This window comes from Perna viridis, chromosome 14, assembly GCF_037379345.1.
Source record: "Perna viridis isolate PV_CMFRI_1.1 ecotype Kerala chromosome 14, ASM3737934v1, whole genome shotgun sequence".
In the NCBI taxonomy this organism is placed as follows: domain Eukaryota; kingdom Metazoa; phylum Mollusca; class Bivalvia; order Mytilida; family Mytilidae; genus Perna; species Perna viridis.
Window position 1 is genome coordinate 9,010,878 of NC_142458.1, and position 143,963 is coordinate 9,154,840.

Here is a 143,963-nt window from a genome sequence, read left to right on the forward strand (position 1 = left end):
CGCATATATCTCCAAAACCGTTAGGTTTAGCCAAATTCTTTCAATAGCTGAAATGTTCCTTATTATTAGGTTTACAAACGTCGTCAGGGATTAAAGTTGTCAGATGAGGTCTCACTAACCACTTCTAAAGATTCTATTACTTTATATATTAAACAAGTAATTTTCAATGTTTTACTGTGATCTCCCAGAACAAATGACACCTGAAAGTTGCATACCATTGGAAAAGGCTTCCAAAATCATTATGCTAATGGTACGCTGATTGTAGAAATTCTTCAAAAAATTTACTTGAATAAATAATACTGACTGAAAATCCACATTTTTACCTGTTCTGCTGACAGCATGGAGGTAAATTACTCACACATGTAAACAATATTCATACACTTTTGTAGTTAATTACATATATGATTTTAACGTACACATTCTTGGCTTTATTTTGACTATTTTCAATCATAATACACACAAAAAATGCACTTACAATGCATATTTCTAGGTTCAGTGTATTTTTGGTACTACACAGGGGGTGGCCATTTGAACCGGAAGTGGTTAGTGAGACCTGACTTCTTGTAAGAGTTATTGCCCTGGATAGGGGAAAATGACTTTTTCAACAGTTTTCAGTCAATATCTTGAAAACAGTGATAGATTAAAAGACACTTTCAATTGTTGAAATGATCCTTATGATAAGCCCTACCAAAGACTTCTTGAGTCAAAATTGTTGACTACTTCTTGTTAAATTTATTGCCTTTGAAAGGCAAAATTCAACCAGGTGGGCGATTCAGGCTCCAGGGAGCCTTTTGTTGATCTCATCACAATTTAGTTGATTTGTGATAAGTAATTTACTTCAAAAATATATTCGGAGTCGTCGACTTTTTATACAAAAGAACTCAGCTGGTTATCGTCAGATTCAACATGTAATGCATTTCTGTATAAATCTGAGTCGCGCAATCTAAAAGTGTTAAAATTATATTTGTGCGCTAAATGTCTTAATTGCCATTATTTCATATCTAGCTATAAAAAAAAAGTTGAAAAAAAAAACAAAAAAATGTGTTGTCGGGGATAATTGTAAAACTCATTTTGAAATTAAGAACTAATTTTCCTAGTATGATAGTATTTCCTGGTGAAGGGTATAATGCACGTAGTAATAAATCTAGTTTTCTCGGTCAATTCACCTTAGTTTCTCACTTTATCCGCCTTTTAACAGCTACATTCCAAATTCTCCAAGTTTATATACCAATCTGTGAGATCGGCCGATTTTCTTGAGGTCAACAAAGTGACGTTACATAGGCTGTTACTGACCTATTTTATTCTATGAATCAAACAGTTCCTTATTTACGGGACTGCTTTGGATAACCCTTCTACTGATTACCTATATCAAACAAGCGTTTCACTATTTGTCTCCAGGAAAAGTACTGTTTTTAAGACAGATAAAGGGCCGTATCAACTTGATCTATTTTTAGACTAGTCCTACACACATATCAGACCACATTTTGTTCTCATCTGACGACTAGCAAAACAAACAGATAACGAAATATTGACGATTCACGAATCTTTTTCATTCAATTTATTTCGTACAACGTGAAACTAACACTCTTTATGACAGTATGGATGACAAAATTTTATTTTTAATTCTGTTTGTGGCATATTCTGGAAAAACGGTAAGTACCGGCTTCTCTTCAAAGTTATTGAACTATCTTGATAGGAAAAAAAACGTATGACCTCGTATAAAATCTATTTTTTTTAAATAATCTCTTAGCAGGAACAGAAAAAATACAATCTGGAATAAATGGTTTTAATTACGCTTTGAATATTCGTTTGTTTGAAAAATAAGTCAGAGAAGGAAAAAATAAAATATTATAAAAGAATTTCATTTATTAATAAGAAAAAAATCATGCAACCCCCCCCCCAAATACTGCTATGAAAAAACTTTCTGAAAAGTAAATAAAAAATTCCGTTAGTAAAATTTTGTTTGTTAAGTAGGTTGAGGGATTTATCATCCCACGCATCTGAATCTTGTGTCATTTAAAACTGTACGAAGTTCGTGTAATTTTTATTACTCACAAGTTGACGCATTCATGTTCCACACCCCAATTTTCTTCTCAGCCATTATTTGAGTTAAAATAGTTGTAGATTAGATATTTCATACAAATAACTTTACATTTTGCCGACTTGGTTAGGCACCGACCATTTTTTTATACTGAAGGGGGTGGGATTTATTTGAAAATAAAATCTGTCCAAATTTGAGCAAAAACATTTTTTTACTCAGCTATGGAGCCCTGGACAAATTTAAACAATTTTGATTCTCTAATTCCCCATAGCTTAACAATGTAGTTTTTCAAATATATGACTTGTATTTTTTTTTTTTTTTTTCACGCTTGTGCGGAAAAAAAAATCTAACTCGAAATAAAATCACAGGAACTCCCTACCCTCAAGAAGGAAATGGTCTGTGCTATAATGCAAACGGGTAAAGAAATACATCGTGCAATTAGACATTTCAAACACATATGGTTAATCCAGAAAGACAATTTTTGCTTAAACTTAATTTTGTCCATTCCACCTCTGCCAACGATGAAATGGCTTAACTGGCTCAGTTTAAATAATTACATGACACACACACACACACACACACACACACTAAATGTCAGTGTAAATGATTTGTAAACAGATTCATGTAACAGAATATTCTATTTTGAGACGTGATATCACACAAGTTCGTGCTGTTTTTATTTAAGTAAGTCAAAAAAAACTGTTTTAAACCACATAAGTGTAAGTTATAAGGTTCTGAATATAATCATGCTAATTTCTTCATTTACAATTATGTAATGTTAGTGCAGTGCGCCAAATTACTCACAAACATTTTCAAAAATAACTACACGTATTTCAATAAACCATACTGTATGCATGCAGTCAATAAAACAACGTTATATTACAGACGTACATACAATAATGTAAAGCTGCTCGAGATCTTTGATTTGTTTGTATTCAAGATCGATTCATGTTACTGTATCGAAGATACATGTACCAATGGGCAGGGGCGAAATCAGAAGTGTATAAAAAGAAAAAAAAGAGGTGTTCCAGGCTATCATTTACCGATTTTGCCAGAAATTTGAAAAAAAAAACTTTGAAAGCCAAAGCGGTCCAACCCTTTGAACCCTTCAGATCTGTCACTGGCAATATGTCAGTATTTTCTCTTTCTCAAAGAAAGTTTTTAAAATGAATAGCATTGTTGTATAAAATAGCTATTTTCACACAAAATTGACTAACTCGTAATACAAGGGTTCGATATATACCTATGAATATATGATAAACAAAAAAAGTCGTCAACTGAAAATTTCAACCATTGAAGATATATAAAAGTTTATTTGTTGGGGTAAACGTGTATCCAAGAACGATATGTTTGGACATATTCACGTTCATTATCTGTATAGGGTGTGGTATAAATCGAATTATTAAAGTAATTGATTACCACGTTGAAGTTAATATGCTTTATATTTTCTTGGTTCTGACAATTTATATTCTCGACACGACACATTTCTTTCTAAACGTTTCTGATATGGGTTTTCGTATTCTTATATATATACTGGCACTATTTGATGATTTCAATATTCTTGTACACAGTGGCAGCATCTAGGGGAAATTCCGGGGGCCAGAATCCATCTTTTTGTTTTGTGTATTCAACAATATGAAGAAACTAGTCCCATTACAATCGAAATAAATCACGACGGCAACTCCATTTTATCATTGTTTTACTACGGCTAGCAAATGAACCTCGGGTCACCACTTGATTTTTGTTTTGAAGAGAAAAAATAGATGTTTGGTGGTGTTAACCCTATTAACCCTATACAGGGATTGTATAGTGTAAATTATAAATGAAAATCATGGTTACAATTTGAACACTTCACTCCCCAGCAATAATCATCCTCTCTGAAGGATTTCAAAGCTGTCTTCTTGAATCCCTAAATTATTCTCCTCTTAGTCAAAGTGAACCGTAGCCTATAAGCAGTCAGGCGCGTCAGTCAGTTTGGCGGACAAGGTATTAGGTGGAGGTCATTTGTTTTTGATTATAACACGGGAAAGATGAAAAAATTCACATATATGGTTGACTTAAAACTAATCCCTGTTGGAATTCGGCGCTGGAGATATTTTTTGTTTTGACCACCACCGAATCCCAAAACGGCAAAACGGATTATTAGCTTAAAACATCTTCAAGACACATGTATATGTAGTGTTTGTTGTAGATGTCAAATTCAGCATTCATGTTGAATGGTGGTGTCCTGGACCCCATTTTCCAAATTTATGAATTTCAACGCTGATCATTCTTACAGCCCATTTTAAATTAAGTTCTAGTAAAGTATAGTCTGTTTAAATAAATATTTTGAATTCTTACTTATCATACTAGTGAAATGCCTGTTTTATACAGCATGCTAAATGAGTGGGTTGGGGGGGGGGGTCAGTAGGATGAGAATAAAAATATATTCATTATTGATCTGCACTGTATAGAAAAGAATAGGCCTTCAGCAGCACTAAGCTTGTCGTAAAAGGCGACTAAATAGTGCTCAGAAACCTAGCCGGGGGCTAGGTGCTCTGCCCACAGAGCAACTGGGATATGTGCCTTAGGTGGTGGAATGGGGTACCCCTGGTGTGTTACACGCTGGGGTTGTCAGGCTATAATACAGAAAACTTGACTGCAAACCATAGTGGTGTACCGTGTTGGGAAAGTTGCCACGTTCTTTGCACATTAAAGAACCCTGCTGTAGTATTCAATAGGAGTAGGAATGTTTGCGCTCCGCCACAGGAGGCTAAAATGCCTGACCCTACCCATCCCTCCCTTTTGTCTTGTGGCAATCAAAATTTGTTAACCCTATAATCCTTGTGTCCCATCCCATTTTTTATTTCATGTTCATTTTATCATCCATTTCATGTTCATTGTCTGAATATAGCTGAAATATTGCTGCTCGGACGTTAAACCCGTACAAACAAACAAACAAACAATATTTCTTTGAATGAAAAATGATTTATCTTTTTATCTGGATAAAAAAATAATTTAAGCTGCAGGTGATAGGAATTCCGAAATGAAAACAAATATTGTAAATGTACCAATTTTCATGGTGTACTAATTTTCGCTATTTTCATGGTAGACAGAGAACTGCAAAAAATTGTACACACAAAATTTATTTTTAACACTATATAATGTTAATCATATTTTTGAAACCATGAAAATTGATACCAGCGAATATGTGCACTTTACAGGATCCACGAAAATTAGCAACCACAAAAATTAATATGTTTAGAGTTATTGGGCTGTGTCAAGGAACACAAATTTTATTGTTCGGGACTTGTAAATGAATATTTGAATATTAATCAATCTTCCAAAGCTCCCCCACAATACCAAATGGTTGTCCCTTTATTGTACAACAAATGCCATACCTGCCAAACTTGCCACTACGCCCTTGGTATAATCCTGAATTTTGATGTAACACCATGATGCATATCTTATCGCTTGTGATGGACATTAGTGTTGAAGCTGTCAAACCTCGATGAAAGTGTCAATTTGAACTTATCTCATGGTCATTAGATAATTATTGACAGGTATACATGTATAATTCTCAGTGCATTGAAATATGTTAATATTCAAGGTCAGTTTGAGGACACTTATTATGAGAGTTCATCAGTTGATCTACATGATCATCCCATATTATAATTATATTTACATAATAATATCCTGTTACAAGTCCAGAAGTAAAGATTGGATGATAGATAGTAAGACAAGATTTGTAGGTCAGAGGTCACAGGTCAGATTGGATGATAGAAAGTATGACAAGATTTGTAGGTCCGAGGTCAGTGTCACTTCTTAAAAATTTGATACAGGACAATTTTTAAACAAATCATTTTTTTTTTTATCAATTACTCCAGACTTTTTGCTGACACCCATTAAGATATTGACTTGTTCTTTAAGAGAGTCATGACCTAATCGGTTTTTTTTTGTCCAGTAAAAGACATATTGAATCCCTGTTTGTAATACTTTAAACATCTTGTTTCTGGAGTCTTCTGCAGTTAGTTTACCCTGTTGTACTGAACATATGTTGCCCTTATGCTAGTGCATTAAGGATATACCTTATGTCAACTGCAATTGACCTAATTGAGGAAATGATAGTAGTGATGTCTATCATATAAGATTGTCATAATAACCTTTTACTGTATAATGACACTTTTTGTAACCCTTTACTGTATAATGACACCTTTTGTAACCCTTTACTGTATAATGACACCTTTTGTAACCCTTTACTTTATAATGACACCTTTTGCAACCCTTTCCTTTATAATGACACCTTTTGTAACACTTTACTGTATAATGACACCTTTTGTAACCCTTTACTTTATAATGACACCTTTTGTAACCCTTTACTGTTTAATGACACCTTAAGTAACCCTTTACTTTATAATGACACCTTTTGTAACCCTTTCCTTTATAATGACACCTTTTGTAACCCTTTACTGTATAATGACACCTTAAGTAACCCTTTACTGTATAATGACACATTTTGTAACCCTTTACTGTATAATGACACCTTTTGTAACCCTTTACTTTATAATGACACCTTAAGTAACCCTTTACTTTATAATGACACCTTTTATAACCCTTTACTGTATAATGACACCTTTTGTAACCCTTTACTTTATAATGACACCTTAAGTAACCCTGTACTTTATAATGACACATTTTGAAGCTTCTTCTTTTAAACCCATCCTTTCTATGGCTTTTAGAGGATATTATCCATGGATTTCTGTGCATATTCTGGCTAAATTGACTTGAAAGGCTTACAACCAAATGATTGACAATTTTTTGGGCTGTTGGGGCCAAAAAAGAAATCCTAAGGACAGCATAATCTGGAGTCAAGAAGCCTAGAAATTTGTTCAATGGCTATATAAATTTTTATGGATTTAGCAGGTTTCTGACCTGACCATTTAAAACTGATTTTAAAAAAAAATTGGAAGCCAGTTTTCAGTGAAAAAATTGTCAAAAAATGCATATTTTTCCTTTTGAATCCCCTAGCTATCTCCTGGGTATCCATGAACCAGTCTCTACAGGCTGTTTTCTGAAGAAACCTTGCCAGTTTTGAATACTTCCAACAAGTTTGAGCTTTTTTAGACAAATTTGAATGATCTAGAACATTTTGAATTTTTGACTGGAATCACTTGTGTAAGAAATGACATATCAGTTAAGGAGGTAGACCTAGGGTAAGGGACATAACTCTTGAAATCAGTGATATGTTTGTATTATTTTTAATTTTACCGAAGCCTATCAAGCTTTCATTTGAAATAGAGTGAAATCAGTCTAAGTCATTTTAACGCTTACACAACATTGATGTAAAATGCTGAATATAAATATACCAATGATTTGTAAGAGATTTGTCCCTTCCCCTAGGTCTACCGCCTTAAATCTCTTGAAGGAAAGTGTTAATGGCTTAATACAATTCATTGAATCAGAGGGTTTATTATGAAAATAAATTGCCAAGGTGATTGAGAAAAAAAAATAATGGAAAATCATGTTATTAATGCAAAAAAAAAACAGGAGAAAACATGCATGTTTGTTTGCATATGGTAGACTTAGTGGATTGTCTGAACTTCATGCTACAGAGAATCCTTCAGTTCAGTGTTGAAATTTTCTTAGGAGTGCCAACCCCATATATTTTGAAGCTGATTTGATGGCAGTTTCCTTCAATTTATTGTTTTTTTCTTTATTCTTCCCAACTTTTGCCAAATCCCAAGCATTTGCCTTTTGAAAACTTGGCAGGTTTGTTTCCTCAGCAAAAAGAAACGTATATTGATAAGTTCTGATATTGACAGGGTCACATGGGGAGGTGTCATTTATAGTGAAACATGTACTGACTGAACCTTTTTTGAACTTTAAAATTTGGTTTCCTAGTTCAGTGAAGACCAATGGGTGGCCCTTAGCTGACATTTTTCATACTAGTGCCCGGGTTGTTGTCTGGTTGACATATTCACCATATCCAATCTCATTATTTAAGAATTGGCGAAGTGCAATAAACAAAATATGCACATGGAAAATTTTATATGTCATTTTTCAATAGAATTTTTTTTTATCATAGCCAATTCTTGCAAATTAATTTTAAAACATATTTTATCTTTAAATATGAGAAAAGTCATTCCGAGTTTAACTGAATTTAACTGAATAGGCGTATGTCAGTATTTTTTATCCATTGAGATATAACAAAGTTGTTTTAACCAATCAGATTACAGTATTTATCTCAAAATAATTTTTATCTGTATAAACATATTTTTAGCTCACCTGGCCAAAGGCCAAGTGAGCTTATGCCATCACTTGGCGTCCATCATCGTCGTCGGCGGCATAGTTGTTGTCGTCGTTGTGGACAAATTTTAAAAGTCTTCTCCTCTGAAACTACTGGACTGACAGGTTCTAAACTTGGCATGATTGTTTCTTAGAGTGTTTTGCACAAAGTGACTGTTGGGATTTTTGATCCATGAAAAAACATGGCCACTGTTACTAATAGAAAATAGAACATAGAGGTCAGATTGCAGTTTTTTTGCAAATAACTCAAAAACCGTTGCCTTTAGCAAATTTTTGACAGGGTAATATTGTTCAGCATCATGAGATGGACCTATACCAAAATTTTAAAAATGATTGGTCAACTGATGTAGGAGTTATGGCCCCTGGAACAGTTTTTTTGCATGTGCAACTTTGAAAATCTTCTTCTCAAAATCCGTTGCACAGAATTCAATGAAAGTTGGCATATATGTTCCTTAGGGTATCCCACACAAAATGAATCTTGGGATTGTTGATTCATGAAAAAACATGACCGCCATTACTAAAAATACAACATAGGGGTCAGATGGCAGTTTTTTGCAAATTACTCATAAACCATTGCCTTTAGCAAATTTCTGGCATGGGTAAAATTGTTAAGCATCATTAGAAGGACCTATGCCAAAATATTCAAAACCATTCATTGACTAATGTAGGAGTTACAACCCCTGAAATAGTTTTTTTGTTGTTTTGTTTTTCACTGGTACAACTTTGAAAATCTTCTTCTCTAAAACCATTTAAGATCATTGAGTGAAAATAAGCATGATAGTTCTTTAGTGTATTGTGCTCAAAATGACTGTTGTGATTTTTAATCCATGAATAGATATGGCTGACTATACTAAAAATGAAACTTAGGGGTCATAAGACAGGGTTTTGAAAAAAATTTAAAAATTGTAACCTTTAGCAAAATTCTGGTTCAGGTTATTATAATGCTATGAAAAGCATTTCCAGCATTTGACAATTTAGTTGATTTTAACTTAGCCTGTCTCATTCCTCAAGTTTTTCAAATAAGCAAATAGTTAACCAGGTGAGCGATTCAGGCTCTCTTGAGCCTCTACTTTTTTTTTGAGACTCTGTTTGGTTTACCATTAGGTTAAAAATACATTAAAATTAATTTAAAGGGACATTTTGATAGTGTCTGGTTTAGATAGGTTTTATGACTATACAGGGTTTGGTTTAGGCAGGTTATACTGTATTTGTTTTACTAATAAGATTTCATGCCAAAAAACCCAATTTCTTTAATTATTTCAATATTTTTGATTAATCTACAGTTGTATAGAGGATTTCAGTTTATTCAGATTTCACAGTATTATTTAAGCAATAAAAAAGGGTCCTTTTTTCTGGTTTAACTTTAAATATGCTAGCTTAGGCAAAACAATTAATAGTCTTGTTTCCTGCTACCAGCAAGAAAAAAAAATAGGGCAGGTAGGTAGGGAATTCATTTAAATTTTCAAAAACAATTTACATTGAGTTTAAATGGGGAAACAAGTGCTTGAGCCAAAATTACCATAAAATATTTAGGGTAGGCACAAAAACTAGGGTAAGTAAAGTTGGGTAGCAGGAAACGGGCATTATTTTTTGCCCTATGGATATATTGGAAAAGTATCACAAATGACCTGACTTGTTTAGTATTATTTGTGCGTAAAGGATACCTGCTGTTTGTCTGGATATGAATTCATATTTTCCTTTTTACCTTAAGGTTAAAGCCCTTGACTCCATTCATTGATTAACCATTTTGACCTATCTTACAGTGTTATTTTAAGATAATGGAGTAACTCGGTAACTTGTGAGATTTTGTGTACTTAAGATTTCCTGATTAGCCATTGTGTTTTGTCCCATGATCATAAAGCACCAGTCAAACATGTTTGATTATGGTAGTTTTAAATTGTTGAAAAAATTAAGTAAAATAGGAGAATAATTTATCCCTTTTCTTTCCAAAAACACCCAGTTTTTAAAAGAAATAATTAGACACTTCAATATTTCATTATCATTATGAAGTCCCAGTTGCTCATTTGCTTTTGATACTTTATATGTTTTATTTTAGTCACTTTATGTTCTTTGTTGTGTTTGTCTGTTTTTCATATCTGGTCTTTGTCCCTGGATTACATTCTTTTGATTTCCTCTAGAATCTTAGTTCCCTTGGTTACACTTTCAAAGGTGACAACCGAGGCTTGGACTCCCACAATCAAATATTCAGTGAAACAAAAACATTCTTATATATATATTTGATAGTGGGAGCAAGTCTCTGTGGGTGACAGGAGATAAATGCATAAACGTTTTTTTTACATTATCCAAAAGCCACCATCATGTGTGATCGTTTAATCCTTCCTGCAAGAATTCCCTTCTTGTAATATTATAGGATTGATCTCTTAATTATTTGCAGAGTTATCTTTCTTGAATTCTCTGGAAGTATCTTGTTAAAGGTGCAGTTATTTGACAAATTTTGAAAAATAAACAAAAATGTACAAAAGACTTTACAGAATTGTTCATGTTAAATATCATCAGGGGACAGCATAGGCGGATCCAAAGGGGGGTCCCTTATCAATATGCAAATTGAAAATAGTGTATTTTTGTGTGTTAATGTGTGCATTATAATGTGTTTAACAAGGGATATTTTTTTGGGAGGGGCCTGGTAAGGTTTTCCCTTAGGGTCCACCCCTTTGGGGATTCCCTGAATCTGCCACTGGAAAGGATGGCTCAGTGGTTAAGGTATTGGTCTTGAAGCATGAGATTGATACCTCTGTGGGTGCCAGTAGCGTCCCACATTTGTCTACTTTAATAAGGTGTTTCATAGATTTTCCAACTTGGAAAATCAGGCCTTTTTCACCACTAAGTGAAGCAGATGATGATTAAGCTCTACAGAGATTTGTTCATTGTTTACTTGTACATTTTTGTACATGCATGTGTATTCATCAATATTAAATAAATCTTACCTTCATCTTCCCTTAACATTTATTAATTTTACTTTAACTTTACTTTGCCTTTACCTTACAGGCCTTTACATGTTTTACCTTTACCTTACTCTTACCTTACAGGCTTACTTTTTTGTTACTTGGCATTTGCATGTTTTACTTTTACCTTACTCTAACCTTACAGACTCACCTGTGCACTACCCTGCTGTTACATGTTTTACCTTTACATTGCTCTTACCTTACAGACTACATGTTCCTTACCTTGTCTTTACATGTATTACCTATATCTTGCCTTTACCTTACAGATTTGCCTATTCATTACCTTGCCTTTACATGTATTATCTTTACCTAACTCTTACCTTACAGGCTTACCTGTTCATTACCTTTACCTTACCTCTGCCTTGCCTTTACCTTACAGACTTTCCTGTTCGTGACGTTGCCTTTACATGCATTACCTTTATCTTACCTCTGCCATGCCATTACCTTACAGACATGCCTGTTTGTTACCTTGCCTTTACATGTATCACCTTTACCTTTCGAGCTATACTGTTCATAACATTGCCTGTACATGTATTTCCTTTACTTTACCTTAACCTTGCCTTTACTTTGCATCCTACCTGTTCCTTAACCTGGCCTTTACCTTACCATTACTTTACAGACTTACCTGTCCTTTACCTTGCCTTTACATGTGCCCTGCCTTGAAATTACCTTTACCTTGTCTTTTCTTCTTTTATCTTTTAAGGTCAATGGAGCTGGGCAATGTGCAATGTATGGAGAGTGTGGTCCATCCCAGCCTGGATCACAAAAAAAAGTCAATTGTAAATATGATGGACCACCCAAACCCTTGACTGACCCAGAAGGAATGGAAATATTACAGACATATTGTCAAGACCTTATAACAAGTAATTTTTAATGAATAGTTCTATACGAGTTTCCTTTGTAAAAACACTGTGAAAGTATTATTGTTTGTGGGGTATCAATTTTCATGCCCAAAACATACTTGTTTAAAAAATTTCCATTTTTATAAGCCCATCAATTTTGACAGGATGTACTATGGTATACTGCTGTCCGTCCGTCTGTTGTCAACACTGGTAGAATAACTGTAAATTGCTTTTAGCAATCCAAGTAATACTTTGATCAGTCGTTGGTATTGATGAAAGAAGGCTTCCTTTGAATTTACATTTATTTGAAATGTTAATTTTTTGAGTTAAAAAACTTTTTGCATTTAAAAAAAGGAGGAGGATTTTTTTCTGTTTTTGCGCTTTAACTGAAAAACGTCTTCAACATATACCACAAAACTTAAGGATATTCTTTGTATCTATAGTCATGGATTTCCTTTCGTTGTCTCTTAAGCTTTTGATTTCATCTTTGAGAGTTTGGCATTTTTTCCATAAAAAATTACATATTAAACCATAGAAATTGCCCAGTGTGACATACTTGCCATCATTATGTATCAATTATCTATTTATTATAAAAGTATTGAAAAGATTTTGATGCTTCAAGCATCAATGGGTATGTAGGTGTAGCTAATATCATCAAAAAATGAACAATAAAGGGATATAGAGACTAGTATTAAACTTATTGTTTGGTATATCAGCTGACTGGCCTGGCACAGCTCTTTATTATTTCTGTAGCTCATTCGAAAAAATGTCTTATGTGTATGAAACAGGTGATCCTCCATGACATGAGAGATGTTCCTATTGGAAGAAATATTATGGAATATTTTAGGAAAGATTTAATAGACAGCAATTTCAACTTAAGTACTTCTCCATCTAAGAATCAGGCAAAATGGGTATAAGGAGTGGCACATGAATTTAAAATACACAGAGATTTTATTGCATTCTCCAAGTATTTATACTTCATAACCTCAAGAGATTACTGTCAAAGTATTTGTAAAGTTTGCCCTTTAAAGTTATAGATAGTTCAAATGCAGTTGAAATGCACTAAGGAAAAATGGTGGGAAAATTTTCCCAAACTTTTTCCTTATCTAAGCAGTCAAAAAATATCTACGTCACCAATGCACAGAATTGTACTTAAACACAACTCAAACAATATCATACATTGCAAATAAAAAAGTTATTGATAAAGCCATCAATATATATCTTGCCAAAAAAATAATCATGTTTTCCTTATTTTAAATCAACATTTCATCAGTGATTTCATTGCTTTGATTCATTGTAGGTGATGCACCCCCTCTATGCTGTGACACTTCTCAGTTGAAAACATTACAAGCTAACATGGGGGTGCCTCAGCAGATGTTGTCAAGATGTCCATCGTGTTATCGTAACTTTCTCAATCTTTACTGCTACACTACTTGCGGTCCTAACCAGTCAAATTTTGTAACAATTGACACTGAACGCCCTGATTATGATGATGAAAACAAGACAGCAGCACAATCAGTTCATTATTACATTTCTGATGATTTTGCAAATGGTAAGTTACATAGTCATAATATGTCATTTGTTAAAAGTTACTATTTCCAGTCATAACAATGACTTTAAATTGGTAGTCACTGCTTCTCCACTAACTCGTGTAACTTTGCAGCATATAGGAGATGGATATGCAACTGCCTGGTTCAGATGCAGAAAAAAATGTGTCTTAAAAGGGGTACCATTATAGACATTTTTCATATTCATCAATTTGGATTTTAAATAAAGGGAAGTAATTCTCTAACCTGACAAACTGGTTTTCTGTACTATTTGAGCATTGGACAGCAATAGACATCAAATTTAAATATTTGACTTCTTTGAGCTGCAGTAAGTTGATACTTTGAATAAAATATTTCGAACCATTTAGCTACTTACCGAAGTGAAAATAGTTTAAAAGTAGAAAAATGTTTACTTTTCCTCCTTTCCCCCAATGAGACCATCAATGTAGTTGTAGTTGTGGTTTTTTTTCTCTATGATTTTTCTGGAATATTTTGCTGCTTGACATTCAGCATCGGTCAAATTCTACTCCATATCTGTGTATGACATCATCAGTAAGTTGTTATTGGGTACAATGTAAGAAACATCACACCACTGTTTTAGCCAATCAATTTTCAAAGATGAAAATTGTTTTGACAAATCGGTTTTTAAAGACAGTATGACACAATCATGCAACAACCAATCACAAAAGCAACTGTTTAATAGCCTTTATTCATATCATATTATCTTCGGTAAGTAGTTCCTGATTTTACCCTTTGGCTGCGGCGTTACTGGCACAGAATGTAACATCGTACATGGCATTATTTGCTGACATTACAAAATTCCAATGTTGTTTTTTTTCTAAAATTTCTTTCGATGTTTGTTTCATACTGCAATAATTATTGTTATGCTAGTTGTGACGTCATGTAACACTGTTTTTTGAATCCACAGCACAAAGAGACAGAGCCCAAACCAAAGCATTCAAAAACAAACAACAAAAAAAGCCATTTAGATCTTTTATTTATGGTTTTAGAAAAAAAAATATTCCATCCATATGATATGGGCACGTATGTCCGTATTGTGGCCTGCCGACAAAGGACACGTATGTCCGTATTGTGGCCTGCCGACAAAGGACACATATGTCCGTATTGTGGCCTGCCGACAAAGGACACATATGTCCGTATTGCGGCCAAAGGGTAAAAAGAATTTTTTTAACATTGGTTCCTGATTTACAGGAATTTTTTTTTAACATTTTCAGGAATGTAGAAGATTTGTTGTTTTTGATTTTCAGGAATGTTTAACTCCTGTAAAAATGTACAGATGCCGAGTGCCAATCAGAAAGCTCTGAACATCTTGTGTGGCCACACCGCTGAAGAGTGTACCCCTCAACTATGGCTTGATTTCATGGGTGACACTTTAAATGGACAAACTCCTTTCAAAATAACATTCATCATCGGGAATATGGCTACTCCAGCACCACCTGTTAAAAACATTACGATCAAGCCTATGAATCCAGGGACATCAAAATGCAGTGAGGGTGCATTCAATAAGTCTGTTTGTAGTTGTCAGGATTGTGCAGAGAGTTGTGCCCCTTTTCCTCCACCACCCCCTGCAGAGGTTGAGCCAACAATTTTGGGTTTCGACACTTGGTATTTTTCTTTAGCTGTTGTTTACTTGGTGTTTTTCATTGCTTTTATTGTTTTATACATTGCCTACTATGCCTGTAACATAAGCGTACCAAGTGCTTTTATTAGTATGTCTAATAATCATAACTATGATTTTTCACATAGCACAATGAATGGCAACGGACATATTTCTGTGGAACAACAAAAAGAAAGTTCCATTGAATATCTGGTTGAATTTTCCGAAATAAGTTTTTTGGAAAAGCGTGGTGCTGCCATTGAAAGAGTTTTACAACAATCATTTACAAGTTGGGGAAAATGGTGTGCAACACATCCTGTTCTTGTAATTGTTCTCGGAATCATTGTAGCTGGTGCCCTGTCTGCTGGCATTGCTATGTTCAAAGTTACAACTAACCCAGTAGAGCTATGGTCATCTAAGACCAGTCGAGCACGTCTAGAGAAGGATTACTATGACTCACATTTTGGGTAAGTATTGATGTAGGTTTATTGTTTTATAGTGCAACCTGAAGCAATATTTTACATTTTAGTACATGAAGAGGCAGCCAGCCTCCACAGGCTTATGATGCACTTACCTTACAAGTACAAATATAAATGTCCTTAAAGATCGAATGCTTTGAAATCAAGAATGTTAAATGTCAACAATGATTCTAAGAATTTGAACAATTTTCATAAGTAAAACTATTGCACATGTTGAAGGACAGTTTCAATTAGCATTTGACCTAAATTTGAAGTCTTCGCTGATAAATTTGAAAACAGTTTTGACGTCTACACTGAGCAAGAGTTTTAGTTTATGTTCATCTGATGGAATAGCAAAGTCACAGTGGTTGTGAATTTCAGGGTTATGTTGCTACAAGATTGAAGTCATCACTACAGACGTTTTATGGTCGTCATCATGAACTCCTGGATCATTACAGTATATCCATTGGTACTATGAAAACTGATTTATTCAGCGGGTCATAGTTTTCCTTTCCTCGTTTGTCTAGCCCGGACTTAACTTTTTATGAGCAACTCGGCGGGTGTTTCTAGAAGCAGAGGACACTTACCCTACCGGTGCACCTAGTCCATGCTCCCAGTTTTTAGTGGAGTCCAAGTTGCTCTTTTGCTTTTGTTACTTTGTATGTATGATTTTAGTAACTTTATGTTCTTTGTTGTGTGTGTCAGTTTTTCATGTCTGGTCTTTGTCCCTGGATTACATTCTTTTGATTACCGCTATAACCTTGATTCCCATGATTATTTTTTTTAAACAACAAGATCATGGTGACTCTCCCTTCTTCATACACATCATAAGTATTGATATGTGTCTGTTAACCAGTTTTGTGGACGGCAACTAAAATTTGGTTTTAATGGCAAGGAGGGGACTGAAATTTGAAATGAAAATGAAAGATCCATATTTTCCTCGAATGAAATGGCAGGATCCTGAAATTCCTGTAATGAAAAAAAAAACAGTAGTGCCATGAGGAATAGAAAGGCAGGATCTCTCATTTACTTAATATTTTAATCCTCCGATGTGCATTTTTTAACAAAAGTCTATGTTTTTTTTGTACTTTGAATTATTAGTAGAAAACAAAATAAATTTTTTATAGATTAGGCCATTTAAAGTCCATTTCTAGTTTTTCATGCCACCTTTTTTTCTTATATCAACGAGTGAAGAGGTAGTTCATTTAACCTATTTATTGCTCCCTAAAAAGTGATGAGGGTCAATTTAAAAGTGTATGTAGCAAGAAAAATTATGAGGGATATTTCTTTGTTTATATTTTATTGATATGGCAGTAAAATAGGTAAAAGAGCACCCTCAAAAGTATCAGAAAGTTGTCTTTATAGGTAAAAATTATACCTCTTGAGTAATTGCCTTTTTTTGTGAGAAGGTAAGGGGACACCAAACAAATTTTGCATGTTTTAAACATTTCAATTGTAAAGGTACTAATAAACATGTTTTTTTGCATTTTTTTCAGGCCATTTTACAGAGCCGAACAGCTAATTATAACTAGACCAAATAACAAGACATTCTACAACCACCAACTCCCTCCTCCTGCACCCTCGTGGGCTAACATCAATTATACAAATCTACTTGATAAAGATTTTCTACATTTGGTGAGTCTAAAATGCTACTAGATCAGTATAGTTATATGACATGTGCACCCTTCCTAAACTGATGTTCCATTCTCTGTCTATTCTGATTTCATGTAAATTTGGACAAACCAGAATTTTTTATGTATCATTCCTAACCTGAAATTCATGTGTATAAACTATAACCTGAAATTGATGTGAATCTATATTGACCTGAAATTCATGTGAATTTATTCTAACCTGAATTTCAAGTATATCTGTCCTAAAGCAAATTTCATTGAAATCGATCCCAATCTGATTTTTGTCCCCCGCAACGCCTCATCTGTCCGTCCACATTTTCCACACTTTTTTTGTTATGCCTTTACCAAATTAGTTTGTTTTTGGTATGTGGTTATGGTTGAATGATTTATTATGACCCTTGGACGTAGAAAATTTCAGTAAATTTACAGTTTTCTGCACATTTTTTTGTAATGCTTTGACCAATTGATTTTATATTTTATATGTAGTCTTACTATGAAGAGTTACAAATTAAATTTGACTTTGGTTATGGTTCAATGATTTTTACGGAAATTATGGCCCTTGGACTTAGAAAATTTCAGTAAATTTACAGTTTTCTGCACTTTTTTGTAATTCTTTCACCAATTTATTTTATATTATATATGTAGTCTTACTATGAAGAGTTACAATTTAAATTTGACTTTGGTTATGGTTGAATGATTTTTACGGAAGTTATGGCCTTGGAATTAGAAAATTTCAGTGAATTTAAAGTTTTCCTCACTTTTTTTTTTTGCAGGGTACATTGGAACGCTGTTCTTTTATCATGTAAATATTTCCTGACCTGAATTTCATATGAATCTGAATTTAAGTGAATTTCTTATTAATGTTTTATTATCATCTATCTTCTGAAGCTGAATTAACATGAATTTTTCATGAATTGTTTTGTTATGGAAGAAAATTCACTGACAATTTGTGAACACAGATGTAAATTACAATTGAATTCATGCACATACACAATGTTCATGATTGCATTTATAATACAGTTATTTGTTGCATTTTTAAGTTACTAGATATGCAGCTTGAAATTGAAGCTTTAACGGCCACGTACAATAACGAGACAGTGAGACTTGAAGATATCTGTTTTAAACCTCTGGCTCCAGATAACAATAAATGTTCTACACAGAGCATCTTAGAATACTGGCAGAAGAACCATACACATATTGACAAGGTCAAAATGGACGAATGGGGATTCTATGTGATGGCAGATTTTATCGATCACTTTGATTATTGTGTCAAGTATGAAATTAAACTTTTTTATTTGTATTTCTATACACAAGTTTTTTGACAGTTCTTTCTGTCAGTCTGTCTGTCCTTACATCATATGATAGCTCAAAAATGCTGTGATGAATTTAAATATTGTTTTGTCAAACGTTATTTTTATGGAAATAAGCTTCTTGTTTTTTGGTGGTTTTCATTATTATTTTTTTTTAGTTATTGCCTAAAGCAATCAGCTTAAATACAAAAGTTACTTTCATTTAATTCTGATTCTGTTTTATTTCAGTGCTCCAGCTTCAACACAGGACACCAAAGGACTGAACCTATCATGTTTGGCTGTGGACTCTGCACCAATCTTTCCATGGGTAGTTATGGGAGGATATGAAGGTCAGCTTAATTGGCCAAATGGACTTCAAATCTTCTTTTTGACAACTCTACTCAGCAAGCAGTTTGTTTTTTTTTCATGATTGTGAATTGACAACATAACCATAATTAATTCCTCGCAATACAATTTTGCAATTGTTCATATGACTACATCCTGTTGTAAATCACAAAAAAAATATAGTGTCTGCAAACTTGTTCTTAAAAACTAATAAAAAAAAGCTCAAATACGTTAAAACAAGCTCAAATTTGTTGACGAGTCACCTGAATTACAGTTGATAATTGATAAAAGGGGGGATCCAGAGAATTTAGAAAAGAGACTGTTCTGGTAAACAAAATGGGGTGGAACCCACCTTCCCCTTGAGTTCAGCGTTAACTCTGAAAAAAAAGAACATAAAATAACCAAAAAAATACAAATTACAAAGTAATAAAAGTAAATGAGCAACTCTTGATTCCTCTAAAAACCTGGGTGCATGGATCAGGTGTACAGGTAGAATAAGTACCTCTGCTTAATGAAGAGGAGGGAGTTGTATCATCAAAAAAGGAGTGTTCCATGCATCTATTAGCACGTTCTCTCACAAACTTAATGAATTTTTCCTACCAAAAAGGGTGTGGGGATATAACAGCCTCCTCCTTAATCAAAGACCATCCAATTTCCTTGATAAACCTACTGTGTATAATTTTTTTAATTCTCCTAACTAACTTTTTAATTGATTATGACCACAACACAATTTGAGTTATCCCACTTTGTACATGTTAAAGAATTGATACTTTAATTATCATAATTTTGTCATATTTAATTATTATCAGTATTTATTTTTTGACAAGAATTTTAGGTACTGCATGATGTACCAACAAGAATTACCTAGAGAAAATTCTTATATAAAATAATACCAGAAACACCAAAAGGACAACACTGTACATCTCAAAACAAAAAAGGGGCGTGAAGAAAAATTAATAACAAAAAAAATGCATAAACTCATTTGGATGTTTAGGTGCTTCTGTACATTGAAATGCAGGGGCTCAAATTTACTTTCAATGGTAGAAGGTCTTGGACTTTGAAAAGTTTCAATCAATGATCCACCAAAAGCCTTCAGTCAAGTGTCAATGAAAAGGATTGAATAAAAGTCCAAGCGTCAATTTCACCAAAAGGCGTAAGTGTAAAATTGATCATAAGTTATGATGTAACAATGCTATTTTCTGTTGTGACGTCATTACTTATGATCAACTTTACACTTACGACTTTTTGTGAAATTGATGCCAGGACCTTTGTAAATGAAATTGCAATGTCTTACATCACAAAGTGAGGGTCCTGGACCATTGACTCACATTAATTTGCAACCTTGGTAATGGTTTTTATTTTAAGGCAAAAAAAAAAATTGTCTTGTTTCTTCCTGCCCACAAGAAAAAAATAGAGCAAGTAGGTAGGTAAATTATTTTATTTTCCAAAGGCATTTTACATTGAGTTAATGAGGAAACAATCATGACTTTAACAGTGCTTGAGCCAAAGTTTAGGGTAGGAAGGGTAGCAGAAAACAGAAATATTATTTTTGAAAATATGCCTATGAAAATAGAGTGTACTTTATGATGAATTACAGGTACTAACTATGGTAACTCTACAGCATTAGTGATTACCTTCCTTGTTAACAATCATTTAGAAGATGAGGATAACGAGAAAGCTAAAGCATGGGAGAAAGTTCTGATAGAATACCTCAAGACCAAACAGGACCACCCTAATATGACCATTTCATTCAGTACTGAAGTAAGTTCAAAACAATAAAAATACTAATAATAATAATAATAATAATATGAGGGTAACACAGTTAGTATATACCTCATCTTCCATGAGGCCTTCACATAAAACAAAAAAAAAATACAGAGGTCCGTTACAATGCCACAAAATGAGTACTGTACTAGTATGTAATACATAATTGCATGCAAACAATATTATTATATAACATTGTAGTACATGTAAATACAGTTGAATTCTTCTATAGCCACTTTTTCCATTAGGAAGATTTTTTATTTCTGCTTAAAAAGACTTACTTCTTTTGCACTTCTTTTTTTCATTTGGGAGGTTATTCCAGGGAGATTGGCCAGAGTAAACAAAAGTATGAATAATTCTATTTTAGGTTTAGGAATAAAAATAGCATTTTGTATCGGGTGGATCCAGGGTTTGAGTTTAGGAGGGCATTAATTCAATTAAATGCCGTGCAAATCAAGGCAAAAAATATTATTGGGTGAAACTAGTGGTGAATTTTTTTTCCTTACCGATTTAGAGGGGGCGTATGGCCGGTGCACCAGTCCTTGGATCTGCACCTGTGTATGGCATTTCGTGAATACATTTAGTATGGATTTTATTCAGAAACAAATCTTATTTTATCTGCTAAATAAGATGAAGCTTACCTATTTAAACATTTGAAGACAAATAAGCAATTGTGATGTAATAATTCTGTACTCAACAGTTAGCCAACATTAAGATATAAAGAGGGGATTTGTTGGGCATAGAATACTGTAAACTCACTAATTTCATGAGTGATTTATTTTCGCGACTTTTGCAGATGAGAATTATTGAAAAAGCATACTTAGACACTATCTTTATATGTTCAAGCAATGATTTTATTAAAAACGTGAAAATGAATTTTCGCGAAATTTGCGAACGACAGCAAAACACGAATGAAAGTAGTCACGAAAATAAGTTGGGTTACAGTATGCAATGATTGTATACGTATACATACACAAGAAAAATTGCAACTTATATCTTATATGAAAAAAAATGCTATTTTATATCATTTACAAGTTCAAATCCTTATTCCCTTGTTACTATTTCACTGTCCAAGTTTTGGTAATTTGGTGATATGGAGCTTTGAGAATACTCAAGAAAATAAGCAAATTACAGCCTGTACCTAATGTTTTTATGAATTTCTTCTTAACCGCCTTTTGAAAAATCTTTGGATCCATTCTGTCTACATTTGCAAATAGAGTGATAAAAACCATTGAAAATGTATACCAATTTGCTGATGATGTTTTAAGTTTTTTGTTGAGTACATGTTACTGACTTTTGTGTTTTTTGTAATTTTCTAAAAACATGAATTCTAAGGGATGTATTCATTTCTCTCCCATTATAAGCTGAAATTGAAAAATGCACATGACTTTTTCCTACTGGGAGGTGATTAAATTTCTGTGGAGGTTTCCTGCCATTTTACATTTTCTTAGTATTTTACAGATTTTTATCTGGGTAATGACACTTTCAATTTCTTATATTTTTCAGAGATCCATAGAAGATGAACTAAATCGAGAAAGTAAATCTGATATATTAACAATATTAATCAGTTATCTCATTATGTTTGGATATATAACCCTCACCCTCGGGCAATATGGAGCCTGTGACAAACCAGAGAGACTTTTGGTAAGTCTGGTTTCGTGTAAACTATACTAAGCTCTATAGAATTTTATACATTGACAATATTAGTCTGTTCTAATTGTGTTTGGATATATAACTCTCACCCTTGTTCAATATGGAGTTTGTGACAAACCAGAGAGACTTTTGGTGAGTCTGGTTTCATGTAAACTGTACTAAGATCTATTTATAGAATTTTACACATTGACAGTATTAGTCTGTTCTAATTGTGTTTGGGTATATAACTCTCACACTCTGTCAATATGGACCCTGTGACAAACCTGAGAATATTGTTGTATTTTAAGCAAATGAGAGTCTCTATCAACTGTTCTTCAAATTCTACAGTATGATAGGACTAAGAAATAGTTATATTCCAGTCATTATAATTTCAGATTGATTCAAAAATAACCCTGGGATTGGCAGGAGTCACCATTGTGCTACTGTCTGTTGCAGCCTCTCTGGGAACCTACAGTTACTTTGGTGTACCAGCAACACTCATCATAATTGAGGTTGTACCATTCTTAGTCTTGGCTGTTGGTGTGGATAATATCTTCATTCTTGTACAAGCTTATCAGGTAAGTAAAGTTATATTGGTGTACCATTAACCCTCACCATAATTGAGGTGGTACCATTCTTGGTCTTAGCTGTCGGTGTGGATAACATCTACAGTCTTGTTCAAGCTTATCAGGTAAGCACAGTTATATTGGTGTACCATCAACCCTCATCATTATTGAGGTGGTACCATTCTTGGTCTTAGCTGTCAGTGCTAGGAAGTTACTACCTTGTGATGTATATTTTATTCTGAATCTTGCATTACTAGTCTGCTCACATCATGCAACAAAGCGAAGGTCATACTGAATTTTTACATTTTGTATAGTAGACGCAATTTTTCTTTAAACATTTAGCAGATTTTTATGTCACTTTATATGAAGGTGAGTTACTGTTAGATTGTGCATGAAACAAAATAGTTTTTGCCTGATGAAGAGGAATTCTGTATAAAAATGTTCTCTTTGCTAAGTCCTATGTTCTTTTTGCAGAGAGACAATAGACAAAAAGGAGAAAGTTTGGAAGAACAGATTGGCAGACTTGTTGGCCGTGTTGGGCCTTCCATGTTACTGAGTAGCTCTGCTGAATCTATTGCTTTTTTCCTTGGTATGTATATGTACACGAAATATTCTCATTTTGTACCATGAAAGTACCTTGTGTTCTTGTGAAAGTTGCGTGTCCATCTGTCCATCGTGCTGTCTGTTTATCCCCGACAGTTTCCAGAGGATAACTTGAGAACAGATCAATGAAATTTTTTTTAAAATACTTTGCACAGTTGTTAAGTACCACAAAATACATATTAAGTCATACTTTCTGTTAAATGAAACAAGTAGTTTTTCGAGTAAGGCCATTTTGAGGATTTCGCTGTCACCCTTTTTCACCATCATGTGTCAGAGTATGTTACACTGATGCCCTATATTATTTCCCTTGTTGTGCCAATCTGCTATGCCTTCATTTTTATTGTATACCTCCTATGTAACAACTAAATTTTCCTACAATTTCTTTTTGAGGGAACAAATATACTGTATGCGTATTATATCACAATATCTGCTTTGTTCAGTGAACATGTCTAAATCCTACCCTGAGTAAATCAAAAGCCTGTCTAAACCATACCCTGAATAAACCAAAAGCCTGTCTAAACCATACCCTGACTAAACTAAAAACCTGTCTATACCATACCCTGAATAAACCAAAAGCCTGTCGAAACCATATCCTGAATAAACCAAAAGCCTGTCTAAACCATATCTTGAATAAACTTAAACCTGTCTAAACCATACCCTGAATAAACCAAAAGCCTATCTTAACCTTGATTACTCTTGCACCTTACAGTATTGCCTGGGTTGTTTTGTAATAGCCGGCTCTCCTCGAGTATGTGAAATTTGTGTGTCCATCTACTCTACCTTCTGTTGACATGTTGTACACTAGATATCATATCCTACAATTGTTATAAAGAATACTCATCTTGATAGAAGAATCTTCATTTCATTTGTGTTACATGTTCTCCATGCTTTTCCTAGCAAAGAAACAAAATGTTCAAGACCAATAAAGGGGAGCATGTGCTTATCATGCCAGTGATACATTATGACCACATGTAAAATTTATGTCACTTCAAAATGGTGTCAACAAACTGCAAGATGTAATCAATCACTGGTTATTCTCAATGAAATGTTTATTTTATAAAGAATTTTTAAGACATGTTCGTTTTTTGGTAGGATTTGATTGTTCATCAAGTCTTTATTCAACTTTGCCAATTTTTTTTATGGGAAAGTGCATGTTCTGTCTCGATCTATATCACCCCGCAGGCCAATGGCCCTTGGGTTGATATTGGAGTCTCGGGTTGATACAGCAAGTGATACGGAGTTTGACATGTAACATTCAGTATATATTGTCTTTACATCTGAGTAATATATGATTTACACGTCTTCCAATACAAAGTTTATTCTCCAATGTCTGATAAGCAGTTTTGATCTGTTGTAGTGATTTGTTCACCTTTAATGATTTTGTGGTTAAAACTTGAAACCCAAACAGCCGTATATTTTTTTTTGCTGTATTTTGTGGTTGACACTTAAAACCTGAACTTCTGTCGCACACTTCAACACTATGCCTCTTAATACTATATGTATATATGTACATTACATAACATTTGAATGAGATGATGTTTCACCCTATTAAGACATTTAGTGTTGATTTCCTATTGATTTGTAGTCAGTATTGTTTTAAGTGCCAGTCTCTGTAAGAATCAGGCAGTGGATGAAAACATGGTATAAAAAAACTCCCACCATTTTGAAAGTTTGGCTTGACTATTTGTAACATCAGAATCTGAAGGAAAAAAAGACAAGATTTTCAATATCGTTTTGGTAAATTGAGTTATAATTTCATTGAAATGTACTGAAAATGAACATTTCAAGGGCAGATATCTGTTGAAAACCTCATTTTTCTAACATTCTGTGAGAAATTTTCTGAGCAAATCCAGTGATGCACAGATCAAATAATGGACTTTTCAGATTGGGAAAGTATTCAAGAGTGAAATTATATTGTCTGTTCAGTGGGTTTTGACATGCATGTTTCTGATCGGTGGGGTTATGACATCCATGTTTCTAATTTTTCCTATTTTGCCTGATTCTTACAAGACCTTATACATAAATCCAATATTTGTTTTACTGTGCAGTAATAGATATTTGATATATGGTTGTCGACCCTTATCAAAGTTTTTTTTCATGGTGAGCTCTTCAAATTGGATCAGTGCTTTATTCTTTCACATGTACATCTATTTCAATCAAAACGTGTTTGGGTTGACACAATTTGATATCAGTAATAACATTTTAAATAATAATTTGCCATTGCTAATTGATTATGATACCGCCATTGTGAATTATTCTGCATAGGCTTTACATATATAATGTTCAACCCGTTGAAACAATAGTTGGTCCGTTGATAATCTCCTACTTAACAGAATGTTAGAGTTTGTTAGATGTTATCAAAACTTGTCGATTAACTTTTCTTTGATAGAGTCAATATCAGTATGGAGAAATATCAAAATTTGACCACAGTTTTTTTAAATGTACCTAGCATTTCAAAAGTTGCATATCAAACAAAGGTATATAATTTGAAATAAAAAAAAAATCTATACTCAAAGAGGTATTTCAATTTCATTTCCACTTGAATCGTGGTTCCGTTGATTACTCTTTAACTGTATTGAATAATATATAGTGCACATTAAACAGATAATAAGAGGTATTTAAACATTGATCTTTTGAGGCATGCTGTGAAAAGGTAATTCAAATCTCCTTGTTGGATCACATAAAAATCTTTTATTTAAAGTTCATAAATTTCCGTTTATTATATAGATAGCAGTGATTTAACTGAATGTTTCCTGTGTAAAAATTTTTGATTATTCACACCATTAAATAAATTGGTAATCTCACTTTCTGACTCTCCTGCCAAAATGTCACAAAATATTACAATATGTATATCAATCCACCGTTCACAAAATTTACATTTTATGTTGAAAATAGCAATGAATACTTGTGAAAATATATGTAATAAATAGGACAATCAATTGGTTATCATGAATAACCAAAATATTATCACGTTTGCCAAGAATGCATATTACAAGTTCTGCACACTCATTAAATTTAGGCCCTCATGATCATATTTTGGTTACTCGCCGTTTCTGTTTTTATTATCTTATTAGCATTTTGTTCAATTATGAGAGCAACTGACATTACAGAGATCCATTGTCGGTTGGAATTATTAAGGAAGTAGACCTAGGGTGAGACACAGCACTTAAAAATCATTGGAACGTTTGTATTCAACATTTTACATCAATCTTATGTAGGCATCTAATTAACTTGGATTCATTTTATTCTGCTTCAAACGAAAGCTTGAGAGGCTTTGGTGAAATTGAGTATGATGCAAACATATCACTGATTTCATGAGTTACGTCCATTACCCTAGGTCTACCTCCTTAAACTTGTAACACAGTAATTTGTGTATGTAGAAAGTAAATGTGAGATTGATAAATTTTATTTAATTTTCATTAGCAAATTTTTAAAAATATTCTTCAAATATTTAACATCAGCATTAGATATCATGTGATCATACTATAACAGAACATGATTCTTGTAACTGCTTCTTCAGAAGTTGTGAATAACAAGACGTATGACTTTAGATACCGTTTGGTCATACTCAGAACAGAATTCTTGTAACTGCTTCTTCAAAAGTCATGAATAACAAGACGTATGACTTTAGATACCGTTTGGTCATACTCAGAACAGAATTCTTGTAACTGCTTCTTCAAAAGTCGTGAATAACAAGACGTATGACTTTAGATACCGTTTGGTCATACACAGAACAGGATTCTTGTAACTGCTTCTACAAAACTCGTGAATAACAAGACGTATGACTTTAGATACCGTTTGGTCATACACAGAACAGAATTCTTGTAACTGCTTCTTCAAAAGTCATGAATAACAAGACGTATGACTTTAGATACCGTTTGGTCATACTCAGAACAGAATTCTTGTAACTGCTTCTTCAAAAGTCGTGAATAACAAGACGTATGACTTTAGATACCATTTGGTCATACTCAGAACAGGATTCTTGTAACTGCTTCTTCAAAAGTCGTGAATAACAAGACGTATGACTTTAGATACCGTTTGGTCATACACAGAACAGAATTCTTGACCGTTATTCTTTTAAAGTTGTGAATGACAAGACGTATGGCTTTAGATATTGTTTAATCATACTCAGAACAGAATTTTTGTAACTGTTATTCTTTTAAAGTCATGAATAACAAGACATATGGCTGAGCTGAGCATAGAGTTCATTGCCTTTGGACTGTTTTTCTCTTCTTATTGTTGTACATTGCTATAGTATTTGTGAATGTTAGTTGTGATAGTGTCAGTCGTACAGTCTTATTTTAATTAGATTGTTAGTCGTATGTCTAGATATTCACTGCTTTTGGAAGTATTCTACCAAACTAGCAGATCTGTACAGTGCTTTGAGGATGGATAGGGGGATGGGGATATGGGGGTTAATGGGAACGAAATCTATGGTTGAAGGGGTTGAAAACGGTGGTAGAGGGGAAGGGGAAAGGTGGTTGAAAGGGCGGAAAATGGGGAATGAAAAAATACAGGAAGGGGTGATTATGGTTGGGAACAATAACCATGGGTAAAATGAAAGGGGTCAGGTATGGCAGGTGGGAGACGGTGGTCTAGAAGGAGGGAAGTGGGGATGAAGTGCCCTATCCACTCCCCCCCCCCCATTTACCAGACAACCATCTTTTAAATTTAGTGGATTTTATCCTCTAAAAAAATATAAACTCTAAGATGGATTGATTTGTAATTTAGTTACATGCAGCTTCAACTTGGTAATTTTTGTATGAAGTAGTCAACTTGGGTCTCAACTGTATCAACCATTCTCTAAATTTGGGTTTCTATTTTAGGAAAGATAACTGGTTCCATGATAATATGATGTCAGCATGCTACCCAATGGCCCCTGTGGTCTATTGTCATAACATTATAAGAGTGTTTGGATCATATAGTATTCCCCAAACATCCATGACGGAATGTGGGTACAAGTCTGTGACCTGAGATGACATTCCTGAAAATACCACAATGCTCATGTAATGGGAAAATTTATGAGTAGCAGCCCACACCATTTTTATGATATTGGTCTGATAACACTCTATGTGCATTGGCAGTGGATCCTGACATCATCATTTTTACATGTTAAGTGTCAGTCCCTGTAAGAATCAGGAAGTTGGTGAAACAAGGTATGAAAACCCCATCATTTTTATAGTGTGTTTGACTATTTGCACCATCAGAATCATAGCCAAAGGTATTTCCTTAAATTTCAGAACTCTGGGCATGGAAAACTGTGTTAAAAAAACATAGCTGTAGTAAAAATTCAATATTTATTTTTGATTTTTAAATAATTTTCAGGTGCTCTGACTGACATGCCTGCTGTGAGAGTTTTCTCCCTTTATGCTGCCCTTGCTGTTCTGTTTGACTTCCTTCTACAGATCACAGTATTTATTGGTTTGATGACATTAGATGCTAAAAGACAAGAGGTGAGGATTAGTTCCCTTGCATATTGCTACTCTAGCAAAACAATATTGTTTGTAATTAGGGAGCAGTATTTAACCGGAATCAAGTTTGAGTAAGTTTTATTAGGCTCTTTGTATTAAAGAGTAATCAAGAGAACCAAGGTTATAGTGGTAATCAAAAGAATGTAATCCATGGACAAAGACCAGACATGGAAAACAGACATACACAACAAAGAACATAAAGTAACTAAAATCATACATACAAAATATCAAAAGCAAATGAGCAACTCCGACTCCAATAAAAACTGGGAGCATGGACCAGGTGCACCGGTAGGGTAAGTGTCCTCTGCTTTTCTGAATCAAGTTTGAGTATGTGTTATTAGGCTCTTTGTATTAAGAATTCAATCCATCCTTTTTTCAACTTACATGTCACTCTACACAATCAGAATAGTATGAGGCATAACCTCAAATAAATTTTAAGGCAAGAATAAGACAAAACGCAAAATAATTGATAATAATATTTTGCCAAAAAATTATATATATACATAAATTGTTGTAATCGTATTCAGTTTCATTTATGTAAAAAGTTCATAATTCAAACAAATTAATAGTCCTAAAGCACTTCACATCCTTGTGACACAAAACACATTCTGCAAAAGACTTAAGAAATACATTTAGCAAACTGCTTATAAAATTATAGTTGTATAACAATTAAATTAGTGCTGTATACATAAAGGGTGGGAGGCTGGGTAAATTTAGATGTGTCTAATTGTGCGATATCAACCGAAAGTGAATAAATATTCTGTAAATTAACCAGGTAAAAAATTAACCTGGTGTGACCAATCATGAACATGTTCACTATGTCTCTAATAACAAACTTCAAAGAAAGGTTGTAAAAAATATAGAATTAAAACTTTCTAATTATCAAAAATTTACCCATGTTCTAGGAATATCTTTCTTGTAGCAAGACAGTTTTGTTTGTAATTGGGGAACAGTATTTACTTGTCAAATCAAGTCTGTGTCAGTGATTAAGGTTTACCAGTAGTGAAAAATTTCCAGGAATATCTACTCTGTAGCAAGACAGTTTCACTGATGTTTCCATCCCAATGGGGTTGTTGTCTCTCCGACATATACACCATACTTATTCTTGTTATATTGTATATAAGTAGGGTGTAAAAATTACGAAATACAAGCTGGTAGCCCAGATAACATTCTTGTTTCATATTTTATATAAGTTCAACTAAATTTTACCTGAAGGATTGGTAGCCCAGATCAAAATTTAATACCATGGGCTACTGGGCAACTGCCAATTTTTATCTGTGAAGTAGGGGGCAACACCAGAGTATTTGACTCTTGTAGTAGTTTGAAGTTGGAATATCTAAATATTGCAACACAATAAGCTCTGTGATGAGAACATTTGATTTTGTTGGATAAGAACTAGTGGAATGGCATGCTCTTCTTTATTTATTTTGGCATAGAGAATACAATGTACCACCATGGGTCACATTTCACTATTTGGCTGAAAACTGCATAGGTGTTAGCCCTCCTGCTTTTTACAGGAATCTCCCATTATTTTACCTTTTGACCCGCAAAAAAAAAGTCTCCCTGGGAGACATCAATCTCCCAGTTTCAAGAATTCCTCCTATAAAAACCTCCCCTAATTGAACGTTATTTAAAAGTCTCTGTTTTATTTAATTTATAACTTAACAAAGTATGTCGGTAATGTTGTCATGCAAAATCTCCAGCAATTTTATGATGGATTGCAGGAGTAAGTTTGACTAGGTTAACAGGTATGAAACTGTCTATAGATGATCTTACTGCTTGAATTAGATTGTATTTGTTTATTTCTGAGCTGAGAAAAAAATATTAGAATTGAAAATAATATTGCCACGACTAAATTAAGACACGTGAATGAAGTGGTAATTTTTATGCATTTGATACATATGATCTGCTCATGTCAAAATTAAGACAACAAAGTGATAAATTTTTTTTAGATTTGATCTGCTGTACCAAAGCACATGTTTTGCATACTGAAATTTGCAATACAAATGTATTTACATCATCAGTATTTTGGTATTCATGATTTTTTTCTCTTCAGGATTCCCGATTTGATGTGATTTGCTGTGCCAAACTATCCAGTAGTAAACTGGAGAAACAAGAAGGATGGTTGTTTTATCTGACGAAGACCTTCTATGCACCATTCATCACCAATGTGGTGGTTAGACCCATTGTTGTAAGTTCATTTAAGTAGCAGGCTTTGCAAGAATCATGCAAAGTCTGTAAAATGTGATACACCTCAAAACAGGCTTCATATTTTTATTTTTGTGATTAAGTTGCTTTTTATATCAATATGAAGAAATGTATAATTATTCATTCCAATCTGTCTGCTGTTAGGCAATGAGACACTTGACACAAAGTATGAATTTGACCAGAACTGAAGTGGTTACTTTTTTACCCTTGTTCCTAAATGATGCCAGTCAAAACCTGCAAAATCAATCCCAAACTTCTTGTGTCTCCCTTATTCTTACTTAACAAACCCAAAAATCTATCCTAGTCTCCTTTCGTGGTATGGCACCTTGTAGTAAAATTAATTAATATGAGATCCATTCACTTTCACTCAAGTTATTATACACATATAAGGAATATGTATGTGTCAGGTTTCTTTTTGGCCCTTATTTCCTACCAAGTTCAAGTCTTAACCCCCAAGTCTTAATCAAAGTTTTTACCCCCAGAATCAATCAAAGTCTCACCATTGTGACATTCCTATGCTTTTACATAGTTGTATAGTTAAATTCTGTGAAATGCTTGTTTTAGGTCCCTATTTGACCCCTATTTTAAAATGGTTTGTTCCATATAATATCATCTTCAAAATCAATACCAACCTTCTTTTTGTGGTTTGGATTTTATAAAGATCAACCAACTATTTCTCAAATAATGTCATGAAAACCAAGTGTAGTAAAAAAGGTATGGTTCTACCTATGAGCTACATACGAAGGGAGATAATCCAACTCTGATTTTTTTTTATAAACATTATTGTCTGTGAAAATTAAAGCAATTGTCTTAATTGTTTTTATAACCACTTTTGTCATTTTGATGTTTCAACTCCATGAACTCTTGTTGTCTTAAGTTTTACAAAACTTGCGTAAAATTTTCTTGAAAATTGAAGTCTAGGAATTTTCACATTGGTTTGAAATGTGGTATCCAAAACAAAAAGAAAATTGAAGTAGAAATTTGATAGGCCTGGAAGCCTGGACTTACTTATGTTTTAGATGAATCCTTAGTTCCAGTAATTTGCCCTTGTTTTTTTAACTTATCTTAGCCCTAATGTCATTGATTTAAGAAATGACTTCTGTGTAGTGAATATTATAATTTGTAAAAGCACCTGAAAACTCAACCATGTTTGTAAATTCAAGTGATAACATTTAAAAGTAAGTTTTCAACTTTCAAACGTTCTTTTATTATGATTTTATTTTTGTAGGTTATCATCTTTGTGTACCATTTCTGTGCCAGCATCGCATTATTACATAAAATAGGGATTGGATTAGATCAGAAGCTGTCGATGCCTGATGTAAGTTTTTGGCTGTTATACCCCAATAAACAAGTGGATTGTATACTGGACTTACCTTATCTGTCCATCATTTATTCCATCATTCTGTCCATCCTAATTTGGTTACAACTACCTTGGTTCCCAATGGATGGATTGATATGTTAAAAGCTATTTTAGTTGCTGTCTGATATCAACTTCCTGTCAAATGGGGGTATGCCATTCACAACAACGCCTGCAACTTCATGTTTTTACCTGTGTCGCCTCATTGAAAGCATGTTTTAGCAGCTTTTTTCTTTTGTCAGATGAACTAGATGATTCATTCAAAAAGTTAACCTTGAAAATTCAATGTCAAATGTTAAAAAGCAATTTTCCTTTCTCTTATCTTCCCCTATACAACTGAATGGAATGTATAATGTAACTTTCACAGAATCTTAATTGCCGTGTGAACATCATATATAAGATTTTGATTCAAATCAATTATGCGGTACTTCCTGTTTGACAGCTTTGATCATATTTTGACCATATGGCTTCTAGGGAGGAGGGCAGTGGCATACTTTTAAAAGTGAGCTTTGCTCACAGTGTTTTAAAAAGGAGCCATGTTTTATGATGTTTTATATTCTAAAAAGATCATTTTATTGTCAGTTGAAACTTTGCTTTTACTTTCTAAGGAGGTAGACTTTGGGTAAAGGAAATAAATGTAGAAATCAGTATTATGTTTGTATCATATTAAATTTCATGAAAGCCTATCAAGCTTCCATTTGAGACGGAATAAAATCAGTCCAAGTTACTTTGACACTTACATGAGATTGATGTAAAATGCTGAATAAAATCGTTCTAATGATTTGTAAGAGTTGTGTCCCTTACCCTAGTTCTACCTCCTTAAGTACAAGTCATTGTAAGAAATAGGAGAAATAAGAAAATTCTTACAGTATACTTTCATTGATAGAAGTCTTCACTCTTCAAAATTGCTGCTTTCCTATTTCTGCATCATCACTATAGATATTCGGACATTTTTCATTAGAATATTCAAAAATTGATGTTTTCGATGGAGTTATCTGCCCTTGAAATGCTTATTTGAAATGCATTTCAATGAAATTATTACTCATTTAACAAAATTAATATGGGAAATCTTGCCTGTGTGGCTCGATTCTGATGTTAAAAATAGTCAAATTACGTTGTCATAGTTGTAGATTATTTCATATTATATTTCACCCACTGCCTGATTCTTACAGAGACTGGCACTTAAAGTGATTTTTTTTCTTCCAGGATTCCTATGTACTAAACTATTTTGGGAATATCTCCGAGTACCTCCATGTTGGCCCTCCTGTATATTTTGTTGTAAGAGAAGGACATGACTACAAATCATTAGCTGGTGAGAATTCCATATGTGGTGGAAATGGATGTCCGCAGGATTCTCTAGTAGGACAAATTTATACAGCTAGCAGACTAGCTAACTAGTAAGTAAAACTGTCCCTTAACTCAATGAGTTTTACTGGACAAACAGAGGACACTTACCCTACCAGTGCACTTGTTCCATACTCTGTAAGGTTTTAGTGAAGTCTGGATGCTCATTTTCTATTTTGTTCCTGTGTGTATTCTTGTAGTTACCATTTAGCAAATATTTTTTACAGGGTGCGTAAAATGCCAAAATGAATCCTGCAAAATATTTTCTCTGGTACTTAGTGCACCACATAGCATCTGCATGAATTAGAAAAGTCAGTCATTTTTTTTTGCCTCAAAATCGCTCAATTTAACAATTCATCAAATAACTCTCTTTACTATACCAAGTCATTCACTGAAATAGGACTTTTTAGTATACTTGCCCAAATCCAGGAAATATAAATTTGTATTTGAAGAACCTGCAAATTCAAAGAAAATAAGGGTTGGGTGCATTGAAGTTATAATCAGACATCTTCTTTCAAAAATTAATCGCTTCTGCGGTCTCATGGTAGCATGTTCAAATTGAGTGAGGTAGGTCTTAGCACATGGCATGTATGGTGACAGCTGGTCGAGAATTGAGAATAAGGTACCTGAGTAGGATAACATGCCTACTACCGGGCTGTTGCTTTTGTGAGCTAGCACAATAAAAGTCTGGCTCTGCATGTCAATCTAGTATAGCACTAGTTTTGTTCAATTGATCAAATGTTTTCATCCTAAAAAAAAAGAGATAAAAGCCAAAAGTGATCAATCAATATTTCCAAAATTTGTAGCACCTATATAGCCCAGCCAACCTCATCCTGGATAGATGACTATTTTGATTGGTTGAACCCTGGTGGTGACCCCCCATGTTGTAGACTGTATAACAATGGCAGTTTCTGTCCAGCTACAGATCCAGGTAAGGGGAAGTAACTCCTTAGATTATGGTCTCACTTACCAATTCCAGGTCAAGTGGCCACCTTCCTTCCATGTAGTACCAAAACACACTGAACCTAGATTTATGCATTGTAAGTGCATAATTTGTGTGCATGCTGATCAAGAGTAGTCAAAATAAAGCTTAGAATATGTAATTTAAAAAAAATATATGTGATTTACTACAGTGGTGTATGAATATTGTTTATTTGTGTGAGTAATTTGCCTTCATGCTGTCAGTTAGCAGAAAAGGTAAAAATGTGGACTTTCAGAATCATTATGCAAATCAATATTGTGAAAAATTTTTATGATCATCATACCATTAGCATTATGATTTTGAAAGCTTTATTTTCCAAGCTTCACAGTGGTATGCAACATTAAAATGTCATTTGTCCTGGGAATTCACAGTAAAACTTTGAAAATTACTTTTTTAACATGTACAGTAATGGAAACATTAGAAGTGGTTAGTGATACATGTACCTGTGTTTTTATTAGAAGATAACTCTTATGATAACTTTCTCTACAACTTTTATGATTTCATTAAATTAAGTTTTCTTGAGGTTTTTTCATAATTTAGTACTACTATATCGTAAAAAAATATAGGAATCTTTATTATACCCCCGCTCCAAAGGAGGAAAGGATATACTATTTTACCCTTGTTCAAGAAATCTATGAGTGATGGCTCACTAGTGATACCCCCCACTTTCAGTCATGAAAAAATATATATACAGTCTTCAGTAATCAAGTTGTAGTCGTATTTTTTAAAAAAATGAATCCCATCATATGTCATACCCACAGGAAGAATGTGTTAAAAGTGTTTAGCCACTGTGATGAGTAGTTGCTGTGAAAACTGTGACAGAAAAAAGTGTTACGGATACATGGACATACTGAACAGTGGAAAATCTGATAAGGGTTAAACTGTATTCCCCCTCTCCTTCAGAGCTGGGATATAATAACCAACAGACATATAAATTGTGTAAGATGTAAGATGTATGTTTCACCCAGCAAAATATATATATATATTCATTCAAGTCATCTTGTTAACTATTTCCCCTCTTGGTGAAATTGTTTGGACTATTTTCCTCTACGATAAATTTCACAATAAAATTTCCCGGACTTTTTTTTCTCATTCATTTCATTGGTTTAAATCGAATGACGTCACGGGAGAGAACGTGGGAGTTTTTATAGTAGGAGGTTAAATACCAAAGCTGCAGACGACAACAAAATGTCTGAGGGATGTAGGTTCACTTCCCTAGTTTTTCAATGTAATAAAACACATATTAACTGGATGTGAGGGTAGTGGCTGTTTTATTGTCCCCGAGGTACTAAATGCTGTCCTCAGCATTGCTATGGACAATACAATGTAGTAAGTACCTTGGGGACAATTACCCTCAAAGCCAGTCAATAAGTGTATAATACGCCACAATGTATAGATATCTGTGATTAAATTAACAGAGGGTATTCATAAAAATGTTATTTTCTTTTCAGTAAATAAATCTTTAAGTAGTGGTTGTCCTGTCAACAGAATGGCCAATGGTAGACCTTCAGTGGATGATTTTATGAAGTATTTACCAATGTTCCTTAAAGACAACCCTGGAGTCAAATGTTCCAAAGGGTAAGACAAAAATAGTTACCTATTTCTGATTTTAGTCAATGCATTTCCTTATAATCTCAATTAGCTATGCTATATTAAGCCTCCATTTCTTTCATAGTTCCAAACTTAGTAGAAACCCTGGGGTGGAATGAAATCACCTAATCTGAAAACCAAAGCAATATTTAAGTAGAACTCCAGATAAGAATCATGCAAAATATGATTCATGGTAGGAAAGCCTACATTAAGATGTTATAAAAAATTGAGATTTCCATTTCTCTTTCGTCTACTATGGACTTGACATTTTAATGAGCAGCTCGGTGGGTGTTTCTAGAAGAGCAGAGGATCTTACCCTACCGGTGCAGCTGGTCCATGCTCCCAGTTTTTAGTGGAGTCCGAGTTGCTCATTTGCTTTTGTTACTTTGTCTGTATGTTTTTAGTTACTTTATGTTCTTTGTTGTGTATGTCTGTTTTCTGTGTCTGGTCTTTGTCCCTGGCTTGCATTCTTTAGGTTGCTGCTATAGATTTGGTTTCCTTGGTTACTCTTTGACAGAACTATTTGCCCTTGAAATGTTCATTTAAGTGCATTTCATGGAATTGTAACTCAGTTTACCAAAATGATACAATCTATCTTGTATTACATAGATAGTAACAATTTACTGAATTTTCTATCTGTACTTTATAAATTTTTCAATATTTCACACTGTGAAATAAATTTCACTCGCTGACTTTCTCCCGCCAAAAGGTCATAAAACAACGCAACAGTAATATCAATCTGCTGTTCTCAAAATTCAAAATTTATTTTGAAAATAGCAACAACTATAGATGAATAGGAAATCAATTGGTTATGGTGAACAACCAAAATATTATCACTCATGCCAAGAACAAATTGAGATTTAAGATCCACACACTCGTTAAATCTAGGCATTCTTCGACATTCATGATAATATTAAGGTAGTCAATTAAAATTGTCAAAAAAGTAAGTTATTCCATACTATGTTTCACCCACTGCCAGATTCTTACAGGGACTAATATTAAGTTAAAGCATAAATTGTTCAGAAACTTTTGCACTTTTGTTACAATGTATTAATACTTTCTTATGTTTGAAAGTTGTGGAACCTTAAATGCCAAAATTCAGGGATGGACATTTCATATGATTTAGCTGATTCAGGCATTGGGTTTTTGAGTTGGGAACCCCCTTTTCAAACTTGTGTTTGTTAATATCATGCAGAATTTGGGCAAAATAAGCAAATAATGAGCCTGAATTCCATTTTTTTCTGGATCCTCCCCTGTTAAGTTGAGCTACATGTCATAGTTTTCAATTTCTTTTGTGAAGTTTCATTTTATATTGACATAAAACTGATATACAGATGAGGCTTAGAATTGTTGGAAAATGGGAGGCTGTGCAGAGCATTTTCACCAGTTTGAGCCAAATTCATTTGTCAAAGTTTTTGTCAAGTCTTATAATGCAGCAAAGAAAAATATAATGTTTTATGAAAAATGACATTTTAAGCATGAAAACCAGGTGACATCCTGGCAACTTCAAAACTAATTACGTTTTCATGACATCATGACTGAAAGTCATATTCAGTTGGTGACTGTATATCACTTGTTAATATACAATCAATGTATTTCACTGCTCAGATAGAATGGTTGTAGTATAAAATGAATTTTGCCATTTTTTACAGAGGGCATGCAGCTTATGGAAGTGGTGTCAATCTTGTAAAGAATAACAAAGATGTTGGAGGTAACAATTTTGAAGAGAAAATCAGAAATTTTTAATTACTGAAAAATCTTAATTTGTAACATTTTAACTTTTGATATTATCTGATATCAATTTCATATTTTATTTTAAAAATTGAATTACTGAACTGAATTAATTTAAAGGTTAATTGGTCTAGTCAGAAAAATGTTGATGGTACTATAAAATTCAGCAACCTTTCTGTTTAAAACTGGTTTCCACAATTTGCCCAAATAGATTCTAAGGACACTAGGCATAGATGAAACTATACTGATAAGGAATTCACTGATTGATTTTGAGGTTCCCTGTAATTTTACTTTGATATATTTTTCATGGCAACAGACATTAAGTACTTGTGAAACAGATCAGTAGTTGATCCAGGAGGGAGAGTGCATTGGGTTGGCACCCCCTTTTTTATTGGAAAATTTATCATTTTCATGTACAAAAGTGACAAAAAAATGACAAATAATGTCCTATCACCCCCCTTTTACTTGAATACCCGGCTGCCATTCCTCCTTTTCAAAGGGTCTGGTTACGCCCCCATAGATTGATGTACACAGCAGAAAGTGCCTTACATGAGAATCATATGAAGTGCAACTTATGATTTTCACATGGATTGAGTGCAATATGATTAACATATGTTTCAGTTAACATATGATTAACATATGTTTCAGTTAACATATGATTTACATATGTTTCAATTAACATATATTTTACAGATGTTTCAGTTAACACGATAACATATGTTTCTGTTAACATATGATTAACATATGTTTTAGTTAACATATGATTATTAAATGATTATTACATGATAATTGTATTTTTTTTCACAAACATATGATGATCATATACATTTGTATAAGCAACTCAATATTCACATTATATGACGATCATATTTGAATTTTCAGAAGATTATATGATTGCCACATTTGGCTGTGTATACATCAGACATAACATTCATTGGTTTTTACAGCAACATATTTCATGACATACCACAACATTCTAAAGACAAGTAAGGACTACATCACAGCTCTGAATGAAGCCAGGAAGATTGCTGACAATATTACCAACTCCATACAAAAAACACAGCCAGGGAGTAGTGTTTTCCCTTACAGGTATGTTTGGCTAAAGGGAGATAAAAGGTAGGGAAGTGGAATTCATACAAATTAAATTCTGAACACATGCTATTAAATAATGTTGATGAAGAAGAAACTCATGGAACATCAGGGGTGGATCCCGGGTTTTTTTGAAAGGGAGACGCAATTATGAGAATCAGTATAAAAGAAACCAGATTATGACATTTTTAAGGAATGAATATGATAAATTGTCATGTTAAATACAATATTTAGCAGAATAGTTTTTTTTTCCTTTGAAAAGTGGGATTGTTTGCCCATGTTCTTGACATGCCCCTGAACATACTGGTAGAAGTGCTTGTGGTACTGAGTAGGCTGTGCTTATATACTATTTGCAATAAATTTCATATACTTTAAATTACATATATGCACAAAAAAAATTTATGAATACAATTTTACAGTTTCTTGTCTGTTTTCCTATGGGTAGTTTCTTCTTTGAGCTTGCATAATCAATACTTGGCTTATTGTTTTGGACTGGTAAAAAGCAGGGTCTGTTTGATTAGTCAATGTTCTTTAAATATCTGCTCTAGGACTTTAAGTACTTTTCTGTGTAAGGGTCAGGCAAAATGTGTATAAAGTGCAGCACATGAAGAAAAAAACAGATTTTTTTTTGCATTATACAAGTATTTATACCTGATATCTTCTAGAAATGACCATCAAAGTGTTTGTAAAATTTGCCTTTTTAAGATGTTCTTACCATAGGTCAAAATTAATTGAAATGCACTATTGAAAAATGGTGGGAAAATTTTCCCACACTTTTGCCTTATTTAAGTAGCCAAAAAATATCTATGTCACAGATGCTTCAGGGTAAATTTTAATAGCTTTATGGTTGTTTTCAGATGTAGTGAATATATTTGGGGCAACAAAGACCAAATTGAGAAAAATGATGTGCCACCCATTGCCTGATTCTTTCACAGAATGGTACTTACACATGCATAATCAATTAAGCTTTCAATCTTGTTTATTTCAGTATTTTTTATGTGTATTATGAACAATACCTCACAGTGGTCAATGATACCATGCTGAATATTGGACTTTGTTTGGTGGCGATTTTCATCGTGACCTTTATATTGTTGGGATTTGACCTAGTTTCTGCAGCATTAGTGGTGATGGTTGTATTGATGATCATCATAGATATTTGTGGAATGATGGTGATGTGGGGAATAGAACTGAATGCTGTTTCTCTTGTCAATTTGGTTATGGTGAGTATGTTGTAAATCACTATTATTTATGGTGAGGATGATTAAATTAATTGATAAATTTGAAGAAAAAAAATGGACTTGTTGAACAAACTATAGTATCCTGTATATTCTGACCACTTAATCTCAATGCACATTGGATCTGACAAGTCAGGTCATAAATAAAAAAAGAGAAAGTTGGTTTTTGTGGAATCCAATTTTCGTTGATTAGGGAAAAACACAAGTTTGTGGATTCTTGAATTTGTGGTTTTAAGATATTCAGTACACACTTCAATAGAAGTCTCCTTTTCGTTGGGAACCAAATTTCGTAGTTTTGGTACCCTATGAACAATACTTTCACAGTATATAGATTAAGACATAATAATCTTGTTCTTTTTTATTGGACTTATTATTGGTAAGGCCAAAAAAAAATATTGTGTGTGTTTCCTATATCACCTTTCAAAAAAAAAGGATAGTAGACATTTTTTTTTATTATTTTATTTTACATTGAGTCTGTGGAAGGAGTATTCTGATGTCAACAGTGCTTAGTAAAAACTTAAGGATATATAATCTTTCCCTGAAAAAAATAGGGTAGGTAGGGTAATAAGAAACACATGTATTTTTTATTTGGCCTAAAATATGTGAAACAAAGAAGTTTTTGTCCCATTTATTGGAACAATTTCTTATTTGGTATGCAGATTTCACTGAATATTGTAATCACTATAATCAGATGATGATTTTCATATTCAAAGCAAGTACATACTATTTTTTTTTTTTTTATAGTATATAATCCTATACAACCTCCTAATTAAAATGATGTTTCTATTGAGGAAGAAATTCTTATTTTGGCTGTATATAATTCCATAGCCTATTTTCTGAGTGTTTGCTTTACGCAGTTTATTATTTATTCAGGGTGTGGTTTAGACAGGTTTTTGATTTATTCAGTGTGGTTTAGACAGATTTTTTATTTTTTCACGGTATTGTTTAGACAGGATTTAGTTTATACAGATTGTAGTTTAGGCATGTACTGTAATTATCTAAACTTTTACAGGCTGTCGGTATTGCTGTAGAATTCTGTGCTCACATTGTCAGAGCATTTGCTGTCAGTTTACAGCCTACCAGGGTAGAAAGAGCTCAGGAAGCCATAGCTCACATGGGCAGTTCTGTAAGTACCGGTACTAGTGTTGAGAAATTAATTTTTTTATCAATTTCTTTCATGGTTTAGTTTTAAGCTAAGAATTGAAATCCTCAACAAAATGTGAAATTATTCCCCCTTTCTAGAGAGATCTACTTGTTTTACTTGTGTCCAGCATTCTGTCTTTCTGTCAATCAGTAACACATTTTTTCTATGCTACTTGCAGTTTTGTTATGAAACTTGTGGGATATAATATAACCAGATGGAGATGTGCGTACTGTCATGAATTTATTTTTATACAAAAAATTGTAGAAATCATGGCTGTTGGACTTCTGCATTTTTCAGCAAAACTTGGTCTCATGTGTTGTCCGCAACACCTCCCCAACAACTTTTGTTGTTATGAAACTTAAAGGGGTGTCAAATTACCATACTGGGATGTGCATATTGTCTAGAATTTATGCTTGAACAAAAATTGTAGAAATGATTACTGTTGGAACTTAAAAGATTTTTCAGCAAAACTTGGTCAGATGTGTTGTCCACAACTCCTTCTTAACAACTTGCAAGATTGTTATGAAACTCAATGTAGTGTTAGCTTACCAAATGGAGATGTGCATATTGTCAGGAATTAGTCATATTCTGTTGTGTTCTCAGTAAAAAAAATAATATGTCGAAAGTGCTCAGTCTATCCACCATAAAAATTGCGTCCAGTATGAATTATATGTCCACATTCAGGGTTCAGCAGGCTATGGGGGGAGGGGGGTATTAGTTTTGTAAGGGGCAATGTCTAGTTATTGTGTATGTTGTAACATCCATCTACCAAATCAAAACAATTTATGAAGTTATAGAAAATAATACTTATATAAAAAATCCAGAAATATAAAAAAAAAATGTGGTTGTATAACATTATAATGATTGTATACCTATCATCCATTAACCTTTGCTGTCTGCACAATAACTTTGGAAAATTCAGTTCTTTATCAAGTATGAATTTTGTGTCCTTACTATTTTGAGTGTAACCTGTGTAGTTGTATCAAGGTGAGCCTGGTGGAGCATTTTATTGCGTTGTGAGGGAATATCTGTTTTGTGTTTCTTTATTGTTCTTCATGCCTGTTGAACGAAATTTAATGATTTTTTTCTGTAGGTTCTAAGTGGCATTACTCTCACCAAGTTAGGAGGTATAATCGTGTTAGCCTTCGCTAAGTCACAGTTATTCCAGGTGTTTTATTTTCGGATGTATTTAGGAATGGTGGTTTACGGTGCTACACATGGTCTTATATTCTTACCTGTATTACTCAGTTTTGTTGGTAAGTAAATAATATTAGTAGACATACAGTGAAAGATTTCTGACCTGAAGCTGGCAAGCTTAAACCAAGCACCAGTAATGGCATTGGTGGATCTAGTGAATAGAAGAATTTGGAGATCGAAACATGCCCCTTTAACCTTGTTGGAATGAAATTTTGTTGATAAAGGATGTAGATTTAGGGTAAGGGACATAACTCTTGAAATCAGTGCTATGTTTGTATCATATTCAATTTCGCCAAAGCCTAGCAAGCTTTCATATGAAACAGAATGAAATCAGTCCAAGTTACTTTGACGCTTGCATGAGATAGATGTGAAATGGTGAATATAAATGTTCCAATGATGTGTAAGAGTTATGTCCCATACCCTAGGTCTACCTCCTTGAATGCATAATTTTGGGCAAATTACTAGTATTTAGCCTTGAACCCCCTTTTTTCAAATTCTCTGGATTTGAATCCTTAACTGATGTGGGGATATACAGACACCCTAGTACATTCGCCAGTAACAGAGCAAAATGTAAATCCTAAAATTTACATTAGTACTGCCACTTTTGTATCCTGACAATTGCATGATGACACTGAAATGTAACCGAGAACAGAGAAGCCCTCAAAAATGGTTTTGCATGTGTGTAACTGAAGATTCAATTCTAACCTTAATTTGCATGATTAGAAAAGCAAAAATATTGAAGTGCCAAAACAAGGGAGGATGTCAATTAGAAGGGAAATCCATAGGTTTTTCTCACATTTGAGAACACATTTACTGAAACAGGGACAAATAACAAGAGATGCAAAAAATTTTAAGTACACACAGAGAAATGCAGCACAAACAATATAAGAAAAAAATAAAGATGAACTCAGGTACTCCAAAAGGATGAGCAGTTTCTACTTCATGCAGGACACTGTGCTACCTGTTAAGTACCTTTTTGTGTAAGAATTAGGCAGTGGGTGGCACATAATTTTTCTTACTTAGGTCTTTTTTGCCTGAAATACATTCAGCACATCTAGAAAACAAATGAAAAGCTATTTAAAATTCAGATTTTATAAAGCATCTGTGATGTAGATATTTTTTAACTGCTTATATACAGAAAAAGTAGGGGAAAATTTTAGCCTCATTTTTCCAGTGCATTTCAACCGTCCAATATCTTAAAAATACAAACTTTATAAACACTTTGATGGTTATTTATGGAGGTTATGAAGAATAAGTACTTGAATAATGCTATAAAATTTCTGTGTTTTTTTTCTTCTTGCGCTACACCTTGTACACATTCTGCCTGATTTTTAGATAGTGGAGTACCGCTACCACAATTGTTGTTCACTAGTCATTGTGAAACATGATAATCAACTAACGGTAGATCATTGTGATGAGTGTGGAACTTTTGGAGCAGGGAACCAATAAAGTCTTTCTCGGTCTAAGAATCGTGCAAAAATGCATGTAAGGTGCGGCACATGATTTACTTGAAATGCACTATGGAAAAATGGCAGGAAAATTTTCCCCACTTTTACAATAAATATGCAGTCAAAAAATATTTCTACGTCAGATGCTTTAGGAAAAATTTAGATAGCTTTTCAGTTGTCTTCTAGGTGTTTTAAATATATTTTAGGCAAAACAAAAAAAAACAATTGTGAAAAATATTGTACCACCCATTGCCTGATACTTACACAGAATGGTACTTTCTTAAACTTTTTACACAACTTATCCCTGTAATGATGTATTTTTTGTATAAGAGTGTAATGCCAAAATTAGATTACTTCCTCTTTCTCTTTTTAGGACCATCTATAAATAAAGCTAAACTTTATGAGCATCAGCAAAAGAACAAATATAAAAAAGACTCAAGTAAAGAGTATGAGGACCCCATCGATGACACAAATGTCCAGTCATCGAGGAATAATCTTGTTGAGAATGATCCACCAGATTATGAATCACTTTCGAACAATACTCATGCATATCAAAATAGCGGTTATAGAAAGACAGAAGAGCATGTATATCCTGAAATAAATTTCAACGACCCACCTTCGATGAGAATGTGATATTGATGTTGATGTTTTTGTTAACTTGATTTTTCTGAAATTTTATTGTTTTTTCCATCGTTTTAACTGTGTGATATTTTCTATCTCAGGTAACTGCTGTGATGCTAAAAGTATCAGCAATTTATTAAGACAAATTAATTGTGATGTAGCCTACAAACCAAATATTGCCAGATTTAAACGTCCTGATGAAATTTCACATCTTGCCCTATCGGGTTCACTGTCATATTTACTGCTGTTATTCTGTATGTAATTGTGAACCAGTTTATTTTTTGGTTGATGTAAACATGGTCATTCATGTGTGTATGTATTAGGGCTGCAACGATGGATGTAGAATAAAATGAAACTTGCTCAAGCTTTTAGAAAAATAAATAATAGGTAACATTTGAAGACGCTCCTATCACTATGTGGATGATTCTTAATTTTTACATTGATTTGTGGGGGATTCCCCTCTAATGTTAAACAGATACAAGTTATTTTGAATTGATTTGCTCAATATATAGGATCTCTGTCCCTGTTAACCCTTTTCTTGATAATGATGCCTTTTGAAGCCCCTATTTTTAAAATGCCCACCCCACCTTTCTAGGGCTTGTAGAGATTTCTATGCACTTTTCGGGCTTGTTTGACATGAAAGGCTTATAATTAAAAAAATGACAATTTTTTAGCTTGATTGGGGCCAAAAAGAAGTCCTGCATTGGGTCTCAGAGGAGGGGTGTGCCCCCACCCCGGTTGTTTTGGGGGTTCAAAGGGGGCACCCCCTTGCAAATAGGAAAATCTGGTGGCCTTTCAGCTTTGCCAAAAAATTAGTTCAGTAACAAAATTTTATGAAAAAAGCTGGTTTCTTACCCTACCATTCAATACTGATTTATTTAAAGCCTTTTTTCAGAAAAAAAAAATCATCAAATGATGCATTTTGGTAACCATGAACCACTATCTGCAACCTGTTTTCTGAAGACACTTTGTCAGTTAATACTTCCACTTTTCTGGACTTAAAATTTGAAAAATGTAGAATCTTTTGAATTTTTGGTTGGAATTACTTGTGTAAAAAAAGATGACACATCAGCCAAAGGGTTAAACATACCCTATCTGTATTTTCATAAAAGAAAATTAAAAAAAAACTTGAATTTTCCTCAACTCAAATTTCATGCATTCAGATTACTTGAAATTAATGATTTGAAGAAAACTGAGGGACTTGAGTTGAGGAACTCTGGTATGCCACAAAGTTTTCAATTTATTGCACTAAAACATTAGTACAAGTAATATAGTATTAATTTATGGACAGAATTGTAGTTTCTTTTGATTTTTGGTAATGAAAATATCAATATTCTATTTATGCATAATCTAAATATTAGGGGGGCCTTATTTCCTTCGACCATTGGACATGCAAGTCATGCATTTGTTAATAATATAATGTGGGTGGGTTTTTGACATGCATATTTCTGATTTTTCCCATTTTGCCTGATTCTTACAAACACTTATACTTAAAGGGACACTCATCTGATTTTGAGTGGGGGTTGCTTTGAAGAATTTTAAAATAAATATTTTGCCATGATCGATTTGAAAATACATATTTTGATCTTGAAGTTTGGAGAGAAAAAAAAAATTGATCCCTTTAAATCACTCTGTTCAAAACATTACACTATATGTTTAAATAAATAACTTAATTTGATATATGTGAAAAAGAATTATTTTGAATAGATGTACGTGAAAAATAAATAATTTGGTTTGATATGCTTTAAGTATGGGAATAATAAATAATTTTATTTTATGTATGTGAAAAATAAATATTTTAACCTTTTACATAGTGAAAGTAAATACTTTCATCCAAAGAAATCTGCCTTGTCCCCGTCTCAATATCAAATGGTTGTTCCTAAAGTAACAATCTACAAAATATAAGAGGGTGATTTTTAAATTGAAATACTCCTCCCCCTTTTTTCTCTGAGAAAAAAACTACAATGAAACTTGTCAAAACCAAATCCTAGGGTAAAGGACATAACTCTTACAAATCATTTGAATGTTTGTGTAATGCATTTTACATCAGTATCAGCAAAGCATCAAATTGACTTGGATTCATTTCATTCTATTTCAAATGAAAGCTTGATAGTCTTTGAAGACATTGAATATGATGCAAACATATCACTGATTTCAAGAGTTATGTCCCTTACCCTAAGTCTACCTCCTTAAACAGGTGTTTGGTTTACAAGCTTAAGGTTCATAATACTTTAAAACTGATGTAAATTGACTTTTAAAAGGTGTCTGGTTAAGAGAGGTTTTCAGATTGTTCAGGGTTCATTTCAGATAATTTCACTGTGTTATAACTGCTACATATGAAATACATGTACAATCTTTTGTATGTTGTATTAACTTTTGTAATGTTTGCCTTTTTTTTACCGAGATTTTAGTATCAGCGGTCAATTTCCAAAGAATGTAAATGTAGAATTCGTTGTAAGATATCATGAGCATGCCGTCATGACCTAGGACAAATTTTACACTTAGAACTTTCAGTGAAATTGAATAGAGGTTTTTTAAGCTTATTTTCTCAAAAATGATATAAATTTATATTTGTTTCTTCAAACGTCTATGTGTACATGTTCATTTTTCCTAGAACAAATTCATTGTATGACTATATCCTCTCTACAAAAGCATTGTATATATGTTACCATACAGTATTTATTTTGTCTTTTTGTGAGTTTTTGTGATTTTTTGTTGGTACAGCTCTTTATTCATTGATTATTGCCATACATTCAAATATTACTGCATTTTAAGTCATTATGTTAAACAACTATTGCATAACATATTAGTCATTTTTAGAAATTAATTGATGCATTCAGGAATTATTGTGATATACAATTTTACATTTAGATGTTATTACAATATAGAACTATTGCATTCGTTTCTATAAATTTGTACATTTTGAAGTCATTTCTCTGAATAATGGCATTCATTAGTCATTTTATTAAATTAGTGCATTCACTAGTCATTGCATTGAATTATTGCATTCAGAACTCATTTTAATTAATTATTGCACTCAGAAGTCATTTCAATAAACTACATGTATTGCATTGAGAAGTCATTTTGATAAATTATTGTAATCCGATGCCTGCCTTGTTCATACATTGACTTGTAAATCAGTGTTATTTTTTTTATTTTGATAAAACATTTTTTTCATCAGCATAAAATTAAATTTGCTTTTACAAAAGTGAAGCAGCTTCCTTTGTGTAAAGTCTTGTAATAAAAGACTTAATAGTTAGGCAATGTTTTTTATTTGGACGTTTTATATGAGTATGTTGCATATCTATAAAAAGCCTTATATTAGGCCAAAATGAAAAAAAATATCCTAGATTATCATCCCCTCCCAATGCAATTTTTTCACCCTCCCCTCTCCTAAAAAATTATTTGATTTTTTTCCTCAATTAAGGTCCATTTCTTTCAAATTGAAAGCATTATTCACAAAAATTTAGAAAAAAACTTTTGTTTAAATATTATCCCCCCTCCTGGTCTCCCACCTGCCCTACATGTATGTGTAATTTTGAAAATGTTGGATGAGAATCTATAATTATTTTTATTATGGCCTTATAGGACTGTGCTATGTATTGAGATTAATGCTATATATAAGAAGTTTTCAAATCATTTTCATTTATTATTCCATCCATTCCTCAAACTTGTATGATATTAAGTACTTCTCCATCTAAGAATCAGGCAAAATCTGTATAAGTTGTGGCACATGAAGGGAAAAAAAAACACAGATTCTATTGCATTAACCAAGTATTTATGCCCGATAACCTCCAGAAATAACCATCAAATTGTTTGTAAAATTTGCCTTTTTAAGATATTGATAGGTCAAATTTAGTTGCAATGCACTATGGAAAAATGGCTGGAAAATTTTCCTGCACTTTTTCCCTATATAATCAGTCAAAGAATATCTATGTCACAGATGTTTCAGGATAAATTCAAATAGTGTTTCAGTTATTTTCTACATTTATTGAATACATTTAAGGCAAAAAAAACAAATTGAGAAATATGATGCACCACCCAATGCCTTTCTCTTACACAGAATGGTACTTAATTGTATATACAGAAATGAGTTCACAAGAAAAACTGTTTTTTCAGTATTTTTTTACAAATGTATTATTGGACAAACTTTAATACAAATTGCATTAGTCTGAGAATAATCTTAACTTCCAATCAAATTTTATGATTTTATGACTTCTCAAATGGTTAATTGATTTCAATGGTTGAGAACATTTGTAGACTTTTCAAGTTTTGTATGGCCATAACCAGGTCTCCCCATTCAGGGACTTTATATTACATATATCTTGTAATGGGAGTCTTCTGTATGTTGATATTGAAATATCAACTATCTACAGTCACCTCTGTTACAATACACACCCCTTGTTCAAATTAAATTATCAAAAAACAGAAAAAACAAAAAAAAAAAATTGCATAAAAAAGCACAAGTGAAAAAAAGAAACTTGGACTATATTTAAACTGTTGTCTGCAATATTAATGTGGTTGTGTAAATGAAATTTTGTTTTGTTTTGTGATCATAGTTGTTTTCAATAAAATATGTGAAGAATAAAAGGATTGTCATTTTTCTCAATATTTTGCCACATGTAAATGCAACTTATGAAATATTCTGTTACATTCTGGTTTAATAAATCATTTTTGATCTGTTCCAAATGAAAAGTAACAAGCTCTGCCCCCCAAAAAGGAGGGTTGCAGGGTCAGAGGAAATTCTGTCTATCTTGCATACATCTATGATTTTTTTTTCTCAAGCAGTTTTGAATGTAATTGCAAATTAATTTTGGGACATGTTTAAAATATTGTGTAAAAGGTAAAATGAAACAAACAAAAAATTGTAAATGTGTGTGAAGTTGGATACTATCTAACTGTTGATCTACAAAGCGTATTTATACCTCTTTACCCTCCACATAACAGGAAGACTTCCACAAAATTAATGAAAAATTTAGAATTTCCCACATAAAAATATAAGATTTTTGGGATGTTTTCGGATAAAATTACTATATTTTCTGTGAAAGATTGAAGTAATTGAATTTTTTTCATAACAAAAATAGCTCTTATGTAAAAATTTCCCACGAGACAGTGTCAGTAGGGGATAAATTCCCACATGAACTGTTCCGAAGGTAAACAGGTATGTATATCTCTGAAACCAAAATTAAAGATTAACATTAACTTTCAACTTTTAAGGAAAAGAAAAGCAGTTTTAAATTATATAGGAAATGAGAATTTATGATTACAGTTCTATTTAAGGTCATAAAATCTTTAAAATTGACCTTTACATTGTATGCTATTATTTTCACAACGATCAAAAACCTTCAGTGATAACAGCACTTTGATTATTATTTTTGTTTATATCCAATTCAGAAAAGAATATTGGAAAATAAAACACATAAAAATTAAATTCATCCTTTATTCAAACAGTAACAAAATGTAAGGAAACATACGTGTACCTCCATTTGTTCACTTTTCTATTGTATGGTGTGTCCCGTAACTCCAACGAATTTAGCACAAACATATGGTCTCACTAACCACTTCCGGGTCAAATGGCCACCCCCCCCCCCCACTATGTAGTACCAAAAACACACTGAACCTAGACATATGCATTGTAAGTGCATTATTTGTGTGTATTATGATTAAAAGTAGTCAAAATATACCTGAGAATGTGTACTTTAAAATCATATATGTAATTAACTACAAAAGTGTATGAATATTGTTTACATGTGTGAGTAATTTGCCTCCATGCTGTCAATTAGCAGAACAGGTAAAAATGTGGATTTTCAGTATTATTTATTCAGGTAAATTTTGTGAAGAATTTCTACATTCATCGTACCATTAGCATAATGATTTTGGAAGCCTTATTTTCCAAGCTTTGCAACGGTATGCAACTTTAAGATGTCATTTGTCTTGGGAATTAACAGTGGAACTTTGAAAATTACTTTTTAAACATGTAAAGCAATGGAAACATTAGAAGTGGTTGGTGAGACCTATTGTATGGCCTAAGTCCCATAACTCCAACAAAATTAACAGAAACAAAAAGGCGGTGCAGTATACACATCTATTTTTATAGCAATAGATTATATGCAAAAAGAATCGTGGAGTTGTTTGAAAGAAACACACACACAAAGCAAAAAAAAAAAAAAAAAAAACTCGCCGCCGTATCAGAATGACGATGAGTAAGTATGCCAAACTACTCTTCATAAAAATGCACCATATTCTAAATATCAAAAATAATCCATCTAACCGGTCCTACTAAACAAAGAGTGGTAAAGAGCACAAAAGTTTGGTAAAGACTGGTACCGAAATATTGATTTATTTTATTGAATAAAAGTTTCTTTGTATCTATAGGTTACAGACCACCAATTCAACCAATGAGCATTTGGAACGTACATAATGGTTTTTAAATATACCCCTATCTTGTGAAAACACTGGGATTTCCCATGCTATTTATAGACCCTTCACTTCCGGTGATCAGTACTGCACTGCAAGTCTGCTAACCCCACATGCCATTCTGAGGATTGTGAGCTGACATATGTAGAATCATGCTGATATATAGTCCTCTGCAGGTTAAAGTTAAGGTAAGGTCCAGAGAAACCATTGAATATTGTCAAATTAGCATGGAAGCCTATGGGAAGTGGAATTAGTGGTTTCTAGCCTATATAGTGTTTATTTTTCTATGTGACCATTGAAAATGATATATTAACTACTATTCTGGATATTTATTCATAGATCGGCATCTAGACATCGTCGCGCGATCAGTTCGCAAAGTCTAACGGTTATAGACGAATTTCCTCCACGAGGTCTTGCATTGCTGAAATCTTAAGGCTCGTATGCAGTTTCCTAGCTAGGGAAAAACGGAGGGGCGCCTTACCGCTTTGTCCCTATTGAATATCCCCTTATAGTCCGAATTTCCTCTGACCCTGCAACCCTCCTCTTTTTTATTTGGATATTGATATGTCGGGTTGGGGTCAGAACGATGTGCCATACAAAAAGTTGGAGATTCAGCGGTACCGCGGAGTATCGCCCTTCACGCGCTTCTTACGACTTTCATGTTGAAGTCGTGTTGGTGGTGCATACCTAGTTCGATTCGGGATTCATTTTTCTTTATGCTGATATAAGTTTTATCGGCTTTTTGTCATCAAATCTAGGTAAAAAGAAGTTTAAAAGCCTTAACCTAGGGTCAGCAGCCATTTACTTTCGATTTCCAACTTTGCGTGACGCAAGCGAGATTTGGTCGTATGCAAATGAGATTCCGTCAAACACAGATGGTCACGTGAGATCAACAAACACCGCCTTCTTTGTGTGTCTAAACAAGAGTAATTAAGGGAACCAAGGTTATAGCGGTAATCAAAAGAATGTAACCCAGGGACAAAGACCAGACATGGAAAACAGACACATACAACAAAGAACATAAAGTAACTAAAATCATACATACAAAATAACAAAAGTAAATGAGCAACTCGGACTCCACTAAAAACTGGGAGCATGGACCATGTGCACCGGTAGGGTAAGCTTGTGTACTGGAACAACACGGAGTCGATAAGTCTGAATTGGGACACTGGTAAATTTGGAATCGAGGTGGTAAATGAAAGAGATCGTCGTAAATTTGATGGACGCAAGTTTCAATGTGACTTTTAACAGAAGTTTTAGTAAGTTTCACTTAATTTTTCATTATTTTTATCCCTTGTCCCCTGCTCTTTTTAATTCAGTTCCCGCAATTTTATTCTAAAAAAAATGAAAAATTGAACCAAATTATGCGACATGCAAAATTTTGGCACAGGTCATTATATTGTTCATTCCATTAGCGCACTACACCAGCTTATTTAAACCCCCATTGGATATATATATCTTATCAAGCAGGCCCGGATACAAGGACTGGCGTACCGGGCGTACGCCCCCCATTAAATCGGTAGGAAAACAAATTTTACCACAAGTTTCGCCCCATAATATTTTTGCCTTGCTTTGCACTGCATTTAATTCAATTAACGCCCCCCCCCTAACTCAATCCTGGATCCGCCCCTGTCTAGGAACACAGGCGCGTAGCTGCCGTTAGGCAAAAAAGCTTTTGCCTGCACTTAATTTTGCCAATTTTTTTGGGAGATAAAATACATCCAGGAGAGGCATAAATGATGCTCTAAAACGCTATTTCCGCGGAGCTTCGTCCCTCTTGACCCCATAGCAGGGCTAAAAGAGGCCCCATCCCAAAAAAAAATTGACTCTTATTTTTGGTCTGATTTTTAAATATTTTGATTTAAAATTTTGTGCATATAGTGTCCAAACCTGTTGTTGTGTCTATAATGAATTGTAAGTCCCTATGCTTAAGTGTGCCAAAACTAATATTGTGTTTGCACTCTCAAGTGTTCAGGATTTGACCACTGCAGTTGTATCATGCTGCACTCTGTGGAGCTTTTTATTCTTTTTTGATAAGACGTGATCAGCTATAGCTATAAGTGTTTTGAAGGACTTGAATTATCTAAGCATGTTGAGTAAATCATTTATTGCAATTGAGCAATTAGGTTTCCTAAAATACTCTAGTTGATAGATACATTTGTATCACATATTTTTGTCATAACTTATTTTGTTATTTTTATTTATGCTTGATAAATAATGTTGGTATTATAAATGCATGTAACTAGCCTTCTGCGTTGATAGGGTTCTTGTTTTTTGTTGAGACCCTTTTCTTTCTTTAATCTTCTAAGTATTTTTCATAAAAAAACATATTTTTATTGAAGATTATTCATTGTCAAGAACCATCTCTTGATTCATACCAAATAGAATAAATATGTATTGCAAGACATTACATGACTGTAAACATTTGCAACTCGTGCTTTTATGTGATGAAAAGAATTATGTGAATTTAGAATTCAGAGTATAGATTACTTCTAAATAAATTATTTTATGTTTGTGCAGTTTTTGGTTATTATATGTATGCAGTTAGGATCCCGAGATAAGTGTTGAGGAACCCTTGTTAGATTTGCTGCCAAGATGCCAAATGTTTATTTGGCTTTGGTATTGTCTCATTTATGAAAAAGAGTCTTTTAAACTTCTCTACAAACTAATGACCTCAAGAAATCATTTTGAATCGTCATTCCTAATAATTAGGTTTTAAATTCCAACTTCACTTTGTGTAATAGTGTAATACTCTCGTGCACCATAGTCGCACATTTCTATATCTATAGTTTGGAATTGTGATACATGTAAATGCATACTTGCAAGAATATGAATTCCAAAATACCTTGTGTTGGAGGTTGGACTTGACCATATACATCTAATGATATTTCTCAGGTGTAAAACTGTCAATAGCAAGGATCAGTTGATCAAATTATTTAAAAAAATACACTTTTGAGGATTGAGCATTAAAAGGAAATTGTTATCATTTTTTAGCCTTTAAGGTGACCTTAACCTTTAAACTTTTGGTTGTTAAATGTCTCTATTATGACACACTATCAAAGTTGTATGCAAACTTAAAGTATTGTGAAAAACAAAAGAGATAATCTGAAACGAGACACCAAAAAATATATAATTGATTACCAGTCTACATCTCACGACATTGACCATGACATTACGAATCTTAATTCATAGAAATTGGCACGGTAAAAGTCTCTGAATTTTTTTACAACATAAACAATAACTAAAGTTATTTTTAGTGCCTCAAAAAATGTTGTATTTCTTGATTCCTTAATTTCTGAATTTGTGCCTTTTCTTCTATTTCTATTTTTAGTAACAACCATACATGTCTAAAAATAGAACAAGCTATAGCTATGAGAATTTTATTAGTTTCAATTGATAAGAACGTCTTTGTGGTTCCTCTTGAGGTATATAGTAGTATATTATAATAAAGTGGTTACTGTCATTTGAATAGTTCTTGCACCCCCTAACCCCCAAAATATGGCAAAAAGGGGGGTAATATAACCAAGCCCTGTGCTAATCGCATCTACCCGAAAGAACTTGAGATAAAGGATACAACAGACACTGTGAAGTCAGCCTCATATCTTAACTATACTCAGAAATCGATGGTAAAGGAAACTATTGACCAAACTTTACGACAAATGTGACGACTTTTCATTCAGAATTGTCTACTTTCCTTTCATTTGTGGCAACATCCCCTCGGATCCTGCGTATGGAGTGTTCATATCACAACTCATACGTTATGCCAGAGCTTGCCGAAACTATCCGGACTTTTTGTATCGCGCTAGAACTCTAACAAATAGGCTTCTGGAACAGGGTTATGTTGCTACAAGATTGAAGTCATCACTACAGAAATTTTATGGTCGTCATCATGAACTCGTGGATCGTTATGGTGTATCCATCAGCACCATGAAAACTGATTTATTCAACGGGTCATAGTTTTCCTTTCCTCGTTTGTCTACCCCGGACTTGACTTTTTATGAGCAATTCGGCGGGTGTTTCTAGAAAAGCAGAGGACGCTTACCCTACCGGTGCACCTGGTCCATGCTCCCAGTTTTTAGTGGAGTCCGAGTTGCTCATTTACTTTTGTTACTTTGTATGTATGATTTTAGTTACTTTATGTTCTTTGTTGTGTATGTCTGTTTTCCATGTCTGGTCGTTGAACATTTTACGGAATTTTATTTTATAGTAAGAACCACTTGACACCTCTGCTTATAACTAGTGATAAAAAACCAAATTATTTTGCTGGTTGGTTTTGGGCCATTTATGGGTCGGATACCTTACGCGGCCCCCAGACCCCCTGCCGTAATTTTGCCTATACTTCAATTTGGTGTCAGTTACGCGCCTGGAACAGGTGCAGAAACTAAGAGCCACAAGATTTCTTCATATGAAATTTAAGAAGGCATAACACAAAATGAATTGGATGGCGTATGTATTTGACATAGAGTTAAAAATAATCTTGATTATTTTTTCAGTGTAACTGAACAAATGAATTATGAATGGGGAAAAAAGTGAGGGGGTGTCTTGTCAAAAATGCAATATATCCATGGATTGGACATGTTATGTGAAATCAATGAATGATTCAAGCCCATAAACAGTTTTGTTTAATTGTGTACATTTAGCATGATCACTAAAAATGACAACTTTTCAATTACATGTAACTGATTTTTGCTTCAGGTATCAAAGAAGGTTGTGCTACCATTCTCCTGGCATCACCAGAATATGTGATTAAAAAGCATTAGAGAGGCATCCTGTCAGAAACATTCTGAAAAAAAATATGTTTAGTTGCATATGATGAGGCACATTGCAAATCAAAATGGTATGTTGTATATAGTGACAAAAAGAAATGTATGCAGTACAGTTAGAAATCTACATGAATGTATATTTTAATAAAAGCAAACCCACAGTGTACTGATATCTGCCTCCCATTGTGTATTATGTTTTACATGAAAAAAGGTATTTTGTAAGGGTTACTATTTGAGTTGGCACACATTGTATATTAAGTTTTTTTTTACATTACACAATAAAAACCATGTTTAATTTTACAGGTGATTAGATTTTAGAGAGGACCATAGAAAAGTTGGAATTATTCAAAGTATAATAGATTCCACAATCCACACTCTAACTACAACTTCAACCAAAGACATAAAAAGGATATACCTGTTGTATTGGAGCTAAGTGAGGCATCTGATGTGTCAGTTTTATCAAACAATTAAAAGTTATATATACATGTACATGTACATTTGCAAATTGAAACAGCTAATATTTGTGTTGGATCTCAAATCCTAACATCACAATGTTTTTGTACAGAATGATGTTTTTGGCATTGATGCACAAAAATGATTTGTAAAATGGACCATGTCTTATGTTTTATTATTCTGTCTTTGTTCAATTTCTGAAGCATCAACCATCTTGTTAGTAAGGGGATAGTGATCTTTTAAAAATGTTCCAAATTCCTGAAAGGAATATTTTACTCCTCCATTGAAAAGTAGAATAATAACGATTCTATGTTTCCTCAATTACTAAACAAGGCATTTATTTTCGAAATGAAATATTGATTTCAGTTGCTTCTGAATTAAAACTAAATAGTTGTGCTTGTGCAATATAAATTTCTTATCTGACATCAAATATCTCCCCCTAAATCCTACAAGAATATTGTCACTGGAAGATGTAACTAAGTTTACTAGTGTATAAACATGTTTTATTTATGATGCATGTAATAAAGACAAGTGCAACATTTTTTCTAAATATGTAGGTACTCAAGGAAAGTCCAAACAAAATTTTAATTAACTAATGTGAATGTTATAACTTTCGCCATAACATACATAGGTGAAGAAAACTCCTCAGCAATTTAACAAATTGAAAGAAAATGTGAAACCCTACAATACAAGAATGTGTCCAAGTTAAAATAAAAAGCTTTGCCAAATGCAGCATGATACAACCACAGACAATTAAACTCTGCAAATGTGGACACAATATTAGTTATGGACACTTAACATATAGACTTACAGTTCATTACGGACACAACAAATCATTTGGACACAATATTGCACATTTTGAAATTCAATATAAGTATAAAGGTCTGCTTTAGAGTGCATTCATGGATCACTTTGTACTTCATTATCTAAAAAAATAGGGTTAATTTGGTAGGCACACTTAAAGTTCTTGTATTTATGCTTGGATTTCAAATGGCATTCATTGGAAAAAAGTTTCGAAATTGCACCTATTAACTCAAAAACCATATGAAATATCTGAAATCTGATTGAAACATGTAGGCACGGACTTTCATAAGGAATGTTATAAAAAAAAACCCAAAAAACAAAAAAAACTTGAAAATGATTTGTCAGAGCATGGCTTCCTTTATAATTTGTAAACTGTAAAAGATGCATGAAATCTAATTGAAAAATGCAGGCAAGGATTTTGATGTGACATCTACAAAATTTTTATACCCCGGACTTGACTTTTTATGAGCAACTCGATGGGTGTTTTTAGAAAAGCAGGACGCTTACCCTACTGGTGCACCTGGTCCATGCTCCCAGTTTTTAGTGGAGTCCGAGTTGCTCATTTACTTTTATTACTTTGTATGTATGATTTTAGTTACTTTATGTTCTTTGTTGTGTATGTCTGTTTTCCATGTCTGGTCTTTGTCCCTGAATTACATTTTTTTGATCACCACTATAACCTTGGTTCCCTTGATTACTCTTTCAAAACCAAACCAGAAATAAACAAGTATTTTTCCCCTTTATTTCTTGAAAAATACTTGTTTAGGGCCCCTTATTCTTACTTGGCTTAAGTCACAACCCAAACAATCAATGCAAGTCTGTTTATCGTGGTATAGAATGTATTAAACAATATCATAGGCATTGCTATACTTTTATTAGAGTTGTATTGTTAAATTCAATGAACTTCTTGTTTTAGGACCCATTTATGCCCCTAATTCTAACCCCCAAAATCTATACCAACCTTTCTGTTGTAGTTTGCAACCTTGTTTTAAAGTTTATAAAGATCAACCAACTAATACTCAAATTTTCACAAAAACCGAGTGTCTCCAGATGACCACAACAAATCCAAACCAATATGCAAGTGAACAATTTTTGGGGTTGTATAAATTTTGGTGATAATTTGGACTCAGTCCTGTGAATACATGTAGATATCTTTTATTGTGACCAAAGAGTATAATTTGGAATTTATGTCATCTATGGTAACTTATTAGGACTTACATGTAGTCAACAGAACCACACTGGTATTCAGTTGTAAGAATCAACCATACATTCATATGATGCAGTACATATATGTATTATTGATAGTTTTTTATAAAATGCAAAGAGATATGACTGGATTTTTTTCTGAAAATAATATTAATCTTTAACTTGGATCCAATTTCCTCTGAAACTGCAACCTTCTTTTTATTTGGATATCCCAACTCAACATATTCATAACTAATTTAAAAAAAATTAGAGTTGCAGGATCAGAGGAAATTTGAATGGTCTTCAGCTAGTTGCAAGTACTACATTTTTGGGTAGAAAGTCAGACATGAACATAATGAAACAAAAAAAGTTTAAATATGCTATATATAAATCCATGCAGAGATGTTTGGCAGTGAAAGAAAAAAATATTTCACAAGCTTGATATAATTGGGTTCCCTAAGCCCTCTCTTCTCCGTAGAATCTAAACAAAAAAAAAACAAGAAACAGGTAGACAGACATCCAGTTCCTCACAAGTTACACTGCCAGTTAAAATCTCACATTATGTTAAACTTCAATATATTAAGAATCTAAGCGATTGAAGATTAAAAATATGTGCAAAACATATTTAAAAACTGCTATTTAAAAATATGGAGCAATTTAAAATCCAGCAGAAAATGTATATGATTGCACCCTGCCCACCCCCCCCCCACCCCCACCACCCACTGCATTTCCAATAAATATTTCAATAACCTGCTTGAAAATTGCATTTAAACAATTAAATTAGGGTATTCTAAGGATGGGGTGCCACATGTAATATTTTACACGTCTAAAAAATTCATAGTTCGAGCAAAAGTATTGCAGCAGGATCACCAAACAACTGTAAATTGGATCCAACCTGGTGTTTTCATAATATGTAGTTCCAGTACACACGCTTGTTTAGACACACAAAGAAGGTGGTGTTTGTTGATCTCACGTGACCATCTGTGTATGACGGATGACTGCAAGAATTCCCTTCTTGTAATATTACAGGATTGATCTCTTAATTATTTGCAGAGTTATCTTTCTTGAATTCTCAGGAAGTACATATATGTACCTCCTGCTTTACAAGCAGGGGATTGAAAAAATTGGGGTTCAAGTGTAGACTACCATTTTCTCCTTTAAACCCAACAAAACATTTAAATAAAAGGGAATTTCTAATGTCCCCTTTTCCCTAAATGATTGATTGATTGTTGAGATTTAACGTCCGAGCAGCAATATTTCAGCTATATTCAGGCGATCCATTGCTGTTCAAAGAGTAATCAAGGGAACCAAGGTTACAGCAGTAATCAAAAGAATGTATTCCAGGGACAAAGACCAGACATGGAAAACAGACATACACAACAAAGAACATAAAGTAACTAAAATCATACATACAAAGTAACAAAAGTAAATGAGCAACTCGGAAAAACTAGGAGCATGGACCAGGTGCACTGGTAGGGTAAGCATCCTCTGCTTTTCTAGAAACACCCGCTGAGTTGCTCATAAAAAGTCAAGTCTGGGGTAGACAAACGAGGAAAGGAAAACTATGACCCGTTAAATAAATCAGTTTTCATGGTGCTAATGGATACACCATAACGATCCACGAGTTCATGATGACGACCATAAAACTTCTGTAGTGATGACTTCAATCTTGTAGCAACATAACCCTGTTCCAGAAGCCTATTTGTTAGAGTTCTAGCGCGATACAAAAAGTCTACATAGTTTCGGCAAGCTCTGGCATAACGTATGAGTTGTGATATGAACACTCCATACGCAGGAGCTGAAGGGATGTTGCCACAGATGAAAGCAGTTGACAATTCTGAATGAAAAGTCATCACATTTGTCGTAAAGTTTGGTCAATAGATTTCCTTTACCATCGATTTCTAACTGTAGGTCAAGATATGAGGCTGACTTCACAGTGTCTGTAGTATCCTTCATCTCAAGTTCTTTTGGGTAGATGCGATGTATCAAATCCCCAAAATTACATTATAAAATATCACTGGTTTCCATTTGTTGTACAATGGATGTTGGTTCATTATTTAAATCTTCAACTCTATGAACTAGTGGTTCATGTTCAGGAGTTACCATACCAGACTGATTTTCACCTTTTAAAATAACAGTAGCTGCATTTCCAGGGTCATTAATTGGGACAAAGTTAAGAACACCGTTATCATCGATTTCTGCAAAAACCACCCCACTGCTTTCATTGTCAACTATCGGTAGTATAATTCCGGACTCGGAAATACATGTAGCTGTATTAGAGGTATCCATAGAAATTTCCGGAATAACAATTATACTATGCATCGGACTAGAATTGTTATTTAGCCCTTCGTATAAATCTTCATTTGTCTTCTCATTAATGTTTTCTTCTGGACCCGTTCCTTCTGGTACTTCTGCTTCATAAAATAATGTTGGTCCCTCAGTAGCTTTGGAGTCTGTTTCAACACGAGGTATGTTTCCATTTGATTTATGAACAGAAACCATGTGAGGCATATTTTGATCACTATTCTGATTCTGATTTGTTGCAAAGGTACATGTACATGTATGTATTTTTGGCCCTTTAGACTCTAGACTCACATTTTGATACGCAGTTTCTTCTCCTTTTATCGTAACTGGTGTTTTCAATGTGTTGCTCTCGGAAGAATTGGAACCATCAGTATCAGAATTTAGTTCTTCCCCATTTTTGTTGCCAGTAACAGGTACTTCAAATAATGATTTTAATTGGCTGTATCCATCGGCTATAGCACTAGCATCAACGAAAATAATTTTTGTAGGTTTTTTATACACTTTTTCTTTCAAATCTACATCCTCAACTTCATCTGTTTTGTCCCTCAAAGGTTCAACGACAATTTCTGATTGAGTACCTTTTTCACAAACATTTAGTAAAGAAACCATTGTCCTTTTTTTATCTTCTGATTTATTTTTACTCTTATTTTTATGGAACAATTTATCAAATTCTTGTTTTTGAGCTCTACTCAAATCCTGAGCTTTTATTGCCTCTTCCAAATCACAGCTGTTCCCCTTTGTCTGTGATATCTGTGACTTATCATCATCATAGATTTCTTCCCGTTTAACAACCCCCTTCGAATCAAGCTTATTTTTATAGTCATTATACAATTTATATGTAAACTGGCATTTTCTCATGTGGCATCTGACATTGGCGGTCTGAGTAAATCCTTTTCCACAATAAGTACATGTGAAAGGTTTTTCTCCGGTATGAAGAACATTGTGTTGTTTCAAGTGATTAGCACATTTGAATCCTTTTCCACATACTTTACATTTGTAAGGCCTGACTCCTGAATGTATACGAAAGTGAATTTTCAAGTCATTTTTGCGTGCAAACAGTTTACCGCATTCTTTGCAAGGAAACGGCTTTAAGGGAGGAGGTTTATTCATGGCATATTTTTTTACAAAGCAGTGTTCCATACTTTTTTTCTTACTGATAAAGCCTTTACCACAAATCTCACATGTCCATGTTTTATCCCCATGAACAGCTTTTTCATGATTCATCAAGTTTCCATTTGTTTTGAAACCGAGGCTGCAGAATTGACATAGATATGGACGTTCATTAGTGTGAACTCGCTTATGTTTTTTCATTTCACTGTTGTTCCAAAATTCCTTCTCACAAATATCACATTTGAACTCTTTCTTTTGTGAATTATCATGCTTTGTTTTGACATGGTATCTTAAAGTGGTTTCCGTCTTCAACATCTTTCCGCAGAAATCACATTTATACAATAACTCAGTATTGTGAGATTTTTTGTGGCATTCTAGCTTTGACTTATCTTTACACAGCTTGTTACAAATGTCACATCTATACATCTTATTACCGTTCTCCTGCCAAAATATATCATGCTTCTCAAGTTCATGTTGGCAAAATTCGGCCTTGGATTCAAACTGAATTCGACATAACCTACAAAATAAACTGTGTGTGAGAGTAACATGCTGATTAAGACCATATTTATTTTTAAACTGTTTACCACACAATTTGCATTTTGAGCTTTCAGAGTTACTGCCATTATTTTCGGTGCAATTTTCTGTTACCTTGTTTTCAATATTCTCCTTTAATATTTCTTCTGATGGCTCAATCTTGATTTTATTCTCTTCCAATTGGTTTTCTTCCTTAGTTTCCTCTCCTTTTCTAGACTTTCTGTATTTATTTTCGTTGTTACCTGTTTCTTTCGTTGTTTTTGTTTTCAGCTCACTATTTCCAAATAATTTTCTTCTGTTGCTTACTCCATCTTTAACCACTTTTTCATTTTCCTGGACCACCCTAATCCCGTGTTTCACCTTTAGTTTGTTGTCTCTGTTTCTACTATGATGTACAATGACTCTTCTACCTTTAAGTCTTTTACTTTTTCTTGTTCCTATCAAGTTCTCCATGACCTCTTTTTTCTTGCTCATGCCTTCTTTAATTTCATGTTAACCTAAAATAATATAATACAATTTTTACGATCTATAATCAATACAATACGGTACTTACATGCAGAAGTGAATCATGTACGAGGAAAGGTGTCCAATCATGTCATTTAATAATCATATGACAATTTACATGCACCGTTATTCCCAAGAATTTTTTAATTAGGCAGGTGTTTTTGGTAAAACAGAGGACACTTACCATACCCTACCAATGCACCTGGTCCATGCTCCCAGTTTTTAGTGGAGTCTGGGTTGCTCCTTTACTTTAGTTTCTTTGTGCTATTTTGATTACTTCATGTTCTTTGTTGTGTGTGTATTTTTTCCCTGTCCTTGAAATTTACATGTATTCTTTTGATTTCTGCTTAAATCTTGGTTCACTTGATCACTCTTTCTTTTACCAAACATTAGGTCAGGTAAATCATTACTGTTCACCAGACTAAAGTTTTAGGAAATTATTTTGTGTAAAATCAGTGATTCACATAGATTTTTTCAGTATTACATGTACATGAGTAAATGAACATTTGGACGGGTAACTGACTGTTTTTACCAGAGCAAAACAAGCACTACAGGCCAAATTAAACAGTCAGAATAATATAAATTCCTGCATGCATGATAATGTAAATTGCTACAAGCAAAATTTACCAGATTACTGATAATGATTAGATAAAAAATTAATTCCTTTTCTTTGATTACAGATTTATGTGTGTGCATTTCTCATTGTTTCTATCCCAGTGTATTCAGTTCAATGTACAGTACAGCTTGCAGCATAGTCAGGTATTCATCAGACTATGCTGCAAGCTGTACTGTATATACTGACTTGCTGTATTGTATTTGTAGCATTTCAATGTCATTGTTTGTACAGTATTTTTATCATATGTCTGGTCTTTGTTTCCAATCCGAGTTCCATTTTCTGTTCTGAATCCATGTTTTCATCTTGCAAAACAATAAATATGATGATTGGGGTTTTTTAACAACCTTGAATACCATCACCAAAGAACTCGGAGTATATCCTACTAGCGGCTGGGCTGCTATGTTGATGCTTTGGTCTACTCCCAGACCACTCGTGGGTCTGAGAGCATTTCCCCAGTCTAACTGTTTGGGAGTATGTCAATGTGTAGAGTGAACAATAAACAGGCAATATTTGTTCATTTGAGAGATACCTGTGACTTGGTATTGGTTGGCAAAAAATCCATTAAGTGACAATGTCAGACATGGGGCATCAACTTTACATCATCATAACTTTTTTTGTTTTTTGAGATACATGTAATTGAAAAACTCTATTGGTTCTCTAAACTGCAAATAATACTGTGGAATCTTCAGATAAATATTCAGCTATTATGCTGTATATAATACTTTAAAATATGACAATATACATGTAGGAAAAATTGTGTTTTGTAATGAAACATAAGTACAGTGAAACTTCTTCAAACCGGACCCTCAGAAAACCGTCTTCCCTTCAAACCTGTGTGTTTTGTCTTCAATAGACCGGCCACCCTCTAAAACTGTACATCTGCCGGTTTTTCATAATTTTAGTTACATATTTCAAATAAAAACAACCTCTCAATTCCAGCCGTCCAGTTATTGTTCACCTGTAATAAATGTGTCAACAAAACTGTAAATGATTACGTAATATTACACAAGTAATAATTCATTCACAGACCGGTTTGCATTTCATCAGTGGACAGATGAAGGGGACAGTAGTTTAAACAACAAATTTAATCCAAACATTACATTTTGTCACTGGTTGGCTGTTAATTGGTGTGTACACACGTCAGGCAACCGGGGTCATTTAATAGTACGATCTTAACAATCTTTTAACTGTCATTTACTGCGACCTGTACCCAAGCCAAAACAACATAGGGGTGAAATTATTAGACTTTGTTGATAGGTAATTTACGAAAACAATACAAATAATTACATGTAATTACCATTATTTGATCTTGAAAACACATTCTTTCAAAACCGTGAACATTACTTTGTCCACAATACCGTTTGTAAAATCAAATCATTTACAATTTGATGCAAGCATTGAAATGTAATAAAAGGCCAAAAGTTTTGAATAGGCATTAACCATGTTTCGACCAACAAACTGACAAGGTGTAGGATTAAAGAACACATTAATGGAATCCGCTCTTAGAATGCATTGCTATTTTTCACAAAACTGGCCATTTTTTCTTGTCCCATTGGTGGCCGGTTTGGAGAAGTTTCACTGTACAAACTAATTTTTCAAGTAAGATAATCATAAATTTATAAACAAAATATGAATTTTTCCATCTAAATAAAACAGAACCAAAATTAGACATAAAATAACAAACTTATTAAGGTTTGAAAATTGGGGTAACTATCCTTAAACATTTACATCTTTATTATATTGTTTACAATGTATGTGCCAACTAATTTACACTTAATGAGATGCAAATAAGTGAATATGACATCACGTATGAGATTGGCAAACTGTACATGCCTGTACATTTTTTTGTAGTTGTACTAAAATTATCTAAAGTGAACACTAGATCTGTAAAAACATGGATTTCAATTTCTCTACAAGTTGGAGAAAATAGTATTCTACTATGAATCTTCAGGGTGAATCTAGACACTTTAAAAAGGTATGGTCTAAAATGTGTAACCCTTACCCTTGCCCATACCCAAATACTATTTTGCCCATTTCTTCATTATTCCCTGATATTTCCAGCTTGTAGTTGGTACACTTTTACAAAATGACATGATGGTTAGACTAGATTTAAATATTCTTAAATTTTTTTGTAGAAAAAATTAATTTTATTTAATTTTCTATTTTCAAAATGTCTAAAATGTGTAACCCAAATTCCCGTACCCAAAAATCAAAGTCCGGTATATTTGACATTAGAACATCATAATATTATCAAAATTTTCATTGACAATCAATTAAAATCGTATCACTCTTTTTATGAGACTTCAATGTTTTTCATTCTGGATAAGATTGTATCCATTTTTTGCTGGTACGGGGATTTCCACTAGGTACATTGCGGAATTCAAACTCAAACACTTAAGGTGAAGTTTTAACCTCTTAACGGCATGGTTTAGAAAAACATAAAATTCGGAAGAGAAATAGTCAATAAATTGTTGGGTACAGTGACTTGCAGTTACGCATTTTAGACCTTTTGACTTCAGAAAACCGATCAAACAAGAAATATCAGAAACATACATGTACATCATATTCTTGATGAGAAATGAATCGCAACGGACTTTTGCACATCTAATGCAATTTTCAGTTCTTAACATACCATAAGAATGAATATTTTAGCAAAATATTATTTGGGTACAAGGAAAAGTTGGTACGGGTTACACATTTTAGACCCTACCCTTTAAAAAGAAGGATGTTAGGCTAGGCTGGGGTTCCTCAGAAAAAAGTGTGCTATGACATTGTCTTAAATTTTGCGCATGATCTTGTTTCACAGTAGAGGACGAAAACTTGGTTAGTGAGAATTACTAGCAGACTAGAACTACAAGTACAATGTAAATGTATCCCTTGTCCTTGACCAGTAGGCATGATAGGGGAATTTAAGGTACTATTTTTTTCGTGTTTTGTTAAAGTTACCTAGTCCAAGTTGAAATGACCATGAGGCATTTTTTTTTTTGTTGAAATTCTGACATTTCAGTCAATTTGGAACAGCCAGGAGACCAAGGAAAACTAAAATTAAACCCCCAAGACACAGACGCTTGTTTCTGTCTATGACTATGTGGGGGGGGGGGATACTATCAAACAAGGGTCGACTACCTTCTACTTGGGCATTGATAGTCGACCCCTGTTTGATAGTTTTTCCCCTACATATACAGAAACAAGCGCATGTGCCCCAAGATGCAATACATGTAAACCCGTGGTAAAGAAAAGATTGTCGGATATTTTTGTTATTTGTATTCTTATTTAAAAAATATCCGATATAAAAGCGAAGAAAATGTTTTCATTGGTTACCGTTCTTTAAGTTCTGTAAACCCTGATATACAGTACACACAAAAACCCTAAAAATTCGTCAACACAAACAGGGGATGACACAAAAAGCTACAAAACTTCAAACGGAAATCATAATAGTAATTGCAAAAATAACTTGGACACAGACATGACTAATTTCCGGAATAAGGAAAGTCATGTGAAGATTCAAATACTATTCACACATTATATATTCTTTCTACAATGGAAAGTGTTAGTGTCATTAAAAATCTTATATTTCAAAATTGATTTTAAATACGGGCTCTAGTTAATATGGCAGTTGGTCAAAATGGCACCTATGTAAATCGTTAAAATGGCACCTGGTTAAAATGGCACTTGCTTAATAATATAGTCAAAATGCCACTTATTTTCTATAAAATTGCACTTGGTTTATTATTGTATTTTTGTAAAATATTTTTTAATTAATTGATGTCCCTGCTGTAATATGATTATATGATGATTATGCCTAATCACTCTAGTCAAAATTTAATTTGTGAAAGGTACCCTCAGAATGCAGGATTTGAGGTTTAAAATTTTCTTGGGGGTGGGGATGGGGGAGGCATGATCCTCACCGGTGATCCTGTCAAAAAATTTTTACCCCCTACCTAAAATTCTGGATCCGCCACTGATTACTATATTAATTTCAGCTATCTTTCAGGCTCATAGCAAATTTTACTTACGACGAGAATGGATATGGTGAATATGTAAAATAGATGAAAAATGTCAGCTGGTCTTCAATGAATGTCTAGGAAACCCTTACACCACTTGACAGGCTGCAGCTGCATGATCGCAAAACAACATTATACACTGTTACATCGAAATAGTTGCCTCTATATTATATACTCCGGTAACAAAAATGTAAACTGAAAGTGAAAAAGAAACAAGACATACAGAGGCCAGAAATTCCTGACTTGGGACAGAGTCCCTTGTATGAATAAGGAAACTGTTTATACGTTACACAAATGAAATTCACAAAAGAGTAATCAAGGGGACCAAGATTCTAGTTGAAATCAAAAGAATGTAATCCAGGGGCAAAGATCAAACATGGAAAACAGACACGCACAAAAAAGAACATAAAATAACCAAATCAATGCATACAGAGTAACAAAAGCATATAAGCAACTCTGACTCTTTTAAATCTGGGAGCATAGACCCCTTGCGCCGGTAGGGTAAGCGTCCTCTGCTTTTCTAGAAACAATCGCCGAGTAGAAATTAATTATCAATCAATGATTAGCTGTCCATAAAATGGTGATAGATCCAATTGGGATCCATTTTCTACTTGTCAATCATCATCCGATAGCCCTGATGAGCTGATTGATCACCGATTATTACTTGAGGTTTCCTGAGGGTTAATTACGACAGGATGTAGTTAATGAAGGTGACACTTCTTAATTGGCTTGGATTAACTTATCAACAAGAATGTAATCTTAGAATGATATTCACATAATTGTAAATAGCACTAAGGGGATATTCAATAGGGACAGAGCGGCAAGGCGCCCCCCATTTTGCCCTAGCTAGGAAACTGCATACGAGCCTTAAGATTTCAGCAATGCAAGACCTCGTGGAAGAAATTCCTCTATAACTGTTAGACGGGTTATTTTTGATATTTAGAATATGGTGTATTTTTATGAAGAGTAGTTTGGCATACTTACTCATCGTCATTCTGATACGGCGGCGAGTTTTTTTTTATGTTTAGTGTGTGAGTGACATTGTGAACGAAACTCCTTTCAAACTCGACGATTCTTTTGGCATATAATCTATTGCTATAAAAATAGATGTGTATACTGCACCACCTTTTTGTTTCTGCTAATTTTGTTGGAGTTATGGGACTTACACCATACAATAGAAAAGTGAACAAATGGAGGTACACGTATGTTTCCTTTACATTTTGTTACTGTTTGAATGAAGAATGAATTTAATTTTTATGTGTTTTAGTTTCCAATATTCTTTTTTGAATTGGATATAAACAAAAATAATAGTCAAAGTGCTGTTATCACTGAAGGTTTTTGATCGTTGTGAAAATAATAGCATACAATGTAAAAGGTCAATTTCAAAGATTATATGACCTTAAATAGAACTGTAATCATAAATTCTCATTTCCTATATAATTTAAAACTGGTTTTCTTTTCCTTAAAAGTTGAAAGTTAATGTTAATCTTTAATTTTGATTTCAGAGATATACATACCTGTTTACCTTTGGTACAGTTCATGTTGGAGTTTATTCCCTACTGACACTGTCTCATGTGGGAAATTTTTACATAAGAGCTATTTTTTTTTTTATGAAAAAAATTCAATTATTTCAATCTTTCACAGAAAATATAGTAATTTTAACCGAAAACATCCCACAAATCTTATATTTTTATGTGGGAAATTCTAAATTTTTCATTAATTTTGTGGGGAAGTCTCCCTGCTATATGTAGGGTAAAGAGGTATGAATAGGCTTTGTAGATCAATACTTTCATTTTACCTTTTACACAATATTTTAAACATCCCAAAATTAATTTGCAATTACATTCAAAACTGCTCGAGAAAAAAAATCATAGATGTATGCAAGACAGTCAGAATTTCCTCTGACCCTGCAACCCTTCTTTTTTTGAGGCAGAGCTTGTTACTTTTCATTTGGAACAGATCAGAAATGATTTATTAAACCAGAATGTAACAGAATATTTCATAAGTTGCATTTACATGTGGCAAAATATTGAGAAAAATGACAATCCTTTAATTCTTCACATATTTTATTACAAACAACAATGATCACAAAACAAAAAAAATTTCATTTACACAACCACATTAATATTGCAGACAACAGTTTAAATATAGTCCAAGTGTCTTTTTTTCACTTGTGCTTTTTATGCTATTTTTTTTTTTTTTTTTTTTTTGATAATTTAATTTGAACTAGGGGTGTGTATTGTAACAGAGGTGACTGTAGCTAGTTGATATTTTAATATTAACATACAGAAGACTCCCATTACAAGATATATGTAATATAAAGTCCCTGAATGGGGAGACCTGGTTATGGCCATACAAAACTTGAAAAGTCTACAAATGTTCTCAACCATTGAAATCAATTAACCATTTGAGATGTCATAAAATCATAAAATTTGATTGGAAGTTAAGATTATTCTCAGACTAATGCAATTTGTATTAAAATTTGTCCAATAATACATTTGTAAAAAAAAAATACTGAAAAAACACTGTTTTTCTTGTTAACTCATTTCTGTACATACAATTAAGTACCATTCTGTGTAAGAATAAGGCATTGGGTGGTGCATCATATTTCTCAATTTGTTTTTTTTTGCCATAAATGTATTCAATATATGTAGAAAATAACTGAAACACTATTTGGATTTATCCTGAAACATCTGTGACATAGATATTTTTTGACTGATTATATAGGGAAAAAGTGCAGGAAAATTTTCCAGCCATTTTTACATAGTGCATTTCAACTAAATTTGACCTATCAATGTCTTAAAAAGGCAAATTTTTCAAACACTTCGATGGTTATTTCTAGAGGTTATCTGGTATAACTACTTGGTTAATGCAATAGAATCTCTGCGTTTTTTTTGCTTCATGTGCCACAACTTATACAGATTTTGCCTGATTCTTAGACGGAGAAGTACTTAATGATATACAAGTTTGAGGAATGGATGGAATAATAAATGGAAACGATTTGAAAACTTCTTATATATAGCATTAATCTCAATACATAGCACAGTCCTATAAGGCCATAATAAAAATAATCATAGATTCTCATCCAACAATTTCAAAATTACATGTACATGCAGGGCAGGTGGGAGGCCAGGAGGGGGGGTAATATTTAAACAAAAGTTTTTTTCTAAATTTTTGTGAATAATGCTTTCAATTTGAAAGAAATGGACCTTAATTGGGCAAAAAATCAAATAATTTTTTAGGCGAGGGTGAAAAAATTGCATTGGGAGGGGATGATAATCTAGGATATTTTTTTCATTTTGGCCTAATATAAGGCTTTTTATAGATATGCAACATACTCATATAAAACGTCCAAATAAAAAACATTGCCTAACTACTAAGTCTTTTATTACAAGACTTTACACAAAGGAAGCTGCTTCACTTTTGTAAAAGCAAATTTAATTTTATGCTGATGAAAAAAATGTTTATCAAAATAAAAAAAATAACATTGATTTACAAGTCAATGTATGAACAAGGCAGGCATCGGATTACAGTAATTTATCAAAATGACTTCTGAATGCAATACATGTAGTTTATTGAAATGACTTCTGAGTGCAATAATTAATTAAAATAAGTTCTGAATGCAAAAATTCAATGAAATGACTAGTGAATGCACTAATTTAATAAAATGACTAATGAATGCCATTATTCAGAGAAATGACCTTAAAAAGTACAAATTTATAGAAACGAATGCAATAGTTCTATATTGTAATAACATCTAAATGTAAAATTGTATATCACAATAATTCCTGAATGCATCAATTAATTTCTAAAAATGACTAATATGTTATGCAATAGTTGTTTAACATAATGACTTAAAATGCAGTAATATTTGAATGTATGGCAATAATCAATGAATAAAGAGCTATACAAACAAAAAATCACAAAAACTCACAAAAAGACAAAATAAATACTGTATAGTAACATACATACAATGCTTTTGTAGAGAGGATATAGTCATACAACGAATTTGTTCTAGGAAAAATGAACATGTACACATAGACGTTTGAAGAAACAAATATAAATTTATATCGTTTTTGAGAAAATAAGCTTAAAAAACCTCTATTCAATTTCACTGAAAGTTCTAAGTGTAAAATTTGTCCTAGGTCATGATGGCATGCTCATGATATCTACATTTACAACTTTTTTGGAAATTGACTGCTGATACTAAAATCACAGTAAAAAAAAGGGAACATTATAAAAGTTAATACAACATACAAACTCACTATAACTACCATAAGAAAACAAATAAAATAAAGATTGTACATGTATTTCATATGTAGCAGTTATAATACAGTGAAACTTATCTGAACTGAACCCTGAATAATCTGAAAACCTCTCTTAACCTGATACCTTTTAAAAGTCAATTTACATCAATTTTAAAGTATTATGAACCTTAAGCTTGTAAACCGAACACCTGTTTAAGGAGGTAGACTCAGGGTAAGGGACATAACTCTTGAAATCAGTGATATGTTTGCATCATATTCAATATCATCAAAGACTATCAAGCTTTCATTTGAAATAGAATGAAATAAATCCAAGTCAATTTGATGCTTTGCTGATACTGATGTAAAATGCATTACACAAACATTCAAATGATTTGTAAGAGTTATGTCCTTTACCCTAGGATTTGGTTTTGACAAGTTACACTGTAGTTTTTTATCTCAGAGAAAAAAAGGGGGAGGGGTATTTCAATTCAAAAATCACCATCTTATGTTTTGTAGATTGTTACTTAGGGGACAACTATTTGATATTGAGACGGGGACAAGGCAGATTTCTTTGGATGAAAGTATTTACTTTCACCATGTAAAAGGTTAAAATATTTATTTTTCACATACATAAAATAAAATTATTTATTATTCCAATACTTAATGAACATCAAACCAAATCATTTATTTTTCACATACATCTATTCAAAATACATGTAATTCTTTTTCACATATATCAAATTAAGTTATTTATTTTAACATATAGTGTAATGTTTTGAACAGAGTGATTTAAAGGGATCAACATTTTTTTCTCTCCAAACTTCAAGATCAAAATATGTATTTTCAAATTGATCAAGGCAAAATATTTTAAAATTCTTCAAAGCAACCCCCACTCAAAATCAGATGAGTGTCCATTTAAGTATAAGTGTTTGTAAGAATCAGGCAAAATGGGAAAAATCAGAAACATTCATATCATAAACCCACCGATCCTACAATGTATTATCACTCAAGGATACTTTCTCTATTTGAAAATAACACTTTTTAATCAATGTATCCAGTCATTTTTTTTTTATAAGCCTTTCATGTCAAACAAGCTCAAAAGTGCAGAGAAATGCATGGTTTAAGCCCTCTACAAGCCCTAGAAAGGTGAGGTGGGCATTTTAAAAATAGGGGCTTCAAAAGGCATCATTATCAAGAAAAGGGTTAACAGGGACAGAGATCCTATATATTGAGCAAATCAATTCAAAATAACTTATATCTGTTCAACATTAGAGGGGAAACTCCCACAAATCAATGTAAAAATTTAGAATCATCCACATAGTGATAGGAATGTTTTCAAATGTTACTTATTATTTATTTTTCTAAAAGCTTGAGCAAGTTTCATTTTATTCTACATCCATCATTGCAGGCCTAATACATACACACATGAATGACCATGTTTACAGCAACCAAAAAATAAACTGGTTCACAATTACATACAGAATAACAGCAGCAAATATGACAGTGAACCCGATAGGGCAAGATGTGAAATTTCATCAGGACGTTAAAACCTGGCAATATTTGGTTTGTAGGCTACATCACAATTAATTTGTCTTAATAAATTGCTGATACTTTTAGTATCACAGCAGTTACCTGAGATAGAAAATATCACTCAATTAAAACGATGGAAAAAATTTCAGATAAATCAAGTTAACAAAAACATCAACATCAATGTCATATTCTCGTCGAAGGTGGGTCGTTGAAATTTATTTCAGGGTGTACATGCTCTTCTGTCTTTCTATAACTGCCATTTTGATATGCATGAGTATTGTTCGAAAGTGATTCATAATCTGGTGGATCATTCACAAGATTATTCCTCGATGACTGGATATTTGTGTCATCGATGGGGTCCTCATACTGTTTACTTGAGTCTTTTTTATATTTGTTCTTTTGCTGATGAGCATAAAGTTTAGCTTTATTTATAGATGGTCCTAAAAAGAGAAAGAGGAAGTAAAATAATTTTGGCGTTACACTCTTATACAAAAAATACATCATTACAGTGAAGTTGTGTAAAAAGTACCATTCTGTGTAAGTATCAGGCAATGAGTGGTAAATTTTTTTTCACAATTGTCTAAATTTTTTCTGAAGCATCTGACGTAGAAATATTTTTTGACTGCATATTTATTGTAAAAGTGAGGAAAATTTTCCTGCCATTTTTCCATAGTGCATTTCAGGTAAATCATGTGCCGCACCTTACATGCATTTTTGCACGATTCTTAGACAGAGAAATACTTTATTGGTTCCCTGCTCCAGAAGTTCCACACTCATCACAATGGTCTACCGTTAGTTGATTATCATATTTTACAATGACTAATGAACAATAATTGTGGTAGCGGTACTCCACTATCTAAAAATCTGGCAGAATGTGTACAAGGTGTGGCGCAAGAAGAAAAAAACACAGACATTTTATAGCATTATACAAGTACTTATACTTCATAACCTCCATAAATAACCATCAAAGTGTTTATAAAGTTTGTATTTTTAAGATATTGGATGGTTGAAATGCACTGGAAAAATAAGGCTAAAATTTTCCCCTACTTTTTCTGTATATAAGCAGTTAAAAAATATCTACATCACAGATACTTCATAAAATCTGAATTTTAAATAGCTTTTCATTTGTTTTCTAGATGTGCTGAATGTATTTCAGGCAAAAAAGACCTAATTAAGAAAAATGATGTGCCACCCACTGCCTGATTCTTACACAAAAAGGTACTTAACAGGTAGCACAGTGTCCTACATGAGGTAGAAACTGTTCATCCTTTTGGAGTACCTGAGTTCATCTCTATTTTTTTCTTATATTGTTTGTGCTGTATTTCTCTGTGTGTACTCAAAATTTTTTGCATCTCTTGTTATTTGTCTCTGTTTCAGTAAATGTGTTCTCAAAAGTAAGAAAAACCTATGGATTTCCCTTCTAATTGACATCCTCCCTTATTTTGGCACTTCAATATTTTTGCTTTTCTAATCATGCAAATTAAGGTTAGAATTGAATCTTCAGTTACACACATGCAAAACCATTTTTGAGGGCTTCTCTGTTCTCAGTTACATTTCAGTGTCATCATGCAATTGTCAGGATACAAAAAAGGCAGTACTACTGTAAATTTTAGGATTTACATTTTGCTCTGTTACTGGCGAATGTACTAGGGTGTCTGTATATCCCCACATCAGTTAAGGATTCAAATCCAGAGAATTTGAAATCAGGGGGTTCAAGGCTAAATACTAGTAATTTGCCCCAAATTATGCATTAAAGGAGGTAGACCTAGAGTATGGGACATAACTCTTACACATCATTGGAACATTTGTATTCACCATTTGCCGAAACTTGCTTGCAGAATATACAGGATACTATAGTTTGTTCAACAAGTCCATTGTAAAATGCTTTTTTCCAAATTTATTAAAAGTAGAAAAACTGTGAACAATGCTCACTAAATTGATAGCCCCATTCCGAGATCTGAATAAATGTACCTATTTGACTTCAAAATTGATTTAGAGCAAAATCTAAAAGAAGGATGCATACAATGAGAATATGTAATAAAGATTCTGTGAAAGTTTCCTTCCATTCCATTTAGTGGTGTGGGAGGAGTAATGCATAAGAGATGGGTACCCCACTGCTTAAGTAGGTAGACCTAGGCTAAGGGATAATAACTCATGAAATCAGTCATATGTTTGTGTTGTATTCAATTTCACCAAAGCCTCTCAAGCTTTCATTTGAAACAGAATAAAATGAATCCAAGTTAATAGATCACTACATAAGATTTACGTAAAATGCTGAATACAAACATTCCAATGATTTTTAATAGTTGTGTCCCTTACCCTAGGTCTACCTCCTTAATGGAAAAGGGTAAGGACAGACACTCCTATCACTATTTTGCAAGTGGGGGTATAATCGAGTCCTTTTAATTGTTCCATACACTCACGGCATGAAGGACCTCTGACAATACTCCATTCTACTTAATGTTCAGATAACCTTCTTAGAATCCTTGTTTATTTCCTTAAAATATTATTGTCATAATCATGAATGCTGAAATTTGATTGGCTGCTTAGAAAGGTCATTGGAACAGAAAGCAGAAGGAAGTGTTTTCAATTAACATTGGTGATTTACAACATACTCACCATAAAGAATGGTGATTTACAAAATACTAAACATAAATAATGGTGATTTATAACATACTCACCATAAATAACAGTGATTTATGACATCCTCACCATAAATAATAGTGATTTACAACATACTCACCACAAAAAATGGTGATTTACAACATACTCATCATAAAAAATGGTGATTTACAACATACTCACCATAACCAAATTGACAAGAGAAACAGCATTCAGTTCTATTCCCCACATCACCATAATTCCACAAATATCTATGATGATCATCAATACAACCACCACCACTAATGCTGCAGAAACTAGGTCAAATCCCAACAATATGAAGGTCACGATGAAAATCGCCACCAAACAAAGTCCAATATTCAGCATGGTATCATTGACCACTGTGATGTATTGTTCATAATACACATAAAAAATACTGAAATTAACAAGATTGAATGATTAATGGATTATTCATGTGTAATTACCATTCTGTGAAAGAATCAGGCAATGGGTGGCACATCATTTTTCTCAATTTGGTCTTTGTTGCCCCAAATATATTCACTACATCTGAAAACAACCATAAAGCTATTAAAATTTATCCTGAAGCATCTGTGACATAGATATTTTTTGGCTACTTAAATGAGGCAAAAGTGTGGGAAAATTTTCCCACCATTTTTCAATAGTGCATTTCAACTAATTTTGACCTATGGTAAGAACATCTTAAAAAGGCAAATTTTACAAACACTTTGATGGTCATTTCTAGAAGATATCAGGTATAAATACTTGTATAATGCAAAAAAAATCTGTTTTTTTTCTTCTCTTCATGTGCTGCACCTTATACACATTTTGCTCGACCCTTACACAGAAAAGTACTTAAAGTCCTAGAGCAGAAATTCAAGAACGTTGACTAATCAAACAGACCCTGCTTTTTACCAGTCTAAAACAATAAGCCAAGTATTTATTATGCACGCTCAAAGAAGAAACTGTCCATAGGAAAACAAACAAGAAACTGTAAAATTGTATTCATAATTTTTTTTTGTGCATATATGCAATTTAAAGTATGTGAAATTTATTGCAAATAGTATATAAGCATGGAGTTGGTAATATTGTCAGCAATCTTCCTGGCTTCATTCAGAGCTGTGATGTAGTCATTACTTGTCTTTAGAATGTTGTGGTATGTCATGAAATATGTTGCTGTAAAAACCAATGAATGTTATAAGTCTGATGTATACACAGCCAAATGTGGCAATTATATAATCTTCTGAAAATTCAAATATGATAGTCATATAATGTGAATATTGAGTTGCTTATACAAATGTATATGATCATCATATGTTTGTGAAAAAAATACAATTATCATGTAATAATCATAAATTATCATATCTTAACTAAAACATATGTTAACTGAAACATGTTAATCATATGTTAACTGAAACATATGTTAATCATATTGCATCAATCTACGGGGCGTAACCAGCCTTTTTGAAAAGGAGGGGTGCCAGCCGGGTATCCAAGTAAAAGGGGGTGCTAGGACATTATTTGCCATTTTTTTGTCACTTTTGCACATGAAAATGATAAATTTTCCAATAAAAAAGGGGGTACCAACCCAATGCACTCTCCCTCCTGGATCAACTACTGATCTGTTTGACAAGTACTTAATGTCTGTTGCCATGAAAAATATATCAAAGTAAAATTACAGGGAACCTCAAAATCAATCAGTGAATTCCTTATCAGTATAGTTTCATCTATGCCTTAGAATCTATTTGGGCAAATTGTGGAAACCAGTTTTAGACAGAAAGGTTGCTGAATTTTATAGTACCATCAACATTTTTCTGACTAGACCAATTAACCTTTAAATTAGTTCAGTTCAGTAATTCAAGTTTTAAAATGAAATATGAAATTGATATTAGATAATATCAAAAGTTAAAATGTTACAAATTAAGATTTTTCAGTAATTAAAAATTTCTGATTTTCTCTTCAAAATTGTTACCTCCAACATCTTTGTTATTCTTTACAAGATTAACACCACTTCCATAAGCTGCATGTCCTCTGTAAAAAATGGCAAAATTCATTTTATACTACAACCATTCTATCTGAGCAGTGAAATACATTGATTGTATATTAACAAGTGATATACAGTCACTAACTGAATATGACTTTCAGTCATGATTTCATGAAAAGGTAATTAGTTTTGAAGTTGCCAGGATGCCACCTGGTTTTTGTGCTTAAAATGTCATTTTTTATAAAACATTCTAATTTTTTTTGCAGCATTATAAGACTTGAAAACTTTGACATATGAATTTTTGGCTCAAACTGGTGAAAATGCTCTGCACAGCCTCTCATTTTCAAACAGTTCTAAGCCTCATCTGTATATCAGTTATATGTCAAGTTAGTGTACTGTTATTGTCAATATAAAATGAAACTTACAAAAGAAATTGAAAACTATGACATGTAGCTCAACTTAACAGGGGAGGATCCAGAAAAAAATGGAATTCAGGCTCATCATTTGCTTATTTTGCCCAAATTCTGCATGATATTAACAAAAACAAGTTTGAAAAGGGGGTTCCCAACTCAAAAACCCAATGCCTGAATCAGCTAAATCATATGAAATGTCCATCCCTGAATTTTGGCATTTAAGGTTCCACAACTTTCAAACATACAAAAGTGTTAATACATTGTAACAAAAGTGAAAAGGTTTCTTAACAATTTATGCTTTAACTTAATATTAGTCCCTGTAAGAATCTGGCAGTGGGTGAAACATGGTATGGAATAACTTACTTTTTTGACAATTTTAATTGACTACCATAATATTATCATGAGTGTCGAAGAATGCCTAGATTTAATGAGTGTGCGGATCTTGTTCTGCTCACAAGTTAAATCTCAATGTGTTCTTGGCATGAGTTATTATATTTTGGTTGTTCACCATAACCAATTGATTTCCTATTCATCTATAGTTGTTGCTATTTTCAAAATAAATTTTGAATTTTGTGAACAGCAGATTGATATTAGTGTTGCGTTGTTTTATGACGTTTTGGCGGGAGAAAGTCGGAGAGTGAAAATTATTTCACAGTGTGAAATATTGAAAAATTTATACAAGTACAGGTGGAAAATTCAGAAAATTGTTACTATCTATGTAATACAACATAGATTGTATCATTTTGGTAAACTGAGTTACAATTTCCATGAAATGCATTTAAATGAACATTTCAAGGGCAAATAGTTCTGTCAAAGAGTAACCAAGGGAACCCAAGCTATAGCAGCAACCATAATAATGCAAGCCAGGGACAAAGACCAGACACAGAAAACAGACATACATAACAAAGAACATAAAGTAACTAAAAACATACATACAAAGTAACAAAAGCAAATGATCAACTCAGACTCCACTAAAAACTGGGAGCAAGGACCAGCTGCACCGGTAGGGTAAGCATCCTCTGCTCTTCTAGAAACACCAACCGAGCTGCTCATAAAAAAGTCAAGTCCATAGTAGACGAAAGAGAAATGGAAATCTCAATTTTTTATAACATCTTAATGTAGGCTTTCCTACTATGAATCACATTTTGCATGATTCTTATCTGGAGTTCTACTTAAAGATTGCTTAGGTTTTCAGATTAGGTGATTTCATTCCACCCCAGGGTTTCTACTAAGTTTGGAACTATGAAAGAAATGGAGGCTTAATATAGCATAGCTAATTGAGTTTATAAGGAAATGCATTGACTAAAATTCAGAAAAAGGTAACTATTTTTGTCTTACCCTTTGGAACATTTGACTCCAGGGTTGTCTTTAAGGAACATTGGTAAATACTTCATAAAATCATCCACTGAAGGTCTACCATTGGCCATTCTGTTGACAGGACAACCACTACTTAAAGATTTATTTACTGAAAAGAAAATAACATTTTTATGAATACCCTCTGATAATTTAATCACAGATATCTATACATTGTGGCGTATTATACACTTATTGACTGGCTTTGAGGGTAATTGTCCCCAAGGTACTTACTACATTGTATTGTCCATAGCAATGCTGAGGACAGCATTTAGTACCTCGGGGACAATAAAACAGCCACTACCCTCACATCCAGTTAATATGTGTTTTATTACACTGAAAAACTAGGGAAGTGAACCTACATCCCTCAGACATTTTGTTGTCGTCTGCAGCTTTGGTATTTAACCTCCTACTATAAAAACTCCCACGTTCTCTCCCATGACGTCATTCAATTTAAACCAATGAAATATATGAGATAAAAAAAGTCCGGGAAATTTGATTGTGAAATTTACCGTAGAGGGAAAATAGTCCAAACAATATCACCAGGAGGGGAAATAGTTAACAAGATGACTTGAATGAATATATATATATATATATATAATTTGCTGGGTGAAACATACATCTTACATCTTACACAATTTATATGTCTGTTGGTTATTATATCCAATACAAATTTAAATTTCCTGGATTTGGGCAAGTATATTAAAAAGTCCTATTTCAGTGAATGACTCGATATAGTAAAGAGAGTTATTTGGTAACTGCAATAATACACACTGGAACAAAACAGCAAATGAGGAGGTAGAACTAGGGTAAGGGACACAACTCTTACAAATCATTAGAACGTTTTTATTCAGCATTTTACATCAATCTCATGTAAGTATCAAAGTAATTTGGACTGATTTTATTCCGTCTCAAATGAAAGCTTGATAGGCTTTGATGAAATCTAATATGATACAAACATAATACTGATTTCTACATTTATTTCCTTTACCCAAAGTCTACCTCCTTAAAAAGTAAAAGCAAAGTTTCAACTGACAATAAAATGATATTTTTAGAATATAAAACATCATAAAACATGGCTCCTTTTCAAAACAATTTGAATCAAAATCTTATATATGATGTTCACACGGCAATTAAGATTCTGTGAAAGTTACATTATACATTCCATTCAGTTGTATAGGTGGAGATAAGAGAAAGAAAAATTGCCTTTTAAAAAAGATTTGACAGTGAATTTTCAAGATTAACTTTTTGAATGAATCGCCTAGTTCATCTGACAAAAGAAAAAAGCTGCTAAAACATGCTTTCAATGAGGTGACACAGGTAAAAACATAAAGTTGCAGGCGTTGTTGTGAATGGCATACCCCATTTGACAGGAAGTTGATATCAGACAGCAACTAAAATTGCTTTTAACATATCAATCCTTCCATTGGGAACTAAGATAGTTGTGATCAAATTAGGATGGACAGAATGATGGAATGAATGATGGACAGATAAGGTAAGTCCAGTATACAATCCACTTGTTTATTGGGGTATGACAGCCAAAACCTTACATCAGCATCGACAGCTTCTGATCTAATCCAATCCCTATTTTATGTAATAATGCGATGCTGGCACAGAAATGGTACACAAAGATGATAACCTACAAAAATAAATCATAATAAAAGAACGTTTGAAAGTTGAAAACTTACTTTTAAATGTTATCACTTGAATTCACAAACATGGTTGAGTTAATACATTTTCAGGTGCTTTTACAACTCATAATGTTCACTACACAGAAGTCATTTCATAAATCAATGACCTAAGGTCTAAGATAAGTTCAAAAAACAAGGGCAAATTACTGGAACTAAGGATTCATCTAAAAAATAAGCAAGTCCAGGCTTCCAGGCCTATCAATTTTCTACTTCAATTTTCTTTTTGTTTTGGATACCACATTTCAAACCAATGTGAAAATTCCTAGACTTCAATTTTCAAGAAAATTTTACGCAAGTTTTGTAAAACTTAAGACAACAAGAGTTCATGGAGATGAAACATCAAAATGACAAAAGTGGTTATAAAAAAAATTAAGACAATTGCTTTCATTTTCACAGACAATAGTGTTTATAAAAAAATCAGAGTTGGATTATCTCCCTTAGTATGTAGCTCATAGGTAGAACCATACTTTTTTTACTACACTTGGTTTTCATGACATTATTTGAGAAATAGTTGGTTGATCTTTAGAATGAATCTCTATGAAATAGTATGACAAGGTGCCATACCACCCAAGAAAGACTGAGATTGATTAAGACTTGGGGGTTACGACTTGAACTTTGTAGGAAATAAGGGCCAAAGAGTGAAAGTGAATGAATCTCATATTAATTAATTTTACTACAAGGTGCCATACCACGAAAGGAGACTAGGATAGATTTTTGGGTTTGTTAAGTAAGAATAAGGGAGACACAAGAAGTTTGGGATTGATTTTGCAGGTTTTGACTGGCATCATTTAGGAATAAGGGTAAAAAAGTAACCACTTCAGTTCTGGTCAAATTCATACTTTGTGTCAAGTGTCTCATTGCCTAACAGCAGACAGATTGGAATGAATAATTATACATTTCATCATATAGATATAAAAAGCAACTTAATCACAAAAATAAAAATATGAAGCCTGTTTTGAGGTGTATCACATTTTACAGACTTTGCATGATTCTTACAAAGACTGCTACTTAAATGAACTTACAACAATGGGTCTAACCACCACATTGGTGATGAATGGTGCGTAGAAGGTCTTCGTCAGATAAAATAACCATCCTTCCTGTTTCTCCAGTTTACTACTGGATAGTTTTGCACAGCAAATCACATCAAATTGGGAATCCTGAAGAGAAAAAAAATCATGACTACCAAAATACTGATGACGTAAATATTGCAAATTTCTGTATGCAAAACATGTGCTTTGGTACAGCAGATCAAATCCACAAAAATTTATCACTTTGTTGTGTCTTAATTTTGACATGAGCTTTGGCACAGCAGATTATATGTATCATTCATGTGTCTTAATTTAGTCGTGGCAATATTATTTTCAATTCCAATATTTTTTTCTCAGCTCAGAAATAAACAAATACATTCTCATTCAAGCAGTAAAATTGGATCATTTAAGGACAGTTTCATACCTGTTAACCTAGTCAAACCTACTCCTGCAATCCATCATAAAATTGCTGGAGATTTTGCATGACAACATTACCCACATATTTTGCAGGAGATTTTGCATGACGACATTATCGACATATTTTGTTAAGTGATAAATTAAATATAACAGAGGATTTTAAATAACGTTCAATTAGGGGAGGTTTTTATAGGAGGAATTCTTGAAACTGGGAGATTGATGCTTCCCGCACGGGAGACTTTTTTTTTTGCGGGTCAAAAGGTAAAATAACGGGAGATTCCTGTAAAAAACAGGAGGGCTAACACCTATGCAGTTTTCAGCAAAATAGTGAGATGTGACCCGTGGTGCTACATTGTATTCTCTACGCCAAAATAAATAAAGAAGAGCATGCCATTCCACTAGTTCTTATCCAACAAAATCAAATGTTCTCATCAGAGCTTATTGTGTTGCAATATTTAGATATTCCAACTTCAAACTACTTATACAACGAAAACATTGACTCTAATCTTGATTCAAGAGTCAAATACTCTGGTATTGCCCCCTACTTCACAGATAAAAATTGGCAGTTGCCCAGTAGCCCATGGTATTATATTTTGATCTGGGCTACCAATCCTTCGGGTAAAATTTAGTTGAACTTATATAAAATATGAAACAAGAATGTTATCTGGGCTACCAGCTTGTATTTCTTAATTTTTACCCCCTACTTATATATAATATAACAAGAATAGGTATGGTGTATATGTCAACAACATATGAGAGACAACAACCCCATTGGGATGGAAACGTCAGTGAAACTGTCTTGCTACAGAGTAGATATTCCTGGAAATTTTTCACTACAGGTAAACCTTAATCACTGACAGACTTGATTCAACAAGTAAATACTGTTCCCCAATTAAAAACACAACTGTCTTGCTGCAAGAAAGATATTCCTAGAACATGGGTAAATTTTTGATAATTAAAAAGTTTTAATTCTATATTTTTTACAACCTCTCTTTGAAGTTTGTTATTAGAGACCTAGTGAACATGTTCCTGATTGGTCACACCAGGTTAATTTTTTACCTGGTTAATTTACAGAATATTTATTCACTTTCGGTTGATATTGCACAATTAGACATGTGACTGCCAAGGCCGCAGTCCAGCTAAACCACAGTTTATGTAGGCGTTTGGAGACAAACAAATCAGGGAGTTACGATTTTATTCGTACATAAACGTACTGGTGAAAAGCTACAAAAGAAATACAGTTTCAATGTAACAACAGTCAAATAAAGAAGTACATAAAATAATCATATCAAATAAATCAAGAATGTGTGTCTGTGCGTGTGATGACTAACATAAATATCCAGTGTATGTTTCAAGTTCAAGCTCAAAAAATACAAACTAAAAATAAAAAAATACACAATGCATCTGTTGTATGAAAGTTGGAAAAGTTTCTCATAAGAAATTATTTTTACGATTCACAAATAGCACATCGTGATGCACGTCACTTTAACTGTAACAAGTTATTTATTCGATTTACAAATTACACACCGTGTACACTGTAGTTAAATCAATGTTCATACGGTTATCGAACTTCTCAAACGTGGCGATTAGATAATGTAGATAATACTTTTGTAAAAATACATAATACATATAAGAAATAAGAACTTACATCGTGGCATCAGATGATTTTTTAAGCAGAATATCAAAGGTGTTTAACAGCAGGAACTTCCATCGTAACTCTAAATTACAGAATCAAATCTGGATTATTTTCTGGTTAAAAGAAATATTTCATACAAGTGGCATAACAAGACACATATAAATTTACCCAGCCTCCCATCCTTTATGTATACAGCACTAATTTAACTGTTATACAACTATCATTTTATAAGCAGTTTGCTAAAAGTATTTAAGTCTTTTGCAGAATGTGTTTTGTGTCACAAGGATGTGAATGGCTTTAGGACTATTAATTTGTTTGAATTATGAACTTTTTACATAAATGAAACTGAATACAATTACAACAACTTATGAATATATATAATTTTTTGGCAAAATATTATTATCAATTATTTTGCGTTTTGTCTTATTCTTGCCTTAAGATTTATTTGAGGTTATGCCTCATACTATTCCGATTGTGTAGAGTTATATTGACATGTAAGATGAAAAAAGGACAGATTGAATTCTTAATACAAAGAGCCTAATAACACTTACTCAAACCTGATTCAGAAAAGCAGAGGACGCTTACCCTACAGGTGCACCTGGTCCATGCTCCCAGTTTTTAGTGGAGTCCGAGTTGCTCATTTGCTTTTGTTATTTTGTATGTATGATTTTAGTTACTTTATGTTCTTTGTTGTGTATGTCTGTTTTTATTATGTCTGGTCTTTGTCCATGGATTACGTTCTTTTGATTACCACTATAACCTTGGTTCTCTTGATTACTCTTTAATACAAAGAGCCTAATAAAACTTACTCAAACTTGATTCCGGTTAAATACTGCTCCCTAATTACAAACAATATTGTTTTGCTAGAGTAGCAATATGCAAGGGAGCTAATCCTCACCTCTTGTCTTTTAGCATCTAATGTCATCAAACCAATAAATATAGTGATCTGTAGAAGGAAGTCAAACAGAACAGCAAGGGCAGCACAAAGGGAGAAAACTCTCACAGCAGGCATGTCAGTCAGAGCACCTGAAAATTATTTAAAAATCAAACATAAATATTGAATTTTTACTACAGCTATGTTTTTTTAACACAGTTTTCCATGCCCAGAGTTCTGAAATTTAAGGAAATACCTTTGGCTATGAGGAAACGTCACAACATCACTTTTGGCCAATCAGGATTTATAGAAAATGATGCTCAATCACACAACAAATAATCAGTGTATTAATTTTTTATATCACAAGTTCATATCACATCATTCTTGTTGATATCTAGCTGTACAAGAAGATAAAACAACCAGATCATAAAGAAAGGCAGAAGACAGGTCTTCGGTGAATGGTGATAAATTCTTACACCCAACGTCTGTCTTTGACTGGCCATTGAAAAGACAAATATATAATTTTGTGAAATGGGTATCACAATACACCTTTAACATATAAAAACAAAATTCAAAAACACACAAGTTTAAGGCAACATCCATTTGATTTTCTTGGGGGGGAAGGAGCTATGCAGTAGTGAGATAGATTGTTTTCAATAGCTGATGAAAATTTCAAAAAAAGTCATAAGGTCATTAAGTGCTATATGAATAGAATTGTATGCTAACATCTAATTAAAAATGACTCAATTTTTGGGGGTATTAGTATTTAGAAGCAAATATATAGTATAACAAGTGGAAATGAAAAATGGAGAATACAATTTTTTGGACATTGCTGAGGACAAATTATTTTTTTTCTAAAAAATTTGGAAACAAACAATTTTTTTCAAAATATACATTGACTCTGCCTCCTCCCACCCTTCAAGAATCAAATTGTTGCTGCCAAAAGGGATTGTAGAATAGATTTCTTTGCCAAAGAGCTATAGGTACCCAAAAAGTCACAAGGATTGTGTATAATAAAAAAAATCGTCTGAATATAGCTGAAATATTGCTGCTCGGACGTTAAACCCCAACAAACAAACAAACGTATTATAAAACAATCCTCATACTACAGAATGTTATGTAAAAAATGTGGTCAAATTGCAGATATCATGAACCAAGTCTAGAATGTTTTGAGGGTGAAGTATGATGTCAGCTACGTTATTCTACAAACTCTAACATATTCTGACCCTCAGAAATTACCTTAATAGATATCTTCCGGACCAACTGTTAATATAACAGAAAGAGCAGTATATAAACATCATCGATCACAACACTTTCACCGTTATGGTGAAGCAATCAACCAGAATCGGCTAATTACATATAACTTTGTTCAATTAATCAGTAATTGTTATTCCTTTAGAACTTAATATAATCTAAATCAACCACAGAGTAATCAAATTTTGAATATATTGAATAGAATTGCATACTGAACGTTTTAAAATTTTTGTTCCGCCTGTAAGGGTCGATAACTACTGGGTGCAAAAAATCAAAACATATACAAATCTGTCATTGTTAAATATCAATAAGTTAATTAACACGTGCATAATATGACAGTCATTAGAGATATTTAAAAGGCTTCATAATCAAAAGATCAATTATCAAAAGTGAAAACTAATATCTAAACTTCAAAGGTGCAGTGACACATTTAATTATTGTCAGGTTGTTAAAAACTTGAGGTGTTTTATAAGATTAAACCACAGTGTCATGAATACTCATGTTAGCATAAGGAAAAAAATTAATTTACTACGATCCATTTCATAATCATATCATGGAATTTAAACCCAAGGGTACGCATGTATGGGTATATCAACTTTGAAACTAGAAGGCCTGTTTGTCACAGGAGCCCCCATGTTATTTGTTAGTAGTGATTTTTTTAGTAAATCAAATGTGTCTGTAAGACAATAATGATGCCCCCACTTGCTAGATTTGCCGAATTAAAAACATGTTTATTTTTGTATGAAGACATGGTTTGCAGATTCAGAAAGATTATGTACTGTTGGTTGATGCAGTAAATATTTGGTATGTTAGGCTAAGCACTGCAAAAATACTTGCGATGAGAAAAAGAGGACTGATGGATGGACTGACGGACACATAAAAATGTTAATACCCCAATAATAAATTCCTAACTTTGTTGTTTGGGGTATATTGCTGACAAAAATTACAAAGTCCAACTATCATCCAGTTCCATAATATTCCACAAAAATCAAGATCCTATGAGCTTGCACACCATATTTATGTGTAGAAACATCCTGCAAAAATTTTTTTTAGATATAGTTTAAAAACTACAGGAGGAGATAACCAGCAAACCATATAGCGCTATTTCTGATGAAAACTATCACCAATTTCCGTAATATTTCACAAAAATTAAAATCCTTTGGCCCTGCACACCTTCATCATGTGTAGAAATATCCTGTAAAATATTTTAAATGTTGTTCAAAACCTGTAAGAGGAGATAGCCGGACAAGCCATGATCATGTGTAATCCAGATGGACTGAGACAGACGGACGGACAGACAGGGGTAAATTAATATGCCCCCAACTGTTTGTCAGTAGAACATATTTTAAAATATAAATAAAATGTTAATACTCCCATGGAAGAGCTATGAACACTGAACATTATATGCAAGTACACCCTAAGTCTGTCTTTCACTGGCAACCGAGGAGACATAAAATATGATTCAGTGAAATGGTATCACACTACACCATTACCATATAAAAAACAAAATTCAAAAACACACAAGGTAAATAAAGGCAGAGAATCAAATGGTTGGTGCCTAAGAAAGGCTATTAAAAGGTTCCTGCCAATCAGGACAAGTGAAAAGGTGCAAAAAAATGGTACAACTAATTTGATTGGCTCCCAACTGTCCCCCTATACACATATAACAAAAGCATGCAACAAAATACACAATTAACACACCATAAAGCTCAATTCAACTCAATGTCTAAAGACCAATAAAAAAATAGGAACAACATATACAAACTAAGTACTTTACCAGGGGTATATATACATTGATAAACTCTAAACTCTTCTACCCCCATTACATAAAAATACTTTTTAAGCACCAATTTGTTTATGGGGTGGTATAAAAAGAAGGTGTGGTCAAATGTGCAACTCAATACTTGGTTCAAATATACTCTTAAGTTTTGTAATTACCCACCACATCCAATCTCCTCCTCTCCCCTCCCCTCCCCTAACATTTTACAAACTTTAACATTTATGAGCAGGGGGAGAGATGGAAAGCTGTAAGATTACATTACCTCGGTTTGGGGTATTGAGGTGCTCCGGACCACGTAATACTATATGATCTGAAATGTATATATATGGCATGTATCATGCCACACACAGCTAATGAGGTGCATTAGGATTTTAATTTTAGCAAATACATCTAAACAGACAATATATACTATTCCATGACTTCCAAAATTAATCCTTGTACTTTTCTGATCACTATTGCTACCATGTTTTAAAAATTTTTCAAAACAAAGAGCTATAATTGTATATTTTATTTTATGCCATTTCCTTATTGTTTTCATTGTCACGTTCGATAATCGAATATGATGATCAGTAACATTTGTTTAAAAAAGGCGGAACAATTAAGTTTTGATTTCACGATTTAAAGGTAGACACCTTTATCTCTAATATCATAAAAACAAGAGATACTATCACTACTGAATACATTTAAAAACATATATAAACAAGCATTCTGCGAGTACCGGTATTGCAAAATAGTCCCCTTCCGGCTGTTTAAACCAGTGACCTAAATACTTCCTTCCTTGGATCATCAAGTATAAATGACAGAGGAAATGACCTTGATTTTGAACAGAAGAAGGGATATGGACAAATACCAGAGAGATGTTCAAATCCATTTAACAGATGCAGATTTGCAAAGTTTTATGCACAGACAATTGGACAGATTTATTAAGGTTTCAAATTCAATACCAATCTAAATGAATAATTACCCAATCTTTTGTTATATTAACATATTGTTACAATGAGATAACTTTAATAGGTTTTCTTTAGAAAAAACATGTAAAACTGAAATTTTGGTACAGTGCATAAAACTGAAAGTTGGTAACTTTGGAAAAAATCAGCAAAGTGGAACGAAATGTAAACTTGATCCGTAACTCATCGAGGTAGACAAACATACCAAAAATCAGCTCAATATCTGCAAGCATTTAGAAACAAATTTTTTTCCGGACAGACAGAGTACAAATCTAAAGTCCCCCTTGTCAGCTGGTAAAGGACTAATGAAAATTCTTGAATTGGGTTGTTAAAGCATTATTTATTGTTAATCATTGAGACTTGGTATTTGTTGACAAAACCACTCAACCCCCACCCCCTTTTTTTTAACTTCAAAACCAAAACTTTGAAATTACTGCTGATTTGTGTGATATGTTTGTCAAAAAGTCATTTCAACATTGTATTGTTGATTGTCAATAAATGTAAAAAATACCCAAAACTCAAAATCTGTAGCCAAATTTTGACATTTCCTAATATTGGCCCTGTTACAGGTTTGAGGTCTGTCATATTGGTTGAGGTGGTCGTATTGGTCCCGAGGCATCGCCGAGGGCCAATACAGCTGTGGAGGCCAATATGATTGACCGAAACCTATTAGAGGGCAAATATAAAATTGCATATTTATTGACAATTTTATTCACCAACTCAACTAGACGATTTGTAGAACAGTTGTTTTCGTGTTTTACCAAGAATATGTAGGTTTATTTGCATTAATCAGTCTTAAATATCCTTTTTGTATAAAATGAAAGTTTTTTTTTTTGTGTTTCTGCAGCTTTTAGATCTGGTGATCAAACTTCATGAAATTCAATTCTAACTCAAAATGGCGGAGTCAAACAAATGGAAGTTATGATGCCGTATTGGCCCTGGTTTGATCCATATTGGCCTTCTTTTTTCAAATTGGCCCCGTATAGATGCCCGGTGTGAATTCATATCAATTGGTCAGTTTTTGACATATTTTGGGTAGTTGGTTAATAAGTACGATTATAAGCAGAAATAAACGACTTACGGTAGAGTAACTTATCACAATCAGGTAATTCATTATGATTATGATGCAATGAATCAAAATGTCATATATAATATCAAAAGGCAATAAAAAACTATGTTTCATAAAACAGTACACCGTTCCATAGAGTTGGTAGAGTTATACATTCCAAAACGTGCAAAATCTTAGAACAAAGGATGATAACTGAAAACCCGCCATTTATTTAAATTCTGCAATAAAGACATTTTGTCAATTTCATCAATGAAAATGTTTTATCACAAAAGAGTAAAGACGACCAAAGCAGTTTGAGAAGATTAAAAATTTTTTTTTCTGAAAATAATATACTTGAAGATGTTGATTTGTTTAACTTCTTAGATATAACTGCTAGTCCATATAATATCACACAGACTGCTTCGCTTTCAAATTATGATCAGATATTTTTTATTTCATTTTAATCATTTTTTTCTTTACTGAAATGTTGTGTAAGCACAATCAAATAGTAGCTGAGAAATCGTAGCTCTTCATCTTTTTTTTTTTTTTTTTGATGCGATCTAAAATAATAGTTAGTAGACCTAAAAAAATAGTTAGAGCTACGTTTCGCAGCTAAATCAAATAGATGATTTTGTATGTTGACATGAGAAATGAATACACTCAAATTTTGAAAAAGTGACTCCACTGTGGGAACACTGTGAAAAATCATCTCCACTGGGAGGGAGGTGAAATTAAAATTACTATTGACAGTAATGTAATTCAGAGGTATAAAAACCTATACCAGATACATCTCCCTGTGTCCCTTTTATGTCAATTTCATTTGTCTTCTTCCCACCCCCTCCCCCCTGCTTTTGGTCAAGTACACAGAAAGTCACTAGAAATCACATGAGCATCCCCCCCCCCTTTTTTGAATTTCTGGATCTCTCGCTGCTTTGGAACCTGTGTAAACAGACAAGAACTTTGAGCCTATGGATAAAGACCTATACATCCCCACACACAGAATGGTAAAGATGTTCTAAGTACAAAAAATACCAGTTTTATATATTGTAAATTTCGATATGCTGTACACATGTTTCAAGGAGTAACCTGTTATCAGAAGCATTAAAATCAAATATGTAGGAAGATCATAATCAAAATGTTAGTTGTATACAAAAAGTAAACATAACCAAATCTATCGAAAGAGGAAGCCAAATCCATCACAGAGAGGTTCTACCATATGCAATGAAAGGAATGAAGCCTCAGTGTTTTACATATTTTTAAATTTGGAATACTGCAAGTCTGACTACTGCGTTGGTGAATACCCTTCAAATACCTAAGAAACATTCATACTAAGTTTTGTTTCAATCTATTCAGCAGTTTCAGAGAAGTTAGTTTGAAAGGGTATATCAAACCCTTTAGAAAGATGTCACTGCATTTGTTTATACAGACAGGCAGACTGTCCAACAGAAAAAACAAGATAAAACCTGTATCCTTCCAAATTCTGCCGAGATGAATAAATTTTTTTTAGTGTGGTCAAATGTTACCTTATCAATTATGTACAAGGCTTGAATTCTGATACAAGTATGTTTTTAGTACAAATATATGAAATATATACTGTAATACAATTAATGCACCAAGATTGTTACAAAGCTTATGTCTTACATGTAGCAGTTTCTCTCCAACAAGGTATCATTTTACAAACTTTAACATATCTGAACAGGATGGGATGATTTTTTAATCTTTAGAAGGTATACTTGTATCACAACATCAAACCGAGGGTTTACATTGAATGATGAAGCTTCCGGACCACACATATTTTCTTAATGTATCAATCTGTATATATACAGTGTTTCCATTAGTTAGCTAATAAGCTCTTATAAAAGTAAATTTTGTCTTGTTGGTCATTCAAATTTAACATTTTCAGTGATTTTCTGTAGAAAATTCAATTTTACGCAAACAATTAAGTTCGATAACCACAAAGAGAGATTAAAGATTTTATTTGTTTAAACAATAAGCGGAGACATTTAACTTGATCATTACTTCCTAAACCAACACTTGATCAATGACAATTATAGATCGCAACATAGGTGGCTCTTTAAATGATTGTGTTTACAGGAATTATAGATACATGTACTATCGGAACATAGGTGGCTCTTTAAATGATTGTGTTTACAGGAATTATAGATACTATCGCAACATAGGTGGCTCTTTAAATGATTGTGTTTACAGGAAATTCATGTATTATATATACTGCATATTATTTCAATCAACAGATATAAAACATGAGAAGAACGCATGTGAAACAAATGGATTTTTTTTAACACCAGTGTCTTCATCCCCACTTCCCTCCTTATAGACCACTGTCTCCCATCCGTCATACCTGACCCCTTTCATTTTACCCATGGTTATTGTTCCCATAATCCCCCTTCCTGTATTTTTTCATTCCCCAATTTCCGCCCTTTCAACCACCTTTCCCCATCCCCTCTACCACCGTTTTCAACCCCTTCAACCACAGATTCCGTTCCCATTAACCCCCATATCCCCATCCCCCTATCCATCCTCCAAGCACTGTACAGATCTGCTAGTTTGGTAGAATACTTCCAAAAGCAGTGAATATCTAGACATACGACTAACAATCTAAGTAAAATAAGATTGTATGACTGACACTATCACAACTAACATTCACAAATACCATAGCAATGTACAACAATAAGAAGAGAAAAACAATCCAAAGACGATGAACTCTATGCTCAGCTCAGCCATATGTCTTGTTATTCATGACTTTGAAAGAATAACAGTTTAACAGTTACAAGAATCCTGTTCTGAGTATGACCAAACAGTATCTAAAGTCATACGTCTTGTTATTCACGAATTTTGAAGAAGCAGTTACAAGAATCCTCTTCTGAGTATAACCAAACGGTATCTAAAGTCATATGTCTTGTTATTCACGAATTTTGAAGAAGCAGTTACAAGAATCCTCTTCTGAGTATGACCAAACGGTCTCTAAAGTCATACATCTTGTTATTCACGAATTTTGAAGAAGCAGTTACAAGAATCCTCTTCTGAGTATGACCAAACAGTATCTAAAGTCATACATCTTGATAATTACGAATTTTGAAGAAGCAGTTACAAGAATCCTGTTCTGAGTATGACCAAACGATATCTAAAGTCATACCTCTTGTTATTCACAACTTCTGAAGAAGCAGTTACAAGAATCCTGTTCTGTTATAGTATGATCAAATGATATCTAATGCTGATGTTAAATATTTGAAGAATATTCAAAAAAATTTGCTAATGAAAATTAAATAAAATTTATCAATCTCACATTTACTTTCTACATACACAAATTACTCTGTAACAAGTTTAAGGAGGTAGACCTAGGGTAAGGGATGTAACTCATGAAATCAGTGATATGTTTGCATCATACTCAATTTCATCAAAGCCTCTCAAGCTTTCGTTTGAAGCAGAATAAAATGAATCCAAGTTAATTAAGATGCTTACATAAGATTGATGTAAAATGTTGAATACAAACGTTCCAACGATTTTTAAGTGTTGTGTCTCACCCTAGGTCTACTTCCTTAATAATCTCAACCGACAATGGATCTCTGTAATGTCAATTGCTCTCATAATTGAACAAAATGCTAATAAGATAATAAAAACGGAAACGGTGAGTAACCAAAATACGATCACGATGGCCTAAATTTAACGAGTGTGCAGAACTTGTAATATGCATTCTTGGCAAACGTGATAATATTTTGGTTATTCACATTAACCAATTGATTGTCCTATTTATTATATATATTTTCTCAATTATTCATTGCTATTTTCAACATAAAATGTAAATTTTGTGAACAGTGGATTGATATACATGTTGTAATGTTTTGTGACATTTTGGCAGGAGAAAGTCAGAAAGTGAGATTACCAATTTATTTAACGGTGTGAATAATCAAAACTTTTTACACAAGAAACATTCAGTTAAATTACTGCTATCTATATAATAAAGGAAATTTATTAACTTTAGAATAGAAGATTTTTATGTGATCCAACAAGGAGATTTGAATTACCTTTTCACAGCATGCCTCAAAAGATCAATGTTTAAATACCTCTTATTATCTGTTAAATGTGCACTATAAATTATTCAATACAGTGAAAAAGTATTCAACGAAACCAAGATTCAAGTTCAAATGAAAATGAAATGACCTCGTTGAGTATTGGTTTTTTTTTTTTCAAATTATATGCCTTTGTTTGAAATGCAACTTTTGAAATGCTAGGTACATTTAAAAAAACTGTGGTCAAATTTTGATATTTCTCCATACTGATATTGACTCTATCAAAGAAAAGTTAACTGACAAGTTTTGATAACATCTAACAAACTCTAACATTCTGTTAAGGACCAACTATTGTTTCAACGGGTTGAACATTATATATGTAACGCCTATGCAGAATAATTCACAATATATATGCAACGCCTATGCAGAATAATTCACAATGGCGGTATCATAATCAATTAGCAATGGCAAATTATTATTTAAAATGTGATTACTGATATTAAATTGTGTAAACCCAAACAGGTTTTGATTGAAATAGATGTACATGTGAAAGAATAAAGCACTGATTCAATTTGAAGCGCTCTCTATTAAAAAAAAAACTTTGATAAGGGTCGACAACCATATATCAAATGTCTATTACTGCACATAAAACAAATATTTGATTTATGTATAAGGTCTTGTAAGAATCAGGCAAAATGGGGAAAATTAGAAAAATGGATGTCATAACCCCACCGATCAGAAACATGCATGTCATAAACTGTCTATTTTTTCCTTCAGATTCTGATTTACAAATAGTCCAAATAAACTTTCAAAATGGTGGTAGTTTTTTTATACACCATGTTTTCATCCACTGCCTGATTCTTAGAGACTGGCACTTAAAACAATACTGACTGTAAATCAATAGGAAATCAACACTAAATGTCTTAATAGGGTGAAAGGTCATCTGATCTGTTATGTAATGTACATATATAGTATTAAGAGGCATAGTGTTGAAGTGTGCAACAGAAGTTCAGGTTTTAAGTGTCAACCACAAAATACAGCAAAAAAAAAATATACGGCTGTTTGGGTTTCAAGTTTTAACCACAAAATCATTAAAGGTGAACAAATCACTACAACAGATCAAAACTGCTTATCAGACATTGGAGAATAAACTTTGTATTGGAAGACGTGTAAATCATATATTACTCAGATGGAAATAATCAAGGGAACCATGCAAGGTTATAGTAGTAATCAAAAGAATGTAATCCAGGGAGAAAGGCCAGACATGGAAAACAGACATACACAACAAAGAACATAAAGTAACTAAAATCATACATACGAGCATCCTCCCAAGTCAGGGTTTTGAGTCCCCCATCGCTCCCTCAAACCCCTGACATCACTCATTCATATTTAGCGGGTATCGTCCAGTGCCATCTAGTGAGTTACTTTAATTTAACCCAGATCCAAAATCCGATCAAATCACTCGTAATAGAAACTCTTCCATATAAGTTACAAAGTGGCTACACATAATGTCATTTTTTTCAGTAAAGAATCTAAACAGAATCTACAGTTATCATTTTTGCTCATATTGCATCATTTGTGACATCATACAACTTTCTGTTACTATATCGGATCGTCCATTACCTCGTACTATTATTGTTTACCTTTCCACTGACATTTTATGTGAAATTAATTTTCATTGGTGCTTCTCACCCGCAGAAGCAACCAATCAGAATTGGCTGGATAATAACTGCTAAATATGAATGAGTGATGTCAGGAGTTTGAGTGAGCGAGGGTGGACTCAAAAACCTGACTTGGGAGGATGACATACAAGGTAACAAAAGCAAATGAGCAACTCAGACTCCATTAAAAACCGGGGGCATGGACTAGGTCTACTGGTAGGGTAAGCGTCCTCTGCTTTTCTAGAAACACCCGCTTATAGTTGCTCATAAAAAGTCTGGGGCAGACAAAAGAAGAAAGGAAAACTATGACACGTTGAAATCACGGAGTGCATTTATTATAATCTAAAGAACACCCTTTAAAAACCGTGGTCAAATTACAATATCTCCTTTAGCTATAGAAGTGTAGTACCAAATCTTGAATAATTTGAGGGTTATTTAACAGCAACAGCCAATTTTACAAACTTTAACATTTTCTGACCCTCAGTATGTCAGAGTAATTAAGGAGATATTTACCGGACCAACTACTATAATAAAATATTGAACAGTATATATTCATCATTATTTACAATACTTCCAATGTTGTGGTTAAGCAGTAAATAATAAATGGCTAATTAGGTTTAATTATATTTAATTAACTGGAAATGTTTGTTTCCATACAATGTAATAGAATTGTAATGAACCATATAGTAATCATTGATTCCATATTGAGTAGAATAACATTACAAAATGTGTTTTAAATTTTTCTATTGAATTAAGGGTCGATAACCGATAATGAAAAAAATCAAAGAGAGAAACATAATCGCATTATATCTTTTGCTCTATGATATATATTGCATTAACAATCAGTTAGTTAATTTAATATGTGTATACAAAATATGACACAGTTAAAAAATGAATAGACATTTAAAAGGCTAAATCAAAAGATCGTACTTTAAAGTACTTAAAAACCATTTAACTATGACTTGTTCTGAGGTGTTAAGAGACCTGTTAAGATTAAAAAAAACGGCAGTGCAACAAGTTGTAAAAATGAATAATTTACAAGGTTTGTCAATAGAATATCAAAGCTATTATATTATCGTAATGTAATACAGTATATCAGTTCATTCGAAAATATTTTTCATGAAAATTTTATGAAGACAATGGTTACATGGCATTATATGGACTTGCTAGTTACCTGCTGGACTGAAGGGTAATTGATTGCTTGATTGTTGGTGTTTAATGCCCAAGTAGCAATATTTCAGTTATATCTGGGTGATGAATATGAAATGGATGATAAAATGAACATGAAATGATGATGAAATAAAAAATGGAGACAAGGATAACAGGGTCGACGAATTTTGATTGCTACTGGAAATAGGGAAAGGGGATAGTGTCAGGCAATTTAGCCTCCCGTGGTGGCACAAAGGTTCCTACTCCTATCATAAAAAAGAAGGGTTCTTAAACCTGTGAGGAAAGAGGCATCTTTCCCAACAGGTTGCACCACTATGGTTTTCATGGCCTGACAACCCCAGCATGTAGCATGCCAGGGGTACCCCATTCCACCACCTGGGGCACACAACTCAGCTGCTCTGTTGCCCTAGCCCCGGCCAGTGTTCTGAGCACTATTCAGTCTCCTTTTACAACAAGCTTAGCAGACCTAATCATTTGACACCTGGACCCATAAGACCAGAAGAGTAATTAAGGTCTATTGAATACTTTAGGTTGACTAAACTGAGTCCATTCTTTGTAATTTAACCCAAAGTATTATAAACTATTTGCTATAGAGTGAAAACTGTCTAAACCGAACCCCTTCTGTTCTGTTTATACAGGTGTTAGGTCTATCAAGGTTAAAAATAACAGATATGAAGAGACTTTAAAAAGTGTCTGGTTAAGATAGGCTTTTGGTTTAGTCAGGGTATGGTTTAGACAGGTTTCAAGTTTATTCATGGTATGGTTTAGACATGTTTCACTAAACAAAGCAGATAGTGTGATATAATATGCATACAGTATATTTGTTCACTCAAAAAGAAATTGTAGGAAAATTTAGTTGTTACATAAAAGGTATACAATAAAAATGAAGGCATAGCAGATTGGCACAACAAGGGAAATAAAATAGGGCATTAATATAACATACCCTGACACATGATGGTGAAAAAGGGTGACAGCAAAATGTTCAAAATGGTCTTACTCAAAAATCTACATCTTTCATTTAACAGATAATATGACTTAATATGTATTTTGTGGTACTAAACAACTGTGCAAAGTATTTAAAAAAAAATATCATTGATCTGTTCTCAAGTTATCCTCTGGAAACTGTCGGGGGATAAACAGACGGCACGATGGACAGATGGACACGCAACTTTCACAAGAACACAAAGTACTGTCATGGTACAAAATGAGAATATTTCGTGTACATATACATACCAAGAAAAAAAGCATTACATTCAGCAGAGCTACTCAGTAACATGGAAGGCCCAACATGGCCAACAAGTCTGCCAATCTGTTCTTCCAAACTTTCTCCTTTTTGTCTATTGTCTCTCTGCAAAAAGAACATAGGACTTAGCAAAGAGAACATTTTTATTCAGAATTCCTTTTCATCTGGCAAATACTATTTTGTTTCGTGCACAATCTAATAGTAATTCACCTTCATATAAAGTTTCATAAAAATCCGCTAAATGTTTAAAGAAAAATTGTGTCTACTATACAAAATGTAAAAATTCAGTATGACCTTCGCTTTGTTGCATGATGTGAGCAGACTAGTAATGCAAGATTCAGAATAAAATATACATCACAAGGTAGTAACTTCCTAGCACCGACAGCTAAGACCAAGAATGGTACCACCTCAATAATGATGAGGGTTGATGGTACACCAATATAACTGTGCTTACCTGATAAGCTTGAACAAGACTGTAGATGTTATCCACACCGACAGCTATACACCGTATAACTATTTCTTAGTCCTATCATATTGTAGAATTTGAAGAACAGTTGATAGAGATTAATCAAGGGAACCAAGGTTATAGCGGTGATCAAAAGAATGTATTCCAGGGACAAAGACCAGACATGGAAAACAGACATACACAACAAAGAACATAAAGTAACTCAAATCATACATACAGAGTAACAAAAGTAAATGAGCAACTCAGACTCCACTAAAAACTAGGAGCATGGACCAGGTGCACCGGTAGGGTAAGCGTCCTCTGCTTTTCTAGAAACACCCGCCGAGTTGCTCATAAAAAGTCAAGTCCGGGGTAGACAAACGAGGAAAGGAAAACTATGACCCGTTGAATAAATCAGTTTTCATGGTGCTGATGGATACACCATAACGATCCACGAGTTCATGATGACGACCATAAAACTTCTGTAGTGATGACTTCAATCTTGTAGCAACATAACCCTGTTCCATAAGCCTATTCGTTAGAGTTCTAGCGCGATACAAAAAGTCTGCTTAGTTTCGGCAAGCTCTGGCATAACGTATGAGTTGTGATATGAACACTCCATACGCAGGAGCCAAAGGGATGTTTCCACAGATGAAAGGAAAGTTGACAATTCTGCATGAAAAGTCATCACATTTGTCGAGGCTCTCATTTGCTTAAAATACAATAATATTCTCAGGTTTGTCACAGGGTCCATATTTACAGAGTGTGAGAGTTATATACCCAAACACAATTAGAACAGACTAATATTGTCAATGTGTAAAATTCTATAGTAGTATAGAGCTTAGTACAATTTACACGAAACCAGACTCACCAAAAGTCTCTCTGGTTTGTCACAGGCTCCATATTGAACAAGGGTGAGAGTTATATACCCAAACACAATTAGAACAGACTAATATTGTCAATGTGTAAAATTCTATAGTAGTATAGAGCTTAGTACAATTTACACGAAACCAGACTTACCAAAAGTCTCTCTGGTTTGTCACAGGCTCCATATAGCCCGAGGGTGAGGGTTATACATGTATATCCAAACATAATGAGATAACCGATTAATATTGTTAATATATCAGATTTACTTTCTCGATTTAGTTCATCTTCTATGGATCTTTGAAAAATATAAGAAACTGAAAGTGTCATTACCCAGATAAAAATCTGTAAAAAACTAAGAAAATGTAATATGGCAGGAAACCCCCACAGAAATTTAATCACCTCCCAGTGGGAAAAAGTCTTGTGCATTTTTAAACGTCAGCTTATCATGGGAGAGAAATGAATATATTGCTTTGAATTCATGCTTTTAGAAAATTACAAAAAACACAAAAGTCAGTAACATGTACTCAACAAAAAACTTAAAACATCATCAGCAAATTGGTATACATTTTCAACGGTTTTTATCACTCTATTTGCAAATGTAGACAGAACGGATCCAAAGATTTTTCAAAAGGAGGTTAAGAAGAAATTCATAAAAACATTAGGTACAGGCTGTAATTTGCTTATTTTCTTAAGTATTCTCAAAGCTCCATATCACCAAATTACCAAAACTTGGACAGTGAAATAGTAACAAGGGAATAAGGATTTGAACTTGTAAATGATATAAAATAGCATTTTTTTTTCATATAAGATATAAGTTGCAATTTTTCTTGTGTATGTATACGTATACAATCACTGCATACTGTAACCCAACTTATTCTCGTGACTACTTTCATTCATGTTTTGCTGTCGTTCGCAAATTTCGCGTTTTTAATAAAATAATTGCTTGAACATATAAAGATAGTGTAAGTCTAAGTATGCTTTTTCAATAATTCTAATATGCAAAAGTCGCGAAAATAAATCACTCACGAAACTAGTGAATTTACAGTATTCCATGCCCAACAAATCCCCTCTTTATTTCTTAATGTTGGGTAACTGTTGAGGACAGAATTATTACATCACAATTACTTATTTGTCTTCAAATGTTTAAATAGGTAAGGTTCATCTTATTTAGCAGATAAAATAAGATTTGTTTCCGAATAAAATCCATACATGTATTCACGAAATGCCATACACAGGTGCAGATCAAGGACTGGTGCACCGGGCATACACCCCCTCTAAATCGGTAAGAAACAAAAATTCACCACTAGTTTCACTCCATAATATTTTTTGCCCTGATTTGCACGGCATTTTATTCAATTAATGCCCCCTAAACTCAAACCCTGGATCCGCCCCTGATACAAAATGCTATTTTTATTCCTAAACCTATAATAGAATTATTCATACTTTTGTTTACTCTGGCCAATCTCCCTGGAATAACCTCCCAAATGAAAAAAAGAAGTGCAAAAGAAGTAAGTCTTTTTAAGCAGAAATAAAAAATCTTCCTAATGGAAAAAGTGGCTATAGAAGAATTCAGCTGTATTTACATGTACTATAATGTTATATAATAATGTTGTTTGCATGCAATTATGTATTACATACTACTACAGTACTTATTTTGTGGCATTGTAACTGACCTCTGTAATTTTTTTTTTGTTTAATGTGAAGGCCTCATGGAAGATGAGTTATATACTAACTGTGTTACCCTCATATTATTATTATTATTATTATTAGTATTTTTATTGTTTTGAACTTACTTCAGTACTGAATGAAATGGTCATATTAGGGTGGTCCTGTTTGGTCTTGAGGTATTCTATCAGAACTTTCTCCCATGCTTTAGCTTTCTCGTTATCCTCATCTTCTAAATGATTGTTAACAAGGAAGGTAATCACTAATGCTGTAGAGTTACCATAGTTAGTACCTGTAATTTATCATAAAGTATACTCTATTTTCATTGGCCAAAAAAATAATACGTCTGTTTCCTGCTACCCTTCCTATCCTAGTTTCCTACCCTAAACTTTGGCTCAAGCACTGTTAAAGTCATGATTGTTTCCCCATTACCTCAGTGTAAAATGCTTATGGAAAATAAAATAATTTACCTACCTACCTGCTGTATTTTTTTCTAGCAGGCAGCAAGAAACAAGACAATTTTTTTTTTGCCTTAGAATAAAAACCATTACCAAGGTTGCAAATTAATGCGAGTCAATGGTCCAGGACCCTCACATTGTAATTTCATTTACAAAGGTCCTGGCATCAATTTCAAAAAAGTCGTAAGTGTAAAGTTGATCATAGTAATGACGTCATAGCAGAAAATAGCATTGTTATGTCATAACTTATGATCAATTTTACACTTACAACTTTTATTCAATCCTTTTCATTGACACTTGACTGAAGGCTTTTGGTGGGTCATTGACTGAAACTTTTAAAAGTCCAGGACCTTCTACCATTGAAAGTAAATTTGAGCCCCTGCATTTCAATGTACAGAAGCACCTACATATCCAAATGAGTTTAAGCATATTTTTGCTTTTAATTTCTCTTCATGCCCTTTTTTTCGTTTTTTTTGTTTTTGTTTTGAGATGTTCTGTGTTGTCCTTTTGATGTTTCTGGTATTGCTTTATATAAGGATTTTCTCTAGTCTGTGCCTTAGGTAATTCTTTAGGAAACTGGAATAACTAAAAATGTGTCGAAGTAGTTGTTACACAGAGGCAGATACTGCCGAAACGGTACCAATGATATTTGTTGGTACACCATGCAGTACCTAAAATTCTTGTCAAAAAATAAATAGATAACAATTAAATATGAAAAAATTATGACAATTAAAGTATCAATTCTTTTAACTCATAAAAAGGCCAATAACTCAAATTGTGTTGTGGTCATAATCAAAGAGTTAGTTAGGAGAATTAAAAAAGGTATACACAGTAGGTTTATTGAGGAAATTGGATGTTCTTTGATTAAGGAGGAGGCTGTTAAATCCCCCCACCCTTTTTTGGTAGGAAAAAATCATAAAGTTTGTGAGAGAACGAGTTAATAGATGCCTGTAACACTCCTTTTTTGATGATATAACTCCCTCCTCTTCATTAAGCAGAGGATGCTTATTCTATCTGTTCACCTGGTCCATGCTCCAAGGTTTTTAGAGGAATCAGAGTTGCTCATTTACTTTTATTACTTTGTACTTTCTATTTTTTTGGTTACTTTATGTTCTTTTTTTCAGAGTTTATGCTGAATCCAAGGGGAAGGTGGGTTTCACCCCCTTTTTTACCAGAACAGTATCTTTTCCAAATTATCTGGATCCCCCTTATATCAATTATCAATTGTATTTCCGGTGACTCGTCACTATATTTGAACGTGTTTTATTAGTTTTCAAGAACAAGTTTGCAGACACTATATTTTTTTTGTGATTTACAACAGGATGTAGTCATATGAACAATTGCAAAATTGTATTGTGAGGAATTAATTATGGTTATGTTGTCAATTCACAATCATGAAAAAAAAAAAATTGCTTGTTGATTAGAGTTGTCAAAAAGAAGATTTGAAGTCCAATGGGGCAATTAAGCTGACCTTCATATCCTCCCATAACTACCCATGGAAAGATTGGTACAGAGTCCACAGCCAAACATGATAGGTTCAGTCCTTTGGTGTCCTGTGTTGAAGCTGGAGCACTGAAATAAAACAGAATCAGAATTAAATCTAAGTAACTTTTGTATTTAAGCTGATGAGATTTTTGTTTCTGAGTTCTATATATTCATCCTTTCCAGTATTCACGTCCACAGTAGATGAACTTGAAATGTATTCAAGTTCATATAAGATTAACTTAGAATGTGTTTAAGTCCATAGCAGATTTACTTGAAATGTATTCAAGTCCATGGAAGATTTACTTGAAATGTATTCAATTCCACAGCAGATTTACTTGAAATGTATTCAAGTCCATGGAAGATTTACTTGAAATGTATTCAAGTCCATGGAAGATTTACTTGAAATGTATTCAAGTCCATATAAGATTAACATGAAATGTATTCAAGGCCACTGAATATTAACTTGAAACGTATTCAAGTTTGTAGACGATTAACTTGCAATGTATTCATCACCATAGTAACGTGTTAAAAAGTCCCATAACTAAAAAAAATAATAATGAAAACCACCAAAAAACAAGAAGCTTATTTCCATAAAAATAACATTTGACAAAACAATATTTAAATTCATCACAGCATTTTTGAGCTATCATATGATGTATGGACAGACAGACTGACAGACAGAACTGTAAAAAAACTTGTGTATAGAAATACAAATAAAAAAGTTTAATTTCATACTTGACACAATAATCGAAGTGATCAATAAAATCTGCCATCACATAGAATCCCCATTCGTCCATTTTGACCTTGTGAATATGTGTATGGTTCTTCTGCCAGTATTCTAAGATGCTCTGTGTAGAACATTTATTGTTATCTGGAGCCAAAGGTTTAAAACAGATATCTTCAAGTCTCACTGTCTCGTTATTGTACGTGGCCGTTAAAGCTTCAATTTCAAGCTGCATATCTAGTAACTTAAAAATGCAACAAATAACCGTATTATAAATGCAATCATGAACATTGTGTATGTGCATGAATTCAATTGTAATTTACATCTGTGTTCACAAATTGTCAGTGAATTTTCTTCCATAACAAAACAATTCATGAAAAATTCATGTTAATTCAGCTTCAGAAGATAGATGATAATAAACATTAATAAGAAATTCACTTAAATTCAGATTCATATGAAATTCAGGTCAGGAAATATTTACATGATAAAAGAACAGCGTTCCAATGTCCCCTGCGAAAAAAAAAAGTGAGGAAAACTTTAAATTCACCGAAATTTTCTAATTCCAAGGCCATAACTTCCGTAAAAAAAATTCAACCATAACCAAAGTCAAATTTAATTTGTAACTCTTCCTAGTAAGACTACATATATAATATAAAATCAGTTGGCGAAAGCATTACAAAAAAAGTGCAGAAAACTGTAAATATACTGATATTTTCTACATCCAAGGGTCATAATAAATCATTCAACCATAACCAAGCTCTTCATAATAAGGCCACATACCAAAAATAAACTAATTTGGTAAAGGCATAACAAAAAAAAAGTGGAAAATGTGGACGGACGGATGAGGCGTCACGAGGGACAAAAATCAGATTAGGATCAATTTCAATGAAATTTATTTTAGGACAGACATACTTGAAATTCAGGTTAGAATAGATTTACATGAATTTCAGGTCAAAACAGATTCACACCAATTTCAGATTATAGTCCATACACATGAATTTCAGGTTATGAATGATACATATAAAATTCTGGTTTGTCCAAATTTACATGAAAATCAGATTAGGACAGAGAATGGAAAATCAGTTTAGGAAGGGTGCACATGTCATATAACTATACTGATCTAGTAGCATTTTAGACTCACCAAATGCAGAAAATCTTTATCAAGTAGATTTGTATAATTGATGTTAGCCCATGAGGGCGCAGGAGAAGGGAGTTGGTGGTTGTAGAATGTCTTGTTATTTGGTCTAGTTATAATTAGCTGTTCGGCTCTGTAAAATGGCCTGAAAAAAATGCACAAAAAACATGTTTATCAGTACCTTTACACTTGAAATGTTTCATTTTCTAAGGCCAATGTTTCAAATATGCAAAATTTGTTTGGTGTCCCCTTACCTTCTCACAAAAAAGGCAATTACTCGACAGGTATAATTTTTACCTATAAAAGACCAACTAAAAACAACTTTCTGACACTTTTGAGGGTGCTCTATTACCTATTTTACTGCCATATCAATAAAATATAAACAAAGAAATATCCCTCATAATTTTTCTTGCTACATAAACTTTTAAATTGACCCTCATCACTTTTTAGGGAGCAATAAATAGGTTAAATGAACTACCTCTTCACACGTTGATATAAGAAAAAAAGGTGGCATGAAAAACTAGAAATGGGCTTTAAATGGCCTAATCTATAAAAAATTTATTTTGTTTTCTACTAATAATTCAAAGTACAAAAAAAACCACAGACTTTTGTTTGACTTATTAAAAAATGCACAACGGCGGATTAAAATATAAGGTAAATGAGAGATCCTGCCTTTCTATTCCTCATGGCACTACTGTTTTTTTTTCATTATAGGAACTTCAGGATCCTGCCATTTCATTCGAGGAAAATATGGATCTTTCATTTTCATTTCAAATTTCAGTCCCCTCCTTGCCATTAAAACCAAATTTTAGTTGCCGTCCACAAAACTGGTTAACAGACACATATCAATACTTATGATGTGTATGAAGAAGGGAGACACACACAACAAAGAACATAAAGTTACTAAAATCATACATACAAAGTAACAAAAGCAAAACAGCAACTTGGACTCCACTAAAAACTGGGAGCATGGACTAGGTGCACCGGTAGGGTAAGCGTCCTCTGCTTTTCTAGAAACACCCGCTGAGTTGCTCATAAAAAGTTAAGTCTGGGGTAGACAAACGAGGAAAGGAAAACTATGACCCGCTGAATAAATCAGTTTTCACAGTGGCAATTGATATACCGTAACTATCCACGAGTTCATGATGATGACCATAAAACTTCTGTAGTGATGACTTCAATCTTGTAGCAACATAGACCTGAAATTCGCAACCACTGTGACTTTGCTATTCCATTAGACGAACATGAACTAAAACTCGTGCTCATTGTAGACGTCAAAACTGTTTTCAAATTTATCAGCGAAGACTTCAAATTTAGGTCAAATGCTAATTGAAACTGTCCTTCAACATGTTCAATAGTTTTACTTATCAAAATTGTTCAAATTCTTAGAATCTTTGTTGACATTTAACATTCTTGATTTCAAAGCATTCGATCTTTAAGCCAATAAGGACATTTATATTTGTACTTGTAAGGTAAGTGCATCATAAGCCTGTGGAGGCTGGCTGACTCTTCATGTACTAAAATGTAAAATATTGGTTCAGGTTGCACTATAAAACAATAAACATACATCGATAATTACCCAAAATGTGAGTCATAGTAATCCTTCTCTCGACGTGCTCGACTGGTCTTAGATGACCATAGCTCTACTTTTGAACATAGCAATGCCAGCAGACAGGGCACCAGCTACAATGATTCCGGGAACAATTACAAGAACAGGATGTGTTACACACCATTTCCCCCAACTTGTAAATGATTGTTGCAAAACTCTTTCAATGGCAGCACCACGCTTTTCCAAAAAACTTATTTCGGAAAATTCAACCAGATATTCAATGGAACTTTCTTTTTGTTGTTCCGAAGAAATATGTCCGTTGCCATTTATTGTGCTATGTGAAAAATCATAGTTATGATTATTAGACATACTAATAAAAGCACTTGGTACACTTATGTTACAGCCAATACAGGCATAGTAGGCAATGTATAAAACAATAAAAGCAATGAAAAACACCAAGTAAACAACAGCTAAAGAAAAATACCAGATGTCGAAACCCAAAATTGTTGGCTCAACCTCTGCAGGGGGTGGTGGAGGAAAAGGAGTGCAAATCTCCGCACAATGCTGACAACTACAAGCAGACTTATTGAATGCACCATCACTGCATTTTGATGTCCCTGGATTCATAGGCTTGATCGTAATGTTTTTAACAGGTGGTGTTGGAGTAGCCGTATTCCCGATGATGAATGTTATTTTGAAAGGAGTTTGTCCATTTAAAGTGTCACCCATGAAATCAAGCCATAGTTGAGGGGTACACTCTTCAGCGGTGTGGCCACACAAGATGTTCAGGGCTTTCTGATTGGCACTCGGCATCTGTACTATGAAACAAACATTGAAAGAAATTTTAGAAAAAAATGACGTTGAAATTTTATAATGTCAGCAAATAATGCCACGTACAACGTTACATTCCGTGCCAGTAACGCTGCAGCCAAAGGGTTAAATCAAGAACTACATACCGAAGATAATATGATATGAATAAAGGCTATTAAACAGTTGCTTTTGTGATTGGTTGTTGCATGATTGTGTCACATTTTCTTTAAAAACCAATTGGTCAAAACATTTTTCATCTTTGAAAATTGATTGGCTAAAACAGTGGTGTGATGTTTCTTACATTGTACCCAATAACAACTTACTGATGATGTCATACACAGATATGGAGTAGAATTTGACCGATGCTGAATGTCAAGCAGCAAAATATTCCAGAAAAATCATAGAGAAAAAAAACACCACAACTACAACTACATTGATGGTCTCATTGGGGGAAAGGAAGAAAAGTAAACATTTTTCTTTGAAACTTCAACTATTTTCACTTCGGTAAGTAGCCAAATGGTTCGAAATATTTTATTCAAAGTATCAGTTTACTGCAGCTCAAAGAAGTCAAATATTTAAATTTGATGTCTATTGCTGTCCAATGCTCAAATAGTAAAGAAAACCAGTTTGTCAAGTTAGAGAATTACTTCCCTTTATTCAAAATCCAAATTGATTAATATGAAAAATGTCTATAATGGTACCCTTTTAAGACACATTTTTTCTGCATTTGAACCAGGCAGTTGCATATCCATCTCCTATATGCTGCAAAGTTACGTGAGTTAGTGGAGAAGCAGTGACTACCAATTTAAAGTCGTAGTTATGACTGGAAATATGTAACTTTTAACAAATGACATATTATGACTAAGTAACTTACCATTTGCAAAATCATCAGAAATGTAATAATGAACTGATTGTGCTGCTGTCTTGTTTTCATCATCATAATCAGGGCGTTCAGTGTCAATTGTTACAAAATTTGACTGATTAGGACCGCAAGTAGTGTAGCAATAAAGATTGAGAAAGTTACGATAACACGATGGACATCTTGACAACATCTGCTGAGGCACGCCCATGTTAGCTTGTAATGTTTTCAACTGAGAAGTGTCACAGCATAGAGGGGGTGCATCACCTACAATGAATCAAGGCAATGAAATCACTGATGAAATGTTGATTTAAAATAAGGAAAACATGATTAATTTTTTGGCACGATATATATTGATGGCTTTATCAATAACTTTTTAATTGGCAATGTATGATATTGTTTGAGTTGTGTTTAAGTACAATTCTGTGCATTGGTGACGTAGATATTTTTTGACTGCTTAGATAAGGAAAAAGTTCGGGAAAATTTTCCCACCATTTTTCCATAGTTCATTTCAACTGCATTTGAACTATCTATAACTTTAAAGGGCAAACTTTACAAATACTTTGACAGTAATCTCTTGAGGTTATGAAGTATAAATACTTGGAGAATGCAATAAAATCTCTGTGTATTTTAAATTCATGTGCCACTCCTTATACCCATTTTGCCTGATTCTTAGATGGAGAAGTACTTAAGTTGAAATTGCTGTCCATTAAATCTTTCCTAAAATATTCAATAATATTTCTTCCAGTAGGAACATCTTTCATGTCATGGAGGAACATCTGTTTCATACACATAAGAGATTTTTTTCGATTGAGCTACAGAAATAATAAAGAGTTGTGCCAGGCCAGTCAGCTGATATACCAAACAATAAGTTTAATACTAGTCTCTATATCCCTTTATTGTTCATTTTTTGACAATATTAGCTACACCAACATACCCATTGATGCTTGAAGCATCAAAATCTTTTCAATACTTTTATAATAAATAGATAATTGATACATAATGATGGCAAGTATGTCACACTGGCCAATTTCTATGGTTTGATATGCAATATTTTATGGGAAAAATGCAAAACTCTCCGAGATGAAATCAAAAGCTTAGAGACAACGAAAGGAAACCCATGACTATAGATACAAAGAATATCCTTAAGTTTTGTGGTATATGTTGAAAACGTTTTTCAGTTAAAGCGCAAAAACAGAAAAAATCCTCCTCCTTTTTTTAAATGCAAAAAGTTGTATAACTAAAAAACTTAACATTTCAAATAAATGTAAATTCAAAGGAAGCCTTCTTTCATCAATACCAACGACTGATCAAAGTATTACTTGGATTGCTTAAAGCAATTTACAGTTATTCTACTAGTGTTGACAACAGACGGACGGACAGCAGTATACCATAGTACATCCTGTCGAAATTGATGGGCTTATAAGAATGGAAATTTTTTTACACAAGTATGTTTTGGGCATGAAAATTGATACCCCACAAACAATAATACTTTCACAGTGTTTTTACAAAGGAAACTAGTATAGAACTATTCATTAAAAATTACTTGTTATAAGGTCTTGACAATATGTCTGTAATATTTCCATTCCTTCCGGATCAGTCAAGGGTTTGAGTGGTCCATCATATTTACAATTGACTTTTTTCTGTGATCCAGGCTGGGATGGACCACACTCTCCATATATTGCCCAACTTCATTGACCTTAAGAGATATGTTTGTTTGTTTGTTTGTTAGGGTTTAACGTCCGAGCAGCAATATTTCAGCTATATTCAGACAATGAACATGAAATGGATGATAAAATGAACATGAAATGATAAAAAAAGGATGGGTCACAAGGACAACAGGGTCGACAAATTTTAATTGCCACTAGAAAAAGGGGGTGATGGGTAAGGTCGGGCAATTTAGCCTCCTGTGGCGGAGTGCAAAGGTTCCTACTACTATCGAATACCACAGCAGGGTTCTTTAACGTGCGAGGAACGTGGCATCTTTCCCAACACGGTGCACCACTATGGTTTGCGGTCAGGTTTTCCGTATTATAGCCTGACAACCCCAGCATGTAACATGCCAGGGGTACCCCATTCCACCACCTGGGGCACACATCCCAGTTGCTCTGTGGGCAGAGCGCCTAACCCCCGGCTAGGTTTCTGAGCACTATTTAGTCGCCTTTTACGACAAGCTTAGCGCTGCTGCAGGCCTATTCTTTTAAACACCCGGACCTGCACGGGGACCTTAAAAGATAAAAGAAAAGACAAGGTAAAGGTCATTTCAAGGCAGGGCGCATGTAAAGGCAAGGTAAAGGACAGGTAAGTCTAAAGTAATGGTAAGGTGAAGGCCAGGTTAAGGAACAGGTGGGCTGGAAGGTAAAGGCAAGGTTAAGGTAAAGTAAAGGAAATACATGTACAGGCAATGTTATGAACAGTATAGCTCGAAAGGTAAAGGTGATATATGTAAAGGCAAGGTAACAAACAGGTATGTCTGTAAGGTAATGGCAAGGCAGAGGTAAGATAATGGTAATGCATGTAAAGGCAACGTCACGAACAGGAAAGTCTGTAAGGTAAAGGCAAGGCAGAGGTAAGGTAAAGGTAATACATCTAAAGGCAAGGTAATGAACAGGTAAGCCAGTAAGGTAAGAGTTAGGTAAAGATAATACATGTAAAGGCAAGGTAATGAATAGGCAAATCTGTAAGGTAAAGGTAAGATACAGGTAATACATGTAAAGACAAGGCAAGGAACAGGTAGTCTGTAAGGTAAGAGTAATGTAAAAGTAAAACATGTAACGGCAGGGTAGCGCACAGGTGAGTCTGTAAGGTTAGAGTAAGGTAAAAGTAAAACATGCACATGCCAGATAACGAAAAGGTAAGCCTGTAAGGTAAGAGTAATGGAAAGGTAAAACATGTAAAGGCCTGTAAGGTAAAGGCAAAGTAAAGTTAAAGTAAAAGTAATAAATGTAAAGGGAAGATGAAGGTAAGATTTATTTAATATTGATGAATACACATACACGTACAAAAAATGTACAAGTAAACAATGAACAAATCTCTGTAGAGCTTAATCATCATCTGCTGCGCTTGGTGGTGAAAAAGGCCTGATTTTCCAAGTTGGAAAATCTATGAAACACCTTATTAAAGTAGACAAATGTGGGACGCTACTGGCACCCACAAAGGTATCAATCTCACGCTTCAAGACCAATACCTTAACCACTGAACCATCCTTTCCAGTGGCAGGTTCAGAGAATCCCCAAAGGGATGGACCCTAAGGGAAAACCTTACCAGGCCCCTCCCAAAAAAATATCCCTTGTTAAACACATTATAATGCACACATTAACACACAAAAATACACTATTTTCAATTTGCATATTGATAAGGGACCCCCCCTTTGGATCCGCCTATGCTGTCCCCTGATGATATTTAACATGAACAATTCTGTAAAGTCTTTTGTACATTTTTGTTTATTTTTCAAATTTGTCAAATAACTGCACCTTTAACAAAATACAAATGTACAGTGTATAAAGAAATTGTGCTGTCTGTCGGTTTCTACATCCCCAGTTCTAATCCGCAACCCCTCTAACCACTGAATGGACTTGGATAAAACTTTCATAGATTCTTTAGTACTTAATGCCATTTTGCGCATTTTTTAAAAAATTTCCATCTGAATGACTTTTCCTGATGCAAAACTTGAATTTTCATATTGGTCTACAATCTTCTAATCTGCAACTCTGAATAGAAATTAATGAAACTTTCACACTTCCTTAATCATATGATGCCATTGTGCATCTCCTATTTTGTTTTTTCATCTGTATTACTTCAGGAGTTTTCTATATGGATTCTAAGGAAGGGCACAAAATGTATCACTCACAATTTTTTATATGACCACAAAAAATTGTTATAATTGTTAATACGACATCATTGTTACTTTTTTCGTTTCTCTGCTGTAACTTTAAGTGTAGTGAACTTAATGTGATGAACTTTGATATATTGTTACTAATGTCGCTTGAAAAAGCTTGTTGTTTAAAATGGTGTGACTGGGCCCTACAGTTCTGCAAAAAAAGGGGTAAGATACATATGTACATGTAGTTGTTTATTTAAAATTGATGTAGAAGGTTTACTTCTCATTCATGTCATTCAACTTTGACAGTTTTAAAAAAGAAAAATTGTTTCTTATAAAATTCTGTTTTAAGAATATTTAACAGATTTTAAATAGCATTTAGAATTGTCAGTCTATGGGGAGTCAATGTGGTGCCATACCTTAATAATCAACTTTTTTTTATTTCTGGTCCAATTTTTAATTTTTTAATATATTTTTTTATTTGATTTCTCATGAAAATCCCTGCCGGTGTTTATCAGATTTTAGATGTCTCTTATTTAGTTTTAGGTATTAAAGGTAAAGGTCTGTAATAAGCAGAAAGCATAAATTGTTTCACGTTCAATCGACATGTTTCTCGTGGAAATCCATATCTGTATTTGAAATACCGCTAACAGTGGATCACAGATGCCAAAAACGTCAGTTTTTGAAAGACTGTTATGATTTTTTTATTTTTTCATCTGATTTTGATAATTTTTTTTGGAAATTGTGCCTTTTTTGGAATATTGTGTCCACATCTGCCCCAACAATACCCAAGTAAACAGACTGCAGAAGTATCGTACAGAAATTGATGAAATCAGTGCTCAGTTAAAATATACAATAAAAAAGAAACGTACATTGTAACAGTAAAAACTGGTTAAAAAAAAAAAACAGATTTCCATTTTAATTAGAAAAAAAAATCTTTCCTGAAAAAGGGTCTGAAACAAGCATTTTCATGATATCCAAACAATAACTTGACTAAAAGTGAATGGGTCTATGTGACATTGTGACAAGAAGTGACAAACTTCCCAAGGAAGGCTGGAATTTATTTTGGGGGTTATGATTTAATTGGACCCTTTATTAATAAGGGGTCAAAAAGGGACAATCTTGATTCTGATTAGATTCTAATTTAAACAGAATCAAAATTTGGTGCTACATGTCCATTTGTATATCCAATTCGGATGATGTGTCTTGCCCCAACTGTTCAGGGATCAACCTCTACAGTTGTATCAAGCTGCACCCAGTGAAGCCTTTTATTTTATAGAATGATTTTCCGGATTGGAACCCCCTTTTTTTAATTATAAATTCCCAAATATGCCCCTCACAAACTACAAGTGTGCATGTAGTTACAAGCAAATAGTTTAGTAACATACATGTACAATGTACCGGTACTGTTAATTCAGAAGTGATCGCAAATAATTTTTCAACATAACTACTACCACTATAACTTTTAATTTCTCTACTCCATATGACAGAGAAGGGGTGGATCCAGGCACTTTTAAAAGGAGGTTCCTCAGAAAAGAGGGGGTGCTAGGACATTATTTAACATTTTTTGTTACATAATTTAGGTTGTTGATGAAATGGAGTGCGTAAAAGATGGCGCAATAAAAAATAAAATCGAGAAGTTGAAAATAGTATTTCGTTGAATGCTAACTCGCTCTACAAGTTCCCCGAGTTGAAGCCAACTCTGTAACACTGGGTAAACATTTCAACGTTTTACTGATTTCATCATTTCCGATCTATCCTTTACACCTAACTATTCTATCTGAGAAATAGATGTCCAATAATGTCGGGTGTTATTTTTGTTCCTTTAAAAATGGTTCTACAAGATTATCGAAGCCTAATTCTTGCAAAATTTCCTCGATTTTTTCCACAATGTGCTGTACAAAATTGATCATGTTTAAAAGTTCCGAACATTTAAGCCTTGCATTCAAATAATCAAAGCTTTTTGTAGCATACAATGAAGTATAAACATGTAACGTCGTATAAACAGCATATAAAGAAGAGTGCTGATGTGGAAAAATACACCGCATACATAGATAAAACCACTGCATATAAAGATGAAACCACCGCATATAAAGATGAAGTCACCGCATATAAAGGTAATTCCACTGCATATACAAATAAATCCACCGCATATAAGATAAAAAGAGTAATCAAGGTAACCAAGGTTATAGCGGTAATAAGAATATAATCCAGGGACAAAGACCAGATATGGAAAACACACACAACAAAGAACATAAAGTAACTAAAATCATACAAAGTAACAAAAGTAAATGAGCAACTCGGACTCCACTAAAAACTGGGAGCATGGACCAGGTGCACCGGTAGGGTAAACGTCCTCTGCTTTTCTAGAAACACCCGCTGAGTTGCTCATAAAAAGTCAAGTCCGGGGTAGACAAACGAGGGAAGGTAAACTATGACCCGTTGAATAAATCAGTTTTCATGATGCTGATGGATACATCATAACGATCCACGAGTTCATGATGACGACCATAAAACTTCTGTGGTGATGACTTCAATCTTGTAGCGACATAACCCTGTTCCAGAAGCCTATTTGTTAGAGTTCTAGCGCGATACAAAAAGTCTGCGTAGTTTCGGCAAGCTCTGGCATAACGTATGAGTTGTGATATGAACACTCCACACGCAGAAGCCGAAGGGATGTTCCCACAGATGAAAGGAAAGTTGACAATTCTGAATGAAAAGTCATCACGTTTGTCGTAAAGTTTGGTCTATAGTTTTCCTTTACCATCGATTTCTAAGTGTAGGTCAAGATATGAGGCTGACTTCACAGTGTCTGTAGTATCCTTTATCTCAAGTTCTTTTGGTTAGATGCGATGTATCAAATCCCCGAAACAAGGATTGTTTAAAGATAATACGTCATCTATATATATCTATATAAACCACCGGATGTAATGGTAAACCCACCGAATATAGAGGTAAAACCACCGCATATCAAGATAAAACCACACATATAAAGATAATACAACCGCATATAAATAAGAAAGTATCGAATATAAAGAAAACAGCACCGCATATAAATATAATTGACCAGTTAAGACAGTTATGGCGTTCCATACTACAGGGTCCTTTTTTTCGTGAGTTAGCACAATAACAAAGTCTATTAAGCTTGATGAAGTATATGAAGTACAAAGCTTGATCCGTCCATTGATCACTTGGTTTCGTCCTGAAATGCATGCACATACCTGCATAAACTACATTCAATTAATGTAAACTTTAATGGATGGTATGTTTCACATCCACTTTCTGTAACATACAATACATTTGACTTTTAACAAATGCGGTCGTATAATAGAATGACGTATTCGTCGCCCATAGGTACTTTCCGTTCAATAGCTTGAGTATTGGTGCATAAATCTGTATGAAATTAAACCATAGAAAGAAAACTTAAGATTTAATTTGGAGACTGTCTTGCAACCGTTTAGGGATGGGGACCAAAAAGTGGCTAGAATGAAGCATTTTCATGATGTTTTGACAGTAATTTGAGTAAATGTGAATGAATCTCTGAAGAAAGGTACCAAAAGGTGCCATGATGTGGATTATCTCCCAAGTAAAGATAGATTGGAATGAATAATTATACAATTTATCATATAGACCTATAAAGCAATTTAATAACAAAAATAAAAATATGTAGCCTTTTTATAGTGTATCGCATTTTACAGAATTTGCACGATTCGTACAAAGGCTGCTAATGTAGTAGAAAGTTCATAATAGCAATATTATTAATAATTCACAATGAAAAAACAATACAACGCACATAATCTACAACAAAAAACAGTTTTTTTTTCATAGGTGCAACCAAAAGAATGGAGGGTAGTTGGCCTGGTAGCCTAAGACTCCCTTATTAAGTTTAGAATATTTAAAATGTTATATTTTTGTTTAAAAACAATGAAAAATTATGGCAAGCCAAAGTGGACAAAAATTAATATTTTGTAATACTAGAAAATGAATTTCTACTATTACACAAATCACTCTTTAATATAAGAAAAGATTTTTTAACATTAGAAATCCAATTTGTAATATCAAAAATTCATTTTCTAATATTACAAATTCCTGATTTTGTAATATTATAAAATATCACACATTTTGTAATATTACAAATTGAATATGTAATAATAGAAAATAAATTTGTAATATTAGAAAATGAATTTGTTACATTAGAAAATGAATTTGTAATATTAGAAAATCAGTCACACTTTTTAATTTTACAAAATAATTTTCTAATATTAAAAAATCGTCATTGAATACGACAAATCCATTTTCTAATATTAGAAAATCAATTTCTAATATTCAAAAATAGTTTTTTAATATTAGAAATTCAATTGAATTTTCAATATTTAAAAAAAATGTTTTGTGATATTAGAAATCTAATTTGTAATATTAGAAAATGAATTAGAAATATTTAAAAAAAAATCATTTTTTAATATTAGAAAACACTTATTTTGTAATGTTACAAATTCATTTTCTAATATTATAAATTCATTTTCTTATATTAAAAAATCATTTTCTAATATTACAAATTCCTGATTTAGTAATATTATAAAATATAATACATTTTGTAATATTATAAATTGAATTTGTAATATTAGAAAATCAGTCACATTTTTTTTATATTACAAAATAATTTGATAATATTAGAAAATGCTCATTTTTGGCCACTTTGGCTTGCCATAAAAAATGCCCAAAAAGTAATATAGGTCAACAAATAATCGAGCAAGTTCGTTACTTAACAATGTATTACTAACCTGTGTGAATATAATGTACACACAATTGGCGTCGGGTTTTAATTTCCCTTGTGTCAACGGTTCTTCAGAAGAAAATTTCTTGCTATTTCTGAAATCTACTTTATAGTTCATATAGACTTCCTTTTATATCATTTAAATGTTTAAAAAAAGTATGAAAAATGTGAAATGAAAGAAAAAAAATGTAAATGTGTATGAAGTTGGATACTGTTGAACAAATGGTCTGCAGAGTATTTTTTTTTCAAATCAGTGGAAATTTAAGGAGGTAAACTTAAATGTGATGATTTTGTTCCTTGTTGATTTATATCATTCATTTTGAAGGGTTAACCAAATTTATGTAGTACTTGTTATTGTTTTAAGAAGCAGTCTTTGTAAGAATCATGCAAATTCTGATATATGTGATACACCCCCCAAAAAAGCGACACATTTTTATTTTTTTGTTATTGAGTTAGTTACTTTATAGGTCTATATAATGAAATGTATAAATCATTCATTCCAAGCTTTCTGCTCTTAGGAGATAATTCACATTAAAAATCCAATGCTTTCTATTGTATTTAAGTGTCATTTACAGAGTTATCTCCCATAATTTTGAATTCTACAGTACATTCTTTGTATTTTTTTTTTTATCTCCTATGAACAGTGGTTATATGAAAATCCACTTGTTATTTTCTGTTAACGTAAGCATTTTAAACAAAATATATATAAAAAAAACCAAAATAATACGCAGGTTTTCAAACCATGCATGATTCTCAGCTGGAGTGCTACTTTAAAAGTATAACTCAGAATATCAAAATATTTCCTTTTCTGAGAACAATTATTGTTGAGTTAGTGAAACTACTGTTAAATTTTCTTTCATTTAATATGAGTAGTGGCGAATCAATAACTGCAGTGTGCGAATCTAAGCTTATACATTGGAACTAGGGAGTCAAATTTGGAAATCAGATGGCGACGCAATTGCTGCTGAATTAATGTAAAATATTAGATTTAAACCCCGATTCATAGATATAATTATTATGTGAATCCCCCTTTTTTATATAAAAGTGAGAAACTTCGTTTAATTCTTAAGAGCTTCTCAGTAGATGATATGGCTGTAAACAGCTTATAAAGGACAGTATCTATTCTATCTGTAGGAACATATACATATAGATATAACATTGGGTTACACATGGTCCTCTATAGGAACATACATAAGATGTAACATTGGATTACACATGGTCCTCTATAGGAACATACATAAGATGTAACATTGGGTTACACATGGTCCTCTATAGGAACATACATAAGATGTAACATTGGGTTACACATGGTCCTCTATAAGAAAAACAAACATAAAGATATAACATTGGGTTACCTATGGTCCCCTATTGGAACATACATATAAATATAACATTGAGTTACCCATGGTCCCCTATTGGAACATACATATAGATATAACATTGGGTTGCCCATGGTCCCCTATAGGAAAGAGTAATCAAGGGAACCAAGGTTATAGCGGTAATCAAAAGAATGTAATCCAGGGACAAAGACCAGACATGGAAAACAGACATTCACAACAAAGAGCATAAAGTAACTAAAATCATACATACAAAGTAACAAAAGTAAATGAGCAACTCGGACTCCACTAAGTGAACATACATATAAATATAACATTGGGTTACCCATGGTCCCCTATTGGAACATACATATATAGATATAACATTGGGTGACCATTGGTCCCTTATAGGAACATATATATATATAGATATAAAATTGGGTTAGCCATGGCCATATATAGGAACATACATACAGATATAACATTTGGTTACCCATGGTCCCGTATATGAACTAACTATAGATATAACATTGGAATTTCAATGGCCCCCAATAGAACACACATATTTATATATAACACTGGGTTATCCATGGTCCCCTATAGGAACAAACATATAGATATAACATTGGGTTACCCATGGTCCTCTATAGGAACAAACATATAGATATAATCCTGGGTTATCCATGGTCCCCTATAGGAACATACATATAGATATAACTTTGGGTTACCCATGGTCCCTTATAGGAACATACATATAGATATAACATTGGGCTACCCATGGTCCTCCATAGGAACATACATATAGATATAACATAGGATTATTCATGATTTCCAATTTGAACTTTTTGGAAGTGTGTGGACAATGCGAACCATATTCCAATGTCTATGTTTTAGACATCTTGACTTGAAAGACCGTGGAAGAACTAAATGATCCGGTATTGCTTTTTTTCATAACCAGAAAGAATGAAAAAACGTGCTCAATTTTGATTGATAATTTTTTTCTAGTTCACTGTTTATTTACTCTTATTGAAGCTATGCTATGCATGCACTATAATTTTAAAATGATAGAGTAAACTTCTATCACAATTACCAAAATTTATTTCAGATGTATATACGTGTATTATTCCAGATACATTTAATTATTGAGAAGAAGGTATTGGATTCATGCTAATGATATGCAAAGAAGTCATGAGAATATACTCTGTATAAACGGAAAGTTATTATAATCAAGATCCTTAAATAAAAACACATTCTTATGTCTTTACATGTCATATTGTCTAGACACAGTTTGGATTGTTATTGGCTGTATTAGTCTGAATAACAATTCTTTGGAGGAATGGGGTTGTCTTGTAGCGTATGGGGCCTAAATTTTGTTTTTATATTTTGTGTGTTTCTGTCATATTTCTATATTTCGTTATCCATTGTTTTAATCTTATCCAGATAATCAATATCTATGCCTTTTTATTGACAAGAAGGTGTGACTGAGTTAAGCAGATAGGTTTTTAACAAGCTTATTTACTTTTATGAATGATGGGGATGTACCCTGACCCTTGATTTTATCGTACTCTAGCCTAAAACTTTGAAACTTTATACAGTAAATCCGGCGTATAGGTTAAATTTAGTATTGCTTACGCTCTAAAAACGAGCTGCATACAAAAGGGAGAGGGGTTACACACACCATGACATTTTCCATCACTGGAATCGTGTTAGTGATTCACGTTATGATTTTATGTTAAGTGTACAAGTGTGGACATAGACTGGTATTGCCCGAGCGGCAAGTATGGACGCAGACTGGTATTGCCCAAAGAGCAAATTTGAACATACATACGTTATGTGTGGAATTAAGAGTAACCAATGGAACCACAATTCTAGCGGAAAATCAAATGTAATCCAGGGACAAATACCAGACATGGAAAACAAACATACACAACAAAGAACATAAAGTAACTGAAATCATACATACAAAGTAACAAAAGCAAATGAGCAACTCGGACTCCACTAAAAACTGGGAGCATGGACCAGGTGCACCGGTGGGGTAAGCGTCCTCTGCTTTTCTAGAAACACCCGCCGAGTTGGTCATAAAAAAGTCAAGTCCGGGGTAGACAAACGAATAAAGGAAAAGTATGACCCGTTGAATTAATCAGTTTTCATGATGCAGATGGATTCACAATAACGCTCCACGAGTTCATTGTGACGACTATAAAACTTCTGTAGTGATGACTTCAATCTTGTAGCAACATAGTCCTGTTCCAGAAGCCTATTTGTTGGAGTTCTAGCGCGATACAAAAAGTCTGCGTAGTTTCGGCAAGCTCTGGCATAACGTATGAGTTGTGATATGAACACTCCATACGCAGGTGCCGAAGGGATGTTGCCAACAGAAACAGAATTATGGAAAACAGACAAACACAACAATGAACATAAAGTAACTAAAATGATACAAAAGTAAATGAGAAACTCGAACTCCACTTCAAACTGGGAGCATGGCCCAGGTGCACCGGTAGGTTGAATGTGTTTTTTTTTTTTTTGGTTTTTTTTTTTTGCATCGTCCAGAAAACTCGGCAAAGTCGGAATTTGGACATGCTCCATTTTCAATGCCCTATAAAGCCTGCCAATTACTCTTCCTTAGGACCAAATTAGTAGTATATGATTTGCTAAGAATTTACATCTATAATGTCTTTGTTTTTACATTAGTCCTAGTTAAACAGTTCTCTATCAAAGGAGAACAAAACTGCATAATGGAAATTTTTCCCACATACAGTCATGTACTCAACGAAAAACATTCGAAATTCTTATGAAACAAATATACAATACCGGCATATAAAGGACTTCAAGGCTAAATCCATCGGTACTGGTTCACAATTAACACTTCAAAATCAATATTTCAACTAAATCTTGTATCAAACAATTTCATCTAATTCTAAATAGTCACATACATTTGTAGCCTGAAAAATGTTTCCTTGGACAAAAACTGTATCGTTGTTTTGCAGTTGCATAACATGTATCAAGAGGCAATGCCATTATCATTTGGTTTCAGAACCGGCAAAACGTGTATGTGTATTCAGCACTGCACAACATGTCTACCTCAAATGAGAGTTGCAATGCTCTGTTTTTTATAATCAAATTGTCTGCTATTGATTTTTATATTAGTTAAGGAGTGTTGCACCCTGAGTTGTCTATATTCTGTTTAGAAATGCTTTGTGCAATATTTCAGGTGGTCTTTTGCTTAAACAGTTATGTTCTGACAAACATTGGTAGGGGTAAGACTTAAGAAAAATGGTCCAAAAAGGTAAAATTTCATATTTGCTGCAAAATCAAACAGAAAAATCTGGTCGAAAAAATGAATGTGTCCTTATAAGTCCTGTGCAAAAGGTATTATAACATCACTCAAATTGTACTAATTACATCTAGATAAACACTTTGAATCAAGTGTTGTAATTTTAAACAAACATATCATAAATAATGATATATTAAAAGGAGTATACACAAAACTCTGTGCTTAGATCATTTTCGCTCTACTGGTTCGGTGAGGTCCTTTCGGCTATTTGTTCTCCATCAGTTCTTGACATATTTGGTCGTTCGGAAAATACATCTCGCAATCATCTAGATACTTCTCGAAATTATCTAGATACTTCTCACAAGCATCTAGATGCTCACCACAACTGTCAAGATACTTCTCAGAAGCATCTAGATGCTTCTCACAACTATCTAGGTACTTCTCACATGTATCTAGATGCCAGATGCTTCACAAAAGCATCATGATGCTTCTCACAAGTATCTAGGTGCTTCTCACAACTATCTAGGTATTTTTCAAGGCTTCAAGATGCTCCTCAAAACTATCTAGAAACTCTTCACGAGCACCTGGATACTTCTCACAATGCTTGCCTTATCCACATGTATCAAAATACTTCATACAACTATCTAGACACTGCTAGAAATTTAATCAAATTACGCAAAAAGGATAAAAAATTGGAATAATATTGACGTCTCTGCCAATATAATTCACTGTTTCCTTATTCTGAAAAATGAGCTGATGTAACTTGGCTATGATGTCGTTAATCTAACATCCCATGATCGCCATCACGAACTTATTGATAAATGCAGGATCATATAGCGTTATCATATCTGCTTTGAGGACATATTTATTTGTTACCTGTACCATAGTTTTCCACTTTGGATCACTTACAGACCTGACATACGAGCGACTCAACGAATGATGCAAAATAGCAACCCAGTAACACCAACCCCGGTACTCACAAATGTCTCCAAGACCGTCATTATCTGTAGAAGATCGTAGTGGAATCGTGGTAAAACAATGATTTTAGTGAGCTACATGTACGCTGAGGCCAAAAAAATACGATCGCAAACCTGTAATTTGGGGGCTAAGTCGGATACTCTATAACATTTTACGCATATTGAAAATGGAGGACTTCTTAGGCACCGACCATTTTTATCCTGGGGGTGGGGGGTTGGGTTAGTACTTGATGTCGGATAAGATTTTTTTTTACCTAAATGCAAAATTGTTAATTCAGTGGCTATTTGACAGGAACCGGTTGAACAGCCTGTCGTTTATGGACATTCAACCGGTGACTAAAAAACAAACAAGTAGTATAATTAAGATATACGTATACAGCAACAAAAATACATCGCTGATGCAATGTAGTTGTATCGTATTCATGTGAAGTACACGTAAATTTACCAATATAATTGTGAGGATTATCTATATATGTGTGAGAAATATTTAGATAGTCATGAGAAACATTTAGTTGATTTTGCAAAGTATCTAGATACACGTGAGAAGTATCTAGATACTTTTGGAAGCATCTAGATGCTTTTGCGAAGTATATAGATATCAGCAAGAAGTATCTAAATATGTATTTTTTTTATAAGCATCTAGATAGTGGTGGAAAGTATCTATATAGTGTGAGAAGCATTTAGATGTTTTCGCGAAGTATCTAAATACTTTTGATAAGTATCTAGGTATTTGTGAGAAGCATCTAGATGCTTTTTGAAGTATCAAGATACTCGTGAGAATATTTTGTGTATCTATATACTTGAAAAAAGCAGCTAGATACTAGTTAGAAGTATGTAGATGTTAGTACGAAGTATCTAGATAGTTTAGAGAGGTATCGATATGTATGTTCCTATAGGGGACTAATGGTCACCCAATGTTATATCTACATTTGTACATTCCTATAGGGGACCATGGGTAACCCAGTGTTATATCTATATGTATGTTCCTATAGGGGACCAATGGTCACCCAGTGTTATATCTGTAAATGTTTGTTCCAATGGTCACCCATAGGTAACCCAGTGTTATATCTGTATATGTTTGTTCCAATATGGGATCATGGGTAACCCAAAATTATATCTATATGAGTGTTTCCATAGAGGACCATGGGTAACCCAAGGTTATACATGTTTCTATATGTATGTTCCTATAGTGGACCAATGGTCACCCATTGTTATATTTATATATGTATGTTCTTATAGGGGACCATGGGTAACCCTGTGTTATATCTATATATGTTTGTTTATATAGAGTACCAAAGGTCACCCAATGTTATATTTATATATGTATGTTCCTATAGGGGACCATGGATAACCCAATGTTGTATCTATATGTATTTTCAAATGGATCATTGGTACATAAATGTAAAATCTATTTCTATATTTTTGTAGTCAATTAAGAAAGTTAAGAAAATTGAAAATTAACCATGTATGTTATAAAAATCAAATAAAATCCAACTATGGAGTTGCACTTAACAAGCTAGTCTTGCGCAATCAGCCAACAAATTATAACATAATCATTCAGTAATATATTTAACGTTGAGCTACAAGCACAGCTTCTGTTTGTCTGTAAAAACTATATTCGTTTTCTTTTTTATAATCTGCATATTTTGTTGTTATTGCTATTATTGTACTCTGTTATGTTTATCTTTTCCCTACTTTCATTTTCATTTCTACTGAACTATATTTTGCGTATTAAAAGAGTTCGTGATTAGGCGGGGGGTCTCTGGTCACCGTTGAGCGACAGAAATATCCTCCTGCATTTTTCACCGGAAGATCGAGGGGTTGGTCTAAAAACAGGAGGGCATTTTCCGGTACAGTTTTGGCTATAACTTTTGTTTTATTTAATGGTATTAAAACATTTCAATGATTTCTAAAGAAGAATAAAAGTGCTTTTTGGTATTTTAAATTGTTTAGAGATAAATCCACAATCTTGACAGGACGAACTTTTTTCTTTTTGTGGTGAAAAATCTTCATTTATCGACATAATTAGGCTTAGAACTTTTATATACATGTGTATATTTTATCCAAATTTAATGTCGATAAAATAAAATTTGGAGGTAACATTCTATATGGAATCTTAATCAGTCTCACAACTGTAGTTTTATGAGCAGAAATATTGTCAGGTCGAACTATGCCTAAATTGGATTAACAATCTCTGATCACCATTAACTGGCTCTTAAAACTTTCACACCTTGTTAATCTAATTCATAATTACTCATGCAGGTAAATGGATTTTGGACCAATTTGATGGACTCTATGATCCGTACTATGGTATAACAAAACATTACCAGAGAGCTATTATGCTGTTTTGAAACAAGAGAACGAATGACAGGAACTGCCTGTTAACACGCTTGTTCTCGGTTTCCACTTTTTACAAAACTATGAGATTCTAATAGGCTTGTCTGGCACAGGTAACTATCCCCTAGAGCAGTTATTTCGGGTGACGAATTAGTTGTTCCTAAAAGACTCATTGCACCTTCTGACATAACAGAATACATAAAAAAGAGCCTCAAATCTATGAATGGCCTTCCTTAAATCAAGCGGAGCATGAGTTGGGGGATGAAAAATGGCATGTAAGGCTGGGGGAATCTTATCAGACACATCGCACATACAGGAAAAAAGTTGTTTCTCCTCCCAGAATCATCAATTCCCTCCTGCAGTAAGTAGTCAACATGCATGCACTTGCAAGGTATGTAATAGACAATAACCTTATCACTCATGTACCCGTTCTGGGTGCCTTTATTGTTCAAGGTAGAAGTGGTAAGTATTGTGTCACAACAGTTCCCAAAGAATCATGTCAATGTCCACCTACAACAACATGTATCCTAACAGAAAAAAATCCGCATAGTGCTTGAACCTGTTGAAAAAAGAAGCGTTGTCAATCTTCACCTACTAGCAAAAACAGTAAAAAGAGAACAAGCAAATATACTCCAGTATCAAGAATAAAGTTACAATTTAATTTACAGACATTTCAGGAAGATGACAATCTGAATGAAACACGTGCATGTATAGATGTCAGTCCAGAATTACCACATGCTTAACTTAACCTACATATGAAAAAGAGGAAACTCGACTACAACGAAAAACATATCCCGGTAGACATTTTAACACAAAGCATACCTTGGGTAGGAACGTTAAGACGTGTATTCAATTTTAGCAAAACAGTTTCATCAGAAATCGGGTTTCCAAGACACTTGCCTCGCACTAGTGTTTGACGATGAAAAACAAAAGTATATCGTCTTTCAACAAATTTCCTAAGAGAAGGATTTTTTCTGTCACTATTAAACGATGTGCACACACAATGGAACTCATCCCCAATATCTCCCGAATTAGATAAATGACATTTTCTCTACTTATATTTTTTGCCAACGCCCACTTTCATTGCATGAGAAAGTTTTAATTCAAGGTTCTAAATCTACAAAGAGTAATAATATTTTTTGTCATCTCAAATTCTGAAATAACTTTCAATTCCAAAGTCTTATTTGTACCATCTATAATTCAGAGATTCAGTTGAGTTTTTCACCTTTGAGTTCCACGACTGTCGAAATTGGCCTAAAAGGCTTTGCTTAATTGTCAAAAAATATATAAGATTCATTATGTTCGTGTTTTTCGACAAAAAAGACAAACCACACTAATCCAGTATTGATTTAACCTTTTTTACCCAGAATATTCTATCGACATATTTTTTAAGAGCAAAGTTAAATAAAATTGCAGGTAGCTTTTCAGATTTTCCAGTAACTAGTTTAAGCCAAAAGTTAATGACCCTCAGTTTAATTTTTATTTCCAGTGGATATCTGCCTAGTTCCCCGTAAACCATAAAATCTTGGATTTACTTTTTGACATGCATTAGGGTCTTACACAATTTTAGATGCACCCTTTCTATAGCAGTATTATGTTCCATGCCACAAACTTCGCAACTGTATAAGAGTATAGGTCGTATAACTCGGTCAAATAAATCTATCTGGCATTCCAGGAATAAGTTGTGTATTCTGCATTTACGTAGAATATCGTACATCGATAGCTCGATTTGCCTATTCTACGCTTGTCCTTTTCGCTTGTGAAAAGCTACCTGTTCTCGACAACAATATTCCTAAATAATTGAAACAATCAACCGTATCAAGAGATGCATCATTGTACATTGTACTTGCGAGTTCACTTTCAATTTCTTCTGTTAAAAAATTCAGTCCATGAATGTTTCGATTCTTGAAAAAGTCTTCTAAATCATTGACATGTATTGAAAAGAGTATAGGTGACAAATTTTCACCTTGTCAGACACCTATGTTACAAGGAAAGAAATCGGAATATTCTTTCCCATAAATTAAATACTCTAGACTTTATATTGATGCTGATGCTGAACCTGACAAAAATAACGTATAGCACTAAAGACAGCCCTACTTAAATATACATCAAACAATTTCACCAGACACAATTAAAAGACACTGTTTATATTCGGTTAATCTTTTATAACATGATGTCATTTGGTAACACAAATTAACTCAATAACAGAAAGGAATGCATGTATGTATATCAATGTTATAGGTCTAATTATGTCGATATATGAAGATTTTTCAAACCGGAAAGATTATGGGATAATCTCTAAATTAATTTCAAATATCTATATATCAAAACTAAGCACAAATTAACTGTTTTAAGAATCCGATAAATATTTTTGACAGACTTAAGTAAATTTCAAATATTTTATGTTTTGTTACCAAACCCCCGTAAAAAAATGCACAAATAACGTTTGAGAAAGAGTCCGTCCTGTCAAGATTTTTCCCCTTTAACTTTCTCAAAATTAACTATTTTTATATCAAAATATACCGTTTAATATAGGCTTAACGAATGTAAAACTTTTTTAATAGACATTTATCATTTAGAGAAATAATAACATTGTTTGTTCCCACATCCGATACCAAATTGAAAATTTCCTGACAAGAAAATTGCGATGAAAAGGGGAACATGTTAATGAATAAAGTTATAGCATAAAATGTGTCATGTTTGACAAATAATGTTTACTTATTCTTAAAACTTATACGAATAGGTACATTTGGATATAAAATTATTTCATTTTGAGTTAGTTAAAGTGGAGAAATCTTGACAGAGCAGACTTGTCCTGTGATACGTGATTTGTATCGTTTTTTTTTCACGGGGGTACGGCAAGAAAACATCAAATATCTGGATTTTAATTCATGTCTGTCACAAATCCATAACATATTCTTAAAGCTTAAACTTTTTGGTATGTACGGTGTATATGTTTTTCAAACATGTTCAGAAATCAGTTCAGAATATCACAGAACGAACTTTTTCTAACAACAAAAGTTCGTCTTGTCAAGATTTTCGCTTTATTATTCGACATTTTCCAAAAAACTTTAAATGATTTAAAAGCACATTTATTTTTCTTTAGAAATCCTTTTAATTTTTGAATGCCATTAAATAAAACAAAAGTTATAGCCAAAAATGTACCGGAAAATGCCCTCCTGTTTTTAGACCAACCCCTCGATCTTCCGGTGAAAAATCACTCATGAGTAACATGTTTATTCTTAATTTGTCAAATGTTAGTGCGTTATACTAACCGTGTTGATCGTGTCGATTTTAAAAGAAACGTGTTTTAATGTATATATTACCTGTATAAATCATTGGTTTGAAACTTTCAACAACGAAAGATATTGGAAAACTACGACTTTCGGGGTTAGAAGAAGTATTTTACAAACTAATAATTGTAGAAATGTAAAAGAAAGATGTTACAGGAAAAGAAATGACATTAAGCAAAGAAAGATACGTACAAAAATGTAATTCACGAGTAAGCATTTAAACAATCATGTATTAACAAAGATAGAAAGTACAGAGAACAAATGAGCAAGTAACAAAGTTAGAAGAAACGCGTGAACATATTAATGGCGGATATTCCCTTCCATATCCGACGAGAGGTTCACATGTATGCTTAAGATTTAATTCTAGCCCCCCATGACTGATCAAGGGGGTCCTGGGCGCGTTCATCGCTTTTGCAGGGAAATTTTGTGCAAAATTGTGGAAAAAATAATAACCAGGACTTCCCTTTTGCGAAACTCTGGACCTTCCCCAGGACCTGATTTACGCTAAATAAATTATATATCTTGTTGGTGTAGCTACGGATTTTTTGTAAAAAGGATGGCGCGTTGATAGTATTTCAGATATATTTTTATGATTCCCCTGCAAACAAGGTAAGCTCATTATAATTTAAGTTTCGATCCACATCCTTTACACTGTTTCCAAACCATGGATAATGTGAAAATGATACTGACTATAGGGAAGAAACCTTGTAAATTTCCGTATGTAACAACTTTATGAGAGTTTATGCAAAGTTAAAAAGTCAATGGTACCACGTTCAAGGAGAAATGCCATGAATGTATATATTTACAAGGGGCGGATCCGGAAATTAGACTGTGTTTCAGGCTACTATTTGTTCATTTTACCCCAACTTTGCAAGCGTATTAATAAATTTGTCTTGAATAGAGGTGGGAATGGGGATAATAACCATTTAATCCTCCCCTGAATCCGCTACTATTAATTTATTTACACAATAATGTAGCATGTCAGGTTATCAATATTGTGAATTGCATTTTAAATAATTTACTATGACAGTAAGTTTAAAGAACATAAAATTCAAAGAGTTTAAAATCCATCTTTCCGAAATTTAACAACAACAAAAAAAAACAAAACAAGACAAAACAAAACAAAACAAACAAACAAACAAACAAACAAAACAAAACAAAACAAAACAAAACAAAACAAAACAACAAAACAAAAACAAAAACAAAAACAAAATACCAAAAAAGAAAAAAAAAGAAAAAAAAACAATAAAACAAAAAAATAAGTATATGTAAACGACAACATTTTAATAGAACAGGTACTTTGCTTATGGTGTTTTTTTTTAAATATAATTCCTTATTGCAGTCGATACACTAGCGGAAACCAAATGGTCATTGGTGTTGTACAAGCTTTTGAGCAACGCATGTGGAACGGGAAAAAAAGTTCGTCGTAGACAAATTAATCATTTTATAAGAGACAAATTGTATGAACAAAGACTTGTAAGTAGCGGGAGTAAAGCGGAAGGTATTGACTTCTCAGGCAGTGTTTTGTTTTTTTTGGGGGGGTTTAATGTCCGAGCAGCAATATTTCAGCTATATTCAGACGATGAACATGAAATGATGATGAAATGAAAAAAAGGATGGGACACAAGGATAATGGGGTCTACAAATTTTGATTGCCACTGGAAATGGGGAGAGGTGGGTAGGGTCGGGCAATTTAGCCTCCTGTGGCGGAGCTCTATGGTTCCTACTCCGGGAGAATACCACAGTAGGGTTCTTTAACGTGCTAGGAACATGGCATCTTTCCCAACACGGTGCACCACTATGGTTTGCGGTCAGGTTTTCCGTATTATAGCCTAACAACCCCAGCATGTAACACGCCAGGGGTACCCCATTCCACCACCTGGGGCACACATCCCAGTTGCTCTGTGGGCAGAGCGCCCTAGCCCCCGGCTAGGGTTCTGAGCACTATTTAGTCGCCTTATACAACAAACTTAGGCCTATTCTTTTAACACTCGGACCTGCACGGGGCCTCAGACAGTGACCTTGATGTTATGACCTTCTGCAACAATAAAAAGATGTCTGTTTTCCAGTCGGAGAAGGATGCAGATTTAAACAAAGATAACCAAATAGATTTATTATGGACAGCGAAAGTATGGAATCAGTATTTACTAAACTACGATCACATGGAAGAATAAATGTTATCTTTCATTCTTTGATATTTGATGAAAATATCAAACAAATATTTTAAAGAGTTCCTTTTAAAAATTGTGGACAATTTGAAAACTTAAAAATTCATGGTCCATGTTTGTCTACTTTTAATGAGACACGCGACTATGCTATCGCGCTTCGTTGCAGTAATTGGATAAATCAAGCCAATTCATGGATAAGCAGACCTCGTTCCGCATGGCCGAGTACAAATATCATAAAAAACTATTATTGGATACGGGGTACTTCTTGTTCCTAGGGTTTGAGGGAGCAAGGGTGGACTCAAAACTCTGACTTGGGAGGATGACATAGAATACTAGATCGAAGTAAAATGTTAATTGTCTGTTCTTAAATATTTAACCACTTAAAATTAGTCACAAATCGTTCTCTTAATCATTGAGAAAGAAATCAAACAAATACTTTTATCCCAAGTACACAAATGCCATGTCGTTTATGTACTTGAATACATTAATGCATGCTCCCTCTGCCTGGTCGATTGTAGCATTATTTTTTTGTAGTGCGTCATTGTTATGAAACGCTATCGCTCGTTTACAGTTTAATAAATGCCATTCACTCATTTTAACTTACAAAACCTCTTTTTGGCTACATTTCCCAGTTTATAGAACCAATCATGTTAAAAGACGAATCGCCTGATTTATGCTGTCCTTCAGATCTTTTGCCGAATTATATAAAACCACCTATGAATCATTTTGAAAGGAGTTACATCTTTCATTTCGAATACTATTTTTTCAGTTATCAAGAAGATCTATTCATGAATACATGTACGATTCTTGGTGGGTGTATTGCGCAAGAATACCTTCGAGGGAAGTATTAAACAAGGATTTACTTGAACGATGTTTTACAAATATAACGCTTAGTATGCTCCGTTTGCATCTCCAACAAAGGACGACAACTCTGAGATTCAACGCCTTGACATTTTTATATTTCATCGACATGCTGTATTCATACCATTGTACCAAAGTGGACACAACGATCATTACGAGACTAAAATTAATTCTTCTTTCATCGCTAAAATATGAAGAAGGAAATTGCAATCGGATTGGATTTATTAACTTTAACTGGTGTATGACGTTTGCTCGAAAATATGGAAAGGCAAAATTCGTGAGTCATAACTTAAAAAACTTTACTTGACTGGCAACTACAAGAATTATCAAAATATTATGGAATTAATCAACTAATTATATATATACATATTTATATACATCTGGACCAAATTTGATACAGGGTTCAAAACGTAAGCATAAATATGTCTGAAAAATTGCCAACGATGTTAGAACTTGCAAATTTGTACAATTTGTTCGTTCCATCTGCGAGATTTGATCTCTTACCGCTGTGACATCTATGGACAAACTGCCTTCACTAAGTCAAATGTCCTTGACCACTGACCAGTTGATTCCTCCAGGAATGGAATAACCTAGCCTGCGAAACTATATTTAATTAAGCTAAACTGTCCTGTACTACCATACACCGTATACTAATTAACAACACTAAACTAAACCTAAACGAGGATGTTATATACCTCAGCTGACCGAGTGGTCTAGGACTTAGATCTCATATCGAGTTCGAGTACCACGGGGGAACAACCAAGAACATTCGACCTTTCTGACTTCGCCGGGAATATGTCAAACCCGTGTAAGCTTACGTTATCTTTCCCGTATCAAACATGGTCAGATAGATGCGAGTTGCGAAGTGAGTCGACACATTGTTGAACAATTAAATATTTGTGTGGTAAAACATCATGAAATTCAGAAAATTAGGACAACCAATCGATCAATTAATCAAATTCAGAAAATTAAGGACAACCAATCGATCAATTAATCAAATTCAGAAAATTAAGACAACCAATCGATCAATTATATATTCTATCAATTTTAACACGTTAAACAAAATGACAAAATATAACGAACTACAACCAAAACCAACTAACCAAAAAACTAGAATATATAGTATACTTAATTTATGTCTAGCGTTTTTTTAAAAGATGTGATCCCCCAAAATATTTATTAAAGAATTAGAATTTTACTTTCATCCCTATGGGGGTTAAAGACTAAGTTTCGTGCAAAATCTGGACAATTATAAACAAATAATAGCCTAGAACACCTTTTACATGGCACCCTTTTCAAACTTTCTGGACCCGCCGTAGCCCATCACACGTAATGTTAACTTTTTTTTACAATCCAAGTGAAGTTAAGGGAACTTACTGTTAGACGTATGTGGTTTTGTGAAACTCGAAAATAAAGAGTATTTTTTGGTATTTTTTAAAAAGATAAGAAACAGAAGTAACAAACAAAAAACAAAAACCGAAGGAAAAAAAAACGGAAAAAAAATCTAAACAGAGTTTCGCAGCGCGCAACTTGATGCCACCGCATATATCAACCTTGAATAGTTTGGCAAGTATGGACCGTGATACAAGTACACCCATTTTTCTAATAACGTTTCGTTTTTCATTTATTATTTTGATAATGATGTAACATGTATATTCTAGTACACAGTCGAAAAAGAGGTTATATGTTTAGTTTCCTTTTCTTTTCAAATTGCAATTGCAGGAAGTTGCATGTTGAGTTTCATTTCCTTTCCAAATTACAATACTTTTGGATTTTTACACATGGAACTTTTACGTATCAATAAAAGAAATTTGTTTTTAAATATCTGCGATCATGTCACAATACGATGTTTTTATTGAATCTATTGGTTTGATAAAACTATGAATGTTACCACGTAATACCATCTGGTGACATATATTGCCTGAACTTGAATATTTTTCAACTTAAGTACATTACTTTTGCCTTTTGCCTCGTGGGGCATAGTCCCCTACAAGCTGACTTCATTTCACCCTGTTCTAGGCTGTTATTTCCAGTTCACTTCAGTTCTTTTCAAGTCGTTTCATTTCTGCAACTAAATTCCTTTACTAGCTGTTACAGGTCTACATTGTTTCCTGTTTCCTTTTTCCTTGAGGGTTCCATGTTACGACATGCCGTGTTACAGGGTCTACCTTTTTTCCTTGAGGGTTTCATGTTACGACATGTCGTGTTACAGGGTCTACCTTTTTAAAATGTGCCCTGGCTATTTGAATTCTGGCTTTTACATCTTCATCTGTGCCGTCTTTCTTATCCACTATGCTCCCTAGGTATGTGAAATTTGTGATATCCTCTAGAGGTTCTTTGCTACATATAGTACATGACTGAGATAAAAACCATTTGTACACACCACTTATCAAGACCAATTTAAGGTACTATCCTTATACCTATCATTTATACTGAAAATCAACTGAAACATTTTTGTATTTTTGGCTATTTTTATAACTCGGTGAGGCAAAACACTTTTTTCTTATTCTTTAAAAATCTACATCGTCCTGAACGATGTAAATAAAAAAAATTGAGATGTAGCCGGATACCTCATCTTATCAATATTATCAAGAACAATGCGTTCACGTGTACGATTTTGGGTCATATGTAAAATTTATACCCAGTGTTTAAGTGGTTTACAATTTTGTGCTACTGCAAATGATGTTCATATGAAAATATATATATATTTTATCCTCATTATCAATTAAGTTCAAATCACGAAGTGCTCTTAAAATTATCATTTTTACAAGGGTCAAATTTTACAAAGGTCAAATAAACAACTTAATAAACAACAATAAATATCGGCAAAATAAATTCTGAAGCGTCAGCAGTAGAATGATTCAAACACGTAAAAATCCAAAAACATTGCCTAAACGTGAGCACATGAAACAGAGACGATCTACATATATAATGTAACTAACCGAATGAAACAAATTACACACGTAGTAAATAAATTGGAAGTAATCTAACATATCGGAAATGGAAAAAAAGTATATTAATGTAACAAAAAATCACCATAAAATTGGCACCATCATCAATATTTTTTTTAAATCTTCGAAATTTGATCTTGGACTTGATATCAGAAAGCAATAAATCATGCGGTAAAAATTAAGTTATAGTGCAAAAATTAACTTGGAGATTTAAAAAATACAACGTATATTTCTCTGAACGCACTGATCGAGAAGCCCAATTGTAAAAAGTCTACCATGGAACGAAATGTCAACGTACATGTAGTTTCGGCACGTTTGACGTGATATGAAAACTCTGTACACAGGTGCTGAAGGGATGTTGCCACAGATGAAAGGAAAGGGGCGATACTGAACGAGCGTCCGTCACATTTGTCATATTGTATCTTGACCCAAATATATGATAAACGCGATTTTTCCTTGAATTCCATATTGTCAACTTTCCTTTCATCTGTGGCAATAATCCTTCAGAACTCAAGTATGGAGATTTACCATGACAACTCATACATTATGCTAGAGCTTGACGTAGCTATGCTGACTTTTTGTACCGCGTCGCTAGACTTTTTACAATTAGGCTTCTGGAACAGTGTTATGTTGCTGAAACATTGATGTCATCACTACAGAAATTTTATGGTCGTCCACCGACGACATTACATTTGGTAGTCACTGCTTCTCCACCAAACACAGGATATATTGGAGGTATAATTATAACTGGCCGACTTTGTTGCCTACTGTAGGTTCTTGCCGAGCTCCGCGCAGCGACAGACGTTCGTTTCCTCTCTTTCTAACCGTTGCAGACAGGCCTTTCAAAATTCTCGGGCATTTTTCAAAGTATACAAAGATACAAAATGGATTTAAAGTAATATATAAGGACTTTAAAATGTGTCTGGTAAAGACAAGTATTCAGATTATTAAGGGTTTGATAAAGACATGTTTCACGGAATATCTGTTATCTTTTTAAGGGTTGAAACAATTACATTATATTTAGTTCTTGTTTTTGTTATAAGCGTTACGTAGAATATTGGAATGTTTCCAATTTCTGAGAACAATTTGTGTTGAGTGTGTGAAACTAACGTAAAATTTCCTTTTTATCATGAAAATTGGTGAAAAATGCTTTCTCGACTTTGAAAAGAAAACAATCAAAGCAGTGTGCGAGTCAAGACACGTCAATACATCGAAAAGCAAATAATAGCCTAAAAAAGATATGTGGATCCGCCCCTTAGCCTTGACTTTGACATTGCTCTCTCATTGTCCGTCAAAAAAATAATCTTTATTGCGAGTGTTGTAATAAATATTTGGCAATTTTGAATTGCTTTGATAATATTTCAGATCTAAATTGACTTGTTTTTTTTTGCAGTAAAAGATGAATGATTCTATGTTTCGATCCACATCCTTTACACCGTTTTCAACGCATGGAGGAATATGAAAGTGATATTGACAAAAGGGAAGTAACTAGTAACCTTGTAAAATTCCCTACTTAACACATATATAAGAGTTTAAGCATTTGTTTAAATTTAGTCGATAAAATAGTCAATGGTACCACAGTCAAGTAGAAATGCCGGGTATGTTTATATTTACAAAGGGCACATCTCGAAAATTATTCTGGGTTCCAGGCTCATTTTCTTAATTTTTGCAGAAATTATGCACAAATTTTCATACAAAAGGAGAAGCGCAGCTACTGAAACCCTCCCTGAATCCGCCACTGTTGATTCATTTAGTATATCAGTTTTGTAAATTACATGTTAAGTAAAGTGGAAGTTCGTGATTATTACAAGTTGGGTTCTATCTATTCATTTAAACTCCAATAGCAATCGTGTAAATTTATTTAAATTAATTTTAAAACATATTTTCATCTTTAAACATGAGAAAAGTAACTCTGAATTTAACTGGATAGGGGCGTGTCAATATTTTTTATCCATTGAGATATAACAAAATTATTTTAACCAATCAGATAACAGTATTTATCTCATAACTATTGTTATCCTTGCGTTAAGGACAAATGTACACACTGGCCAGTGGCGTGATTGAACTATACTTTTTTTGTCGCGACATTCAGAACTAATTGTTTTAAATCTGAAGACTGGTCTTCATTTTATTACTAACTTCCAGGATCACGGAGCGCTGCATTACAAAGCAAAATCTTCTATTTATTGCCTTTCTTAACATTTTTATCATATAGAATGAATTTTCATCATTCCATATCATTATTTTTACAAGAAAAGGATTTTTGGCCTTCAATACTTGAATCAAGCTATGTAAATGACACATTTCCATGCCATGACTTGAATGGTTGACTTGGACTCATTCTCGTGAAACCACGTAGTCACATGACGAGACGCATACTTTTTGTATCGCGCTAGAACTTTGACAAGTAGGCATCTGGAACAGAGTTATGTTGCTACAAGATTGAAGTCATCACTACAGAAGTTTTATGGTCGTCATCGTGAACTCATGGATCGTTATGGTGTACCCATCTGCACCATGAAAATTGATTTAGTCATATTTTTCCTTTCCTCGTTTGTCTACCCCGGACTTGACATTTTATGAGCAACTCGGTGGATGTTTCTAGAAAACAGAGGACGCTTACTCTACCGATGCGCCTGGTCTATGCTCCCAGTTTTTAGTGGACTCCGAGTTGCTCATTTGCTTTTGTTACTTTGTATGTATGATTTTAGTTACTTTATGTTCTTTGTTGTGTATGTCTGTTTTCCTTGTCTGATCTTTGTCCCTGGATTATATTCTTTTGATTACTGCTATAACCTTGGTTCCCTTAATTACTCTTACACACCCTATTAGTCTCAAAGTCATTCTCATTGATGAATGGATTTTCCTTTCAGGGTCATTTGCATATTGTCCGTTCAAATAGTTTTGTCAATAGCGGATGCATTTTCTAGGTATCTTCCTCTTTGTGTATTGCTGCTTCGGTTATTTGAACGAAGGATTTTTCCAGACACAAAACGATAAATCGTAAAAATACATTTGTAAATACTTTTTATTCATGAGAATAGACAATTTAGTTATTACAACTCATTATCAATCGGAACTCCTCAGTCTTTCTCTTTACTTTTTAATGTAGCAGAAATTGCCGCGTAGTTCCAATTGGCTTTCATGATAATATTCCTCCATTTCGGTCAACAAAATCCATAACAGTAAGGACACACTTTTACATCATTCGGGGCTTTGCTTATCATGTTGAAATTTTATCATTCCTTATTTTAGTCAATATGCAAGACGAAACCGAATGGTCATTGGTTTTGTACAAGCTTTTGAGCAACAAATTTGGGACCGCAAAAGAAGTTCGGCGTAGACAAATTAATCATATTGTAAAAGACAAACTGATTGGATATGTAGAAGGAGTTGGATATTCAAGTAGAATAAGTAGTGGTAGTAGAGCGGAAGGTCTTGACTTCTCAGACAGCGACATGGATGTTATGTTTTGTTTGAGTAATAAATATGCAAATGTTTTCCAGACTGAAAAGGACGCAGACTTGCACGGAGATATGCCAATTAGATTAATCATAGAGAGTGAAAGTAAGGAATCGGTATTTATCAAACTACGATCACATAGACACGATGAATTAGATAAATGTCTCCCTTTTATGTTTGATGGTATTTTTCTATCAAACACATATTTCAAAGAGTATTTTTTAAAACGTATGCGACAAATGAAAAAAATGAAAATACATGGTCCATGTGTGTCCACTTTGACTGATTCACACGACATAGCTTTCACTTTGGGTAGCAGTAAATGGATAAATCAAGCTAATTCATGGATAAGCAGGCCTCGTTCGGCGTGGCCCAGTACAAATATGATAAAAACCATTAGTGGATATGGGGTGCATTTTGTACCTATTGGGTGCAAAGAGTCAAAATATGAAGATTTACAATGGCGTATATCGTTTTCTGTAGCAGAGAAGTTGCTTATTTGTTCCTTTACCCATACGCAGCTTCTTTGCTATGCTGCTATGAAAGTTATGCTGAAGGATTTAATTCAACAAAAGCAACCAGATCTTTTATGTTCGTATTTTGTCAAAACTATCATGTTGTGGCTAGCTGAAGAGATTGATCCAACCATATGGACACCAGTTAATATGATATGGTGCTTTAAAATGTGCATGGAGCGACTCATTTATTGTGTTGAATATAAACTTTGTTCTCATTACTTTATTCCTGAAGTAAACCTTTGCGAAAACCGATTTCCTGGACAGCGGCATTCCCAGTTACTTGTTGTATTGGAAAACTTGAACAAATTAGGGTGGGAAAGCTTATTTCACACTCGCTTATGCCCTCTTTACTCGGTTAAAACTTTGTGTACATCAGAATTACCATATTTTTTGATACAAGTTCGAAGTTTATTGTATATTTTCAGGTCGTTTGAATATTTGCGAAAAGACCGAAGTAATATGTTAATTTTTTGCTATTATATATTTCACCACTTACAAATCGTCGTAAATCGTTCTCTAAATACTTTAAAGAAATTAAACAAATACTTCTACAACCAATACACGAATGCAGTGTCGTATTTATTACTAGCTACATTAATAAATGCTCCCTCTGCCTGGTCGAATGTTGCACTTATTTTCAGATCTTGCAAAAATTACTCAAAATCGAAAATTGTAGTGCGACATTGTTATGAAATACTATCATGTGTTAACTTTTTAAAAAAGGACATTCGGTCATTTGAAATTACAAAACCTCTTTTTGGCTACATATCGCAGTTTATCGAACCAATTATGTTCAAGGATGAAACAATTGATTTTTGCTGTGCTTCGGACCTTTTGCCGAACGAAATAAAACCTTCTATGAATCCATTTGAAAGAAGTCAAATCATTGATTCAGAAGAAAGTTATTGCAATTATGCAAAAAATCCGCTAACGACTCTTGTTGAATGTATTTTACAAGAGATTCCATTTGCGAAAGTGTTAAACCTGGATTTATTTGAGAGAAGTCTTACAAATGTATCATTTAAAATACAGAGTATGATACTCCATAAAAGAGAGGCAACGGTGCGAGTACACGCCTGGGCATTTTTACATTTCATCGAAATGGTGTCCTTATATCATTTAAAAGATCTCAATGGGGCACGGCGAGCATTACGAAACTTAGAAACTGAAATTTATTCTTCTTTTACCGATAGTTTGAGGAAGGGACTCCCAACCGATTGGGATTTATTAAGTGTGAGTGTTGCTAAACGTTTACTTAGAAATTTGGAAAGACAAACTTCGTGAATCCAGAAGCCATATTTGTATGTAACTTACATAATTTTCCAACGAATGTGGGTTCGTATTGTAGCACCCATCTTCCAACAACTGTACATGTTGTAACATTGATGTAGGAGACAGTAATCACGGGAATCATTATTCTAGCGAAAATCAAAAGAATGCAATCCAGGGACGAAGACCACACATGGAAAAATGACAAACACAAACAAGAACACAAATTAACTAAAATAATACTTACAAAGAACAAAAGTAAATGAGCAATTCGTACTCAACTGAAAACTGGAAGCATGGACCAGGTGCACTGGTACGATAAGCTTCCTATGCTTTTCTAGAAACACCCGCTGAATTGCTCATAAAATAAAGTCCAGGGTAGACGAAAGAGGAAAGGAAAACTATGACACGTTGAATAAATCAGTTTTCATAGTGCAGATCGGTACACCGTAACGATCTACGAGTTTATGATGACGACCATAAAACTTCTGTAGTGATGACTTCAATCGTGTAGCAACATAATCCTGTTCCAGAAGCCTAATTGTCAGAAGTTTAGCGCGATACCAGAAGTCCGCGTAGTTACGACAAGCTCTGGTATAACGTTATAGTTGTGATATGTGAGTTGTACCTCCATACGCAGGTGCTGAAATGATGTTGCCAAAGATAAAAGGAAAGTTGACAATACTGATTAAAAAGTCACCGCGTTTGTCGTAATTTGGTCATTAGTGTTTCCTTCACCATGGATCTCTAAAATATAAGGCTGCCTTCACAGTGTCTGTAGTATCATTTAACTCAAGTTCTTTGGGGTAGATACAATTTGTAGGATTTGGTACAAATAGTTTAGCGTACTATTAAATCTGATATTTTCGCAATGTTATTAAAAAGTATTGAAAAATATCTTTAACTTTCAACAAAATTGTAAAACTTGCATATTTGTACAGTAAAAATGCGGGATATCTCTTAAAAATTGCAAAAAATTCAAGAACTTTTTATTTTACCTCAATGGCAAATTTGCAACATTTAGGGCACATACTAAATTCTAATCAAAAGCGTACTAATTTTATTCTCTAATTCCCATACACTCTGGCCGATGTAAGCAAATTCATTCTCCTCTTTTGGTGTTTTGACTGAATTCTAGTGGAAAAGGGGGTGTTCGAAGTCTATATACATTTCGTGCGATTTCGATTAAAGTAATATTTAAAACTCACAAATAAGCCCAAAACTCTGTCTCCAAATTGCACTTGAATTCAATAGCAGCGTCATGAAAGCAAGATTTGCTTTTCGACGTGAAACACTATTAATTTTGGGAGAATTTGAACTTCAATTTTGAGTGCCATTACTTTTGATGCTAAAGATGCATTATAACTTGAGGATTACAAGATTTATCTTATCTTGATAAAGATAAATGTTGATACTTTTTTTCTCAAAAGCTCGTGTTGAAAAAACAACATTGAAATTTAAGGAACTTTTTAGTATGTATGCCCCTTGCAGGTTTATTACACCATAATCGTCATGTTCTGATTTGAAAAAAAAAAGGAAAAGATACACTACCTGGAAGTACAGTAAAATCTGTCTATTGCCAAACCCTGAAGAATCCACACACCTGTCTAAAGGAGACACTTTTTAAAGTCTACATACAATGAATATCATTTTGGATGTATTTTGAACCTTTGTAAACGGAATATCATGCTTAACCAAACAAATTTTAAGTTTAAAAAAGGTTTGGGTTAGAAAAATTTCACTGTACTATTTGTTTTGTATGTTACGAATGTTAACAGATGATAAAGGTATTGTTTTAATGTTTAGTTGTCACTTCAAAACTTGAAAATCTAGAGACTAGAATATACCTGCTGTGTATTAAACACTGGATATATATTTCATTTAGACCGCCATCAGGAAAATCACCAGCACCGAATCTTAAAAGGGACTATCTTGTTGTATATAATGTACATGTAAACTCACTGTGGACCCCAGTTTTATTGATAAATTTGTCAAAAAAAAACTCCAACTCCCAATCGTTAAAAGGATTATCTGGTTGTATGCAATGTGCATGTTTACTAATTGTGGACCCCAGTTTTTTTTTCTTTTTGTTTTTGTTTTTTTTTTTTGAATTTTTTTTAATTTAATGCGAAATTCAGGCAAAAATGAGCTAATTGTAACCTGGACCCCTTTCAAAATCTCTATATCAACCCCTGTATACTGCTGATACACGTACATTATAGAGACATTATAGAGTGTTTTTAAGAAAATAATTTTTGAAGACGAAGAATTTAAGATAATATCAGTTCAGGATTAATTAAATTGTATATTAAATCCATCAACGCCAAGGTTTTGTTCATTAAAAAGTCATTGGTACAGAGGGCAGGGGAGTCTTATATGTTTATATGATATATATATATATATATCTGTTACTGTGTTTTTCATGATTGTCACAAAATCTTACTTTTTATATGCCAATAAGGATTTGAATTGAAACTGTTTCTTTATAAAATATAAAGAAGTTGAAGTCATCACGAAACTTAAGAATTGCCATCACATGGCGTCCGTCCGGCGTCGTTTACAGTTTTTAAAATTCTTCTACTCTGACACTACTTGACCATTTGGAACCAAGCATATTATGAATGTTCCTTGGACTATCCTGCATAGAACCAATGAAGGAATTTCTGAAACAAAACGTTACTATAAATAAAACATAGGGTTCCAGCAGTAGTTTTTTTGCGTATATCTCCAAAGCCGAAATGTTTAACCACATTCCGCCGTGGGTAAAAGTGTTCCGCTTGATTAGATCTATCTCCGGACAATAAATGACCAAAAACTATGATATATAAAAAAGAAACATTCAAATGCTGAAATGATCCTTATGATAATCCTTTCCAAAGTCTTCTTGAGTCAAAATTGTTTGACAACTCCTTGTGAAATTTATAGCCCGGGAAAGGCAAACTTTTACAAGGTTAGCAATTCAGGCTCCTGGGAGCCTCTTGTTTATTCTCAATTTTCCTGTCACTAAATGGTTCAATAAATTGATGTTTTAACTGTAAGTTGCTAGTGTTGTTTAATAATGTTTTGTTACGCGACTAGAGTAAAGATTACTACGTGTATGTTAATTGAAGATGAACATTAAAATAGGAAATATTTTTTGTATTGAAATTTATACCTTCTTATAAGTATCTGTAAAAACACAAGGCTTCGAACAACATTGTGTTTGTTTGTAAAGCACATTACAGCATTTGCCTTATTAAGGAATTAGGCATTGATAGTAACATCCCATGTAATGCCACATACAAACGTACTACTTTTGATAAAGGTGAAATCTTAAACAACCAAAAGTCCTATATGTATTCTCTCAACATCGGAACAAAATGTAAGGACTTACCTTACTTGTATCGGATTACAAAACTTCATAAGAATCCAAACAAAGAAAAGTATATTGCAGGTTCTTCATCTTGCTCCACGAAGGAGATGTCAATTCGTTTTACAAAGATATTGTCCGCAGTAAAGGATGTACAGCAAACTTATTGCAATACCACCTACTCTCGTAGTGGCATTTATCATATGAGGATACTTAAAAATTCTAAAGATTTACTTCAAAACCTAACATCCCGCAGTTTTTCGGAAATTAGTTCTCTCCAAACTTTTGACTTCTCAACTCTTTACACTACGTTACCACATGATTAATTGAAATTCCTTCATCTCCTGCATAGGGTGTTTATATTTCGCAATTGATTCGATACGCTAGAGCAAGTACCAACTACTCTGATTTCCTCGAACGCCATAAATATCTGCGTAACAGATCATGAATCTTTCAAATTCTTTTTTTTTTGTTTTTAGATATCAGTCGTTGGTTGAAAAATACTCAGTTTCTTCTAAACAATGTGTAGTGATTGTTTTTTGTAAACCACCGATTTATGACGATAGCATGCAAATGATTTTTAATCACCACTGGTATAGTCACGCCTCAATAAAAGAAGGAGGTTTAGCGCGCAGGAAAACCTAAATTTAACTCGCCATTTCGTTTGAAGTGCCTCTACCAAGCAGAGACCATTGAGGTACCGGCTGCTCCGAATGTGTCATATATACATTGTATGTTGCCAGATTTATTTGGACTCGACTTGATTATGAATCAGATTTGTGTTCGGTAATTTTGTCGTTACCCTTACATATGAAATATATGTTGTATTAACAATTCAATATTGTAATTTTTTTAGTCACACGAAAGCTAGAGATGTGGTTATGCATTATGTTTGAAATAAATAATAGACCTTTTTCGTTTTAAAGTTTTGGGCCCAGCAGACTGATTTACTGTCCGATTGGAACAACGAACATCTGTT

The 143,963-nt window shown here is 33.4% G+C and overlaps 3 protein-coding genes, 1 long non-coding RNA gene and 1 pseudogene across 6 annotated transcripts; 3 read left to right on the forward strand and 2 right to left on the reverse strand.

Annotated features, from left to right (window-relative positions):
- Positions 1–1,463: 1,463 nt before the first annotated feature.
- On the forward strand, positions 1,464–49,591 carry LOC148598125 (NPC intracellular cholesterol transporter 1-like). 2 transcript variants are annotated; one of them, XM_088560433.1, is made up of 23 exons: positions 1,464–1,652; positions 11,993–12,152; positions 13,432–13,683; positions 14,947–15,763; positions 17,251–17,389; positions 18,426–18,658; positions 18,924–19,024; positions 20,617–20,780; positions 22,290–22,427; positions 22,811–22,993; positions 23,456–23,570; positions 28,910–29,037; positions 31,112–31,246; positions 32,492–32,581; positions 33,827–34,017; positions 34,771–34,895; positions 36,398–36,524; positions 38,189–38,247; positions 39,215–39,356; positions 40,345–40,576; positions 41,604–41,717; positions 42,829–42,991; positions 44,754–49,591. In XM_088560433.1, the coding sequence occupies exons 1-23, from the start codon at positions 1,599–1,601 to the stop codon at positions 45,011–45,013; spliced, it is 4,122 nt and encodes a 1,373-aa protein (XP_088416559.1). In that variant the 5' UTR covers positions 1,464–1,598; the 3' UTR covers positions 45,014–49,591. The 2 variants fall into 2 exon arrangements, with proteins under 2 accessions (XP_088416559.1, XP_088416560.1); XM_088560434.1 differs by lacking the exon at positions 1,464–1,652 and adding an exon at positions 3,896–4,027.
- Positions 49,592–52,091: 2,500 nt separating this feature from the next.
- LOC148598126 (uncharacterized) lies at positions 52,092–56,719 on the forward strand. Its single transcript, XR_015918374.1, has 3 exons — positions 52,092–52,677; positions 56,114–56,255; positions 56,485–56,719. It is a non-coding gene; the product is annotated as an uncharacterized LOC148598126 (long non-coding RNA).
- Positions 56,720–57,200: 481 nt separating this feature from the next.
- LOC148598127 (uncharacterized) lies at positions 57,201–67,132 on the reverse strand. Its single transcript, XM_088560436.1, has 2 exons — positions 67,013–67,132; positions 57,201–63,068 (listed from the first exon to the last, which is right to left on the reverse strand). The coding sequence occupies exon 2, from the start codon at positions 63,043–63,045 to the stop codon at positions 60,628–60,630; it is 2,418 nt and encodes an 805-aa protein (XP_088416562.1). The 5' UTR covers positions 63,046–63,068; positions 67,013–67,132; the 3' UTR covers positions 57,201–60,627.
- Positions 67,133–76,515: 9,383 nt separating this feature from the next.
- LOC148598128 (NPC intracellular cholesterol transporter 1-like) lies at positions 76,516–112,231 on the reverse strand (annotated as a pseudogene). Its single transcript, XR_015918708.1, has 16 exons — positions 112,179–112,231; positions 110,162–110,304; positions 108,630–108,882; positions 106,977–107,787; positions 105,404–105,542; positions 104,274–104,506; positions 103,525–103,625; positions 101,724–101,887; positions 98,609–98,723; positions 85,512–85,639; positions 82,555–82,689; positions 81,392–81,480; positions 80,469–80,488; positions 79,827–79,953; positions 78,064–78,122; positions 76,516–77,267 (listed from the first exon to the last, which is right to left on the reverse strand). The product of XR_015918708.1 is annotated as an NPC intracellular cholesterol transporter 1-like (transcript).
- A 23,721-nt stretch (positions 112,232–135,952) lies between these two features.
- On the forward strand, positions 135,953–140,406 carry LOC148598129 (uncharacterized). The gene is made up of 2 exons (XM_088560437.1): positions 135,953–135,984; positions 137,642–140,406. Exons 1-2 carry the CDS (start codon positions 135,978–135,980, stop codon positions 139,648–139,650), a joined length of 2,016 nt encoding a protein of 671 aa, XP_088416563.1. The 5' UTR covers positions 135,953–135,977; the 3' UTR covers positions 139,651–140,406.
- Positions 140,407–143,963: the final 3,557 nt, after the last annotated feature.

What these genes read in the sequence shown, in the direction of transcription:
- LOC148598125 (XM_088560433.1), top strand. Translation starts at nt 1,599, where the DNA reads ATGGATGACAAAATTTTATTTTTAATTCTGTTTGTGGCATATTCTGGA. An exon ending in TTCTGATGATTTTGCAAATG is followed by an intron (nt 13,684 to 14,946) that starts GTAAGTTACATA and finishes TTTGATTTTCAG; the next exon opens with GAATGTTTAACTCCTGTAAA. An exon ending in TGTATTACTCAGTTTTGTTG is followed by an intron (nt 42,992 to 44,753) that starts GTAAGTAAATAA and finishes TTCTCTTTTTAG; the next exon opens with GACCATCTATAAATAAAGCT.
- LOC148598127 (XM_088560436.1), bottom strand. Translation starts at nt 63,045, where the DNA reads ATGAGCAAGAAAAAAGAGGTCATGGAGAACTTGATAGGAACAAGAAAA.